The sequence below is a fragment of the Micromys minutus genome (genome assembly GCF_963924665.1).
Source record: "Micromys minutus genome assembly, chromosome: 9".
NCBI lineage: Eukaryota > Metazoa > Chordata > Mammalia > Rodentia > Muridae > Micromys > Micromys minutus.
The window spans coordinates 49,730,652-49,872,018 of NC_137978.1; the positions used below are offsets into that span (position 1 = coordinate 49,730,652).

The 141,367-nt window shown below is 47.0% G+C and overlaps 4 protein-coding genes and 1 pseudogene across 9 annotated transcripts in view; 4 read left to right on the forward strand and 1 right to left on the reverse strand.

Moving 5' to 3' along the window:
- The first annotated feature begins 12,133 nt into the window (after positions 1-12,133).
- Positions 12,134-51,364, forward strand: ASAP3 (ArfGAP with SH3 domain, ankyrin repeat and PH domain 3). Of its 2 annotated transcripts, XM_080920577.1 has the most exons (25): positions 12,134-12,265; positions 33,850-33,922; positions 34,002-34,147; positions 34,781-34,855; positions 35,774-35,823; positions 39,846-39,957; positions 40,170-40,255; positions 40,662-40,737; positions 40,891-40,977; positions 41,159-41,268; positions 42,420-42,489; positions 42,726-42,813; positions 44,035-44,083; positions 44,220-44,407; positions 44,486-44,619; positions 44,813-44,907; positions 45,107-45,284; positions 46,167-46,252; positions 46,397-46,512; positions 47,228-47,295; positions 47,378-47,485; positions 47,595-47,790; positions 49,067-49,292; positions 49,792-49,882; positions 50,103-51,364. In XM_080920577.1, the coding sequence occupies exons 1-25, from the start codon at positions 12,137-12,139 to the stop codon at positions 50,175-50,177; spliced, it is 2,712 nt and encodes a 903-aa protein (XP_080776703.1). In that variant the 5' UTR covers positions 12,134-12,136; the 3' UTR covers positions 50,178-51,364. The 2 variants fall into 2 exon arrangements, with proteins under 2 accessions (XP_080776703.1, XP_080776702.1); XM_080920576.1 differs by having other exon boundaries at positions 44,220-44,619.
- Positions 51,365-53,603: 2,239 nt separating this feature from the next.
- Positions 53,604-82,245, forward strand: TCEA3 (transcription elongation factor A3). Its single transcript, XM_080921147.1, has 11 exons — positions 53,604-53,758; positions 61,589-61,651; positions 62,276-62,381; positions 62,882-63,023; positions 64,974-65,036; positions 70,812-70,975; positions 71,151-71,206; positions 74,928-75,083; positions 78,071-78,217; positions 80,938-81,009; positions 82,144-82,245. The coding sequence occupies exons 1-11, from the start codon at positions 53,690-53,692 to the stop codon at positions 82,150-82,152; spliced, it is 1,047 nt and encodes a 348-aa protein (XP_080777273.1). The 5' UTR covers positions 53,604-53,689; the 3' UTR covers positions 82,153-82,245.
- Positions 82,246-82,853: 608 nt separating this feature from the next.
- Positions 82,854-84,303, reverse strand: LOC308424222 (proliferation-associated protein 2G4-like; annotated as a pseudogene). The gene has a single exon. The product of its transcript is annotated as a proliferation-associated protein 2G4-like (transcript).
- A 9,862-nt stretch (positions 84,304-94,165) lies between these two features.
- On the forward strand, positions 94,166-103,468 carry ZNF436 (zinc finger protein 436). 2 transcript variants are annotated; one of them, XM_080921910.1, is made up of 4 exons: positions 94,166-94,326; positions 95,629-95,683; positions 96,246-96,489; positions 99,863-103,468. In XM_080921910.1, exons 3-4 carry the CDS (start codon positions 96,384-96,386, stop codon positions 101,107-101,109), a joined length of 1,353 nt encoding a protein of 450 aa, XP_080778036.1. In that variant the 5' UTR covers positions 94,166-94,326; positions 95,629-95,683; positions 96,246-96,383; the 3' UTR covers positions 101,110-103,468. The 2 variants fall into 2 exon arrangements, with proteins under 2 accessions (XP_080778036.1, XP_080778035.1); XM_080921909.1 differs by having other exon boundaries at positions 96,363-96,489.
- An 11,976-nt stretch (positions 103,469-115,444) lies between these two features.
- The window catches only part of HNRNPR (heterogeneous nuclear ribonucleoprotein R), a 26,385-nt gene continuing 462 nt past the window's right edge, over positions 115,445-141,367 (forward strand). The window contains exons 1-11 of one of the 3 annotated variants that reach the window (XM_080921299.1): positions 115,445-115,546; positions 118,545-118,713; positions 120,900-121,018; positions 121,625-121,732; positions 124,267-124,380; positions 126,969-127,145; positions 128,818-128,953; positions 132,273-132,478; positions 137,119-137,268; positions 140,354-140,475; positions 140,596-141,367. The exon at positions 140,596-141,367 is cut by the window's right edge and continues 462 nt beyond it. In XM_080921299.1, the coding sequence (XP_080777425.1) occupies positions 118,557-118,713; positions 120,900-121,018; positions 121,625-121,732; positions 124,267-124,380; positions 126,969-127,145; positions 128,818-128,953; positions 132,273-132,478; positions 137,119-137,268; positions 140,354-140,475; positions 140,596-141,205 (1,899 nt within the window). In that variant the 5' untranslated portion in view covers positions 115,445-115,546; positions 118,545-118,556 and the 3' untranslated portion in view covers positions 141,206-141,367. The remainder of the gene's footprint in view (positions 115,547-118,544; positions 118,714-120,899; positions 121,019-121,624; positions 121,733-124,266; positions 124,381-126,968; positions 127,146-128,817; positions 128,954-132,272; positions 132,479-137,118; positions 137,269-140,353; positions 140,476-140,595) is intronic. The other 2 variants (XM_080921298.1, XM_080921300.1) reach the window with 2 other exon arrangements.

The following is a 141,367-nucleotide window of genomic DNA, read 5'->3' on the forward strand; positions in this document are numbered from 1 at the left end:
AGTCTGACCTGTATGGGGAGTTTCAGGCCAGCAAAGCTATATGTAGTAAGAGCCTGTCTCAAAAGGCCAACCAAAAATAAATAAAAATAGACAAGCCAGGGTGAAGGTGCATACCTTTAATCCCACCACTCAGGAGGTGGAGGCAAGCAGATAGATCTGAGTTCGAGGACAGCCTGGTCTACAGAGAGAGTTTCAGGGCAGCCAGGGCTACTTAGGGAGACCCTGTCTTTCAAAACCAAAAGAATGCCAATATGTGGGCCCACCTGAGACAACTCCTGCCCACAGCCACAGGGTGAGGGCAGGGTGGGAGATAGCAGAGGCCTGGGTGCCCCTAAGATGAGCTAGCAAGTGGCAGAGAGGGAGAAGCAGAACCGTGTGCACAGTGAGGAGAGGCAAAGAGAGGGAGAGAAGGAGGGAAGGGGAAAAGGAAGGGGAGGGGGAGGGGGAGAGAGCGTGAGAAAGACAGAGTGCAGGAGCTCAGCAGACATACAAGGGGGCAAAGGTTTCAATGCTGCAGGTAAAGTCAGAGGTAAAACAGGGTCTTACATTTAAGTTAGTTTTCACATTTATTTCTGTTCACGTGAGTACACTGGAACACCATTTGCAGGAGTTGTTTGTCTTCACTGCCTGGGTAAACTCAACCCAGAGACCGAACTCAGGCCATCAGACTTGGCAGCAAGCACTTCTGTCTGTCAAGTGACCTCACAGATGCTGAGCCCTCTCACAGCCCAAGGAGGAACGATGATCTGCCTTCTTCAGCTGTGGGAGTGGTATTGAGAGAGGGTCTCCTGTAGCTGGCTGAGGTCCAACATGACCTTGAACTTCTGATGTTCCTGCCCTACTTCTGGAGAGGCCAAGTAGGGCCGGGTGACACCTTTAGAAGGTGATGAGGGATCAAGCCCAAGGCCTCCAGTGTCCTAGATGGAACTCTACCTGCTGAGCTACAGCACCTCTTACACTTGCCTGTCAGAAATGTAGCTTTGCCACTTGGGTTGATTTTCATTTAATTGCTGAGACTGAACACAAGCATATTCAGCTGAGATCTAAAGCTTGATGAGGGTAGTGAGGACAGCCACCAGCAGCCATGGTGAGGTCCTGCCTGAGTGCCTGCCTGCCTGTCTATGTCCTTGGCCCATGTTACCACCAAGGGCCAGGGGGATGTCCCTGGTCCGGGCTGCTGTGCAGAGCTGGCCCCGCCCATGAACAGCTGCAGCACTCAGCAGAGCATGCCCAGAACCTTGCACAGTAGAGCTGGCTCTGGTTTCTTGGGTTGCTAGTGAGCTGGTCCTGAGGATGTGATGGAGAAAGTGCTGGCCCTGGTGGCACGGGTGAAGGAGAGCCTTGGAAGATGCAATGTGACACAGCATGTCACACAATATACCTTTATGACCAAACAGCTATACTTGCAAATGTTCATTGCAGTGAGTCATTGGTCTAGTTTCAGGCCTCCGGCTTCTGCTACACTATCAATACTGGACCCTCACTGAGGCTCCGCTCAGATATCCTGTTGTTGCCCAACTCAAAACCCTGGATCTCAGCTGGTATCTGAGTTGGTCAGCCAGCCAGCTCTCCCAAGCTCATGCCATTGAACCCACACTACCACAAGGTCAGCTGTAGAGGGGCTGCAAGAACATTTGCAAGCAAAACTGTTTAGATGGGGCTAGAGAGATGGTTCATCGGTTAAGAGCACTGACTGCTCTTCCAGAGGTTGTGAGTTCAATTCCCAGCAACCACATGGTGGCTCACAACCATCTGCAATGAGATCTATTGCCCTCTTCTGGTGTGTCTGAAGACAGCTACAATGTATTTATAATAAGTAAATAAATCTTTGAAAAAAAAGATGTACTGTCATTAACCATCAGGGAAATGCAAATCAAAGCTAAAATGTATCACATTACTCCCAACTACAGAAACAGCTCCACATAAGAAAGAGCACACAAGCCATGAATGGAGAAACTGGGCCTCCAATGATTTATGAAATAGAGCAGCCAGCCACTTAGAAAAAGACAGTTCCTCAATAGATAAACACAGTCCAATAACTTGGTAGAGACCCAGGACAATGAGGAAGTGACTATATAAAATGTCCGTACTGTTCATAGCATGATTAGCCATAATAATTTAAAGATGGAACAGTTCAAGTATCTGTTGGTGAATAGGTAGATGTGCCCACGTAGCAGGAAGAAGCCAGGTCCACCTGTTTCTACTACCTCAGCCACCACTGCCTGGCCTCAGATGAGCCCCAATGTGGGGTTGTCTGCATTGAGTTGGCCTTTGGGCATGTCTGTGGGGGGACAGTCTTAAGTGAATCGATGGGGGAAGACCTAACCCATCGAGGGCAGCGATATTCCCTAGGCAGGTTGGTAGGAACAGTCTGAGAACAGGGAAGTCCAGCTGAGCACAAGGAATCAGGTAAGCATGCTGCATTCATTTCTGCCTTGACTGAGGATGTGATACCTTTCCTGCCTCGACTTCCCTGCAGTGATAAACTGTAACCCCAAACTGTAAGCTGAAGTAAGTCCCCCTTCCCTGGTTACTTAAAAATAAATCTACTTATTTATTTATTTTGTGTCTATGAACACACTAGCGCTGTCTTCAGACACACCAGAAAAGGGCAGCAGATCCCATCACAGATGAGTGTGAGCTACCATATGGTTGCTGGGACTTGAACTCAAAACCTCTGGAAGAGCAGGCAGTGCTCTTAACCATTGAGCCATCTCTCCATCTCCCCATCTCTCTCCCCAGCTACTTGTCAGCGTATTGAATCACATTAGAAATGAAACTAGGACAGAGTCTTTTTTTGTTTGTTTTCCGTTCTGTTTGTTTGTTTAAGTTATCGTTGTGGTTGTCATCTTCCTTACTGTTATTAAGATGCCTTCGTGGGCTGGAGAATACAGGTGTGTACTACCACGCTGACCTTTCTATTTTGTTTTGAGACAGGGTTTCTCTGTGTAGCTGGCTGTCCTGGAACTCACTCTGTAGACCAGGTTGGCCTCAAACTCTGAGATCCAGCTGCCTCTGCCTGCTGAATGCTGGGATTAAAGGTGTACATTAACTGCCTCTGCTGCCCCCCCTAACCTGGCTCAAGCCTAGCTTTCTGAGCACCCTGAAATGCATGCCTGAAGTAGACATAAAAGGTGTACAATCCATCAAAGAAGACATGCAAAACATTATAGGTTAGTTCTTTTAAGCATAGAGACAAACATCTAAATAAAAATCAACCAAGTAAATATAGCCTCGTAAAATAAAAAGGAGTCACAGCCAAGCAGGACTGAGATATGGGTGTAGAAAATTCATCAGTTACTGAAAGACTCCAAGCCTGTTACTGAATGCACGTGTGAGCACATGAATCAGGCTAGGGTATAGCTCAGTGGTAGGGTCTGTGCAAGCATCCGACCCTGGGTTCCATTGCCTGCACCTTCCCCAGTGATAAAGGAAGACAGAAAAGAAAAAAAACAAAACAAACAAAAAACAAAAACAAAACTGTGTGCCCAAGACCTGTGAAATTAGCCCTTTTGAGCAAGGGTTGTTCATTTATCAAACATTTATGGATGGAGCATCTATACCATGCCAGGGTGGGCACAGCCTGGCAGGCCTGGCAGAAGTGCAGCCCTAAGTACCTGAAGCTCTGGTTAAAATCAAGGTCGAAGACCACAGAGGAAAGTGTGTTGTGGTTCATCAGGGGCCTTACTGTGTCTGTCTATTCAGATGTTTAGTAATACAGACACAAATGCGAGTTACTTAGACCCATAAAACAAAACCTAGAGGCTGATCGAGGTGGTGCATGCATATAATTCCAGTACTTGGAAGATGGAGGGGGTGCTGTGGGGTTCAGGAGTTCAAGGCCAGCAGCCATGGCTACATCAGACCCAATCTCAAACAAGAACTGGAAGGAATCTTCACTCACTTGTTCCATGATTTATTTTTTTTATTCTTTATTTCTTTTTTAGTCTTCAGAATTGGGGCTCAAACCCAGGGTCTCACACGTGCTAGTCAGAGCATTTGAATACTCAACCGGACACCCCCATTTTTGTTTGTTTGTTATTACTGTGTTTTCAGTCTTGCTAAAATTGCCCGTGCTGCCTTTGAATTCACAATCCTCCTGCCTCAGGTTGTAGCTGGGATCACTGGTGTGCTCCATCGCACGCACCTGACTCACAAACATTTTCTGTGGACTTAATAATGTGCCTGCGTCTGTTAGGTGCTGGGGAAAACCATAGCAACCTCCCTCACTTTGTGGTGCTTACAGCCAGTTCTAATTCAAACCACACAGTTATAGGTTGCCACATTCATTTAAATCACAATAGACAGGCTCTATATGGGATGACATATCTGAATGGGGGTGGGGGTGGCCACACAAGACAGGTGGGGCAACAGCAAACAGTTTCTGGATGTATAATAGCCAAAAATGAATTTAGAACCAAATGTATAAAGAAATCTGGGTTGTTTCTGGCCAAGTTGGCAAATGCCACATTGTGGGACTTCACAGCCACCTTGGCTCTGAACACACAGTAGTCACACCCATGACAATGAGCTCTATCTGAACCATCTCACTTGGTCTGGAGACTGGGGAAAGTTCTTACCTTCAGTAAGAGGTCATTGCTGTGCACACCGGGCTTTCTGTTCTTACAGAAACATTGTAATGGCTTGACTACAGAAAACAGAGACCAGGGCGGACGCTCACGCCAAATGGCCCCAGCAGGCTGGAAGCAGGAGGGGAGGATGCCCGGTGGATCTGATGCTGGTGTCTGCGTTTGATCCAGGCAAGGCCACACTTCCTTTCAGAAATATGTGGTCCCTTCATGAAAGAAGAAACTACCTATAAGTACTCCAGAGGCTGAAGCAGGAGGATGGAGAGTTATAAGTCATCCTGGGCTACATAGTGAGACATTTCGGGGGGGGGGGGGCGCGGGAAGGAAAAAGGACAAAAAGTAAAAACTGAAGGTGTGGCCAGAAATTACCCTGGGTGAGCACTACTGCCCTCTCATGGCCACAAGGAAAAGCGCTGCCCTCCTTACTTTTTCTGAAGTCATAACTAGCTAGTGACCAGGACAAGGTAAGTAAGCAAGCTTGCTGATCCATCTCATTCTTGGGGAGGGGAGTTCGAGGCTGATACTGGGCATTCAGCCACATCTAGACTGGCATCTGCTTTCCTGGCTTCCTCGATTCCTGGCTAATGACGTTTTACTTTGCTTCAGTTCCGGGAATCAAATCACCTTGTTACCCAAGCATCCCGCCCTTGAGCTCTATCAGCCAGCCTTCGGATAAGTTACCTTTGGGAGGATTCCTAAGATTGTTCTTTGTTTTTTGAGACAGAAACAGGGTGGCTCTTTTTAGCTCTGGCTGTTCTAGGCTTTAACTCAGAGAGATCCACCTGCCTCTGCCTGCCTAGTGCTGGGATTTAAAGGCATGGATCACCCTTCCCAGCACAAAGCCAGGTTTTGATAAGATTCAATTTGATTATTATCTCATGTTCTGAGAGACCTACCTCACCTAATCCCATTCATCTCCTTTAAACGTTTTATGATTGTGATTGCTGTTGTTATTGATTTATATGTATATGCCTGCACACGAGGAGGTCAAGGGAGTGTCAGATCACTTGGAACTGTAGGTACAGGCAGTTGTGGCCCGTTTGTTGTGTGTGGACGTTTGGTCTTTTGCTATGTGTTGTAATGCTAAATACTGGCCCTCTAAGCCTGGTTGCCCGCCCCCACCTGGGACAAAATAATCTGCCCACACTCAAATGATGCTGTGTAACCTTGTCCCCTAAGTTATGCCTGACTGGGCAGAGAGAGATAGGTGGGGCTTGGGTTCCCAGGCCTGGGGTCTGAGGAGATCACAGAGAGAGTGTGGGACGAGAAGACACCACGGGGTAGGTGAGTGGGGAAAACACAGTCATGAGGCCTGGCCAGTTGGAGTTCAGAGCCGCCCAGATGGAACATGCCAAGTTATGATTCGGGTTATTTATGGGGATGTAGATTCCAATAGCACAGAGCGTGGCTATCTGCCCAGCTCTAGGGCTGATTGGGCTTACTATAAATATAAAGGCTGTGTGTCTTTTATCTGTGAACCAAATGCCAAAAGTGGGATAGAAATTCCTGATTTGGGATAAAATAATTATCACAACGGATTGGTATGCACTTTGAACCACCGACCGAGCCCTCTCTTCAGCTTTACCTTTTTTTTTTTTTTTTTTTTTGAGACAGGGTCTCATGTAGCCCAGGCTGGCTTCAAGCTCTCCTGTAACAGAGGATGATTTTATCAACCTTCTTTGCCGGACTCCCCAGCGCTGGAATCACAGGCATTATTGGTGAACACCGCCCCACACATTGCTTTCATGAGTTACCGGAATAGAATGGAATGGAATCTGGGCCTCTGAGCAGGCAAAACAAGAAATCACACCCACAGCCTCTCAGTTCTTCCATCTTCTAAAAGATGGGCTACTGAGGGCTGGAGGGATGGTTCTGTGGTTAAAAGCATTTCTTGTTCTTGCAGAGGACATGGCAAAGATCTCAGCACCCATATGGTAACTCTAATTCCAGGGGATGTATGCCCTCTTAAGGTTTCCATAGGCACCGGGCACATATGTGATATACATACATATATGTAGGCAAAAGTCTCATATACGTAAAATAGAAAATCTTTAAAAAATTAAAAACATCATAAACATGATTGTTTTACAATGTATGTATATTTGTATGTGTGTGTGTATACATGTGTGCCAGAGCATGTATAATGCATGGGTTTTGGGGATCAAACTCAGATCTCGGAGCTTTCAAAGAAATCACAATTTTTTGTTTTGTTTCTTTGTTTTTGAGCTAGGGTCTCGCTGGGTAGCCATGGCTGGCCTGGAACTCTCCACCCAGACCAAGCTGACATCCAGCTCACAGGCGTTCTGCCTGCCTTGGCTTCTCAAGTTTGGCAGGAAGCAGTGTCTTTTGCCACAGAGCCACCTCAAGTCCTATTCTGAAGCTCGCCTAGCTGTGCAGAAGTACTCTGATATTCATTTCTAGATCAGATGTTTTTATGCACCTACCACATCTCTCTTTAGAAGATTCCAACCTTGTTCATGGATTCCCTGGCTCTTTGAGAATTTGATTTTTGAAGTATCTAATACAGTCACACTGTTCTCTGGAAGTTGCCGTGTGTGGATGAAAGTTATGCTTCTGCTCTGTGGGTAGGTGAGCCCCTCCTGCTGGCTCTACAAAAGTCTGGCCCACCCTAGTGGGTCCCTGTGGTTCTCCTTTCCAACGTGTAGGTGGCACATTGTTCAACACTAGGGGGCGCCATGACACCAAGTATGGTGCTCAAGTTTGGGATTGTCATCTTATGTCTCCTGGCAGGAAATACCTTGTTCTCTCTTAAAGAAATTTAAGAATTGAGATTCAAAGATTAGGGTTAGCATGTAGCTTGAACTGAGTTTATACAAAGGTCACAGAGGCCTGGGAAGTGACTGTATTTGACTCTTGGGCACTTTTTAGTTCCTTGGCCAGGAACTCCTGGGAGCAATTGAAGTCAGGGAATTACCAAGATGGTAGATGAGGAAAGGAAGTAGGACCCATCCACGTCCTCAGCCCCACAGTTACCTGGCAACAGCAGGTACCTCCTCCTTACTGTAACTCTTACCCTTTCTGTCCCTTCCCCATTCCTCTCCCCAGTCTCTCAATGTGTCCCTGGAGGGTCTCTTCTCTCTCTCTCTCTCTCTCTCTCTCTCTCTCTCTCTCTCTCTCTCCCTCTCTCTCTCTCTCTCTCTCTCTCTTTCTCTGCCTCTACTCCCTCAACTCCCTTCTCATGCCCCAAATAAACTGTATTCTGTATTATATCCGTTGTATGGCTGGTGCCTCATGGGGATGCCTTATACCTCTACAGACACATCCTGGTTCTTCCTTTCTTTTTTATAAAACACAGCCAACAGTGTGAAGGATACTCAAGAAGACGGTGTGGGCTGCACGGGGAGCTAATTTTGAGAGGGTTGTATGAACTAGACTTAGGATGGAGACAAAGAGCGTCTCTGAGAACGATTTCATGTCCATAATTATTTCTTGTCCCAAGGACATGACAATCCCCTTCTTAGGAACTCCAGCTATGTAGATGGAGTGACACTCATACCCTCTTATTAGAAGGTTTATTTTCTAACTTATGTGCCTGTGTGTGGGAATGTGCACGTGTGTGCAGGTGCCTGTAGAAGGCAGAGAGGGTGTCGGATCCCCTGGAGTTGGAGTTCCAGGTGGCTCTGAGCTGCCGGGCAGTAGGGACAGGCTTTGGGGCAGGCAGATGGCAGGAGCAGCCATATGTCAGTTTTGTGCCCTCAGGAATACTGCGTGGAGGTTGGTTCTTTTCTCCTGAGAGACTGAAGAGGCAGGCAGGTCACGTGAGACCAAGAAGTTGCTGGGAAGGCTGGAGAGTTGGCTCAGTGGTTAGAGCACTGACTGCTCTTCCAGAGGTCCTGAGTTCAATTCCCAGAACCACATGGTGGCTCACAACTATCTGTCATGAGATCTGATGCCCTCTTCTGGTGTGTCTGAAGGCAGCTACAGTGTGCTGGGGTTCTGTAAACCCCACCCCTCAGTTACCTAGCAACAGCCAGGTATACCCCACCCCTCAATTACCCAGCAGTGGCCAGGTATGCTCCGCCCCAGTGACCTGACATTATAAAAGGAGCTGCTTGACCCCTCCTCTCTCTCTTGCTCTTGTTCTCTTGCATCCTTGCTCTCCCACCCCTACCCCTCCTATTCCCTTCCCTTCCCCCCCCCCTCCATGTGCTCATGGCTGGCCTCTACTCTCTCTCTCTCTCTCTGCCTCTACCACCCTCTTAACTCTCCCATAACCTGAATAAACTATTCCGTACTATACCGTTGTGTGGCTGGTCTCTCAGGGGGAAGGGATTCCCAACATGGGCCCCTCAGAGGCATCTCCCTTGCCCTCAGGCCTCGCCGCACCTCCATGGGCCATATGCCTCCCACTCTCTTCATCCTTTTCCTAACATTGGTGCCGAAACCTGGGACGTCATCTTTTCACAACATTGGTGCCCTGTGACTTTTCCTTCCAGTGACTTTTCCTTTCATTGGTGCCCCGTCATCTTTTCCTTACACAGTGTACTTATAATAAATAAATAAATTTTTGAAAAAGATTGGAGCTACCGGTTCCCGCTCTTTTTCACTCTGAGCAGTCCTCACACTCCAGCTGCATCTTGGTCACGCTGCTTCCACATACTGTCTGTCGCCTAGGCTGTTGTTACCAAGCCTGGCACACACACATCCCAATTCTATGAAGGGTATTGTGCGTCCCGCCACTACACTTTCTTTTGAACTCAATTAAGTTGCCACATTAAAGAACACACCAAAATACTCATAACAACCTGTATTTATGCGCAGAAAAAATGGTGACATCTGCCTCCATGATGGCTCTCTGCCCCTTCGATTTCCACCTCCTCTGCCCTTGATTCTCCTGCTTCTCCTCTTCCTCCTTCCTGGACTTTTCCCCGCCTACCCTTCCTTCTCATCCAATGATAGGCTTCGCTTTATCCTGGACCCGTCTTGCTACATAATGACATCTTCCTACATTAAATAAATCTTTAAGGTGCTGGGAGTGATGTACAAGAGCCTAGCCCGGCTCCTCAGGGTGGGAAATCCTCTTTACTGCCAGCCCCAAGACCCCTTGCACTAAAAATTATGGATTTCCTACATCCTGGAGATGAGCCTAGAACCTGTCCCCAGAAGGCAGCTCACACAGCAGCCAAAGAAGCAGGGAGTCTGACTTCAGATTAGCCTGGATTTTAATGCTGGCTGCCCTTTCTGCTCATGGGTCAGCTGACTTTGAGCATATCCAAACTGCCATGCCACGGTGTGTTCACTGCTGGCCTACTACGTATCAGCCGTGGGAGCGATGATTAACATGGCAAAGGCGTGCCAAGGCTAAACTCTGTATTTACCATTTACATCCTAGGAGGGAAGGCATCCTCCTCCCGCCAGTGAGGGGAGAGGAGACTGGCACCCACAGAAACGAAGCTACTTATCTATCTAAGGCAGACAGCAAAGACAGGATTCAACCAGACCGTCTGTGCGTCTGGGCACTAGCCTGATGTCCCACCAAGCCCTCACCAGGACAAAACCCCTTTTTTACAGAACTTATAGAGAACGAAGGGTAAGTGGGAGGCAGATGAAGCAGCTAGACATGGTGGCACGTGCCGTTATCCCAGCAGAGGCAGGCAGAGCTCTGGTGAGGTGGAGATGGGCCAGGTATAGAGTGTGTTTCAGGCCATCCAGGGCTACATAGTAAGACCCTTTCTCAAAAGGAAAGAAAGAAAACAGGAAGGAAGGGAGGGAGGGAGGGAGGAAGAAAAGAAGCAGAGCTCTCAGAGGAGTGGTGCATTAGAGTTCTGGCCTAGCACCCAGGGAGCATCACAGAACCCTGGTGTGGTGGTTCATGTCTGCAGTCACATTCGGGAGGTGGAAGGATGTGGGTCAGGAGTTTGAGGTTACCCATTATGTGTAATGGCTACACATTAAGTTTGAGTCCATATAAAACCCTGCCTCAAGATAAATAAACAGATACAGAAGATGGGTGCTTGCCTGATGAAGTGAGTTCATCCTTGGATCGGAGTGAGAAGGGGAGAGCCAACTCCTGAAAGCTGTCCTCGGCCCTCATGAGTTCAGTGTCCTGCACATGCACACACACACATTCATGCACACTGCATATTTCTAAATATGAAAATTTTAAAAAGGGGGCTGGACAGATGGCTCAGTGGCTAAAGAACATTTGTTCTTGCAGAGGACCCTGGTTCAATTCCCAGCACCTACATGGTGGCTCACTGTCATCTGTAACTCTAGTTCCAGGGAATCTGATGCCCTTTTCTGGCCTCCAAGAGCACCCAGTATTCATTCACAAAAACCCAGCAGAATGCAGATGATTATGGATGGGGTGGGGATGTGGAGTGAGAGGTGAGGTGGTCAGGATAAGCCTTGTGGTAGCATTTGAGCTAAACCTTGAAAAACAAAGCCCCAAATCAAATAAGCAAAACCAGAGAGAGGCAGACAGGAAGAAGCAAATTTAGAGGACTCAGCATGGCACCTCAAACAACTGCTGGCTTCACTTAGCATATGGTCTGGGGAAAGGGCACCATATGCTGTGCGCCAGGTCGAGAAGCCCCTGAAAGAGCTTTAGTGAGATGAACGTAAAAGCTGAGGCTTTCAAGCAGAAGCAGAAAGAACCTGGAATTCAAGGCAATGGCAAGGGCCCCTGGCCCACAGCTGGAATGAAGAAATCAAAAACAAAACCAAACAAAAAAAACCCTGCAAAACAACAATAACAGCAATAACAAATATTCTGTGTGCCTGAGATAAGGGTGAACCTCTCCCATTCCTATTTAAACATATTCTGGGTTATGTCACTATTACTTTTAAAAGCCAGAAGGGCCCTTGATTCAGTGACACATTGCTGTCTGATGGCAGAGATCTTGTATGGCCTGGTGACACAGGCCTTGCCTTTAATTTCAGCACCCGTGAGGTAGACAGAGGATGAGGACTGCTCTGAAGAACCTAGAGTAAGAAGCAAACTAGTGAACCCGGAGCCGGCCAGAGCACGGTGGGCGGAGCACCGAGCTAGGGGCGGGGCTGGATGATGCAGGGCCGGCTGCGGGCGTCAGAAGCTGGTAGGCCTTGGGGGCGGGACTAGGAAGGGAGGTGGATCGGGGGGCGGGGCCTGAGAGTCAAGAGCAGACCACCGTGAGAACTCTCCCCAACTGTGAGTCTTGGAGGCAGGGCGGAGTGGGGCCAACGCGAGGTTGGGGCGTGACCAGGGCATGAGGGGCGTGGCTGGGGTGTGGCAGGAGAGTAAGCGAGGATTGGGCGTGGCCAGGGAGTTAGGTGAGGCAATGGGTTTTAGCCAGGGAGTTACTAGCGAATAAGGGGCGTGGCCAGGAGGTAGACAAGCGGGCCGGGGGCGTGGCTGAAGAGAAAGGCTGGCGGACGGGGGCGTGGCGGAGAAGTTAGGGGCGGGGCGGGACAGGGAGTAAAGAGGCCTCGACTGGGACGCTGCGGGTAGCGAGGCAGGCCCTGCACGGAGCAGCGCGGTTAAGTGCAGCGTCCCCCCCCACCCCCCGCGCTCTAGGCAGCCCCGGCGTCTCCGCCTCACGCCCGCCATGCCCGAACAACTCAGTGTCGCGGAGTTCCTGGCCGTCACCGCTGAGGACCTCAGTTCCCCAGCCGGGGCAGCTGCCTTCGCCGCCAAGATGCCCCGGTGCCGCGGGGCGGCGCTGGCACGGGAGGAGGTGAGGGGCCGAGGCGGGAGGGGATTTCAGGTCTACTTGGGGCCTGCTTTTGACCTTTGCAGGAATGCTTGGAGCCAGGATGGCTCTTCGCTTCGTTCCAGAAACCCGCCCCTCCTAGATTTGTGGGAACCGCGCTCATCTCAAACATCTGTGTCCCCACGGTGGAGTCAGGGAGAGAGGACCAGATGGACTTTGTGGGGAATCTCGGGGTCACCTCAATACAGACTCCACATGTCGGGGCACATCTCCCAAATACTTTGGGCGACCTGCCCACCATATGTGTATTTGCTCAGCGGCTTACAGTTCTGTTTTCGTTTTTAGAACCCCACAAATATGCAGTCCCCCAAGTCACTCCCTTTCTGAGAAGCAGGCTCAGTCCTGAACTTACCTCTCCCAGGCTGCAAGAAAGAGGAGGTCTCCTCCTCCTGGCCGCTGGTTCTGAGACTTGGCTCGCCTTGTGGAATGAATGTGAATGGGAAGGCGCCAGGAGCCGGGGTTCACCTTGGCTGTCGCGGGCAAGTTTATAGGCTCCTCTCCCCTCCCCTCTATTCTTTGTGTTTCCAGGCCAAGTGTCCCAGGCGTTTTCTTTTGCCCTTGTAGGCTGCCCCACCCCATTCCCAAGCTCACTGGAGTTCATTCCTCTTCTCTGAACTCAGCTGCAGGTTTTCATCCCACTAGGAATACCCTGGGGCAGACATCCTGTAGTCGGTGGGTCGGTGGCGGGGGGGGGGGGTGGGGGGGGGTGGGGGGGGTGGGGGGGGGAGCAGAGGAGGTTAATAGGAGCCCAGCTCTGTTCTAGAGGATGCCCTGGGTTGAGGTGGCATTTTGGACCTCAGTGGTCAGTCTGGTCTCCTGCCCTTCTTCATAAGTGTGCACCTACTGTGGGGCAGATACAAAACTAAACAGAAATAGTCCGAGCTTAGGTCTTAGGAAATCTCCTTTCCTCTTCTCCACTGACTGGCTGGCTCCCTGTCTGGACTTTTTCCTCCTTAGTAAGGAAAGCAGAGAATTATACAAAGACTGTCAGTTTGAAGTGATGCATAGGTTCAGAGCCACCTTGTCTCAGGGCCCTTAAGCATCTTTAGGGATTTTACCCATTATCTTCATCTCCAGGTTGTCCATTAGAGTGTTGAATCAAAGCACAGGGGACTGCTCTGGCTGTAAGTGCCTGCGCCTCTGACTGACCTTACCTGGCTGTGTAAACTCAGATTTGCCCCAGGTCAGGCCAGACAAAATCCAGTTGTTTTTTTGTTTTTGTTTTTTTTTCCCTTGTTTTTTCTTTCCCTTCAGATTTTTGGGCTTAAAGTTTTCTTTCACTTTTGCAACAGCCTTTCTCTTCAACATTCTAGTGTCGAGAAATTTAAGAGTCTGACTTATGGCTTGGATTTTTGCTGGAGTTTTCTGGTTGGTTTTGTGGTCATGTCTCTCTGTTATTGTGCTAGGCTTCCGTGTAGTTTGATACTGGGATTTTTTTTCCCCTCCCTTCAGTACTAGGCATGGCTAACCTAACACCAGGCTTGAAACCGCAGTTGCTTCCCAAATCAAGGCTCCTAGTTCTAACCAGTTTCCTGGAAGTAACTAGGGACTCTGTCCTAGGACCTGCAGGTCTTTTTTGTAGACCTACTGGGAAGGACCCTGGACAGGTCACAGGAACCAAGAATGTTCAGGCTGAAGGGCTTCGGTAAAGGAAGAATCAGCTAGAATTTCTCTCATGTCAGATGGAGAAACTGGTACACAGAGAGGGCAAGACACTGCCTGAGCTCCCAGAGCAAGGGGGTGGGGCAGTTGGCCTTTCTCCCTCATTGTCTTAGCCTCTGGTCCTGCTCTCTTTCTTGCAAACACCACCTTCTAGAACTTCTCTATAAACTTCAATCATTTCATCTTGAACCCGAGTCTCATGATTCCTCCCTGCCTAAAACCTCACTGGATGGCATCGGTTGCCTGTTTTTTTTTTTTTTCATGGTGGATCTCTGTGCAACATGAGGGAATATTAAAATAATCCCTGTGCTCGACAGCCCCGTCCTGTCCTGGACCCCTCTGTAGCTGTCACCCCATTGACTCACAGGGAGAGTAAGGCAGCTGCCACGTGGGACACAGCAGGCCTGGCTGGCTGCTATGCTTTGTACATTTCTCTCTGTGCCATTTCTGTGCTGGGCACCAAGGGCATAATGGTCCTGCTTTGAGAATGCCAGGAGTTGTCTTGAGAATACAGTGAAAGACACACAGTCAGTGCTGTCTGAGGCCAAAGGGACAGGCTAGGGAGGAAGCCAGTGAGGACCAGTGCAACATGGGAACTTCCTGGAAGAGGTTCTAATTCCAGGTAGAAGACTTGGTGACCCCAGTTTAGTGGAAAACACAAGTGAGTGAATTTGGGGGCCGGTTGGAAGAAAGCATGTCAGGAAGCCAGGGGACCATTTTGACCTGTGCTCTGCAAGAGGCAATCCTTGTGGACACGTGCATACTCCAAGTGCTTATCTCCAGAGCTGACAGGTGGGGGAAGGGTCATGGTCAGTGGAATGCTTGCCTAAAATCTATAGCATATCTTACACTACATAGTTGAAATTCTGATGGAGTCAGAATTACCTTTTCTCTGGTGTGTGTGTGCTGGAGAGTGTGCATGTATGTGTATGTGTGCATGTATTTGTGTGTGTGTGTGTGTGTGTGTATTTTGAGACAGGGTCTAGCCCAAGCTATCCTGAAATTCATGATACCCCTTTCTCTCTTGACTATTGAATACCAGGATTATAGGTGTGCACCACCACACCCGTACCCAGTGGTTTTGGGTTTCTAAAAGATTTCTTTTCTTTTTCATTTCCTTTTCTTTTTGACAGAGCGTCTTGCTATGTAGCGCGGGGTATTCTCAGATTCTGCCTAGGCCTCCTGCATGTTACAATTGTGATGTGTACCACCTCCTATGACTAAAGATTCCATCCTCAAGTTCTCACAAGGGGGAAATACAGCACAGCTCAGCATCTTAGGTCCACACTCAGGTGCCATAAAACTAAGAGCAAATGGCAGCACACTCATTATTAATGTCCTCAGAGTTTGCCTGTGGTGTGACTCTTTGTTTTACTGTAAAGTAGGATATAGACTGGGTGGGTGGCTCTTTAATCCCAGCACTTGAGAGACAGAGGCAGGCAGATCTCTGAGTTTGAAGCCAGCTTTGTCTACATAGCAACTTTCAGGACAGTCAGGACTATATAATGGAGAGACCCTTTCTCAAAACAAAATGAAACTTTACAGGATCATAGAGACTGTGGACAATATAAACACCTCTGGCCAGTTTCTGTGGAAGGGAAGCTTGTTTTAGAGAACTAAAGATGTCTCCTGGAACTGGACCCAAAGTGTCCTGGGAGTTGTAGCTTGGGAGGAGTCAGGAGCTTAGGCAGCCGCCTCACCCACTTTGTCTTACTCTGTTTTGTCTGATTATTGCTTCTGCTGCCCTCTCATTGGATAGGCCCCAGAGTGCAGCTTTGGCCCCCACGGTTATGTGACCTCACTTGTCCGGTGTCTAAAGGTAACCCAGCCAGTCTCTCATGTCTCACTTCCAAATTCCTGACAGCCCAGCCCAGCTTCTGGTCTGATTACAGAAGCCAGGTCTCTGTTTCATCAACAGAGGTCACAGAGGTGTAGACTCAGACATGATAAACATGACCATGGTTTTAACCCTGGGGGAGGAGCTTTAGAGAAGGAGGACAGGATCCAGAGATTCCCCTTCCCCCATGAGCATCCACAGAACTTCTCTCCCTTTGGTGGGGTCTGGCCTCTGGAGAGGCTCCTGAGACACCCCCCCCACCAGTGTCTCCCTCTTTAGAACAGTTGCATATTATTCCAGCTGCTGCTGAGCCTATTAGAGAGCTAGACAGAGAATTTAAAGACGGACCAGCATGCTAAGGGATGCTTAGCGTCTTAGAGGGTCCTGACACAAGTTAGGCATTTGGACTTCTTGCTGGACACTGGGGATCAAAAACCTAATCATATTGTCCAAGGACTGGATGAGGCAGCCTTATCAAGAGTAATGGTACTGCATTGAAAGCAGTAGGTGCTGGGAATACACATCTCAGCAAGAGTGATGCAGTCCCTGCCCGAGGGACCATCTCTTCTGGAGACGTGAGCCCGGGGAACAGAAGAGCGAAGTGAACAGCAACTGCCTATGGTAGGTAGCAGGTGGCAGGAAGTTCATCCCCTTGTCCAGCCTTCCTTAAGGCTGGGCCCTGGGTCATCTCTTTTCCTGCTGCTGTCCTTCTCTCCAGGCTGCCTAGCCCATGGCTTCAGTCACCTCCTGCCTCTCAGTGACTCATCCAACCCAGACTCCCATGCCCAGCGGTTTGCAGCGGTTTTGCTTCGACCACACTCCTGACTTCTCTGGCTGGCCGCCAGGTTCTGTTGCCCAAGCTGGGAGGCTCACGCGCTCTTCACCGAGGGCTGTGGGTTTTACCTGCTGTGTGTCTGCAGTCTGCCCACCTCTCCTTCATCGCTCCCTGGTCCACACCTATCATATCAGCTCTTCAGCCGGTCGGGCTGCTCAGTGGTCTTACACTATTTCCCGCTGGTCTCACAGATAAAATTTGTATTTATTGTCAGGTAATGGTGGTATATGTCTTTTATCTCAGCACTGGAGAGGCAGAGGCAGGTGGATTTCTGTGAGTTAAAGGCCAATCTGGTGGTGTTCAGAGCAAGTTCCTGGGCAGCTGAGTCTACACAGAGAAAAAGAGAACCCTCCCCCCCGTCTGTCTCACACACACACACACACACACACACACACACACACACAAAACTATTTCATTAACATCTGGTGGTTTCTTGATAGAATAGATTTTTCTCTTCCATGAGACTAGACTCTGAGCTTGGTATTGTATTCCCACTTTTAATTACTGTTTTCAGTGTGGCTAGCAATTAAATTTCGGATGTCATGCATACTAAACATGTCCTCTGCTGCAAGCTACACTCCCAGCCCCCTGTCGTAGCGCTACGGTAGGTGCCTGGAAAGGATTGGTTGAGTAACAGATGAGTAACTAAAACATAAAAATTAAAAAGAGAACAGTGGCCTGGGGTTTTTCCAGTTGGAGGGGACAGCCTCAGCAACGATCCTCCAGCAGTAAAGAGCCCGAAACATAAAGAACCTCGAGTGTAAGTGGCACTGAAAAGAGGCAGAAGGCAGAGAAGCCTAGTGTGGGGTAAATGGAAGAACTTCCCAGATGAGTTAGGATAGACAGGGGCAGGTCGCATGGAAGCGTGTAGGCAATGCTAGTAACTTATGCTTTGCCGTGGTTGGTGTGTGTGTGTGTGTGTGTGTGTGTGTGTAGTCTGTCTGTCTGTGCATGTATGTGAGATTTTGACTGTTATTCCTCTTGTTGTTATCCATTACCATCATTTCGAGACAGGATCTCAATATGGAGCCCTGGTTCTTCCCAACCAGGAACACACTTAGAACCTGGAGCACACAATTCAATAGCTCGGCTGCCCGGCCAACTCCAGGGCCCCTCCTGCCTTCCCCTCCTCAGCCCCGGAGGAGATGCACAGGTAGGCACAGGCAAGCCTGCTTTTCATGTTGGTGCTAGGGACCCAGGTCTTCATGCGTGTGCAGCAAGCATCTCACGTACCGAGCCATCTCCTGAGTTGATATGGTTCTCAGTGCGTCTTGTTTTATTGAGACAGGGTCTGATTCTATAGTTGAGGCTGGCCTCTTAACCAGCTATGTAGAACAGGCTAGCCTCAAAAATTGTGACCTTACTGTCTCTGCCCCTCGTGTACTGAGGTTATACGAGACCTTATCTCAAAAAAGCAGAATAAGCTGGGCAAGGTAGTACACACCATTAATCCCAGTTTAGGAAGCTGAGGCAGGAGGAGCTCTGAGTTTAAAGCCAGTCTGGTCTACAGAACAAGTTCTAGGACAGCCAGGGCTACATACTGGGTATGGTGACACACACTTTTAACCCTAGAACTTGGGAGGCAGAGGCAGGTGGATTTCTGAGTTAGAGGCTAGCCTGGTCTACAGAGCGGGTTCTAGGATAGCCCAAACCAAAATAATTGAATAAGGTAGAGAATGACTGAGGAAGACATCCAACATCAACTTCTGGCCTTCACATACACGTGCACACGTGCACACCCCAGGTCTAATCTGTGGGATGGCAGGTGTCTCCTTAGGCATCTTACTGTAAGCCCAGAAACACCCACTTGGGCTTACAGTAAGATGTAATGGGAACTCACTTGATGAGAAACTCAGTAGGTCCCAGAAGCTCCCAGAGCTGGAGAACTGGGACTGAGCAGCAGGCAGATGTCAGGCAGAATGACATCACATGGCCAGGTTGGAAGGACACTGTTCTATAATGCCTCAGCTTAAGGTGTTAGTGTTCCTAGGACACTGTCACTGCTGTCACTTACCAGCATACAGTGGGTTTTCCATGCTCTGGTCCTGGTTCAGACCCACAGTGAGAATCCCTTATTAACTGAGCCCAGGTGTGGGGCCTAGAAAAGCAAAACTCTGTCTCTCTGGCTTTTATGAGACATGGCCTGCTAAGATCTGTGTCTCGATGTCAGATGTACTTGGCACAGGGAGTCTATAACCCGTCACTCCAAAAGTCCCCAAATCTGTGCTTCTTATTTATGTCCATTCTGACAGTGGACATAGCAGATCACTTCTGGGAGGAATGCAGGGGCCCCAGCCCATGCTCCGGGGAACTGAAGTCTGGAGAGACAGTGGAAGAAGCTAATGGAAGAGACTGGAAAGGTGCTCCCAGGGAAGAAGGGATGGATGTGTAGACTGCAGGACCTCAGAGCTGTGGGGATGGAGGAGGAAGGAGTGGCCGGCTGCCAGGGTGCCTCTGGAACAAAATAAGCAGATAGCACCATCAGTGGCTTCGGTACTGTGTAGGCCCGTGGTGAGTGTGGGAACGGGGTGTCATCGTCTCCTGTGTGCTGAGAGAAGAGATGGGGCCAGGTTAGAAGAGATTGTCCATGACGTTGAAGAAGGGTGGATTCGATCCCAGCCTTTACCATTCCAATTACCTCTGTCTGGGGTGAGGGTCCGCCTCGTCTGGTCTCAAAGTCTGTCCTCCAGCCCATGCCTCGGCCTTGAGCACTGACTTGGCCGATGTCCAGCTCTGTCTGGTCCATGGAGTGACAAGGTAGAGCTGGGAACAGAAACTGAAACTTTGGAGGGAGAAACAGCCTCAGGGGCCGTTTGCTCACCCTGGCTCTGTTAATCTTGTTACTCTCACTGTGTGCCTGATGTGTCTGAGGGCGGTGAGTTGGAAGTGGCATGTTACATGTCTGTGAGCGTGTGTGCTGCTAGATGTGTATGTGTGAGTGTGGGTGGCCAGAGGTTGACGTCAGACATCCACGTGTGATCACTCTTGACCTTTGTGTTTCGACACATCTCTCATTGCTGCCTGGCCAGTGATCACAGTATCCGTTTGCCTGGCTGAGTTCAGTAGCAGCAGCCAGTATCCCTGTTTCTACCTAACAGCACTGCTTACTGAGGTGCTGTGAGCCCGACTGTTTATGAGTGCCAAGGACTCATACAAGTACCTTACTGACTGAGCTATCTCCCGAACTCTTGTCGGGGTCCCCCATAGCTCAGGCTGGCCTTGAACTTGCTATATATTGGAGGGTGATTTTGAGTTTTTTTTTTTTTTAATTTATTTATTTATATGAGTACACTGTCACTTTCTTGAGACACACCCGAAGAGGGCATCAAAGATCCTGTTACAGATGGTTGTGAGCTACCATGTGGGTGCTGGGAATTGAACTCAGGACCTCTGGAAGAGCAGTCAGTGCTCTTAACTGCTGAGCCATCTCTCCAGCCCGACTTTGAGTTCTTGATCTTCCCACTTTTCAGCTTCCGGGTGGGTGCTGGGATCGCAAGCATGTTCCACACAGTAGGTGCAGTGTTAGGGATTGAACCCAGGGCTTCATGCGTGCTAGACAAGTACTCTATCCACTGAGCTACAGCCCCTAGTTCTTAGGCCTGTTAAAACCTTTAGAGGGAGGCCTAGCATTTCTGGGAAAGGACACAAGGCTCCAAGACAGGCCCCAGGAATGTCATTCTTTCCAGTCACCAGAAGCACTTTGAAGGACTGAGCTGGCTGATCTGGTGGAAGTTGCTGAAAGTTCTTTTATACTGGTTCTAGACCTTACCCAACGAACTTCAGATACCTTGGGCCTTGACCCTGTGGAGTCGGAGTCTCCCAGGGGAGCCTGAGCAGGAGCCGCCTGGAGATTTCCCAGGTGACTGAGCAGTCCATGTGAAAACAGGTCAGTAAGCTTTGAATGCCCACTAGAGGTTAGTGACCTATTAAACCGTGTTTACAGAACAACTTGTGTACAAAGGTCACAGAGGTCACCAGACAAGGTCCCCATCTCCTAGGAGAAGGACTCTGTCCGTGAAAGCATGACCAACCTGTGCAGTCCACGGTTTATTATCTGCCTGGCTGAGTTCAGTAGCAGGTGATCAGTGTGTGTGGCCCAAGGGACTTAGCTTTGAGTCCCCACTGGCTGTGTGACAAAGAGCTTAACCTTTCAGACTTCATTTCCTCATATCTTCAGAGAGGATAACTCTTAGGGGTTTGTGTGAGAGGGTTACATGTAACAGGATGTGTTCATCACAGACCTGCCATATAACAGACACTTAAATAATGTGTCTGTGTGCATGTGTGCATGCTAGTGCTTGTGTGTCTGTATGTTCGAGAGTGTGTGTGCATGTGTGTGTATGTGTGCATGTGAGTGTGTGTGTGTGCATGTGAGTGTGTGTGTGCATGTGAGTGTGTGTGTGCATGTGAGTGTATGTGTGCATGTGAGTGTATGTGTGCATGTGTGTGTATGTGTGCATGTGAGTGTATGTGTGCATGTATGTGTGTGTGCATGTGAGTGTGTGTGTACATGTGAGTGTATGTGTGCATGTGAGTGTGTTTGTGCATGTGAGTGTATGTGCGCATGTGAGTGTGTGTGCGCATGTGAGTGTGTGTGCATGTGAGTGTGTGTGCATGTATGTATGTGTGCATGTGTGTGTGTGCATGTGAGTGTGTGTGTACATGTGAGTGTATGTGTGCATCTGAGTGTGTTTGTGCATGTGAGTGTATGTGCGCATGTGAGTGTGTGTGCGCATGTGAGTGTGTGTGCATGTATGTATGTGTGCATGTGTGTGTGCATGTGAGTGTGTGTGTGCATGTGAGTGTGTTTGTGCATGTGAGTGTGTGTGTGCATGTGTGTGTATGTGCGCATGTGAGTGTATGTGTGCATGTATGTGCATGTGTGTGCATGTGTGTGCATGTGAGTGTATGTGTGCATGTATGTATATGCACAGATGTGCGTGTGTGTGCAGGGTAAAGGGGTCAGAGCTGAGCAGTCCTGGTGGCAGGTCAGGAAGGACAGTGCTCCAATGTCAGAGAGTGAGGTGTGGAACCTGTTTGCTTACTCTCTTCTTTCCTTTAGGATTTTTAAGACAGGGTCATCCTTTGTAGCCCAAGCTGGCTTTGGGGTTTTTGGGATCCCCCTGCTTCGGCTTCTCAAGTGCTGGGATTCTAGGTCTGCAAAGCCAGGTCTGGCATGGAGCCTGGTTTTGAAGGGGGCAGGATCTTCCCTCTGCTCTGCCCTTTGCTCATCCATCCGCCTGTTTCTGAACCAAGCATTTGTTAATCACCTCCCCAGAGGCCCGTGCTGGCTGCGTAGCACGGTCTCCTGTGGTGCTGCAGGCAGACTTGTTGAAAGTGGTGACCAAATTTACATTGCGCCACATTCACCATTGTAAACCTTTCCTTCTCCCTCCGCCAGTCTCTTCTTCCTTCTCTTCCTTTCCTTTCTTTTTTCTTTCTCTTTCTGTCTTTCCTGCTGAGACAAGCTAGATCTCAGAGTCTTTGTACAAGTACTTTATCATGAGCTCCATCTTCCCTTTAAAAACTAAGCGTAGGTGAAGCACCCCTTTGACCTCAGCACTCAGGAGGCAGAGGCAGGTGGAGTTTAAGGTCAGCCTTGACTACAGAGCAAGTTCTAGGACAGCCAGGACCTTGTCTCCAAAAAAAAAAAAAAAAGAAGAAAGAAAAAAATGGACTTAGGGGCTAGAGAGGTGCCTCATGGTTAAGAGACCGTTCTGTTCTTCCCGAGGACCTGAGTTTGGTTCCCAGCACCTACATCAAGGGTCTCTCATCTGCTGACATCTACACTCATGTACACACACCCACACTCAGATACACACTTGCACATAATTTTAAGAACATCCATTCATTATTTATTTATTATGTACGGTGCTGGGGTTGAATTCGTACCTCGCTTGCTAGGCAAGCACCACCCTCAGACTGTATTCCCATTATAAAGCATAGAAAAAAACACAAAAGACGTCTTTCCTACAGTCATTGTTGTCCAATCACCCCCCCCCCCACTATTTAATTCTTAAACACATTGCTCCAGTGAGGAGCCCTGGACTGCGTAGTGGGAGACTCCCTGCCTCGGCTACTTTGTGTTTCTGGATTTGCCAGTTCTGGACTGTAGATAGATTCCTACAGTATATGGTCCTCTGTCTCTGGCTTCTTACCACTAGCATTGCATTTTTAAAGTCTATCCCCTGCGTCTGCCGTAGCCCACAGAGCAGGCAGTGTGGAAAGTATTCTCCATAGACTTACTTGTGAGATTCCCTGCCTAAGGAACCTTCCAGGGCATCGAGGGGCAAAGTAACCTGGGCAAGCGGGATTGACAGGTAGCACACAGGATGTCCTGGCCATCTCTGAGCCGGACTTCACCTCCCAAGTCTTTCAGCGATTGTTTGAAATGTAAATACAGCTGAGTGTGGTGTATTTATTTTTGCTAACTCTGGCTCCTCTACCAGCAGGAAGTGGCAGAGCCAGGGTTTGCACCTGGGAAGCTGGCCCAGAGCTGATCCTGCTCATCCTGCTTGTTGATACCTGGCTCCTCCTGCTGTCCCCAGTGTCTCTGGGGTTGTAGGCCTCGGTGTTCTTGTTTGATTGATTGATTGATTATTTGTTGTTGGTTTGGTTTGGGTTTTGGCACTCTGAGTGGTTTTCCTGGGCAGCCTGGGGATATTGTAAAGGCAGCTACTGGATGGTAATAGTTATTAAGAATCTCTACGCACGGCACACTAGGATCATCGCTTAAATGCTAAAGCGGTTCAGTGTTCTGAGATAGATGCTGTTGCTACCCCACTTGCTGCCAGGGGAAGTGGAGACTTAAAGAGATTAAGTCTCTAGCCTCACATCACGCAGCCAAGAATACTGGACATCATACTATGACATTTGGTGTCCTTAAGTCCTACCACCCTTTTTCCTGTTCCCGTGGGGCCTTGATATCATTCATTAACTCATTCGATCTCTCATTCCTCCCATAGGTACTGATGTGCATATACAAAAGTAATGAGGGGGCTAGAAAGGTGGCTCAATGGCTAAGAGCTTACCATAAAAGCATGAGGACCTGAGTTCGAATCCCAGCACACCCATAAAAAGCTGAGTTTGGTTATGTTGGTGCCTGCAACCCCAGTACTGTGGAATCATTGTCCTGACTTACTGGCTGCCAGCCTAGCACCATGTTCAGTGAGAGACCCTGTCTTAAGGACAGAGAGACACAGCAAGACATCTACTTCCCTGGCTCTTAGCTCAGCACACACACAGGAAGTACTGCCTCCCCTCTGTCTTCAGTCTCACCTCCAAGGTCACATGTGTGGCACAAGGGGCAGTAAGGGCTCTGATAAAGACCTGTAGGTTGGCACTGGATCACAAAAGATGAGGCAAGGCAGTTCTGCAGTGGTGGGAGTTGGGGTGACCCCCGTGCTGAGTCAGGAAAGATGAGCGGTTCCAGAATGAAGGAGAAAGAGTCCTTCCAGGCCCAGGGAGCAGCTGAGGTGACTGGATACAGCTTGCCATGGTCAGGAAATTGCTAAGAGCTTCATAGCTGGTGCCAGAGGGGCTCATGATGGAGAGCAAGGGTGGGTGTTGTCCTGGTTACCAGTGGAGGCCAGAGGGCGCCGGGCTCCAGACCTCTTACTTTTCTGTCCAGCAGGCCAGGTTGTCTCCTTCAGCTGGGTGGAATCCAGGGCTGGCAGCCAGGGGTCTGGCTGGGAATCTTCGGGAATCTTCAGTTATCGGTCCAGCAGAGTTCTTGTTCTCTTAGTTCATCATTGCCGAGAAGTCTCCTGAGGAAAATCCCAGCCAGGAAACTTAGGGTTTGCTGAGGCCTGCGTGTGGGGGAGGGTGTGGCTCCTTTCCTGCATCCCCTCTTCCTTTCCAGCTTCCAACTACCGGACAAGGGGTAGTGGAGGGACTGAGCTGGCCAGGCTGGCCTGCCGCCCGGGCTAGGAACCATCCACCGAGGCCCCACCTGGGGCACACGGCGGGCTCAGGCTCCAGTCTTGCAGGAAGGAAAGCAGCCAGAGCCCTGAAATAATAAATGGCAGAGCCAGCAGGAGGCTTCCCTGTCACAGCCCAGCCTCTTCATTCCAGAAGAGGGGCTCTGAAGCAGGAGGCCCAGGGACAGGGGAAACTGGCCCTCACAGGGCTATTCGAAGATGGGATTGAACCCTCCTTTCTTCCAGTACCTTATGACTGCTCAGCAGAACAGATAGGCCTAGGGCACACGGACACTGTGTGAAATCACCCTGTGGACTTGTGTCCCCGCAGCTGGCCAGGCTGGAGCAGGGCATCCTTGCATGGGCTTAAGATTTCAAATATATCAGAGCTAAACTGTACAGATGAGGAAACTGAGGCACAGGAGGGGAAGGAGCTGTATCAGGGTACACAGAGGGGACAAGCCCAGAACTCAGTACCTCGCCCCCTCCAGCCGCCAGTCCGTGAGTACATGCGCTGGAAAGAGGAACCTTCCATGGTGTTGCCTCCGAAGACATCCCTGTTGGAGGAGCTGGCACTCTTTAGAAAAGACAATTGGGAAATCTGGTGTGGGGGTGTGGTGATACATGTTTATAACCCCAGACAGGAGGACTGCTATGAGTGTGAAGCCAGTCTGGGCTATAGAGTAAGAGTCTGTCTTAAAATGAGAAAAAGGGAAGAGGGAAGGAGAGAATCGGGGTAGGGGGCAGAGAAGGGTAGAGAAAAGGCCCAGTGGGGTTGTTTCTGAGCATTTATGAAGCCCTGGGTTCTCTCTGGAGGTAAAAGCGGGAGAATTAGAAATTCAAGGTCATCCTCAGGGTACATAAGATTCTGCTTCTTCCCTCCAGAGAAAAGAAAGGAACAGGAAGGACAAAAGGAGCTCCCGCTGCTTGGGTTTGCCTCGTGGAGTAAGAGAGGGCTTCCTCCAAGACCTTGGTCCCATTGCTTGGCCTCCCTAGCCACCCTCCTTCCTCCCTATGCGAAGTGGAGAGACTAATGAATACCTTACAGCAAATGGCTGGTGGGGAGAGCGGCTGCCCCAAACCTAGCGTCGCAATAGGTAGGGGCAATAGGTAAATTCACCGAAGTGCAGGTTCTTGAGCTGGCTTGAGTCTGCGTCCTCGCTTTTGGGTAATATGCTCCCCAGAGCTGGCTGTCCTCCTGTCTCTGTCCTGCCCCAGGGACAAAGATGGACCCTGTGTCTCCCACCTGGGCACTGGCTGCAGCTGCCTTCAGAGGCAAACTCTCTGTCCCAAGACCTTGTCAATCACTGCCCTCTAGGACAGTGGTCCTCGGCCTTCCTAATGCTGCTGTGATACAGCTCCTCATGTTGTGGTGCCCCCCCCCCGACTATACAATGATTTTGTTGCTACTAGTAATTTTACTAGTGTTATGAATGGTAATGTAAATGTCTGATGGGGACCCTTATAAAAGTGTCATTTGTTGAGACTCACAGTAGTGTTAGAATGGCGGCTAGTTGGACAGATCATACCAGGCTAGCACAGTTCCAATGGTGAGGTTTATTGGAAGCAGGAGGGATAGATGAAGGGGGCAGCGAAGAAGAAGGAAAAGAGAGAGAGGTCAGAATGTTCCAGCTTTTATTTGGACCGTGACAGAACCACATGCACCGCACGCAGGTGAGGGAGGGCAGGTGAATGTATGGTGGTTTCCATGGCAACAGATGCACCAGTCCCTGTCGCGCCTATGGGTGATGTCATCACTGGATTCGGAGGCTTGCTTCTGATGCCAACACACAGATTAAAAATCACCATTGTAGGCACAATGATTTGTAGGGTAAAACCCAGAGGTTAGGTTTAAACTTGTCCCCTGGAAGCTCTCTGCCTGGCTAAGGGTCTAGATTCTTGCCCTTTGGACACACCGTAACGTCCAACTGGCTGCAGTTTCCTCGTCTATAAAACTTGCATTGGTGAAAGGACTATAGGAGATGCAGGGTGAGCCCGGTCCTGGGAATAAACCCCTATGTGCAGTGATGGGCAAGCATGTCCACTTGCTGCCCTCCGTACACCCTCCCAGCCAGTCTTCAAGGTGTAGCAGAGGCTTAGCTCTGAGGCCTGGCTGCTCACACTTCCTCCCTGGCCCTGTGAGGGCAGACTGCTGGGGACCCCAGGCTGTTGCTCAGATGCACCTGGCAGGGGTGCTGACCCCCCATACCTCTCTTTTTGCTCAGTCTGTGGCTCTTCTTTGGGGGTCTGAAGACGCATCACTTTCCCTGGGTGGGTCCAGGGTTGCTCTGTGTTCTGGCCCTGGCTTTTCCAAGCCTCCTCAGCCCTTACCAGGTAGCTTCCGGCTACTGTTCTGTATTGACTGAAGCTGTGAGCACCAGGGACAGTCTGACATCCTCCATTCCCAGCGTGCTCTACCAAGGGCCCAGAGGACAGCAGGGAGTCATTGTGATTGAGATGCCTCAGGGTCAGTTTCCCAGGGATCCCTTCATCAAACATTTACCCTTGGTTAAGGTTGGGTTGCCCCAGAAGTATGAGGCTGGCCAAGTTTCCAGGCCCACTGTGATGGTTTGTATATGCTTAGCCCAGGGAGTGGCACCATTAGGAAGTGTAGCCTTGTTGGAGTAGGTGTGTCACTGTGGGTGTGGGCTTTAAGATCCTCATCCGAGCTGCCTGGAAGTCAGTATTCTGCTAGTAGCAGCCTTCAGATGAAGATGTAGAACTCTCAGCTCCTCCTGTACCATGCCTGCCTGGATGCTGCCATGCTCCCGTCTTGATAATAATAGACTAAACCTCTGAACCTGTAAGCCAGTCCCAATTAAATGTTGTCCTTTATAAGACTTGCACTGGTCATGGTGTCTGTCCATAGCAGTAAAACCCTAAGACACCCACCCTACCTCTCTCTGTGACAGCCACCCAAATTGGGTCTTGTAAGCTTCTAAGCATCGCTTGGATCTCATGGACGAGAAGCAAAATGGAGAAAATGGATGAAAAGCTGGACATGGGCAGGTGTAGCTCCATGCAGTTCCAGCTTCCCTGGGAAGGGAGTGGCTTCAGCTGCCTCTCTCTTCCTGTGGTGGGAGCTAGGAGTCACCATGCTTGAGAACTTGGTCTCTTTTCTACCTTGTACTTTCTGACTGGCCCCACCTCTACCAGGCGCTGCCTCTCCTGGTCTCCCCTGGGACCCTCCCACCAGGCCTGGGCCCCAGAGCCTCCCCGACTCCATTCTCTCTTACTGAAAGCCAAAAGGGGCCAGCTCACTGAACAACACTGAAGTCGCTGAGCCAGTTTCAGGTTGCTGGAGCAGCCCTCCGCCTTGCTCACTGTGAGAGCCCCTTTGTCTTCTTTAATTTATTTGCTTTGTAGAAATTTTCGAGCCTACTCTTAGCTTACTCACCCGGTTTCAACAAGTACCTCATTCTTCCATCCTCCAGCCCCCAACTTTTTTTTTCTGTCAGAAACATCAAGTTGGCAGACTCCATCCTTGCTATTCTTTCCGGTCCATATCACCAACCTGCACCTCCCCCCCCCCCACCAGCCCTTGTAAGACAAGGTCTCACTAGTAGACTAGGCTGGCCTTGAACTCGCAGAGATCCACCTGCCTCTGTCTTCCAAGTGTTGGGATTAAAGTCGTGCAATTCTATACCCAGCTTCCTTTAAGACCTTTTTAAACCGAGTGTGCTTGTGTGGTCCCTGCCCCACCCCCTCATACCCACCCAACACACACTCTCAGCTTCTTACATGGGTTCTGGGGATTCGAACTCACATCTTCATGCTTGTGAAGTGTGTGCTTGACTGACTGACCTATTTCTTAGCCCCCAGTTGTTCTCTGAGACAAGCTCTCAATATTTGGACCAAACTGGCCTGGAACTCACCTTGACCTGGAACTTGCCATCCACCCACCTCAGTTCCCCAAGTACAGAGATTATAGGTGTGTACCATCACACCCAGCTACAGTTAAGGTATAAGAATCAGGGCTCAGGGGCTACAGAGATGGCTAGGAGTACCAACTGCTCTTCCAGAGGACCCAGGACCCACATGGCAGCTCACAACTGTAACTCCAGTTTCAAAGGATCTGTAGCCTTCTCTGGTCCCCTTGGGCACCACATGTAAGTGGTGCACAGCCATATAGGCAAAGCACCCATATACACAATATAAAAATGAATAAACATTTAAAATATCGGGGCTCAAATGACATTTATGTAATGCTGATTGTTGATATATATATATATATATATATATATATATATATATATATATATATATATATCTTAAAGACTCTTAAGATTTTCCCTCTAAGGACTAAGGATGTAGTTCCAGGATAAAGCAGTTCCTTGGCATGTTCAAGACCTTGGGTTTGATTTCTAGCACTGCAAAAAAAAAAAGGAAAAGCTTAAAATCTCCCATCTGTATGGCGGTGACACTCCCAGCTCTTGGGAGGCAGAGACAAGCGTATCTCTGAGTCTGAGACCAACCTGGTCTACACAGAGAGTTCCAGGACAGTTTGAGAAACGGTCTCAGGAAACAAACAGGGCTGGAGAGATGGCTCAGTGGCTAAGAGCCCTGACTGTTTTTTTGGAGGTCCTGAGTTCAGTTCCCAGCAACCACATGGTGGCTCACAACCATCTGTAATGGAATCTGATGCCCTCTTCTGGTGTGTCTGAAGGCAGAGACAGTGTACTCATATGCATAAAATGGATAAATTAGTTTAAAAAACAAACAAACAAACCCTTCTCTAATCCTCTCTCTCTCTCTCCCTCTGTCTTCCTCCCTCTCTTTTCATCTGGAACTTTTTGTAGTTTCTGTATTATTTGCTAAATGTGTTCAGTGTAATTTGGTTTGGGCATTCAAATAACTTGCTTTAATGACCATGTTTCATATCTAGAACATGTAATTTAATCTTCCTGTGAACATCAGCCAAAGATCAAAGGAGCCAGGATTCACCACCTCACAGAATGCATTTTGAGGAGCGGCAAAGACTCCCTGGCTCCTCGAAGCAATTGTTGCTGTTGCCTGGTTAGAAATCTGGGAACAGTCGGAAAGGAGGAGCCCGGGACGGCTTTGAAGGAGACAAGAAATCTCTGACCCCTGGAGCCACACGCAGTCTTTGAGGGTGACTAAGTGCACTTATGAGACTGTTTGTTTCTAGGTCTTTCCTGGTGGAAAGTGAGAAAATTTTAAATTGATAAGGGTAACTCCAGAGGTGCAGGTCATAGGTCATGGGCCTCCAGGGTTTAGGTTATAGGGAATGAGCCAGGGAATTAGAATCTAACAGTTTGAGTTTTGTGAGCTTAGGCACCTTTGTGAGTCCCCATGACTTGTCCTCTAGATGGAAGTCAACACGTACCATGCCTGTCTCTGCAACCTCATCCGAATCAGAATGCTGGCGTGACCATATCGTGTGTGTTTTCCTTCTTAGGAATAGTCAGCTGGGCATGGTGGCTCACGCCTTTAATCCCAGCACTCAGGAGGCAGAGGCAGGGGGATCTGTGCCTCCAAGGACCGCTTGGTCAGCGGAGTGAATTGAGGGCAGCCGGAACTATGCAGAGAAACCCCGTTTTGAAAAACAAAACAAAACCAAATAAATAAGTGATTATTTAGAAATGTTTAAATGAATTTTAAAGTTCCATCTGGTTTTTGCTTTGTTTTGTTGTTTTGAGACAGGGTGTCCCCTGTAGCCCTGGCTGGCCTGGAGTTTGCGGTGTAGAGCAGGATGTCCTCAAATTCAAAGAGATCCACCTGCCCCTCCTACCTGCTGGGGTTACAGGTGTGCCCCATTCATGGCTGGTTTGTTTTGTTTTTTTTCTTACTTTTAAATTTACACTCATTTATTTTGTGGATGCACACATACGCAGGTGTTCACACTCATATCTGTCCTGGGATACATATGGAGGTCAGAGGACAACCTGGCAGAAATGTTCTCTCCTTCCGCCATGTAGGTCCTTGGCTTTGAACTCAGCTCATTGGTCTTGGTAGCAAACCCGTTTACATGCTGAGGCATCACCCAGTCTGGGTTCCGGTTCTGATCTTTCCCTTAGTCTTTTATGGGGAAGAAAATGCCTCTTGGACTTTCATTTTTCAGTCTGAGTATAACAGGTAATGGGTTCAGTCTAATATTCTCTGGCTTGGTCTCTCCAGAGGCACCCTCATCCAGAGCAAAGCAATGAGTGGTCGGTCCACCTCTTGCGTCAGCTGTAGGCTTCAGCGGGAGTTTACAGGTGAAGGGTACCTGAGAGCTCTCGCAGCAAAATGACAAGCCCAGAGCCAGTGGGAAAACTGCTGTCGCTGATTGGTGATAGCCATAATGGTCACTGGAGATTCAAAAATGGTGTCTAGGGCCTGGTGTTATAATGGTCCAAAGGAGTGAAATCTAATCTACAGCTCCTAGGGCTTTCTTTCCCTTTGCTTGGTTGCCATGGTAACCACAGCTGGCACTGCCGAGCCACAGGGATGAAGAATGGGTACTATTGATGCATTCCGACCCAAGAAGAGGTGCAGGCAGAGGACCTTTCTAGGCAGGGCATCTGGGCATGGCCTGGTGCTGCCATCTGTGGTCTTTTGCACAGGCTGAGAGCACAGGCCGAGAGCCAGAGTGGTGTAGTGTGTATGTGTGTTTGTGTGTTGGGTGGGTGAGGGGCACAAAGGACAATGCCAGTAGTTGGAATTCAGCCCTTCTCTTGGGCTGGACAGGCCAGGCTGCCTGAAGGACTCCACTGAGCTTCCAAGTTCAAACATCTCTTTTGTGCTGGCTTTCCTGCATCTCCCATCCAGTGCCTGTGTAGGTTTTTGCCTAGAGGCACTAGCTCTTAGTGTTGAGAGAAATCTAGATGACCACCAGTCCTCACATTTCATGCATTTATCTGTCTGTCTGTCTGTCTGTTTCTGTGTATTTGCGAGTGTGTGTGTGCATCTTTTTAGAGTGTACATATTGAGGTGCAGCAAGTTCAGAGGTCAGAGGTCAGCTCCCGGGAGTCAGTTTTCCCCTGCTACCAGGGATCTAAGTCAGGTCATCAGGCCTGTGCACAAGCTCTTTACCTGCTGATCCATTTTGCCAGCCTTTGCCTGTCTGTTCTGATCCAGAATCCAGGCCTCAAGTCTCTGCAGCACTGAAGTCCCCGGGTCAAGCGGTAGAGAGCTCACGCCCTTGGGAGGAAGCTCGTCCTCACTTGGGAATGTCCTGTTTGGGCTGAAGTCTATGTCTCCCTGACTTCCACCTCTCCAGGGTCATCCAGACCACTTCTGTTCTCCTTTCTGCCTAATGGGTCTAAGGATGTTGGGAACTGGGGAACAAGGACTGCCACCAACATTGCTTTCTTTAGACAAAGTCTCTCCTGCTTCCTCGCCTTCTTTCTAGAGAAATTGTGAAACTGAGAGAATTGTGCAGATGTTGAAAGTGAGGGTCAAGGTGAAGATGATTTTTTAAAAGATTTGTTTATTTATTTAATGTATGTGAGTGAGTATACTGTAGTTGTCTTCAGACACACCAGAAGAGGGCATCAGATCTCATTACAGATGGTTGTGAGCCACCATGTGGTTTCTGGGAATTGAACTCAGGACCTGTGGAAGAGCAGCCAATGCTCTTAACCACTGAGCCATCTCTCCAGCCCCTGAGGTGGAGAAGATTTTGAGCCACCAATCAAAACCGTGCTCTTGACTCTCAGTCTGTTTGATGTGGACAGAATATCGACCCTGGATATAACCCATCCTGGGTTAAGTTCGGACTTGGCCCTTGTTTATAACTGAATAGTCTAGACATTTTCTCTTCACCTCATCTGTGAAATGGTCATGGTGATGCTCTTCTACCTGTGTATGGAGCTGGAAGCGTGAGGTCCACTGTGCACAGTGTGCGCAGTGTGACAGATGCTGGCACCTAGAGCCTCAGCTCCTGATTGGCCACCGTCTATACAGGGTCCCGGAAACCCCTCTGCCTTTTCTCAAACACCTTTCCTTCCCAGGCCATGCTCAGAAATCCCCCTTAATACTTTTCTTTCTCTATTTTTTAAAATTAATTTTTCAAGACAGGGTTTCTCCTGGTAGCCCTTCCTGTCCTGGAACTCCCTCTGTAGACCAGGTGGCCTCAGACTCAGAGGTCTGCCTCCTGAGTGCTGGGATTAAAGGTGTGCGCCACTATGCCCAGCCCAAGATTTTGTTTGATTTTTATTTATGGATATGTGGATGTGTATGCATCAGCCACATTGTGTAGGCACCTGTGGAAGCCAGAGGAGAGCATTGGGTCCCCTGGAGCTGGACTGACTGCTGATTTTGAGCCTTCCAATGTGGATGCTGGGAGTTGAACTTGGGTCCTGGGTAGGAGCATCATGTGGTCTTAAGTACCTAGCCATCTCTCCAGGCCCCAGAGAGGACTAATTTGGTACATGCTGAAGAGTAATAGGAGAATATTCAGTCTTTGTTTCCTGTAGTCAAACCATTATGTTGCTTAAAGAGCAGAAAACTTTGTATGTACAGTAAAAATCCCTGCAGTTCCTAACGTGCAAGAGTCTCAAGTGTGCACCAAAGTGTTACAGGCTGCTTTTGTTGGTAGGGTGTGGTGAAACAGCACTGTGTAAGGTGCTCACGTAGTATGTTCAGAATCGAGGCTGTAATGAAGTTGCTTCATAGAGCGTGGAATAGCACTTCATAGTGCTAGAAATACTTCCAATTTGGGGGCTAGAGAGATGGCTCAGAGGTTAAGAGCACTGACTGCTCTTCCAGAGGTCCTAAGTTCAAATCCCAGCAACCACATGGTGGCTCACAACCATCTGTAATGAGATCTGATGCCCTCTTCTGGTGTGTCTGAAGACAGCTACAGTGTATTCACATACATTAATTACATAAATGAATAAATCTTAAAAAGAAAAGAGTTACCTCATATTCGTGATATGCTTGACTTTGGATTAGTTTTGGGTCATCACATCTCCAGAAATATTTTACAGTTGTCAAATCATTTGGTGTCACACATTCAGTTATGTGATCCATCAGTTAAGAAGCCTTGGTTAGGTCCAGCCTGGTGGCTCTCCTGTCTCACTCATCTCTGAATCTCTAGGTTTATGTGGTGTTGGCTGGCACTAGGTTGGTAGAAAGTCTGCAGTCTTCCTAGAGTGGCTTCATTATTTTGTGGCTTCTGTGTGGTCAGGCAGAAGGTGGTAGGTTTATATTTGGCAGGAGGAGCCCAGAAAATTCAGAAGACAGCAATACTCCGTGCGTACACACACTCTGTGTATGTGTTTGGAGGGTCAAATCCTAAAGTCGAGGCTTTTTTACACAGTCCTTTTAACCTTGGACACTTTGCTTCTAGGCCCTGGAAGGAGATCAGGTTATCTTACAGAGGATCAAAAAGGCTGTTCGAGCTATCCACAGCTCTGGCCTTGGTGAGTGAGCCTGCCTGGGGTCTGGGGCCTGGGCCCAGCCAGGCCTGCAGGCAACTCTGAGAGCCTTTCCTGTCTGCAGGCCATGTGGAGACTGAGGAACATTACCGAGAGGCTGTGGAGGCCTTGGGGAATAGTCACCTGTCCCAGAACAGCCATGAGCTGTCCACTGGCTTCCTGAACCTGGCTGTATTCACCCGAGAGGTGGCTGCCCTTTTCAAGAACCTGGTGAGGCTTCCTTCCATATCCACAGCAAATCTCTTAGGATATATTTATTTTTATTCTATGTATGTTTGTATGCATGCATGTATATACACCAGGGGTGTGTCTTCCCAGTGCCCTCAGAGACCAGAAGGGGGTGTTAGATCCCCTGGAACTGGAATTATACATTGTGTTTATCCACCATGTGAGGAACACCCAGAGCCTTTAACCACAGCACCATCTCTAGCCAAAACCCAGCATCTTAAGAACTGACCAGGAAGACTGGGTTGTGACCCTTGATCTCTGACCCCTGACCTGAAGTTGCTGTACAGTTCTGACCCATCTTTACCCTTTTGTTCTGAGAGTGGTCCCACTCCTGCCTCGGCCTTCTGAATGCTGGGACTACAGTCCACTATGTTCCCACCCCTCCCCCTTTCCCCTGCTTCACCCAGGGACAAAGCGGTCCCTGCAGCAGGGCAGGAAGAGCCCCATTCTGGGGTGGAGCAGTCCAGTGAGGGTATTGCGCTCATTACCCCCAGTCTCCCTCTGCCCCTTCATCTTTCCCTCTCCTTGTCTCTTAAGAGTCCTGTGTCTCTCCTTTGCCTCCTGGTACTCCCCTGGACCCTGATCTCCTTGGGGCGGGGTCTCTGCTTTTTGTAGGTTCAGAACCTGAACAACATCGTCTCCTTCCCGCTGGAGAGTCTGATGAAGGGGCATCTAAGGGATGGGCGACATGTGAGTGTCCATGTAGGACAGAGGGGCCTGCCAAGGGTGCAGTGGATGCAGGGCTGGGTGGGAAGAGGCCAAGTGAGGGGCTGTCACTGCAGGAATGCTGCCTTTGGGTCAGCTGGAAGGTCTGGCATCTAGGCCAGGTGTAGAGTTAGGCTCTGAGTCCTCACCTCTGCCAGCAGGCTAAAGGCAGGCATGCTTCTCTGTGCTGGTCCATGGAAGCGTCAGGGTGTGGGCCAGGATCCTCAGCATTCTGCTGCTGCTTCTCTGCATCCAGCAGCTCTGGGTCCATGCAGAGAGATCCTGTGAAAGGAAGGGGCAGAGTCACCTCCCTGGGAAGTCTGCCCCACAAAGCATTGGGAGGAACTGTCCTCAACTGAGTGACACCAGCCTGGGAACCTCCCAAACCAGACAGATGACTTTTTTTTTCCTCAGAAGAAGCCGAGGCTGTCTAAAAGGGTGTGGACAGTTGGGCTGGCTAAGGCCTAGGCATCCGCCCAGGTAAGCCAGGCCAGGGATCAGCTGAGCCTTACTAGCTTGCCGTATGGCCTTAGGGAGACTTCTCAACCATTCTGTGCATCCGTACAATTCCTCGTGGTCTCAAATCAGGCAGAAGAGATTGGTAGGATAAAACAGAGGTGGTGTTTGACCTTCAGCTTCCTGCCTTCATCCTCCGCAGCGCATGACAAGACTCCTAGCAGAGTCCAGGGGCTGGCTACAGCCCAGGCCAGAACACATCACACCTGACTAGTTCTTGGCAACTCTGGGAGAAGCTGGGGGTGGGCTGGAGTTGGTTAGGTGTGCTAGTATCAGCTGGAGAACAGCATATCTTAAGAGTGGAGTCCCCCTGAAGGCAACAGGGCATCCTGTTTATCCCAGGGGCCATACTTCCCTTTGGGCAGCTCATTCTTTTCTCCACTCCAGGATTCCAAAAAGCATCTGGAGAAGGCATGGAAGGACTACGAAACCAAAGTGTAAGTGACCTTTGAAGGGCAGCCCCAGGAGAGCATGTTTGCGTTGAAGAGGGAGGCTGACTTTGGGATGTTTCACTCGGGATGTCTGGCTCTTTGTAGCCTATTTTCAGTCCTGGCTGGGCTCTGAGGGCTGTGCTACAAGAAGACTCAAGGGAGCTGTTGTGAAAGGACCACGGGATGCTGCCCCCAGTGACCTTCTGGCCTTGTGATGCCCATGTGGACAAGGATCTTGCATCCTCAAGAAAACTCAGCCCTGAGAGGGAGGTGTTAATGTCCAGAGGCTCAAAGGGACTGAGTTGTTAGTTCACTCAGGCCCACACAGCTGGGCAGCAGATGGAAACAGCAAGCATTGGGTCGGACATAGAAGAGGAGGGGGAGGTCCCAGGCTTCCTTGTGCTGACCCAGGCACAGAAGAGTCTTTGGCCTCCAGTGGCCAGCCCTCCCTAAGCAGACTCCTTAGGCTCCTTCAGGTTTGGGGTTTCAGACTCTGTGTTCTTCCTTAGAAAAATTACTTCTGCTTACATTGTGCTAAAGCAGAAATATAATCTAAAAAATATGGTGAAGTTAAAATAAATAAATAAATAAAGGGGGGAGGGGAGAGAGAGAGAGTTTGCTCAGCATGGTACTGCACACCTATAGTACCAGGTATGCAGGAGGCTGAGGCAAGAGTTGCTTGGTGCCAGGGATTTCAGGCCAGCCTGGACAGTATAGTGAGATCCAGTCCTATCGCCTACACACAGAGAAAGAAGAAAAATGTTAATCATTTTTAGGAGAATATGAGGGTCACTTTGTGGGGAATATCTCTGTTAAAAATGGTTGGGGGAAAATAACGGTTGAGGGGACGGACCCGGGGAGATGGCTCAGTTGTGTTCACATTGTAAACATGAGGACTTAAGTTCAATTCCCAGAGGCCACTTAAAACACACACACACACACACACCAAAAACAAAACAGGCTTGAGGTGCGGTGGCCAGGCAGTGTAAGAAGTGGGGGCGGGAAGAACAGCTTCAGGGCCAGCCTCTGCTACATGGCTAGTTTGAAGCCAGCTTGAGATAGGTGAGACTCTGTGAAATAGGGAGAAACTGCCAGAGCATAGGAGAAAAAAAAAATTTAATCCCCAGGAAGGAGACAATTTTTCTACCATGAAATATGTTAACAAGACTGAGACCAAAATAACCATATTGTTGTGTGATCTGCTATTTTTATTAAGAAATACCGTGTGAAGCTAGACATGGTTATGTATACCTATAATGGTCACACTTGGGAAGGTGAGGCAGGAGGATTGCAAGTTTGAAGTCAGCCTGGTACACAGAGACCTTGCCTCAAAATGGACTGGGCTTGGTGGCTCATGCCTTTAATCTCAGCACTTTGGGAGCAGAGGCAGGTGGATCTCTATGAGTCTGGGGCCAGCCTGGTCTATATAGTGAGTTCCAGGTTAGCCAGGGCTCCAGAATGAGACCCTGTCTCAAAAGCAAGTAAACAATGTGGGGATGTAGCTTAGTGTGCAGAGAGAGTGCTTGCCTATCACACTCAGCTCTGGGTCCAGTCTCCAGCCGAGAATAACTGGGTATGGCAGTGGCACAGGCCTGTCAATCCAGGTAGAGAAGACAGGCGGGTGAGAAGTTCAAGGTTAGTCACCCCGACTCAGAGAGTTTGAGGCTAGTCTAGAATGCATGAGACCCTGTCTCAAAAATTTTTTTTAAAACACCAAAATTGGGACCCATCTTTGTACATGAGTATAATCTTCTCAGACAGCAGCAGTTAGCCGGGGCAGGGTATTCAATCTGCCCTGTGAGAGAGGAAGTATCCCAGGAACTGAGTATTTGCTTCCGTGCATAATGACCTCTGTGTGACGGGTTCCAAAAACGCAGATGCTGAGGCATTTATTGCCCTTCCATCTCCTAGAGCCATGAACACCTGTCCAGGCCCAGACTGTAAGGTCATTCCCCCTCACCTTATAGCTGTGAGCTCAGGGCCTCATCCTGTCTGGAATGTTGTGTGGCCATCTGCTCAGTTTAGAGATCCAAAAATGGGCAGCAGAGAGACAGGCTAGCCTCATCTGAGACTTGCTGAGGCAACCATGTGACCCTCTTTTCTCCTTCGTCTTGTAGGGCCGCGTCCACCAAAATGGACTTTACTAATCTTTTTCTTCTTCTTTTTTTTCTTTTTGATGACTTTTTTATTGGGTATTCTCTGTATTTACATTTCAAATGTTAACCCCCCCCCCCCACTTTTATCCCACCTCCCCACTTATTTTTTTCCCTAGAGAACATTTTTGTAAGATTTCAAAGGCGTGGTATCATGTATCTTTAATCCCAACACTCAGGTGGATCTGTGAGTTTGAGGCCAGCCTGGTCTACAGAGTGAGTTCCAGGACATCCATGGCTACACAGAGAAGCCGTGTTTCAAAAAACCAATAAATAAGTCTTAAAAAACAAAAACAAAAATCTCTGGGCTGGAGAGATAGCTCAGCAGTTAAGAGCACCGACTGCTCTTCCAGAGGTCCTGAGTTCAATTCCCAGCAACCACATGGTGGCTCACAACCATCTGTAATGGGATCTGATGCCCTCTTCTGGTGGGTCTGAGCAAGTACTCATTTCCCATCTCTGTGCTGGAACTGGGAAAGTTCATGGAGGCAGGAGCCCAGAGCATTATCTGCCCCAAGCATTTCCTCTCACCAGCTTTTTTTTTTTTTTTTCATTTTTAATATTTATTTTTTGTATGTATTTGTGACCAAGTGAGTGTGAACCATGTACATTCAGTGCCTGTGGAGACCATCAGATTCCCCTGGAACTAGAGCCACACATGATTGTGAGCCCTGGTTTGTGATCTTGAGCAACTTACTTTTTCTGGGTTTCAGCTTTGTCACCTTGACTATAAATTCTGACAAAGGCAGTGTGGCTGTCTCCAAACGGTGGGGGCTAAATAGATCTGGGGGTTCAGATCGCACCTCGGCCACTTAAGAGCTGCGTAGCTAGGACAGGCCTTAGGGTGTGGAGTAAAAGAGTCCTGCCTCGTGGGCTCATCACTTTAGCGTGTGAAGCCCTGTTACCAAATCAGTGCGTAATGATAGTCAGCCTGAGGAAGTAATTCAGTTGGTAGTGTGGTCGCCTAGCACATACAAAGACCTGGGCTTGCTCCCCAGAACCATGTAAAACCTGGTGTGATGCACACCTATGATGTCAGCACTTGGGAGGTGGATGCTGGAAGGTCAGAGGTAGAGATGATCTGATATAGCAGACCAGATTGGGCTACTGAAGACCTGGTTTCTGAGAAACAGTAAATCAAGAGGAACCAGTTCTTGCTTATGAAGAGCTTCCTTGGTGGGGAGCTCTATCTACACTGTTACCAGGTTCACTCCCCTGTCAGGAGAAGGTGCTACAATCACTCCCAATTCATAGATGATAGGTTGATAGATAGATAGATAGATAGATAGGTAGATAGATAGATAGGTAGATAGAAGATAGACAGACAGACCCAACACCAGGGTCTCTACCTTATTGGATACTCCTAGTTTGTAGGGCAAAAAGAGAAGGCCCTTCTAGCTAATCAGAAGGAGTCACCCTTGGTCCCACCTGGTCATTAATACTTATGGCATAAAATCTTCATGCCCTTGATCTAACTTAAAGACCCAGAAGCTTACTTGGTGGGAACCAGGCCCCGAGTGATCTGGCCTCAGGTACCATCTCATCCCTGTCTATCTCTGCTCAGCTCCCTGAGCCCTCTACCTAAGGTATCTTAAGGTCTAGCCCTCCTGCCCAGCCCCAGCGTCCCCCAAGCTAATGTCTCCCAGACACAGCACAGACATCGCTTTCTAAGCTGCTGTGACAAGGGTCAGGTCTCCCGTCTCCCCTTTGATGTGATTTGTGCCTTTCTCCTCCATGTCCCCCTGGACTCCCCAGACCTCCCCACCCTCTCTTGTTGCCAGCCCTAGCACTTAGATGGCACAGGGAAAGGCTCTGTCCCCACACGCATGGATCCATTGGGGAGCATCTTCAGAAGTCTCTTTACTTATGACCTAGGGCCAAGCTGGAGAAGGAGAGGGATCGAGCCAGGTTCCCAGGAGGAAGCCACGGAGTGATGTCCCAGGACACACAGCGGGAGCGACGCGTCTTCCAGCTGCACATGTGTGAGGTGAGGGGCAAAGCCCCCAGTGAGGATGTGTTGGGTATGTTTCCTGTTTATCTCTTCCAAACCCTCAAGGCAACAGCCACAGGCCCTAGGGCTGGCCAGCTGGCCTGTCGGATGTAACCATGGTTCAGTCATGGCTAAGAGGATTAGCCCGGGGATGGGACAAAACTAGGATCCAGTTTACGTCACACGTTTTGTGTCTTGTCCTTTGCCAGTATCTTGTCAAAGCTGGAGAGAGTCAGGTGAGGCAAGGCCCAGACTTCCTGCAGAGCCTCATCAAGTTCTTCCACGCCCAGCACAAGTAAGTCTCTCTTCCGCCTCCACCCTTCATGCTTTGGGGGAACAGGACACAGCATCCCTCTGGGCTTTGAGACCCTCCAGGTCTCTGTAGGTCTGGATCTCGATGGCAACAGTTTTTTACACAGATGCCACTTTATAAAGTATTCACCATGGTTCAGGCACTAAGATAGTGGTCTTCCCCCATCCCCTAGCACCCATGAGCAGATGCAGTGTTTTTCCATATTTTATAGATGGGAAAACCAAGGCCCACTTATCAAGCTCTTGGAACCAGTCAGTGAGAGTCTAACCTCTAAATGTCTGCTCTCACCCTCAGGCTGCATACTAGGGGTGCACTGTGGGGACTAGTAGGGCGCTAACCCCATTTCCTTCCCTCCCTGATCCCTGGTTTGGCCTCTGGCTTTTCTTAGCTTCTTCCAAGATGGCTGGAAGGCAGCTCAGAGCCTGTCGCCCTTCATTGACAAACTGGCAGCCTCAGTCCATGGGGTGAGTCTGGCCTGTCCCGCGGTTATGGGGTCAACACCCCCCTCCCCTGTTCTTTTGGGAAGCTGTGAGTATGGAGAGCTGGCTCATGTCAGAGGGAGACACTGCCCCAGCATACTGGGTCATCTGTCCTGCACCATCTCCCCTGCCCTGTAGCTGCGGCAAGCTCAAGAGGAGGAGCTTCACAAGCTCACCCAGCTCCGGGACTCCCTCCGTGAGATGCTGCATCTGGAGAGCAGAGAGGTCAGCCTCTGAATCATTCTAAAAGAGATGTCTGACCCATCCACCACACCCTGGCATATGGAGGGAGGCAGGGAGGGAGAAGAGCCCCCAAGTGTCCCCCCTCCACCCCCGAGGAGCAGTGCAGCACGGGGCTCTTCCCTCCCATACACTCTGAAGTTGCCTTTGCATGTCTGAGGGGCAGGAGCATCCAAACCGGAAGAACTCAGGGGGCGGCTACAGCATCCACCAGCACCAAGGCAACAAGCAGTTTGGAACTGAGAAGGTGGGCTTCCTGTACAAGAAAAGTGATGGGTGAGTGACTCAGATTGTTTAGGCAACTTGCCCAAAGACACATAACTAGGAATGAAGGTTGTTCTTACAGTCCTGTGGGCCATTTTTCACAGTCTGATAGAATACAGTTATCGGAGGATGACCGGGCATATGACTCTTTGCTAAAGGTCACTAAAGGTTATTCTTCAAGAATGGCAGCAACAAGGCCATTCTTGACATATGCCTTCAATGCCAGCATTTGGGAGGCTGAGGCAGGGGATTGCCCTGGGTTTGATGTCAACAGCAGTTGAGACTTACCAAACACTAAATATACCTTCATCCTTGGCCTCTATCTAATATACTGAATATGCCTAGATGTGGAAACATCGACTATGCCTCGCTTCCTGGTGTTAACTTTTTATTTGAAAAAGGGCCCAGTGAGATTGCTTAAAGGGCAAGGGTACTTGGTGACATGCTTGACCATGCTGAGCTCAATCCCTGGAACCCACGTGGTAAAAATAGAGAACTGACTGTCTTGGTTACTTTTCTATTGCTGAGAAGAGATACCATGACCAAGAAAACTTACGGAAGAAAGAGTTTACTTGGGTTTACAGTTCCAGAGGGCGAGTCCATGACCAGCATGGCAGACACCATGGCAACAGGCAGGCAGGTTTTGGTAGCTGAGACCTCACAGCTTACCCACAAGCACAAAGCAGAAAAAGAGCTACCAGGGAATGGCACAGGCTTTTGAAACCTCAAAGCTTACCTCCCACCCCCACAGTGATACATCTATCTCCTCCAACAAGGCCACACCTCCTAATTCTTCCCAAACAGTTCTGCCAACTGGGGACCAAGTGTTCAAACCTGAGCCTATAGGGTCATTGTCATGTGACTCCCCCAGGCCATCCTCTCCCCCCATTCTTGTGCTCTGGCACGTTCGTGCACAAAATCAGTGAGGTTGTGAGCTGCATCTCTTCCATCAGGTTACAAGTGCTCAGGGGTATCATCTCAACCCTTAGGGTAGGAATTCCAAAGCATGAGACTTTGCCCCAGCATCCCGGGAACTTCTCAAGGGCAGGGAGAAGCGAGGCGCAGTAGATGGGAGGAGAAGATGTCCTGCAGTTTTGTTCTCGGATGCAGGGGAACTAGATGTGAGTCACTGGACACTGTTTTTCTACCCTTCTGGTCTTTAGGATTCGAAGAGTCTGGCAGAAGAGGAAATGTGGCGTGAAGTACGGCTGCCTCACCATCTCACACAGCATGGTGAGATCTCTGTTCTGAGCAGACAGGTGCCACGCCCTCCCTCTAGAACAGGCCTCTGATCTTAGATAACCGAGTCTTAGTGATCTCTGGTAGGAGGAAGGATGATATCCAAAGGTTCGACTTAGGATGCATATCCCCTCCCTGGGAGAAAAGGATCTTTCGAAATTACTTAACAGATAAGGAAACAGAAGACTCAGAGGGGTAACATGGGGTCCTCTACCCTCAAATTTCCACAGATCAATAGGCCCCCAGTGAAGCTGGCCTTGCTGACGTGCCAAGTGAGGCCAAACCCTGAGGAGAAAAGGTGCTTCGACCTGGTGACCCGTGAGTAATCCACACAGGCCCCACACTGCTCCTCCTAAGGGGCTACAGCCCTGGCTCTATATGCAACCCTACTATGTAGCCCTGCAGGCCCGGGGCTCTGAGTGCTTAGTGCTTTATAGGATGGTTTCACATCTCAGACGACTGAACATGAAAACACATCTACCTCCCGTAGATATTACTCCTGACAGTCATGTAGAACATATTTGAACAGCTCTGGCTTTTTTGGCATTTGAAACTGGTTTAACTTTTTTTGTGACTCTGGGGGTAGGAGGCTTGAATGTCAAGCTTTAGGGTAATGAGTGCAGGCTGGGAAAGATCTAGCCTCTCCCGCCAGGAACAGCTAACACTGACTAGCATGCATGAAGCTCTGAGTCCAGTGCTAAGGACCATGTAACACTAGGCATATTGATACACATCAGTAGTTCAAGGTAATCCTCAGCTACAGGTAGAGTTTAGGCCAGCCTGGTTACATGAAACCTTGTCTCTCTCTCTCTCTCTTTCTCTTTTTAAGGCTCTTGTTTTCAGAAAACTCTCTTACTGATTTGTTTTTATTTTATGTGTATTGGTATTTTGCCTGCGTGTGTGTGTGTGTGTGTGTGTGTGTGTGTGTGTGTGTGTGTGTTGGATCCCCTAGAACTGGGGTTACAGAAAGCAGTGAGCTGCCAGGTGGGTGCTGGGAATTGAACTCAGGACCTCTGGAAGAACAGCCAGTGCTCTAAAGTGCTGAGCTATCATTCTAGACAGGGAACCCTCTTGGAAGCATCGAGACAAGTCAGGGATCCAGGGCTCTTGGGGCTGGGGTGGTGGTGAATGTCCAGAGGAGGGAGGCGTCACACAGCCTGGTACTGCCTCGTAAAGGTCTGGACCGTGTTCCCTGATAGTAGGGACCCTAGGGTGATTGGAAGCAGGGTGCGGTATGGTTAGAGCCCTAGACACAACAGCCTGGGAACTGGTAGGACTAGGTGAAGGGAGACTGGAAGGAAGCGGGGAAACTAGAGTGTGGTGGTGGCTGGAGGTGAGGGTCACACTGTGCTTGAGCTGGGGGTGTGTGCTGTGCACTGAGCCTGGATCCTTCAAAGAGCCTTGCCAGGGTCATACTTGGGAGATGACATGTGAAGGTGGTGACACTTAGGGGGGCCTGGTCTCAGGGGCACACAGATGTTTGTTCTGGGGAAGGCCTGCGATATCTGTGGGCTTGGTGCCCTTTTATCTCCCCCACAGACAACCGTACGTACCATTTCCATGCGGAGGACGAGCAGGAGTGTGAGGCGTGAGTGCCAGCTCTGGGTCAGCAGTTGGTGTTAGGGGCTGGGGGGGATGCGGTGGGGATGGGGGAGGGGGGCAGCACAGGGAACTAGGTCCACGCCCAGTTTTCCGTCCCCAATCCGCCGATTTCATCTGCACAGATGGGTGTCTGTGCTGCAGAACAGCAAGGACGAAGCGCTGAGCAGCGCCTTTCACGGGGACCCCAGTGGCAGCCATTGGTCTTGGGGCACCAGACTGGATACGGAGCCCCATGACCTAACCAACATGCTCGTGGCCGAGGTGAAGAGCAGGCCAGGGAATGACCACTGCTGCGACTGTGGGGCTGCAGGTGAGCTGTGGGGAAGCTTTGGTGGGAGGCCTGGAGAAGGGACTCTGGGATGTGGGCTCCAACCGCGCTCCTCTGCAGACCCCACATGGCTCAGCACCAACCTGGGCGTGCTCACCTGCATCCAGTGCTCCGGTGTCCACCGGGAGCTGGGCGTGCGCTTCTCCCGCATACAGTCGCTCACCTTGGATCTCCTGGGCCCCTCGGAGCTGCTGGTGAGTTGTGAGAGCAGGGCGGGGCGGGCGGGGCGCGGGGGCGGGGGGGGGCGGATGTCAGGGGACGGGTGTGGGGCGGGGCTTGGGGAACTGTAGGGAGGGACTAAACTGTGAAGGCCGCACCTTGGGGGGGCATGGGGGTGCTGGGGGGGACTAACTGTGATTTTACCTGCTGTGCTGTGTCTGCCTCCAGCTGGCTTTGAACATCGGAAACTCCCACTTCAATGAAGTCATGGAGGCCCATCTGCCCTCCCACGGCAGTCCTAAACCCTCTGCTGAAAGTGACATGTAAGGATGGTTCAGAAGGCGGGGTTTGCTAGCTCCCCATTTTCCAGGGTCTGAGAGGGATCTGGGGTTAGAAGGCTGGGAAGAAGGGAACCCTCTGACACAAAGTTACCAGGACACCAGGACTCACCTGCAGGGTGGTTCCAGAAGTTATTGTATGAAAAAATTTCTGGGGTCCCATGATTGTCTATTGTCTTGGCAGGAGCAGCCGCAGGAACTACATTGTAGCCAAGTATGTAGAACACAAGTTTGCACGCCGTTCCACGCCCTTGCCCCAGAAACTACGGACAGCCATCTGCAGCCGGGACCTCCTGTCCGTCCTGGAAGCCTTTGCCAATGGGCAGGACTTCGGACAGCTGCTGCCAGGGCCTGATGGGCAGGTGGGAGCCCCTCCCGGGGTCACTGAGGAGTCCTATTTCCATCTATAAAATGGGTTAGCCTTGGAAGTGGGGAAGGCCATATCTGATCAGAGTAGTGAAAGCCATTGCATTTTGGTGATGCGTTCATGAAGGAGGAAGGATTTCATCAGCAGGACTCCTGTGACTGATTGGACATTTAAAACTGGGTGTATGAGACTGGAAAGAGGCCTCGGGGGCTAAAAGCACTGGCTGTTCTTCCAGAGGACTGACATTAAATTCCCAGTATTCACATGGAGGCTTATAAGAGTCTGTAACTCCAGTTCCAGGGGATCCAATGCCTTCTTCTGGCCTCTGTGGGCACTGTATACATGTGGCACGAAAACACGCAAGCAAAACCATGCATGTGAAATTGGGGGGGGGGGAGATGAAGGCAGGCTTTTAGAAACAAATCAACTGGATGTCACAGGCTGGGGTGGGTGTAGTTCAGTGATGAAACATACCGAGCTTGCCTATGGAGGCCCTGCGATGTCCCCTAGCACTGAAGGAGAAGAGCCATTTCTGAACTATGCTACTGAAACCTTCACAGGCCACCCAGTGGGCAGCAGGGACATAGCACTTGAGCACTTGGGTAAAGGTGGGAGGCACAGAAGCTAGAAAACAGGAGGCCAAGGAAACCTCAGTGATGAAGTGGGAGGAAAGAGGAGCCCGCTCTTAATCCATAAAGGACATAAAGGAAGCCATAAAGGATAGCCTGGTCCTTCCCTAATGTGCAGGTCTGTAGAGACATCTCCTCTCTTGAGGTTTCTAATGACATCATATTCAGAGATGTTGGGGCAATAAGGGTTCAAGAGGGGAGGTGACAGGGGAAGCTCAGTGTGTGTGTACGTGTGTGTGTGTGTCCAGGCACCTGGAGAGCTCGCCCTGCACTTGGCCATCAGAACCGCCAATCATGCTTCCTTGCCCCTAGTGGACTTCCTTATCCAGAATGGGTGAGAACCTGCCTCGCTGGTCCTGCCTCCTTCCCTGTCCCCCTCTTGCTTTCCCTGGGGGACTTTGATCACCCCCTCCCCTTGCATGCCTGTTTCCCTCCCGGAACCTCACTGCAACGCCCTCCCCCTCCCCCGTCCTCCTAGTGGCCACTTGGATGCCAAGGCTGCCGATGGGAACACTGCCCTGCACTGTGCTGCCCTCCACGGCCAGCTGGACTGTCTGAAGCTGCTGCTAAAGGGGAGAGCTCCCATAGGGGCAGGTATGCCCAGGCCCCTCCAGTCCTTTCTGACCACCGCAGACCAGAGCATTGACAACAAGCACACCCTTTGCAGGCATATGCGCCCCTCTTCCCCCGGCTTGCTTCTTCCCTCCTCTGTGGCCTCAGGGATGGGGTTGTCATTCATTTCTAGAGTCTCAGCTTCTTCATCTGTAAAATGGGAGTTTTACAGAGCTAGGGAACCTGCCAAAAGGCATGGATGGAGCAAAGCTGAATCTGGGTTCTGGTATGTAATTGTTACCTACTTACTCCATAGGGGGCTGGTCCCATGATAAGTGATCTGTACTGTTTTATTATTATTATTATTATTTATTTTATATATGTGAGTATGCTGTAGCTGTCTTCAGATTCCATTACAGATGGTTGTGAGCCACCATGTGGTTGCTGGGAATTGAACTCAGGACCTCTGGAAGAGCAGTCAGTGCTCTTAACCACTGAGCTATCTCTCCAGCCCCAGTGATCTATACTGTTAATCAGAGAATCCTCATGGCCTGGACAGATAGTTTCATGTGCCATATTCATTTAATAGATGGGACAATCAGAACCCAGCAGGACTAAGCGGACTACTTAAGACCACACAGGAAGTCAGAGAACCAGTTTTCACACTCAGACAATCTGGTTCCAAGGCCCATATTAAACTCTAAGCTGCAATATTCCTTTGATTTTTGACCGTGGTCCCTGAATTTACCCTTCACAGTAAATGATGCTGGAGAGACAGCCCTGGACATAGCCAGGAACAAACAGCACAAGGAATGTGAAGAGCTGGTGAGTCTGAGCGTAGAGGCTGCCCTCTGACCCTTCCTTACCCTGGTGGCCATCTGACGTGGCAAGTCTTTGGTTTTGGCAGCTGGAGCAGGCACAAGCAGGGACACTCACTTTTCCTCTCCATATGGACTACCACTGGAGACATTCTGTGGAACACGGCTTTGACAGTGAGGAAGAAGATGAAGAAAAGGTAGGCTGAGCCCGTCTATTCTTGATTGCACCAGACAAGAGCCATATTGGGTCTGCCGTGGGAAGAGGAAGGCTGAGCTATGGGAACCAAGATGGCCTTATCTCTGCAGCACTGTCCCGTGGGACTCCCAGCACAGGCCTGCTGTGGCAGTGGGAGGCTGGACATCAGCAACAAGACCTATGAGACCGTTGCCAACCCGGGACCAACCACCGCTCAGGGCCACAGTGAGGACAGTCCCCCACCCTTGCCCATCAAAAACTCTTCTCGGACCATACTCCTCGGGCGAGCCGGACATTCCAGTGGAGGTACAGTTGGCTGCCCAGATGTGACCAAGCCATTTATTGAGAGACCACTGTGTGGGGCACTGGGCTGCGTGTGCACAGCAGACAGAGCTAAGGGTGGTGGCTGGTGCCTGTAATCTCAGCTCTCCACAGATGGAGGTTGGAGGGTCAGGAGTTCAAGGCCAGTGTGGGCTCCTTGAGACCCTGAAAAGGGCAGAAGAAAGGGTAACAAGCCCATTGTACCATCAAAGCCCCCTTAGGCTTGCCATCCTCTCTCTCCTTCAGGAAATGGAGATGTTGAGTGACTATAAGCTTCTGTTGCAAGATTACAATCCAGGTTAGAGGTTGGTCTTGCTCAGATCCTTCAGTGCCACACTTAAACAAAAAGACAAGGGTTAGAGAGATGGCTCAGCAGTTAAGAGCACTGACTGCTCTTCCAGAGGTCCTGAGTTCAATTCCCAGCAACCACGTGGTGGCTCACAACCATCTGTGATGAGATCTGGTGCCCTCTTCTGGTGTGTCTGAAGACAGCTACAGTGTACTCATATATAATAAATGAATAAAATTATATAAAAAATCAAAGACAAGAGTTTGTAGGGCGTGCCCTGGATGAGTCTAGCGAGGAGATAAAGGTCTAAGAGCTGTTGGTCATAACAGGAGGCTCTGCACGCTGAAGACTGTGAGTCCTCTGCAGACTGCTCTCCCAATTCTGAGCAGAGCCTGGCTGTGCTCTTGGACTGTGTGTGGGATGGATGGAGCTTGGTTTTGGGGGGGCCAGGAGAGATGGGGGATGGCAAATCCAATTTGAGCTGGCAGTGGGTTATAGGAGGGCCACCTGAAGGAGGTGGTGGAAGCCCTTCAGATGGGCTGGAAGGCTGAGAAGTTGACTAAAAACAGCATGAGCCACCAGGGGGTGACCACATGATTGCTAAACCACAGTGTTGGGGTACAGGGCTGGGATCTTGGGGACGCCACGGTGGATCCTAGAGTCCAGAGTCAGCGTTGGCAGTGAGCAAAGAGGAAAGTGTTTCTTTTCTTTTAATGAATTTATCTATGTACTGTTTCCTTTTTCAATGAGTGCTCTGTCTGCATGTACACTGGCATGCCACAAGAGGGCATCAGATCCCTTTTTAGATGGTCATGAACCACCTTGGGATTGCTGGATTGCTGGGAATTGAATTTAGGACCTCTGGAAGAGCAACTAGTGCTATTAACCGCTGAGCCATCTTTCACCAGCCCAGCATTTCTGGGTACTACAGGGGAGCAACTAAAAGAAAACATTGTCACTTTGTGGTTTCAGATCGTTCTGACATTCCCAGCCTGAGGTCAGAGTCTCCTGAGGCCTCAGAGAACCGGAGCAGCCCAGCATCTTCCTCCTCCAGCCTCACCAGCTCTGTGGAACCTGGGGGGCTGAGCCAAGCCCTGCCTATCCCTGAAGAAGGCCTCCAGGAACCACCTGGCACCTCCCGCCATGGCCTGGCATCTGGAACCACCCCTGTTGAGGTGTATCACCCTGTCAAGTTCAGGTTGGTGAGGGCTTGGCTGTACCATGTCTCCTGGCTTTCTAAGCATCCACTGGCCTCCCCACTGGAACCTGTCTGAAGCCTGGGTTATAGTCTCCCTCTAGGAGCCAAGCTGTAGGCCGGACCTGAGTGTTGTATGGCTTACCTTTTCCTCTTCCAACTACCTGCTTTCATGTCTGACCAGGAGAGCCAAGGAAAAGCCTGGGGCTTGGGCTGCTGAAGTGGGTAGGAGGAGAAAGGGATTCCTACACGGATCCTTCTTAAGGGCTCAGTGAAATCTTCACTTCTCCCCAACCACAATCCAAGATCCAACTGCCTCTTTGCAAACCCTTTTTGTCTAGACTTGAGTTTGAGGAAAACTGGACTTGGGACTATCCTCAGAGCTCTCTGAGGAGAGGTCAGTTCCAGACTTCTAGGGCCTGTGAAGACCCAGCCTAAGGGCCTGGTGGTCTCTGAGGGGCTTCCGGCAGCAGGGTAACAATTGGTCATCTTTGCCTTCCAGCTCAGAGAGCACTCGATCCTACAGACGGGGAGGCCGGAGTCTGGAAGACAGTCCCTGTGCCCGGCAGCCTCTGTGTAGAAGGAACATTCCGGTAGGAGCATTGCTTTGAAGTGTAGGCACCTCAGCTGTAGAGTTGGCCAAGAACAGGCAGAGAGGGGAGGGAGACCTCTTTGTGTGGTGGCAACACTGTTAAGCTTGGCGCCACCTTCCTGCTTAGCCCTGTGTGAAGCTGAGTGAAGCCTTGACTGAGCTGTTTCCCAGAGGAGACGCAAAAGGAGCTTTAACTGTCAGCTTCATCCTCCTTTTCCCAGGCTGGCCTCATGGAAGGAGACGGCTCAAAAATCGGGGTTCTCCCGGCAAGTTCCCTGCAACTCTTGCATGACTAGCTCCTTGTTGACTCCTCTGCATGGCTCACCCTGGACCCCAACATTCAGAGCTGGGACCTGAGACCACAGATCTAGGAGCTCACCTTCCTTATGGGAACTATGACCCTGCCAAGGACACTGGCCCCTTCTGTGTTGTGGCTGATGTCCTGGGCCAGGCAGCCCTGGAGTCAGATCTGACAATGTCTGAGTTGGGTTAAGTTACACAACCCTCAATACCACTATATACTGGGATTGTGTGTCTCTCTACAATGGTGGGACTTGTTCTCCGTCGTTCATGCCTAGGCACTGTCTTGTGGCCACTTATCAATCTGTGGTTTTCTTTAGTGAAGTCCAGCTGTGTGTGCAGACCTTTGCCAGGTACCATGGATGCCGCATGAATAAGACACACACCCTGCCGTGAGGTTCCTCATTGGAAAGCTGGGCTCAAGAACTGCCTGGGAACAAGCAGAGCCAGACTGTAGAGGGATGGCTCTGAGCTTGGGGCCGGGACTGACATCAGCTGGTCTCCTACCTTGTCATTGCAATTGTTACATCCCAGTTCTAGGTGGTCAAGGCCTTGATGCACAGGCTAAATACTTAGAGGACAGCCTTACCCTTCCTGGGGTCTGTACTGTGTCCCCCAGCCTGGAAGTAGAATTTGACTCACCTGCCTTGATTCAAAGGCAGAAAAGAAGGGGACGGTCTGAGTTGACTGATCCTGTTTCTCTCACTTTTCTCTTGATGAAAGAAGCCTGGGGGAAGTGAGGGACCAGGAAAGGAGAAAAGTGTGGGGAAGATGAAACTTTCGAGAGTCGGCTTTCTAGGGCCAGAAGTGCCACCATTGCTCAGTCCCAATTACAAAGCCAGACCATCAGCAACCACAGATAGCTCTGCTATATACTAGGTGGTAGGTCCTGCAGGGGTGGGCCAAGCCAAACAGGGGAGGCCAGAGGGCACCCAGTGGATGGCTAGCAATGTGGCTAGGAGTTCACCCTGGAGGCTGCTGTGTTCCATGGTCCTAGAGCAGCAGGATTGTTTCTGAGCTCCAGGTCGGCTATGTTCATCTCGGATTTACTGTTTTACTTATCTCTCTAATAAAGGATTTTGGGGGTAGGGACGAATCCCCCTGGGAGACTCTTGGGACTTGGGATTCTTTCTCTGGACCCAGTGACGGCCATGTTGGTGAAGAATAGTGGTCGGAGAACAACAGGGAGTTTTGCCCTGGTAAAGGCAAAGCTGGTAAGGTCATCACTGAGATCAGGGTGGGGCTGAGCATCCTCCGTCACGGCGTCTTCGTCTGTTTTGTGTTGTAATGGAACGATGAAGACTGGATGCTTTCTACAGTAAAGAGTTTTATTTGGCTTAGGGGTCTGGTGATTGCAAAGTCCAAACAGCATGTCACGAATGCCCTGTAAAAGGCCCCAACTGTCACAACATCATAGAAGGAGAAAGCAAGGCACTTATGTGCAGTGATCAGAAATTTGCCTTATAGCAACTCACTTTTGTCAGAACTAACCCCCCTAAAGACAGAGCCCCTCACACAATTGCCTTCTACTAGGCACCACCCCTTAAAGGCCCAGTCACCCCTCAACATTGCCACTCCAAAACATACCCACCCGGCAAGGGTCAGTCCCACTGCAGTGAATTAGCCAATCCAAAATGTCAGCAGCAAGGCTCAGAACCCCTAGTGTGCAGGAAAGCACACTGGGCGGAACCCAGGGGCCTGAAGCTTGTGGAGGAAGAGGCTGTTGGCAAAGCCAATCTGGCTGCCATGCATACTCACACTCAAAAGCATAAAGGATGCGGGCACAGCGGCACACGTAATTCCAGCACTCTGGGGGCTGGGGCAGGGGCATAGTGAGTTAGAAATATCTTTGAGCTGTCCCTTGGAGAGTAAAGAATGGGGCTTCTATCACCGATGGTGGGACCCTCTGGGGGTATCAGTTTCCTGTCTGCCCCCAGAGCTCACAGGGAGATATGACAGCTGTGTGCAGGTGGCCTCTCCCTTGGACAGGTGGGCAGAGGGGACACAATGGGCACCAGCAGTACTGGCTATGTTCCAGCCACTTCCTGAGAATTAGTCTTCTATTTGCATAAGGTCAGACGGGTTTTCTTAGGGTCCTTCAAGCTTCTTTTGGCCAACAGGTCTCCCAGAAGCTCCACTGAAGAAAACCCTGGCTTTGGCAACACGGTGCTAAGGCCCCACCCACCCTTCCCTGCTCACCTCCACATCCCTATGCTACAGCCACAGACTTCAGTTCCTCCCCGCTGACAATCGGGGACCCTCCCATCCCCAAGCTCCAGGAGAGCAGTCTCACTCCCTTCTGTAAGCTAGAAATACCTGGACCACGGTAGGTGCTCAGTAAATAAATAGAATGAAGGCTTGCTGCCTTGTCGATGACGACGCAGACCTCCCCCGACCACCACCAAACTTCCCACTCTTGCTTTTGGCAGCAATACATTGCACGTCTTGGGAAGGGGATGAGCTCACAGCTGGGCCTTACACTTGCTCTCTCCCTCCTCCCCACCCCAGCTGTGATGAATACAGTCCTCTTTAATGGTTATTTGGCCCAGCCTGCTGCCCCTGAGATCTTTCTTGCTACCGCTTGTCGAATGAAGAAAAGAAAAAAAAAAAATCCTTGACCATCATCACACGGCAGGAGGTGTCCAAACTTGACTCTTTGAAGAAGTTATCTCAGAAAGTTGGGAGATTTCACAGTTCTTCGACGGTCACACACTGTGAGCTCTCTTCTGTGCCCCCTCCAGAACAGAGACCCTCAAAGAAAGGTCATTTTCTGTCAGGAGGGGAACTAGGTTTGCAGAAAATTCTTGGAAGATTTTCCACCCGAGAGCCTAGAGTGGGAGGCACAGTTATTCCCTCCACCGAAAATTACTCTTCCAAGCCCACCCTCTCCCTGCGCACCGCCCTAAAAATCACCCAAAGCTTAGCCTTTCAGAGCGTGGTCCCGATACTCCTTTGAGAGCTTGTTAAAAAAAAAAAAAAAAAAAGACTGGCGGGCAGAGGGCTCTGAGCATACTTCCAAGCCTTGGGCACACCAAAGAGCCTACCTAAGTTAGGGCAGACTTCAGACTCTGCACCAAGATGTGTTGAATTCACTAGCTTTCAGGCTTGAGCATAGCCAACGAAGCTCAATCCTCCCTCTGGGAGCGCAGTGATGCTGAGATGGGTAGCTCCAAACTTCCCACAGCTGCGCTGACACCCCCGGAGAACCCTCATGCTCAAATCTCCCTGGAGCCTGGGGCACCCCTAGGAGTGTTGGAGGAGAAGAGCCCCTTCTCTCCCAGGTTGGTCCTTTCCTCAAGAGGCGCGACCCGCCAGGCTGAGGCAATCTTTGCCCGGGCAGTCCTTGAAGTCTATATTTAGTGCCCGCCACCCCTCCCCCAGCGCTGGGAGGGGCGCGCCCCGCCCCCTCTGAGCTCGAGTGTCCGCTGTGTTTACGGCCCGTGCGGCTCGGGCTTTGGCGCCCGCGGCTGCCCTGTGCCCCTAACCCCGCCGGGCGTCGTGGACCAACATGGGTCTGGAAGAAGAGCTGCTGAGGATCGCCAAAAAGCTGGAGAAGATGGTAGCTCGGAAGAAGACGGTGAGGCTGCAGAGTTTGCAACGCAGCCCCCGGGCCACGGAGGCGCAACTCGGCGCCAGCCACCGGCTTGGTGGGCGTGCCGGCCCTGTGCCCGAAGGGAGCGTGCGGGACTCGGGACGGGGGCGGGAGAGCTGCCAGGCCGGCCGTGGGGGAGGGCTCTCCCACATACTTGCTGGGCACTTAGGGTGGGTGTGTGCGCGGACAGGGAGAGGACCGTACAGGGTCCCCCTCAGGCGCGCGGCTGCTGCAAGTTAGTGTGGACTGGTCGGGTGCGCTCCTGGGCAGCTTGCGCGGAGCAGAAAAAGCTCAAGGAGAGACACAAACCCGGGGGAGGACATTTAGGAATCCGTGGGCTCGGGGTGTGCACGAGGCCCGAGGAGCTGCAGGCGCAGCGAGAACTAGAGGGACACATTTTGGGTGACTTCGAAAAAGATCAGAGAACCTCGGGCTGAGAAGGGGACGCCGAACTGCGTTTGCGTACCCCAAGGAGTGGGCCTATGAGACCCGAGCGAAGGGCCCCGAAGGGGCGCCAGGAGTTCTGTTTGCAACTTTTTCCTTGGCCGCGGGATGGGGCCCTGGCGGGCGGAGGTGAACAGGTGCGGGGCGGGGGAAGGAAAAGATGGGGCCTGGGCTGGCCCAGTGGGGGAGGTGCACGAAGAACTGTGGCAGGAGAGGGGTCCACATCCCTGGTCGCGCGAGGGTTCCGGAGCCCTCAATTCTAGTTGGCGCAGATCTAGAGCCAGATGGAAAGTTAATGTTTGATCTACCTAGCGATCTTTGCCTCGGGCTGGTGGCTGGCGCCTGTGCCAATTCTGGAGGGCGTGGACTGAAAGGGAGAAGACCCGGTGAATGAGGCCCTCAGTGCTGACTGGCCTCGGGGTCCTTTTCTTCTCCTGCATAGTTTCTAGCAACACGTTGCACCAAGACCTGCGTTGCCAGGACATTCCAGGAAAGTTGGAAAATTCAGGGGCCCAAAGAGAGGTTTCAGACCCAGGATGAGTGACAGGCTTGAGCAGCCAAGGAGTGTCAGGCATCCTGCAATAGTTTCCTTGTTACAATGAGAGAGATGGTGGTGTTGGTACAATCGTGAGAGCCTGCGGTTTCCTTGGTTGTAAGATGATGGGTTGTTTGGGGGCGGTGGGGGAGGAGGAGAACGTGGCGGCAGGAGGAGGCGCAGTAGAGAGGGTTGGGAAGTGAGTTAGGGCTGGAGGTAAAGTAAAAAGATGCCTCACACCTTCCCTCAGCTCCCAGCCCCGACTGAGCTGCACTAGGCTTTCCCCAATGTGGCCAGCAAAACCTAACCTCAAATCACAGGACACTCCCCCAGCTAAGAACCCCAAACTGCATGGTATTTCAGGTAGACAGATTGTCTAAGTCTAGCCCCTTGCTCACCCCAGACCTGGGCCAGTAAAGGAAGCCAGAGAGCTCTTGGGTGAGAAACATTAGAGGTAGGAGGAAACTCAGGAGGTTCCAGGGAAGACAGCCAGGTTGAAAAGATTAAGGGGCCTGCTATGGCTTCCCTCTTGGTCCTTTTGCATCCCTGGGCTAGCTATTCTACTCTCCTTTGGACCTCAGTTTCCTCTTCTGCGAAATGGGAAGAGGAAATAGTGCCTCTTGGGGATGGGATCCCGAGTAGTGCCAGGATTGTCAACTGCATGGCTGGCCACAGGGTCCTCACAGGGCACAGCTGTGTCTGGAGTCTGCGCCTGGACTCTTGCAGGGTTTGGGTAGGCACAGAGCTCTGGCCTTCTGCCGGAGGAAGGCGGGCCAGCACTGAGAGTGAAAGTGGACCCGCCCACTGGTGGTTAGTCCAAGAAGGCATACTTCCTGCAATAAGACAGAACCTCCACGTAGCAGCACAGGGCTAGAACTTGTTTATTCAAGGACTTAGGGCTGTGTCAGATTCCCTGAGCACACACCAACTACACAGCTTGCAGGACACACACACACACAAACACACACCAGCCATATGTACACGAATAATACATCAACAGCGCCACACGCTGCTCCCAGCAAGCAGCAGCGTCTATTTGCTTGTGGGACGTGGCTCCGTACACTAACAGGACAGGCATGGCAGTCACGCTGTGTGTGCTCTGACGGTTAAGGCAAAAGGACGCTCCAAAAGCCAACAGCATGGCTTCCCTGGGGAATGCAAAGCCAACAGGCTCGTGACCTTTGTATAGTCCACACAGGGACAAAGAGGCACAGAGCGGCTCAGGCTGCATCTCCGCTACCCCATGCCAGCACTAGAGAGACTGTTAGCCACACAGCAAGGTTGGCACACAGCTTTATGAACCCGTCTACAACACGGGCCCATGAATGTTACGTTCCAGTACGGCCCAGTTATTCAGAAACGTGCACTGAACTGCATAATGACTAGGGAATTTTCAGGAACTTTGCAAACTGTTAAACATAGACATTAAAAAAACAATATGCTTATAATTAGAAAGAACTCCCGGTACAGGGTCTCCCCTGCCAGTACTGTCCCCCACACTATTAGGGATCAGAGATTGTCCAAAAACAACAACAACACCAACACCACCAACAACAACAACAACAAAAAAAAACCAAGATGGTTTGGCAGGTAAAGGTGCTTGGCACTAAGTCTGTTGAACTGAATTTAGAACCCCTGGTGAACTGGGTTCATGGTGGCACACACCTTTAATTCCAGGTCCTGGGAGGCAGATGCAGGTGAATCTCTGTGAGTTCAAGACCAGCCTGATTTACAGAGTGAGTTCCAGGACAGCCAGGACCACATAGAGAAACCCTGTTTTCTCTTAACAACCCAACCTTGGGCTAGAGAGATGGCTCAGTGGTTAAGAGCACTGACTGCTCTTCCAGAGGTCCTGAGTTCAAATCCCAGCAACCACATGGTGACTCACAACCATCTGTCATGGGATCTGATGCCCTCTTCTGGTGTGTCTGAAGACGGCAACATTGTATTCATATATAATAAATACATTAAAGTACTTTAAATACTAAAATACTTTAAAGAAAAGAAAAAAAAAAAACCCAACCTAAACCAAACCAATCTGTGGTGAAAGGAGACACCTGACTCCCATGAGCCATCTTCTTACCTCCTCCACATGTGTGGGCTTTGACATGTGCATGTATGCACACACCTACAACATGTAACTGTAAAAGAAAACCCAGCTCAGGAAAAGCACGTAAGTAGCCTGAGAGTCATCACTGAGACAGTATTCATTTCACAGAAACGTGCAGACACGATGAATCAGGGTTCTCTCCCTGAGGATCAGTCTGCACCAGTGTGTGACTCTCCTTGCTCTGCTGGGATCCAAGACTGTGTCCATATTGGTAGATCTGTGTCTTGAAACAGTATGTGAAGCTCCAAACCCAGTATTTGTTCCAGACTGGCCCTTTCCAAAGTCTCTTGGTTTCCTCTTCTGTGAAATGGGTCGATAATCCTGTAATAGTGGAATTATAAATAGCACCCACTTCCCCAGGGCCTTCTGAGAAGTGGGTGCTTTGTTTTCTTTTTAAGAATTGTCTATTTATAGGAGTACACCATGGCTGTCTTCAGACACACCAGAAGAGGGCATCAGATCCCATGACAGGTGGTTGTGAGCCACCATGTGGTTGCTGGTGAATTGAACTCAGGACCTCTGGAAGAGCAGTCAGTGCTCTTAACTGCTGAGCCATCCCTCCAGCTGTACCTGTTTTTGAGACAAGGTCTTATCTACAGTACGCCTGCCTCAAACGTTAAGTGAGAATGACCTGGAACTCCTGCTCTTCTTGCCTCTACCTCCCAAGAGCTGCGTTTCCAGTTGTGAACCCCCACCTGGTTTATATGGTGTTGGGGCTGGCATGTAAGCTTTGTGCGTGATAAGCAAACAATCTTCTGACTGAACTACCTTCCCATCTTCTTGTGAGAAGCCAGTGCAGGTCAAGGCCTTAGGAACATTCCCAGCACACAGGAAAGCCCTTGGTTAACATTGAACATGGTGGTGTACGCCTACGAGTTCACATAGAGCCCTGTCTGCCGCTCATTCTGGGAGCACAATGAACCTCAGTGCTGAGGGAGCCTAAGGACCGGCAGAGGGTAGCTCACAGGATGTGATCCAGGGCCTGGCAAGGGGAGGCTGGTAGCTGGAACCAGACAAGGGACATAGAGGACATCGTTCATGTCACTCAGGGAATTAATCTCAAGATAGCCAGGGCTGGCTTCTAGTCGCCGAACTTGATCTTAGCCACGAAGCTGAGGGGTAATGGAGCTCTCTGGTATCTGTGAAGCAGGTACCAGGAAGGAGAAGGCTAAGATGGATGAAGGTGTGTTTAGGACCTGGCAGGCAGATTTTCAACTCCAAGCTTCCTTCTTTCTCCCCCCATTCTGCTTCCTACTTCATTTGTTCTTTAAAATCAGTAATTTTTTTTTTTATCCTTTGTGTATGGGACTTTTGCCTGAATGTATATTATGCCTGGGTACCACAGACCTGGTCCCTGAGGAGACCGAAAGAGGGTGTTGGATCCCTTGGAACTGGAGTTACAGGTGGCTGTGAGCCACCGTATGGGTGATGGGAACTGAGTTCTCTTTCCAGGATGGTTGGCCAGGGCTCTGTTGCACAGAGAAAACTCCTGTCTTGAAAAACCAAAAAAAAAAAAAAAAAAAAAACCAGAGGCCGACTAGGGAGATGGGTTAGTACATAAAGGTACTGCTAAGCCCAGTGACCTGAGTTTGACCTCTGGAACCCACAGTGGAAGGAGAGAACCAGCTCCAGTCAGTGCCCTCTGACCTCCACACATGCACCTTGGTAGGCACATGATCTGCTTTCCCCACAAGGTAAATAAGTGGAGGAAAATATGATTAGTATTTTAAAATATTTTTATAGCGCCAACTCAGGAGCCAGGCTGGGACACACCTTTAATCCCAGCACTTCATAGGCAGAGGCCAACCTGGTCTACAGAGTGAGTTCCAGGACAGCCAGAGCTACACAGAGAAATGTTGTCCTCCAGAAGAAAACCAAACTAAACCAAAAACAAAAATAGTTAGAGATGGAGAGATGGCCCAGTGGTTAGAGCTGGAGAGATAGCACCATGGTTAGAGTTGGAGAGATGGCCCACTGGTTAGAGATGGAGAGATGGCTCAGACATTAAGAATATATACTGCACTTCAGGGAATTAGGGTTCAGTTTCTCACACCCACATTGGGCAGCTCACAACTGTTAGGATCCAGGAATCACCTCACAAACCACACGGACACGGATCTCAGACAGACAGGGATAGTTTATTTAGCCCCAGGACTGGTTGACCAGGGCCAAGGTCCAAATTTGGGAACTTAACCATGACTCCGAGTTAAGATCCTACAGGGTTTTTGAGCCCCAAATCCATCGCCATCTGTGCCAAGTTATTTGACTGACCCTGGTTTGGGGACAGGAGGTTTCCTTAGGAACATGTCTTTGTTGTACAGGCATCTGCTCCCATTGGCTGAGGCATCCACCTATGGCAGGGACTTGCCTTGTCTAACATCCATGTCCTAACTTGTCTACCAGGATGTCAGTTGCCCACATACATGTCTCTTTCTGTCAAGTAAGATGTCAGTTCCCAGGGAGGTCTTGGGAACTTAAGTGTTACTGGACCACTACTCAAAATGGAAGACTTATTCCAAATAGTTACTTTTTTTTTTTTTTTGATTCAATAAAGTTTTATTTTCCCAAATGTACAGCTGATTGAACCTGTTCAAGCATCTTCACCAGCAGCTGGGGCATCTCCATCCTTTGTGTTCCTGGCGTAAATGACTTGGGCTCTGTGCTTTGAAGCCAGCTTGATAAGACCTTTACTGCTCCTGAAGGGCTGCCCTGGCCAAGGAACCCTGGATCCTCAGTCTCTCAGAGACCACGGCTGGAGTGATAAACTTATAGTTGGGAACTTCCTTACAAAGTTTATTTTATGTAGCTTTGTCAAACAGGACGAGATTGTTCAGCTTGTCCCAAACTTTGCCTTTGGACTACTTCTTTCTGGCCCTGCCACCAGATTTATTTACTGGGTCTTTGTCTGTTTTGGCTGACTTTCCGGCATCTTTCTTCTTGTCGTCTTTGGGCGGTATGGCGAAGCTCAGAGAGTGGTGTAGACCACTGCAGCCTCACTAAGATGTTGGAAAAAGCCTAATAGTTACGTATAATGGTGCAGGTGTCTCTTATGTTGGGGCCCATCTCAGGGGCAGCTTATAAAGGCCAATGCCATAAAAGCTCATACACAGGTGCAGGAAGTGCTGTTGGGTGGTTGGTCCAGATCCAAACTTATTGTGGGTAACTGTGCAAAACAGTTCTATTGAATTCTATCATGACTGTTTTCTAAGGGCATAGAACATAAGAGAATATGTGACCAATCTTGGCATTAGAAAGTTTCCTAGTGGGGCTGGAGAAATAGCTCAGCGGTTAAGAGCACTGACTGCTCTTCCAGAGGTCCTGAGTTCAATTCCCAGCAACCACATGATGGCTCATAACCATCTGTAATGAGATCTGATGTCCTCTTCTGATGTGTCTGGAGACAGCTACAGTGTACTCACAAAGTAAATAAATCTTTAAGAGAGAGAGAGAGAGAGAAAGAGAGAGAGAGAACATTTCCTAGTATCAGCAGAAATGTATGAGAAAGCTTCCTTATAAGGGCAGACTAGCCAGGTAACAATTACCCAGGCCTTAACACTTTACCTAGGCCTTAACATTACGTCTAGGTCTTAATGTTTTATTGAGGTCCTAACAACAACCACCTGTGATTCCAGCTGTAGGGGACATGACATTCTGCATTCACATGCACATATAAAACATATGGCTGGAGAAATGACTCAATGATTAAGAGCACTAGCTGGTCTTATAGAAGACCCCAGTTCAGTTCCCAGAACCCACTCGATAGCTCCTAACCGTGCATAATTCCAGTTCCAGGGGAGTCTAGTGCCCTGTTCTGACCTCCATAGGTTCCGGTATGCATGTGGTGCACATACATGCATGTAGACAAAACATACATTTGAAATAAAATGTTTAAATTATCATATGCACACACATAATTAGCTGTGCCTGTTTGAAGACTGGACTTCCATGCCCAGCACCTATCAGCTGACTGTACTCTTAGCCAGTGTTGGAGGTAGAGACAAGGGTTCCCCAGAGCAAGCCAATTAACTCGAACTGTCCAGATTAACCATCTCTGGGATTAATTGAAAGACCATGTTCAAAACATAGGGTGGAGAATGCTGGAGAAAGACAGATGCCAACCTCTGGCCACCACACACACGTGAACACATATACTAGGGTGAGATACACACACACAAACACACAAGAAAAAAGGTTTATATAATCACACAACAGTACATGTGGCTTACCGGGTGCCTATAATACCTCAATAACACAGATCTAAAATCTGGAAAGGGCCAGGTGCAGTAACAGCAGCTTGGGACTTTGAAGCAGGAGGATGTGAGAGTTCTAAGCTAGCCCAGGCAACGCAGTGAGATCCTCCCACATTGAACAAAATAAGCAAAAAGCCCTAGTCCTTACCCCTGGAAGCTCACAGTAGGAGAGGGAAAGAGGTGCACAGAAATAGGAGGCATGGAAGCTTCAAGTATCCAGCAGTAAGCTCAGACTGGACACAGGCTGGGCAGCGACCTGCAGGGCAGAAAGTGAGGCAGGGAGAAAGAGAAGGGGAAGTGATGGGAGGTGCCACTAGCCAACTGGTCTGGGGCTAGAGCCTTTCCCCATCTCCTTTCAAGGAAAGCCACCCCTGTCCTTGGACCACACATTTGTCTGCTTGTCCAGGAGCGCTCATTGTGGGGGAGGGGGCAGAGCCACATCTTTGTCTCAGTGTTTTTCTTGGGACTTCCCGCAGGAAGGGGCCCTGGACCTTCTGCAGAAGCTGAACAGTTGCCAGATGTCCATCCAGCTGCTACAGGTGGGAGAAAGGGCTCTTGAAGTAGTTGCTCTGTGGGAGGGAAAGACCTCATGGAGGTTTCTGGGGATGGAGGAGACTTCTGGGGGTGAGGGTACTGGGAACGTCTCTTGAGGGTAGCTTCTTTTCCAGGCTCAGGGTCCTTGAGTTTAGGGAGAAAGAACTTTGCTTTCCTTGGATTTTTAGCCAAAGCCTGTGAGATAGATGTAAGAGGCTCATGACCCAGGGAGAGGGAGGAGTCCTCCTGCTTTCGAATCTTCCTTAGATTTCCCACAACCCCCCAAACTTTACTAGAGATTTCTGGCCACACAGAACAAACACAGATCTAAGATGTGGCAGCCAGAGGTAGGTCTAAGTCTCGACTTTCTCCCAAGGCATCTAGTGGACTGAGAATGGTACAGGGTCCTCGGTACAGCCAACACTCACGCCAACCCAGCTTCCTACCAACATTGCCTATCTGTGTAGGCTTGAGTCTCAGGCAGGGTAGCGGTCAGAGTGAGCATAGTTCTAGGATGGATGATCAAGGTGATGTCCTCTGTGGGGGTCAGGGCAAGGACCCTGGAGAGGTCTAGATTGGAGGGAAGCGATGGTTGAGCTGGGGCTGCTCTCTTCATCCTTCCCTCGCAGACCACCAGGATCGGAGTCGCCGTCAATGGAGTTCGCAAGCACTGCTCAGACAAGGAGGTGGTGTCCTTGGCCAAAGTCCTCATTAAAAACTGGAAGCGGCTGCTGGGTGAGAGGGGGCAAGACCAATAGGAGATGGGGCTTCCTCCCTGTATATGAGAGAGACCATGCCTGGCTGGTGGTAGGCGCTCAGCTTATGCCGTTGAGTTATTCACTAAATGGCATGTGCCCTCAGAATCATGGAGTTCACAGTGTTGTGTGTGCAGATATGAGATCTATATGTAGCATGTAAGTTTTAGTGTATGTATCTCTATATTCTGTTTGTGTGCATATACGTGCACATTGCCCGACTCTGCATAGCTGAGTATGCCGCTGTATTCCATGTAAGGTGTACATGTTCTATCTGTGTCTCTGTGTGTGCATGCACATGTGTGTGCAGTGCATTCCTGTGTATGTGCATGTGTGTATAGTGCACATGTGGGTGCATGCATGCGTGTGATGGGCATGCATGCAGCTGTCCCCCTGTCCTAGTCCTGTGTTCCCCAGGGACCAAAGTCACACAGCTCTGTGTTGTAAAGTTGCTGAGTATTGCTACAATTTCACTTTCAGACTCTCCTAGAAGCAGCAAAGGAGAAAGAGAAGAAAGAGAAAAAGCAAAGAAGAAAGAGAAAGGACTCAGCTGTTCAGACTGGAAACCAGAAGCAGGCCTTTCTCCACCAAGGAAGAAAGGAGGAGGAGAGCACAAAGCCAGGTACTTCTTTCTTGGGCTGGAGAGAAGGGGCTCGTACTTGTCACATCTTTCCCCAGCAGCTGTTTGGAGAATTTCTTGAAGACAGCCCCGTAGGTAAATGTTAGTATCTCCTCCGGCGCTCACCCTGAGGTTCTGGGCTCAATCTGACTGATTTGCATGGCCCCAGTGTCACCCAGAACAGTAAAGAGATGGGAAGCATGCCAGCCATGCAGCCCTGCCATTGCTCAGCTTTGAGAGGTCACAGAAGCCAGGCACAGCGGCACACGCAGCCATAAACACAGCACTCAAGTGTGTGGGGGGAGCGGGAGATCATGGGTTTGTGGTCAGTCTGGGCAGTGATGTTGCCTGGCAACCAGCCCACATCCCACCTTCATCAGGTCTGAGGGGTGGAGCATGCCTGGACTTTGTTTGTCCATTGAGAAGAGAAGTGATTGATCACTACTTACTCAGCATTTGTGTTAAGCCACCAGGAAGCAGAGGATCCTGGGACTAAGGACTTTCCAGATCCCACAGTTTTTATGTGGGAGTGGGGCTGGATCTGTGCCTCTGTGGAGAGGAACAGAACGGGATGGTCTCAACCCCATGCCCACCCCTTTTGCCCACCCTAGCTAGGTGCTCCTCAAAGCATGTGTGTCTTGGATAGGACACAAATGTCATGTTTATTATGGTAGATTAAAGATTTGGTGGGCATATAGATAAGCCGTAGGGGAAGCTGAGGCAGGAGGATAGCTTGAGAGAACTTGGAGTTCTGCCCTGGGTGACATAGTGAGCCCCCATTTCAAAACTTTTTTTTTTTTTCAAAAAGTAGCTAAATCTCTCTTAGTCTCTGTAGCTGGGAAATCTTCTAACTTGTTGGGGTTTACGTTTGGCCACCAGACAATTAATAGGTTTGTGGTAAACACAGTCACGATCCAGACACATACCTTCAAAATCTTCTAAATGCCTCAATGGAAAAAAAAAAGTGTGTGTGGAGGTCAGGGGACAACTTGTAGAAGTCAAATCTGTCTCCTACCATGTGGGTTCAGGGTACCAAACTCAGGCCACCAGGCTTGGCATCTCCCCCTCTCCTCTCCCTCTCCCCTCCCCTTCTCCATCTCCCATCTCCCTTTTTCTTCCTGCCTTCTCTTTCCTCTCTTCCTGCCCCTTGTTGCCTCTCTCCACAGTGCTGGGGATAGACCCTAGGGCCTTACACATGCCAGGCAAGCCCCCTACCACCGAGGTCACCCAGCCCAGTCCCCCTACCACACTGCTCTTTACATAACTTCCCTTTTTTTCTTTTTAAAGATGTATTTATTTATTTAATTTACTTATCCAATATATAGGCAATATATAGAGGGCATCAGATCCCATCCACATGGTTGTGAGCCACCATGTGGGTGCTGGGAATTGAACTCAGGATCTCTGGACAAGCAGTCAGTGCTCTTAACCACTGAGCCATCTCTCTAGCCGTGGACACTGCTTTCTGATAAGACTTTGGGCACAGCACATACCTGATCTTGTCCCCTACTGTTCCTGCTTGCCAACTAAACTCAACTCTCCTACTTCCTCCCAAGCCTGTGTGTATGCTTCCCCCAACTTCCGAAGGCCATCTTAGTCTCTCCAACTTTAGATACATGTACCTGCCGGGGCACCCAGGCCAGAGCCTGCCTCGACAGCAGAGAGAAGGGCCTGCTGAGGGCTCTCATTAGAATAATTCAGAGTTACAGGGTTGCATCCAGGTGGCCTTCCTGCAGACATCTGTTTCCTCCCTTGTATTGTTCTGTCAGGTAGAGGTGGGTGCATGAGGGACTAGTGGGGTACCTTGGAGCCTCTCTTTCCCTGGCAGCTGCAGCCCAGGCAGGCTCCCTCCTCCTCTGCCCGGCCAGCCTTGCTCCAGGGTTTCCCCTCCCAGCAAAGCAATGTGGTTGTCAGCCTACAAGACAGCATCATCTCCAGTTTTGTGTCTTTCAGGAGAGACTCTGTAGACTCCAGGTCATCCACCACCTCCTCTCCCAAAAGGCCTACTCTGGAAAGGTAAAGGAAGGGGCCTTGTTCGGCAGTAATGGGGGCAGGGCTCTCTGTTCAGCTGGGGAAGCTGGAGGTAGGAGAAGAAACCTACACTACCTTACCTCCAAGTTCTAGGATCTGTAGGCGTGACTGCTGTCCAGTCACTGTTGCTCCAGCACCATGTGCCTTGCCCAGGGTCAAGCTGAGCTCAGTAAGGATAGCCAGGTCTATACAGAGAAACCCTGTCTTGAAAAACAAACAAGTCAAAGCCAGGATCTGGGAGACAGGAGGATTGCTATAAACTCAAGGTTAGCCTAGGCTATACCATAAGAGGTAAGGGAAGCTGGTTATGCCGGTGTTGGGGCCATACTTAGCCAAGAGCCCTTCCTGTATGAAGGGCCTGACAGAATCAAGGAACAGTGACAGTCATCAGGAGCAGACGGGGTAGGTGCTGCACAGGTGAGTCCCACCCCTCATGGATCCTTTAGAAACTGGAACCCCTGGCTTGGGAACGGCTCCACCAAAGTTATCAGGCATGTCCTGGTGCCTGCATCAGATTGTAGGGCTCAGAGCAGAAAAAGAGAACAGTTAGAAGGTATTGGATGGGGTGGGATTTATGGAAGGTTGGATGTGGGATATGAGACAATACAGGGTACCAACAATGATCCCGGAGTCCCTGCGGTTGGAGCTGCAGGGATGGAAGACTGCATGGGGTGCATTGCTAAGAATTCAGGTCTGAGGCTGGGATGAAAGTGCTTGCCTAGCACGAACAGAGTCCTGGAGTTCATTCCCCACCATTGTGTAAACCAGGCACGCTGATACATGCCTGGGATCCGGGGAACTCTGGAGATGCAGGCAGGAGAATCAGAAATCGAAGGTCATCATTAAGTACGTCGAGCGTTCACCCAGGCTGGACAGCATGAGGCCATGTCTCCACTGATAAGAGTTCAGATCTGCTGAGCTGGCTGTGGTGACCTGACAGGCAGAGGCAGTTGGATCACAGTTTGAAGACTAGTGCAGAGTGTGGCTAACTAGACAACCTGCCTACCTGAGGGGTAACACTACCCAGCCCTAACCAATGGCTGCCTTATGACAATGCACATCCTTCAGGGTCTCACTATGTATTTAAGGTTAAGGAAAGTATGCAGCCAGGTTCTCTCTCTTTTCTAAATATTTATTTATTATGTATGTATCACACAGCTTTCTGCCTGCATGTATGCCTCCAGGCCAGAAGAGGGCACCAGATCCCATTACAGATGGTTGTGAGCCACCACGTGGTTGCTGGGAATTGAACTCAGGACCTCTGGAAGAGCAGACAGTGCTCTTAACCTCTGAGCCATCCCTCCAGCTTCCAGGATGTCACTTTTAAGGCTCCTGGGCTCAAGCAGTCTTACTGCCTTAGCTTTCTAAGTAACTGAGTGTACAGATGTGTCAGCATGCGTGACCGTCATCCTCCAGGGTCTTTCCATGTTTTTATTTATCATCCTGTGTGTGAGATGTGTGGAGCTGGTTCTCTCTTTCTCTCCTTATGTGGATTCTGAGGTTCAAACTTAGGGCACCAGGCTTACGTGGCCATCTCTTTGGCCGAAATCTTCCGGTATTAAAATTATCCTTACATTGATTTGATTGATTGGTTGTATATGTATGTGTTGGCCATACACAGGGAGGCCAAGGGACAGCTCATAGGGGTTCTCTCCTTCCACTGCGTGGGTTCCAGGGATGAAGCTCAGGTTGTCAGGTTTGGTGGCAAGCACCCACAATCTCAGTAACCCACAATCCACCAGTTTTATGTGTTTCACTGTTGTTGTTGTCGATTAGCTTAATTTAAGTGTATATGTGTTTGACTGCATGAGCTCATATGCACCATACATGTGCAGGAACCCAGAGGCCAAAAAAGGGCACTGATCCCTGGACCTAGAGCCATGATGGGAAGGCAACTGAGGTCCTCTCTACATGAGCAGTTAGCACTCTCTCACTTGCCGAGCCTGTCTTCCGCAGTGTTCCAGCTATCAAAGGACATCTATAAATGAATATTTCTTCCTATGGCATTTCCAGTTGTAAATATCGGCCACTTGTGCAGATTTTTCTAAGACACCACGGGACACACAATGTGACCCACCAGGGTGCAGCCTCTAAAGCCAGGCAAAGATCAAAACTCAGGACCTCTGAGTCAGGACAGAGGTTGCATACCGATTTACTAGCTTGGATGTTCTTTTGGATCTATAGCTTGGATTTCACAGAGTGGCTACACCGTGCGGTGGGAACACAGAAAGAATGTCAAGGAATGCCTTACATAGGAAGGGGAATCTGAGCTGGGGGTTGGTCTGCACACTCGAAGATGGCTTTACTCTGAGAAAGCAGTTCAAAGGTGTGGCAACGGGAGTGAGCAGTGTTCTGAGACCTATAGCTGGGATGCCCACACACATGCAGAGACACAGATACACACCCAGGACACACAGAACCACAAATAGACACACAGACACAGAGACAGACTGATACACACAGATACACAAAGACAGATACATACAGAAAGACATACACAGAGACAGACACACACACAGATACATATGCGCGCGCACACACACACAACAAGCAGGCAAACAAACAACTCTATGGAGTTGCTTATAATCCAGACTTTGGTTTAGCAGCAACTGTAAGTTGCAGTAACTGAATTGTCCATGGGGTGGCGCACAGGAACAGCAAGCATATACCTCTGCCAGGCACCAGAGAAGATTTCTAAGCGCAGGCACTAGTGCTGGGACTGAGGCTGCGGCTGACAAAGTGGGAGCAGAGGGAGAGCGCAGATACAATGCACCTAATCCCGAGCCTCACTACTGATGCCCTTCCTGGAGTTTGGCAGTCCCTAACAGTATGAGTGTGACTGGAGCAAACACAACCTAGTCACAAAAGCCAGACAGCCAGCTCCTGGCCAAGCTGCAAGGCACAGAGACAGGGTCCAGAGAGGAAAGTGCTCCAATCAGCTGCAGCTTTTGTGGGTAAGAAGACTCTGGAGAACTCTCGCTTCTAGACACAGAGAAATGCGTCAGGAGAACCGGAAAGACGGACAGCTCTTCTTGGTCTGACTCAGCCACTTGGATGTTGGATGGATGACTTTGGACAAACTCAGTTTCACTCACTGGGACTCGCTGTATCAATCTGCGGGGTGGAAGTGATTTTTGACCTCCCAGGGTCATTGTGGGGATCAGATGATGAAATGGAAAGCCTGGGGTTGCTCTTAATCACACACTGCTAAGGTGGTGTGTGCTTTAGTAACCCTCATGTGACCCGATACTTTTTACTGGAATTTTCTAAGGTTCTTTAGTCCTTCCAACAGACCCATAAGATGGGTCCTTTGTTATTTCTATTCTACATGGGAGGCATCCGAGGGTAAAGAACCTACCCAAGGTCAAAGTGGGTATACCAGGCCTTGGAGTTTGCCTTGGAAGCCTAGATTTGTGTGCGTGCATGCTCATTGCTCGTGTGTGTGTGTGTGTGTGTGTGTGTGTGTGTGTGGCACACACATGGAGGTCAGAGGACAACTTTGGGAAACTGCTTTTCTCTTTCCTCTCTGTGGGTTCTAAGATTGAAACCAAGTCACCACACAGCTATTGTCACCAGCTGAGCCATCAACGCCTGGATCTTTTAGAGACTGGGAGATGAGACTAGGTCGGCCCTTATTAGGTAGCCCAGGCTGGAACTCAGGATCCTCTTGCCTCAGACTCCTGACCACTGGATGGTCACGGGCATGTGCTGTCACATCCAGCTCTGGAGCTTAGACTCAAACTCACAGTGTAGGCTTTCCAAACGTGTCTTTACTGCCAACTCCAAAACCCTGTGCCGTGGGCTTCCTCGGTGTGAGCCCTGAACCTTATGTGTGCCAGGCAACACATAGCAGGGAATGGGAGAGTGAGCCCTCTTGTAAGGGAAAAGAAATGCACTCCCTGGTTCTTCAGCCCTTTAGATTCATCAGCCTTCATCATGTACCCAACAGCCATTTAGCAAGCTAAGTATGGGCACTGCTACGGGCATAAATGAGCCACTCGGTCCCTGTGTGGACTGTCATTTGAAGAGGGAAGCAGACAATGTTTATAAACACATTCGGGAGTTAATTATAGACTTGGGTAAGTACTACGCAGTAGGAAAACAGGGCGGAGACAGACTCCCTGAAGACATGACCTTTGAGAACAGGTAAGAGGGAGCGCTGTTTTAAACTCTGGGAAATGCTGGCTACTCACTCAGTTCTATTCTCAGACAAACTCCTTAGGTACAGTGGTGCATGCCTCTTATCCCAGCACCAGGGAGGCAGAGGCAGGCAGATCCATGAGTTCTAGGCCAGCCTGGTCTAAAGAGTGAGTTCCAGGATAGTTGAGGCTACACAGAAAAACCTGTCTCAAAAAAACCAAAACAAAGCAACCCAACAACCCATCCCCTAAAAGAAAAGACAGATTGAGAGATAGCTCAGCAAACATGAGTACAGCCTACAGCACTCCTGAGAAGTCGGGCATGGTAGTGTGCGCACATGCTTACAATCCCAGTCCCAGAGAGGTGAAGGCAGGAAGATCCCTGGGAATTCCTGGCTGGCCAGCCTAGCCTAACCATGGTGAGCAAAGTCCCAGCAAGACAGAGTATCTCCAACAACGAGGTGGCTGGCTGCTGAGAAACACCTGAGGTTGACTGCGCGCGCGCGCGCGCGCACACACACACACACACACACACACACTAACCACAAAAATCAATCGAGCTGGGGATGTGGTTCGGTTATTAGCATGCTTTCCTGGCAGACTCAAAGCTTAGGCTTAAACCCCAATGTTTTCATAAGCCAGGCAGGGAGGCACATCTATAGTCTTAGCAGTTGGGAGGCGGAGGCAGGAGGATCAGAGAAGTTCAGTGCTGTCCTCAGCTACGTAGTAAGTTTGAGGACAGCCTGGACTGTGAGATCTTTTTTTTTTTTTTTTTCCCAGCTAGTCACTGCAGTTAAATGGGGTCACTGTAGGCAATGTCACTATCGGAGACAGTGAAGCTGTTGACACACAACCCTTGTCTTGGTGAACCATTCCAGTACAACTCAGTAATGGGATTTTCCAAGTTTGTTTCTTTGTATACAAATAGGATGGTGAAGGTATTGACCACCGGGGACTCCTATGACGATTAAACTAGAAAATGTCCAAGAAGTGCTTGACCCAATTCTGGTATTTGGTAGGAGCCAGGCCTCTTAAGCGATGGTAGACGGTCAGCACTCGGTAGACTGGAACTCTGGGAGGGAGGGAGATGATCCCACCTGGCTACTTGTTTTTGGCACAGTTTCTGGAGAGTAAGATCCTGATAAATGATGGATGGGTAAGTGGACGGATGAACAGACAGTGAATGGACAGATGGACGGATGGATAATATATAGATGTATTCAGTATCTTATAAATACTGGATGTGGAGGGGTTGGAGGGATGGCTCAGAGGTTAAGGGCGCTGACTGCTCTTCCAAGAGGTCCTGAGTTCAATTCCCAACAACCACATGGTGGCTCACAACCATCTGTAATGGGATCCGATGCCCTCTTCTGGTGCGTCTGAAGACAGCGATGGTGTAGTCATAAATAAATAATTATATTTAAAAAATAGTATCTGCCTTCTGGAATTGTTCTCTGAGAATTAACCAAGATGATCTTCATCGAGAATTACAAGCAGCACCTGCCTCAGAGAGTGTCGTGAGAGTTAGAGAGCATCCACACCGAAGGAAACATCTAGAATGCTGATCTCCATGGTCTGTTTACCTAATGTCAACATGTCCACAACTGATTGTCCTCCTCAGATCCAACAGCAGAAGATTTAAGGTGGAAACTCCCAAGACCCCCAGCAGCCCCTCAACTCCCACATTCGCCTCTGCTGTCTGTCTCCTGGCGCCCTGCTATCTCACAGGGGACTCTGTCCGGGACAAATGTATGGAGATGCTGTCAGCCGCTCTGAAGGCAGAAGGTGAGGGCTTGGGCTGGGGAGGAGGGAGGAGAAGCAGCAGGTCAGACACTGTTTGCTTTCTTGTTTGTTTGTTGTTGAGACAGAAGCTCCAGTAGGGGTACAAGGAATCCCATTGTCAAGAATCATCCCTGGCAAAGTTGTGCAGGGCTAATGTCTGTGTCCCGACCTCTTATAGATGACTTCAAGGACTATGGAGTCAACTGTGACAAGCTGGCCTCAGAAATAGAAGACCATATCCTCATGTCTCGTGGGGCAGGGGCTGCCTAAACTGTCTAGTTGCCGGGTGTGGGTGCTGCTCTGGAAACAGCTCCCTGCTCTGCCCTTGAACCAGAGCTTCTGAGCACAGCTGACACTGCTCTTGGGTCCTGCCCTGCCCATCAGCGGTTTCCCCGGGTTCATCTGATTGCAGGCAAGGCACCGGGGTACTGGGAAGCTCAGGGAGGTGCTGTCACCCGTCAAACCTCCTGCAGCTAATCCTGCCCTGATCTGCAGCCTGAACTGTAGTTTGTGCTGCCATTAGACAGGCACTGGGCCAGGCAGCTGACACTTTTTGACTGTCTTAATGACCCCAGCCACCCCTCTGAAGCATGTTGCTATTCTCAGTGTATACTCAGGGAAACTAAGGCTGGGAAGAGCCAGGTATCAGAACTGGACTGAAAGCCTTGGTCTATGGTTCTATGTATTTAAAAAACATATATTTTAAAAATAGAATCTCACTCTGTAGCTGTGGCGTGTCAGAACTCACTCTCTTTATATAGACTAAACCAGTCTCACACAGAGATCCTCTGCCTCAGGGTGCTGGTGTTAAAAGGTGAATGTTGGCATGTCTGTTGGTTCTGAATATTTATGCTTTTTATGGACTTTACTATTTCACCTCCTGATTTTTTTTTTTAACCTTTGGGAAAGGGGCATTAATCTTTTGACTCAGGTTTCTTTGTGTAGCCCTGGCTCTTGCTCTGTAGACCTGGTTGACCTCCAACTCCTCTGCCTCCCCAGTGCTGGGACTGAAGGTGTGTGCCATCGCCCCCACATGATTTCCATCGCCCTGTGGAGATAGGGGAGGTGACTTTCTGTAACAGCACTCTACCACGATAGAAGACGTGGTTCGTGGGGGAAATAGTTGCTAGCTGGATGTTGCACTTTCTCTCACGGGAGACAGAGGTTTGCGTGTCTAAGATGAAGTATGGAAGGAGGGTGGGGGTGGGGAGCTCCAGGAGAAAGGATTCTCAGTGTCACATGAGATGTTTGACTGAGTCTGCCTGGGATGCCAGGCACCAAACTGTAGGCAGCCAACTTGCCTGTTTGTCTCCTGGTTGAAGCCCATTTTAGCCCCCCAGAGTATTTGCTGGTAGATTGTGTTAACCACCACTCACCAGCTAGCCAACCATAACACAACTCACTCTGCATTCCCCAGTCGTTCGGCAAATACATTCTTACCATATCCTGTTCATCCAGGAACCCAGAGCTTTGGGGGTCTCGGGACATCATCCCCATTTCCTCCAGAACAGCTGGGGGCTTCTAAGCCCAGTTTGAAGCAGAGCAGGTGGCCTGGTGCCTGGTCCCCCTTCCGTCTTTCTTTCTCATTTGTTCCCCTCATTGTCTGTCAGGAGAGGAGCTGAAGCCACAGCAAGCTGCTCATCTTTTTATCCTAGTGGAAGGGAGGACTATGTTGTATGTTCTGTGTCCCTCAAAGGTCTGTCCTCTGGAGTGACCCTGAACTAACATAGTGTAGGGTGAGACGTGGGTGTGATCCTCTGACGGGTCCCCAGAGTCCCCAGGACTGCTCCTCCTGATCCCCCCATATGATACTGATAAATGCAGAATGAATCAAATAGAAGCCGGGGTCCCCAAGCCCCCCTCATAGCCACAGATCCATGCTACAAGGTTCTTTTTTTTTTTTTTTTAAGATTTATTTATTTATTTTATGTACACTGTAGCTGTCTTCAGACACCAGAATCGGATCCCATTACAGATGGTTGTGAGCCACCCTGTGGTTGCTGGGAATTGAACTCAGGACCTGTGGAAGAACAGTCAGTGTTCTTAACCACTGAACCATCTCTCCAGCCCCGCATATTGTTTTTTAAAAACTTATATATATGGTGTATTTAATGTGTGTGTGTGTGTGTGTGTGTGTGTGTGTGTGTGTGTGTGTGTACGTGCACTGTCACTGTCTTCAGACACACCAGAAGAGGGCATCCAATCTCACTACAGACGGTTGTTAGCCACCATGTGGTTGCTGGGAATTGAACTCAGGACCACTGGAAGAACAGTCAGTGCTCTTAACCACCACCACCACCCTCGACATATTCTTTTTTGTTGTTGTTTTGTTTTTTTTCCAGACAAGGTTTCTCTGTGTAGCCCTGGCTGTCTCAGAACTCACTCTGTAGACCAAGCTGTCCCTGAATTTGGAGATCTGCTCCCTCTGCCTTCCAAGTGCTGGGATTGTAACAGATGACATTAAAACAAGTTGGGACAAAAGCCAAGTCTCCACCTCCTGCCCACCAGTTCCCGAAAGCCAGCTGCTCTGCTCCGCTGTTGCCCCGGTCACTCCCGGATGTGCTTTTTCCCAGCAATGGCTTCGACTTTCTGCTTTGCTTGGCTCGGGAGACCAAGAAAATGAGGCTGATCTCCCCAGCCCTGACCTTTGTCCTGAGACGGTCAGGGGAAGGATATGAGCTCCTGGGCTCGGACAGAGCTGTGGTCCGTGGCCAGGGGTGACTTCCTGCCTGTGAGTGGACAGAGAATTGCTGGTAGAAGGAGATCTGATCTGCAGCCCTGGCCCTGCGAGGACTCTGTCCTCTCACCCAAGCAGGGACCTGGCCCCTTTCTAAGGCTTCTTCATCTGCTTGTGGGAGAAGTAACTGGTCAGCCATCCCCAGAGTGAATCTCCTGAAGGAAGGGTTGTGCCTAAGAGGGAGGGAGTTTCCTGAGCAGACTCCTTAGGAGAGGCTCAGGATGTAGCTTGGTTGGTAGAATGCTTGCCTACAATTCTAGCATGCAGGAAATGAAAGTAAGAAAATCAGAAGTTGAAGGTCATCCTCTGCTACATAGAGAATTCTTGGCTACCCTAGGCTACAAGAGATGCTGCCTCGAAAGAAATCAGAGGTGGTAGGGGGAACAGGACTGACTGCTCACTGGCTTTTGTTATTTAGTTTGTTTCAGTCTTTTTTTCTTTGTGGTTTTTTTTTTTTTTGTTTGTTTGTTTGGTTTTTGTAGTTGTTGTTGTTTGTTTGCTTGCTTGCTTTTGAGGCAGGGTCTTGGTAGCCTTGGCTGGTCTGGAACTCACTCTGTAGACCAAGCTGGCCTCGAACTCACAGAGATCCATCTGCCTGCCTCTGCCTCCTGAGTAGGGAGACTAAAGGGGTGTGCCACTACCGCAGCCAATGGTTTGCTTTTGCACATCTCAGAGCCCAAAACATGTGGCTCTTGACCTTTTCCTTTGATGGTTTGTCCACAACTCTGGAGTCTTACTAGAGGTTCAAACTGGAGGTTATCCTCATTTTTCTCATTTTAGCAGCCCTGAACGTGGGGACACTTGATGTGTTCTATACCCCATACTGGTTCTTGGTGTGTGATGATACACTTAGGCCCTCTAACAATCCCAGTTTATTTCTGTTGTTGTTGGTGGTGTGTGTGTGTGTGTGTGTGTGTGTGTGTGTGTGTGTGTGTGTGTGAAGGAAGGGATCTGAAGCACAGAAGCATGTGACTCACCTGAACTCCAATGAGAGACTCCCACAGACCAGCATACCCACCCTGACTCCCTGACATCTCAGTGCTTGCTACAGCCTGTCCTCCTCTTGGAGGCCGTTCCTGTCTCTGATACTTGGCTGACCCCAGTGTTCAAACCAGATGCCCATTGAGCAGAGGCCACAAAGATGACCCCTGACCCCTATAGAAGACTCCCATTCCCCATGCTCCTCCAAGGATGGCAAGGTGGCCCTTGACCCAGACACATATCTATCAAGAACTCAAGAGCACAGACATGAAGTACCGGAACCGTGTGCGCAGCCGCATCAGCAACCTGAAGGACCCCAGGAACCCAGGCCTGAGGCGGAACGTGCTCAGTGGGGCCATTTCCCCAGAACTCATTGCCAAGATGACAGCAGAGGTGAGGAGGAGGGTCTGAGGCTGGGTGGGTGGGGCTGGCTTGGGGGCAGGGCAGTGCTGGCTGGGGCCCTGCTGCTACCCTGTCCTGAGAGCAATGCATGTGACTCTGGGGCTATGATTTAAGTGCTTTCAGGAGACCCAGTTCATCTCTCACAAGCGCAGATATATAGACAGCCCTAGGGGAGCCTCGTTGGACAGACAGCTATTTGCTTTACTTAAACACCACATCTTGGAAAGATCTTTGACACATCCTCTCATGGGGTCTGCTTCTAGAGTTACCAGGGGGCTCCCTGTCAGTCCTCAAATGCTGGGGGAATGAATCGGCCTGGGGGGAGGGGAATGCATCGAGGACCTAAAGACTGGGTGGGATTCAGGGTGTTTTGCTGGTCTGGACTGCATGATGTATAGAATGAGTAGAGTCTGGGATGTGTGTGTGATGTGGTGTGTGGTGTATGTGATATGTAGTATGAAATTAGTATGTATGTGGTGTGTGGTTAATGTGTGTGATGTGTTTGGTGTGTGACGTATGCATAGATAGGACTTTTGTGTGTGGATATGATATAGAAGGCTTGGTATGGTGTAGGTGAAGTGTGGAGTGTTCATGTGTGTGATGTGTGATGTGCATATGATGTAAAGTTACTACAAGCATGGTCCTACATGAGTAGGTAGTATGTGATTAATATGAATGTGTGCTTAGTGTATGTGTGGTTCATGTATGTATGGAGTGGTAAATGAACATGTATGCTTAGTGGAGTGTGTATTATGTGGTTAATATGTGTGTGGACTGTGCTAGAGGGTTGTCAGTATGTGGTATGAAGTTATTATGTAGCGTGTGGTTAATGTGTATGTGATGTGTTTAGTATGTAATAGGTGGTGCATGGTCTGTGGTTAGTGTATGGTCACTGCGGATATGGGGTGTTTTTAGTGGGCAGTCTATGATTAATGAGTGTGGTTAGTGTGTGGTGTTGAGTTAGTGTGGAGTTAGTGTGTGGTTTTGAGTTAGTGTGGAATAGTGTGTGGTTAGTGTGTACCGTGGGATATGTAATTACTGTGTGTGGTATATAGTTAGTGTCTGAATGGCACAGCGTGCTGCTCGGAGCGACACGGAATAGTGCTACAGTCCAGGGACGCGCAAGTCTGAGCACAGAGCTCGCTGCTCGCCCCAAGTTCTCCAGAGAGTGGGGTCGGGATTGACAGGGAACACGCTGCTCATTTACTTTTGCTTATTTGTGGGGGGAGCACGGGACGTGTGGAGGTCAGAAGACACCTTGCAGGACTCAGTTCTCTCCTACCCTATGGACGACACAGATTAAACTCAGGTCTTGGTGGCAAGCACCTTTACCTGTGGCCCCATTGTGCTCAATTTAAGGGGTCTGGGTTTTGCAATGGTTGTTTATTTGTCTTGAGTTAAGGTCTCACTATGTAGTTCTAGCTGGCCTGGAATTTACTACGTAGACCAGGTTGGTCTTGAACTCACAGAGATCCACCTGCCTCTCTGCCTCCCGTGTGCTGGGATTACAGGCATATGTCACATATGTATCTACCTACATGGATGAAGTTCATCTATCTTCCTTCCTCTTTTTCAGATTTATTTGTTTAATGTATGTGAGTGCACTGTCGCTCCCTTCAGACCCACCTGAGGAGGGCGTTGCATCCCACTGCAGATGTTTGTGAGCCACCATGTGGTTGCTAGGATTTGAACTCAGGACCTCTAGAAGAGCAGTTCTCTTTACTGCTGAGCCATCTCTCCAGCCCTCTTTCTTCCTTCCTTCCTTCCTTCCTTCCTTCCTTCCTTCCTTTCTTTCTTTCTTTCTTTCTTTCTTTCTTTCTTTCTTTCTTTCTTTCTTTTCCTCTTGGTACTGAGGATTGAACCCAGGGCCTTACACACACCAGACAGATGCTCTACCAACTCAGATACATCCCCAGCAAGGCCAGATCGCCTGATTGTCTGTGAATGACAGCATAGCCTAGAGGTAGAAATTGCAACTTATCTTTGCAGTGTCTTAGTCCATGCTGCTACAGTTAAAAAACAAAAATAAACAAACAAAAAAACAAAAACCCACCTGTACACACGTCCCTTGAGAGGTGGAAGCCTCGGGAGTTCAAGGTCAGTCTGCACAGCAAGCCCCAGGACAGTCTGTGTTACATGAGACTCTCAAATAGATAATAACAAGAGAACACTACTGATCAGCTGAAGCGAGGCCCCCTTCACATGAGCCTCTGCTACACTCTGTTCTATAAAGCACCCGTAAGTACTGCTGCCCTCCGCCTGCTGTGTCTGCCCAGTCTCCTTTGGCAGAGGCTTGAAGGGTTCGGTGAACAGGGGTCAGACAGATAAGGGAAGGGGCTGGATGATTCTGATGCTGTATCTCGAGAAGGAGCATGAACCACTGTGCTCTTGGGACAGCTGTCTGGGGTGTGCGTCCACAGTGAGAATTCAGACATCTGAGCCCGGTTCCTGTGGGGTCCTGCTGGATGGCGCAGCCAGCCGGTCATGGTTCCCACAAACAGACAGGGCTAGAGAGCACCTATAGCTGGAGCAGGCGCTGGGTTAAAGTCCAGACTGGGAGGATATATGGGACACAGGCAAACAAGTGGCCAAATCAGCTGTTGGGATGGTTTGATTCAGGCAAAGGCCTGGCAGGCAGTACGAGCACCGTGCTGAAGGAATGTTCCTCCGGACTAATTCCGGCCATGAGCACCCGATGCTGCCCTGCACACTCCCAGCTGACCTTGACCCAGCTAGAACTCCCAGGTTGGACCTTTCAGTCAGGATGGAGAGGAGACTCCTCCAGGACAGGCCTTCCCTAGGTCTGGTGGGACCAGGGGGAAACCTAACTTCTCCTCCATCTCTGTGTTCTTGACACAGTATGGTACCTCTTCTTCCTCAGCTCAGACTCTAAAACCTGCCAAAAGGGCAGAGGTGCACACACACACACACACACACACACACACACACACACAGCCAACAGACTCATTTCTCTGTAGGAAATGGCCAGTGACGAGCTGAGGGAGCTGAGGAACGCCATGACTCAAGAAGCCATTCGTGAGCACCAGATGGCCAAGACAGGAGGTACCACCACTGACCTCTTGCGGTGTGGCAAGTGCAAGAAGAAGAATTGTACCTATAACCAGGTGGGCAGAGGTGGGGTGGAGTGGGGCGGGACCACAGGAGGGAGAGGGGAGGTGGGGTGGAAGGGCGGAGCCACGGAAGAGGCGGGGAGGGGCGGACCCACAGGAGGGGCGGGGTCACAGGAGGGGAGGGGGCGGGGACACAGGAGGGGTGGGAAAAGGCACCCTGGAGGTGGCTGAGAGGAATAGGAAGTCCATAACACTGAGTGGAGGGTGAGATTGGAGAAGCCACGACCTTGTTGCTTCTGGAAAATGCTCAGATTAGGGAATCAGCTTCTGGGTATCCATGGAACAGAGCCGATGTGTCCTGTCTGCCCTGAAGTGAGAGCGAACCCCAAACCCCAGCTGTACTACTCTGTTTTCCATGCAGACTGCTAGGGACAGACTTCAGGAGAGTCACAGATGTTGGAAGGAAGCATAGCCATGTGAAACCTAGCTCCTCCTTTAAAACGCTGGGAAACTGAGGCTCAAATGAGACTCTGAAGCTTAGGCGAGGGTGCCCAGGCAGGCTGGTGGCAGGAAGGCTTCGCACTCACAGCCAACCCTTTCTTTTCATTTACCCTTACTTGGCTATTTTGAGATAGGGCCTTGAATTTATTTTGAAGCTAAGGCTATCCTGTAATTTCTGATCCTCTTGCCGGGGCCGGGCTTTCATATGATTGGTTGGCTTTTGGGTCCCAACCTTTCTAAGGGACTCCAATCAGCTTGTTCACCGATGACTAAGGGGATTTCCCGGAAGGTGAAATACCCAGGAGCCTAGCAGACTGTGATGGGAATAGGGGGACCTTCTCCTAAACCCCAAGAATAGCCTATTGCTAGTTCTGTCTTTTGAGTTACCAATATCTTGAATTCTAAACCATATTTAGTGATTCTAGAACTCTCTTTATTTCTCTATCTGCTCAGCAAGCAAGATTCATTAAGAGTAGCCAGGCTGGTAGCCCCTGTCTGGAATTCCATCACTGCTAAGTACAAGGTGGGAAGACATGAGGATTAAGAGGGGGTTGGTAAAGCCAGCCTGGGATACATAGAAAAACCTGACTGAAAGAAAAAAAATGGGTTCGAGAGATGTCTCGGTGGTTAACGAGAGCTTATTGCTCTATCAGAGGACAGACCCCAGTCCCTTATAGGATGGTCCACAAATGCTGTAACTCCAGCTCCAGGGGACCTGCTGTCTCCCGCTGGCCTCAGTGGGCACTTGTATACACACACACACACACACACACACACACACACACACACACACATCTTTTTTTAAAAACAATTAGGGTTGGGAATGTAGCTCTGTTGGTAGAACAGTAGGAGACAAGGGGAGGTGGGATTTGTAAAACAGTCGGGTTTGTGGGGCTGGAGAGATGGCTCAGAGGTTAAGAGCACTGACTGCTTTCCCAGAGGTCCTGAGTTCAATTCCCAGCAACCACATGGTGGCTCACAACCATCTGTAATGGGATCTGATGTCCTCTTCTGGTGTGTCTGAAGACAGTGACAGTGTACTCATATATACATGATAAATAAATGAATCCTTTAAAAAATGGCAGTGGGTTTGGTCCCCAGCACCAGAGACCAGAAGTGGGGACGCACATCAATTCTGGCATTAGAGAGGTAGAGGGAGCGGGCTATGGTGATGGCTCATTAGGTAAAGGTGCTTGCTGCCAAACCTGATGACTCAGAAATGAAGGAGAGAACAGGCTCCTGCACATTGTCTTCTGACACCCACACAAGCCACACAGGCCACAACCCATGCAGCCACATACATACACGTAAAACAAAATGTAATTAAAAACTGCTTAAAGAGAGGGAGAAGGGTCAGAAGTTCAAGGTTGTTTTTGGATACACAATCAGCTCAAGGACAACCTGAGATACTTCAGACTCTGCCACAAAGAAGGGGAGGAAGTATCAGGACCACTTTACCCTTGGCACCCTGCGGCTACAGTAGAAATACAGTTGTATATCTTGTTTTCTGGAGAGTTCTCTTGAAGGATTCCAATTCTGGTGTTGGAAGACATCTGTGTAAGCTCCGGTGCTCTCCCATGCCCATTATGGGCGTTTGCATGGGATTGCCCTTCAGAAGTGAGCTTGTCACTAGCAAAGTTGAGTCTCTCCCCAAGAAAGCCCATTGCCCTCTTATCTCTGCTCTGCAGTGACAAGGCTTTGTGCAATACTGACAGACAACGGGAGGCATGGTCCGGCTCTTCCCCAACGAATCCCAGTAGACATCACCAGGGTTAGCTTTAAAGATTCAGAAGGCAGCTGGGAACTCCGGGGCCTGGTGACTTGAAGCCCATGTTGCCAAACGACGCACTTGGAGGCTGGGGTGGGGTGGAGGAACGGGAAAGTACAGCGTAACCCACCCCAGTGATCTGCAAGCTTCTGTTCCTCTCTGGGTCTCAGCCACTTGCAGGATGACTAGAGACAAGGCGATTTCCCAGACACCTCCGACTCGGACAGATTTGGTATGTTCAGGAGCTAATCTAGGAAGGCTTCTTGTAAGAGGTGAAGAGAAACCAGTTCGGGAGTATCAACAAGAATGCACATGCAAAGGACAGGCTGAGCAAGTAGGCTTCTGGGTGAGCTAACAGTGACCAGAGGAAAAGAGGTTATCAAGGTCAAGTAAATATCATTGCCGACCTGCAGGATTTGAACCTACTTCTTGAGACAGTGGGAGCCGCAGCAGACCCTAGAGCAGGGGTTGGAATGACCTCATGAATGATTCTTCTCTCTGTTAGGTGCAGACGCGCAGTGCTGATGAGCCCATGACCACCTTTGTCTTATGCAATGAATGTGGGAATCGCTGGAAGGTCTGTATGCTTGTATCTTTCTCCTTCCCCACCATCCACAGACGCTGCCCTACATAAGAAATAGTATATACCCACAGTCAGGAAGAGGGCCCTGTGCTAGCAGGTAGAAGTCTCCCAGCCAGCAGAGTCAGCCTGTCAACAACAACGGTGGCTGTGGTGGCTGTCGGGTAGCTGCCGGAGAGGGAGAGGAGGGAGTGTTAGTCTGTCAGGGCAGCAGCTGGGATGGGTGGTAGCTCAGTTTATTACAGGGTGGGCAAGGCTGTCTATCTGTTGACCTTGGATAGGCGTGGCTCCCTTGGGACCACAGAGAGAGGAAAAAACAGCACTGAGCATTTAGATTAGGCCTCTGCAAAGTGCTTTCACAGAAGCTGTTGCTCTTGGTCTGGCCACACAGGGATAGGACAGGGAGACTGAGCCTTGTCACAGCAGAGTGGCCCTTCCTTTCTTAGGAAGCTCCGGAGAAGAGTGCTACCACTCAGCGCTGTGAGCCTGGCTCTCGCAGGGGCAACAGAGTCCTGTCTGATAGTGCTTGCTGGGGGTATAGCTCAGTCCTAGAGCATGTTCTAATATGTGTAAAATTCTGGGTTTGATTCCTAGTGAAGAACATACACACATACATACACACATACACACATACATACATACATACATACATACATACATACATACTAAATTATAAAACCATAATTTAAGAAGAACACGAAAAAGATACAGGGTGAGATGGGTAAAAACATACTCCCCCAGCTCAGCACAGATCTGTTCAGGAACGAGGGCTGCTATGGGAAAGGACAGTCTGTGTGCCGTGTGCCTTCTGGGAAGGCAGGGCCCAAGAGAGGTTGCATCTTGTCTTCTGACGGTATTGCTAATGTCCACGGCCATGTGGGAGAGCTAAAGCCCAACCAAGAAGTCTGTCATGGTATTTTTGTTGTTCTGAGGAGAGGTTTCTCTATGTAGCCCCATCTATCATGGAATTCCTCTCACAGACCAGGCTGACTTCAAACCCACTGAGATCCTCCTGCCTCTGCCTCCCAAGTGTTAGGATTAAAAGCATGCGCCACCCTGCCTGGCTGAATCCACCTGCTTGTCCTTAAGACTCAGAGAGACGTCTTACACCTTTGCCTTTTGGTTTCATAGTTCTGCTGACTGAACCACCATGCCAGGATGGCAGTGGAAGACCCAGAAGGAAGCACAGACCATGTAACCCGGAGCGAAAATAAAAATTCAAATGATGGAAAATGCTGAACCCTGCATGAGGTTGGGGATTAGAGGAGGTGTGTCGGGGGAAGTTCTTTTGCCAACTATTAGTCAGTCATGAAAAACGGTTGGCTTGTGGGGGGAGCCTGTCTGGGGTACAATGTACGAGTCTTTATCAACAGACCTACACAGAAGGTCAGCGTCAAATCAGAGGAGCCTTGTCCTGACGGTGGCCTGGCAGATTTTTGAGTTCCCTCTCCCCTACTGGAAAATAGCAGATCGGGAATGTGGGTGGATAGCTCAGTGGTTGGCCCAGGTCTCAATCCCTGACATAGAGCAGAGGGGAAGAGGAGGAAAAAGGAAGGAAGGGGGTAAAGAGAGAGACCAAGCCAGGAATAGTGCTGTCTGCTCATGATGATTCCAGCCGCATGGGAGGCTGCTAAAGAGGATCACCTGAGTCTGGAAGTTCAAAGTCAGCTTCCGCAATATAACGAAATCTCGTCTCTCTCTTACTTTTAAAATTTCATTGTGTTTTGAGATAGGGTCTCATGTAACCCAGGGTACGACTCTATGTAGCTGTGGATGTGTTGAACTTCTGATTTTCTTGCTTCCACTTTGCAAGACTTGGGATTAGAAGCCAGTGCCCCCATGGCCAGCTGATGATGTAGTGCTGGGGTTAGAACCCAGGGCTTCATGCTTGCTGGGGAAGCACTCTGCCCACAGAGCTACACCCCCAGCTCAGAACTCTTACCTTAATTTTATTTTTTGACTCCTGATTTTATTATTCAGTTTCTTTTTCTTCTAAAGTAATCTTTGGTGGCTGGGAAGCCTGGCCTCCCAACACCAGAGTCAGTTGGAGCTGGTTTCTTGTTGAACGGGGTGGGTGTGTGAGTGTGTGGGGGACCAGGATGAGGGCAGAAGCCCCCTCCGCTCTCCTGGTAGTCTTGGGTGGAGAAAATGAACTGCACTTGGAGGCCTTTTTTTTTTTTTTCTTTTTCTGGGTTTTTCTGACTTGCAGAACTCTGGAGAAGAGCCTTCAGCTGTGCATCCTGAGCCTCCACGTCAGACTTGTATAGGTCAAGTTCCAAAGGACCTCTGGCTATCTGCATGGGGCCACTGGGCATGTGCAGAACTGTAAATTTAAACTGGGCAGCACACTCGCCCTCCTTCTCACAGGAGGATGTTAACTGGCTGTGGTAACTCATGCTTGGCACACTCTACCACACCCATCCGAGCCTTCTCATCTTCAAAGGCTCTTAAAGTAACCGGCATGGCATCAAAACGCCTTTCCACCTCACTGAAAAGGCACATGAAGTGTTCGTTTTCAGACCATATTATTTAGAGGGGTCTCGCTTGTAACTGGTGGTCCTCTGTCCTGCATCTTTGGCCTTGCCTTCTCCTGAGCTGAGGAGGATATCCACAGCACAAACCTCACGCATCTCAAATTCTGCCTTTCCATGGTCCTTCTGCTGGTCTGTAGGCTTCTGGGTAATCGTTTTCTCTCCATCGGCCACATGCTTCTTCAACTGGTGTGACTGACAGCACACCTCCTATCAGCGTGCAATTAAACGACTGAGCAACTTTGTTCCAGGCTTCTGTCACTTGTGTGTGCTGGGTTCTAGGTTTGGCCAGTCATAAAGCAGCTTTGGCACATAGGTGAGCAGCCTTAATGACCTCTGCTTTTCACCCTGTTACCTGGGTCCCCTGAGCTACACCGATTACAAAGGTGTGAGCCACATTAGCAATGAAGCCGTCCACATGGACCCCAAGGTCAGTTTTTACCAAGTCACCTTCCTTGAGCATATAGTTCTGGTCACTCTTCAAAGGGGAGAAGTGACACACGGTTATTTACGGAAATGCTGGTAGGAAGGGCAATACCTTTCTTCATCTCCTTCTCCTTCGTGAAGACCTTCCCTGTCTCTTCCATAGTCACAGCGTCACCTTTCTCTCACGAGCTCAGCACAGACATACCTGAGCTGGAAGCTTCCAACAAAGATTGAAGCACACAGTTGGCAATGTCGCCCCCACCCCCATCTTATACTTGGTCACGACCTGGTCCTCGGCAATAGTGTGTCCCCGCTGCTCATCTTGGCCCAACATCTTCCCATGGCCATGACTGCAGCTTCGCTTTCCCCGAGCTGCAGCCTGAACTCTTACCTTTAAACAAAACAGAAAACATCAGGCTGGAGAGATGGCTCGGTGGTTAAGAACACCTATTGCTCTTACAGAGGACCCGGGTTCAGTTGCTGGCACCCACCTAGTTAGTGTCTCACAACTATCCAGTTCAGGGGATCTGGTGCCCTCCTGATCTCCAAGAGCACCAGGCACACCTGTCTTAGTCAAGGTCTCTATTCCTGCACAAAACATCATGACCAAGAAGCAACTTGGGGAGAAAAGGGTTTATTCAGCTTACACTTCCACATTGCTGTTCATCACCAAAGGAAGTAAGGACTGGAACTCAAGCAGGTCAGGAAGCAGAAGCTGATGCAGAGGCCATGGAGGGATGTTACTTACTGACTTGCTCCCCTGGTTTGCTCAGCTTGCTTTCTTATAGAACCCAGGTCTACCAGCCCAGGAATGGCACCACCCACAATGGGCTGGGCCCTCCCCCCTTGATCACTAGTTGAGAAAATGCCTTACAGCTGGATCTCATGGAGGCATCTTCTCAACTGATGTTCCTTTCTTTGTGATAACTCCAGCTTGTGTCAAGTTGACATAAAACCAGCCAGTATAACACCTGTGGTATGTGTACGTTTATACAGGCAAAACTCTGAAGTACAACAAATCTAGAAGGAAAAAAAAAAACGTGTGTGGTGGAGCACACATGGAATCCCAGTGCTGTGGAGGTACACGTAGGATAGCCACAAGTTCAAGGCCAGCTTGATCTACAAGGTGAGAGTCAGCACTGCACACACACAGGGTGGCCATGCGATTCAGCTTGTGCAGATAGAAATCTCCCCCCTGCTGCTGTGCCCTGTTCATCGCTGGCTGAAAGACTGAGTCCTCTGGATCATTCTAGGCAGGAATAGTGGAATAGATCTAGTATGCAGGTAGGATTTTTTAAAAAAATATATTATTTTATGTATGTGAGCACATTGTGGCTGTCTTCAGCCACACCACAAGAGGGTATTGATCCCATTACAGATGGTTATGAGCCACCATGTGGTTGACTGGGAATTGAACTCAGGACCTTGGGGAAGAGCAGTCAGTGCTCTTAATCGCTGAGCCATCTCTCCAGCCTACATACAGGTAGGATTACAGCAATGCCTATGACTTCTAGCCCCCATAAGGGTCCCAAGCCTCAGTCCCTGCCTACCTAGATGCAACATGTTCCTCGCAGTGCTCAGTAGACTGAGCTTCCAAGAAGTATATAGAACTGGCGGCTTTGTTGAACTTCTCCCGTGTTGACATCAGCTTGCTCTTTTTGTTTTTCGCAGGGGTGGGTTGGTTGTTCTTTGAGGTTTTTTTTTTTTGGGGGGGGTAGCCTTGGCTATCTTAGAACTTACTCTGTAGACCAGGCTAGCCTCAAACTCACATAGATCCACCTAACTCTGCCTCCCCAGGGATTAAAGTCATGAACCACCACCACCTGACCAGCTTGCTGTTTATGCTGAACAAAACTTTAGGCAAAGCTAGAAACTTCTGGAAATACCCTTGATGCAGGTGCGGTGAGCTGTGGTAGTTTGGTCACTGATTGTCTGTGGCCTTCTAATAGCCCCAGACTGAGCCTCCTAGACTGTGTCCTAGTACAGTTGGGGGGACTGCAGGCATCTGTCCTGTTCACCCATGGAATGAACAGGCTGGAGAGTGACCGTGGAGAGCTGCTGTCTGCTGGGGACCGTCCCCTACAGGATGGGTAGTCAGCTTCCTTCCACCTGGCACGACCCTCTACCAAAAGATGGAGCCTATTAATAGACAGGGGGCTGGCAAGGTGACTCCGCAGGGAAAGGTGCTTTCTGCCAAACCTATATAACCCATGTTCAATCCTCAGGATCCACACAGAGACAGTGGATTCTGGCAGGTTTTTCTCTGATCTCCATATGAATGCCACGGGACAGGCACCTTCCCTAAACATATGTATACACATAATAAAGAAAGGGCAGAGGGAGGGGAAGAGGGAGGCAGGCAGGCAAACTTGTAAAGCCTTTACTTTTAAACCAGTAAAGTTTGAGAGCCCTGTGGAAAGAGTGAAGGTCTTCTGTAGAGGGTTTCATCCCCACAGCTCCTAGAGGTGGAACAGGACAGACATCCTTCTCTGCTTCCTGTCATAGTTACAGAGCCCCTCAGCCCTGCTTTCCAGCAGGTCTCCACCTGGTAGGAAAATGGACTCTGCACTCGATGGTGCTGTGTGCCACTTCAGAGACATGAATGTCACCCACAGAGATGCCACTTAGAAATGAAGGTGCTTCTTAAAAGTCGGCCTTGGGGTTGAACTTGGAGGCCATGTTGAGATCCAGCTTCTGATCCAAGTCAGCCTCAGGTAGGGCTGAGAGTTTTTATTCCAGCAAGTTCCCAGTTCCTGCTGTTGGCCACAGTCAAGCAGGTAGGGACCCGATGCCAGATTTCTCTCTGGATGATTTAATTCTCCATCGCTTCTCACCTTTGGATAAGAGCAAATGTATACAATCCTCCATCCAAATGTTTAGAGACCACAGGAAAATCGTGGCAGTGTCCACTGTCGGTCTATGTTAGGGAGGGTTGCTCTAGCATGTTTGCTTTTCCTTCTAGACAGGGTTCCTTGTGTAGCCCTGGCTGTCCTGGAACTCACTCTATTGACCAGGCTGGTCTGGAACTCGGAGATCCACCTGCCTCTGCCTCCTGAGTGCTGGGACTAAATGTGTGCACCACCACCCCTCTAAGGTAGTTTCATTCATTTTATACATTACTTTAAATTTTACATTTTTTTTCTGCCTGTACATACTGAACTAGAATGCATTTTTAAAAGGTAAAGCTTTTTATATCCTTTTAAAAACAAAAGTTTCCAATCTCAGAGTTAAGCATGAGTTTCCAATGTTATAAAATCTAATTATAACCGGAGTTAGAGTGGTAGCATTTTACCCTTGAAAATGTCCCAGATGGGGCCGGAGAGATGGCTCAATGGTCAAAAGCATTGGCTGCTCTTCCAGAGCACTTGGGTTCAATTCCCAGCCCCCACATAGCAGCACACCCTTGCACAGACATAAATGCAGGTAAAATGCCAATATGTATGAAAGTAAAAAAAAAATAGATTAAAAGAAATATGGCACAGATAATTTCACATTTACTTATTCATTTGTTCTTACTGTGTGTGTGCAAGGGCGTGGGTAAAATGCCACAGTATGGGTAAAAAAGGCATCGTATGAGAGCCGGTTCTCTTTGTGAAGTCCAGGGGACCAAACTGAGGTCCTCAGGCTTGGTGGCAAGCACCTTATCTACCAAGCCTTCTCCCGAGCCCATGGGTGAGTATTTTAAAGAGACATCCCGGGAAGACTTTCAATATCAGAACCTAAGTATCTTATGACCATAAGGATTTAGAGCACTGGGAAAAGCACCCAGAATCTTCATCATCAGTAACCTCACTATTTACAAAGGAGATGAATCACAGTAAACACTGAAGGAACAAGCCGGTGCAAGGCCACATGTGACGTGGAACACCGGTTCCCATAAAGGACACAGGGAATGAATAGTTCATAGTGATGTGTTTATAAAAAGATAAAAGATATGCCCCAGGTTTCGGCACCAATGTTAGGAAAAGGATAAAAGACAGTGGAAGGAAATACGTTCTATGAAAGTGTGGTGAGGCATGGGGGAAAGAGGGATGCATCCGGCGGACCCATGTTGAGGCATCCCTTCCCCCTGAGGGACCAGCCACATGATGGTATCGTACAGAATAGAGGGCATAGGAAGGGGAGTTAAAAGGGTAGTAGGGACAGAGAGAGAGAAGAGGAGTAGAGAAGTAGGGGCCGGCCATGAGCACATGGAGGGAGGGTGAGGGAGAGAACGGGGGGGGGGGGGGAGCAAGAGAGATAGAGCAAGGAAGAGGGCAAGCAGCCCCTTTTATAGTGCCAGGTAACTGGGGTAAAGCATACCTGGCTGTTGCCAGGTAACTATGGGGTGGAGTTTACAGAATCCCAACACTACATGTGACATGGCACACGTGTTTCCACAAAAGGACACAGAGAATGAATAGCCCATAGGCTTCATAATACCTTACCAGTGTGTCCTCCTACCCCACCCCAGATCCATTCCAATCATGCCTGCAGTGGCAAGGCCTGGAAACAGCTTTGCAAGATCACAGGTATGACCGTGCTAGCGTCTCTTGTTCTGCCACCCCCATTTGAAGGTGGTCATCCCCCCCCATGCATTTGGCAGGGCTTAGAGGTCCTATAGGGCTGGCTTTTACCTGGCCTCTGAACCTTTCTCCACAGCCACTAAGATCTTTATGGTCTGTTGGGATACCTCTTAACTCCATGGCCTTCTTTATCTCAAAGACATAGAGCTCAAGCTTTAGACCAATTAGCATTAACATCAACCATTTGGAGAAGGCAAGATTGTTTCTCCAAAGGAGGAAAAGGACAAGATTGGATGGTATGAAGTAGAGAAAAGTCACATTTGGGGACTTGGGGAAAAAGATCTCAATAAAAGCCCATTAAATAACCTACAACTGAGCCTGAAGAGATGGCTCAGCAGTTAGGAGCACTGACTGCTCTTCCAGAGGTCCTGAGTTGACCAAGCCCAGCCTGGTCTATCAACAGGTTCCCCAGGGCAGGAGCAAGGATTAAAAGAAAAAAAGAGACAATTAGACAAAACTATAACATGATTCCAGCCAGTTCTGAGGCAGAAGTGAAGTTTTTATTAACCAGTCGGCTTTCAAACCACTTTAATGACATGCAGAAAGATAAGATCAGTTCTGAGTCCAGGAACAAGCAAGGCAGTCATCAAAAATCCTGTAAACTTCTTAAACTTCTTCCTGGGGGCTAAACTGGAAGACTGAGACAAAAGGGACTTCCAAGAGACAAAGGGACTGCCACACATACATCTGCTGAGCCTGCCCAAGCTTCCGAAGTAAATGTTCTTAATCCACACCAGTTTCCAGAGCCCAGGGCCAGAGTCAGATTTTTGCCTTGAATTTGTCTTTTGTCCAGGTGATGTCAAAACTCCCACCGCCAACTGTCCAGTGTCACCAAAAAGCTCTCCACACTGAGTTCAAGTCCCAGCAACTACATAGTGGCTCACAACCATCTGCAATGGAATCCAATGCCCTTTTCTGGTGTCTGAAGACAGCTACAGTGTACTCATATACATAAAAATAAATATTTAAAAATTAAAGAGCTGGGATTTTTGTTTTTTTAAGATTTATTTGTTTTACGTAAGTACACTCTACATTGTCATTATCTTCAGACACACTAGAAGAGGGCATCAGATCCCATTACAAATGGTTGTGGGCCACCATGTGGTTGCTGGGAACTGAACTCAGAACCTCTGGAAGAGCAGTCAGTGTTCTTAACCACTGAGCTCTCCATCCAGTCCTGAGGGTATTTTTAAAGGTTAAGGACACATGGGCTGTGGATGCAGCTCAGCTGATGGAACGTTGCCTTACATGCATGAGGCTCTTGGTTGTCCAATCCTCAACACTGGCAGGGGTTGGGAGTGTTGTGGGCATCTAAAATACGGTATCAGAGTCTTTATTTTTATTGACTGTGTGTCAGAGAAAGAGAGGCTGGGATGTAGTGACCCTGATGAACTTCTAACTCGCTAGAAAGTAACCTTGAATCGCTGAATCACCTTTCCAGTTAGCTGGGATTACAGGTGTATGGTAGCATGCACAGTTCACGTGATCTCAGGATCAGGCCAAGGCCTTGTGTGTCCTCAGGAAGCACTCTATCAACTGAGTGACATTCTCAGTCCTGCAAGTCTTAACATGTGTAATTCTTTTTTTTTTTTTTTTTATATGTATCTGAGTGTTTGCCTGAATGCATGGCAGTACACCAGTTACATGCCTGGTACTCAACACAAGCCTAGAGAGGATATGGGATTCCCTGGAACCAGAATCACAGAAGATTGTTAGCCACAGTGTGGGTGCTGGGAATTGAACCCGGGTCCTCTTCAAAAGCAGCAAGTGCTCTTACCCACTGAGCTGTCTCTCCGGTGCACCACTTCCGGAAGTCTTTCTTAATTATCTCATTGCAGCTGTCAGGTCTGTCCTCTATTCTGTTTAACTCAGGACAATGTCACCCAGAGCCTCTCAAATACTGTGGTCCTTCCGTTGAGCGGCCCTTCTCCCCACCACTGCCACTGTCGACGTGGCTTCTCACAATTCCTGAGGGTTGAGGGAAACCCTTCGGCTGGGCTCCCAGTGCAGTGGCCTCCCTATTCCACTTCTGCCCACTCGCCCTGAGCAGCATCCACCAGTCACCCTCATAATCCTCACAGCAGCCCTGCAGTCATTAGGGAGTGGTACCCAATTCCAGCTCAGTATCAAGTTCAGAAGAGACATAAGAACCTGGGTTCAGCGGATGCTCTTAAAAGCCTAGACAACACCAGATACACTTGTTGTGCGATTTCAGTACTATTGTCCACATTTTTGGAAAATACTTTGTTGGAGGCAAAGCAGCAGAAGCGTTATGAGGCCAAGCTCCCCGCTCCTTTGCCTGCTCTCCTCCTCTCCCCCAGGCCAAACCCAGGGCCTGGCTTATGGGACTGACTACCAGCCTCACGGGTCTGCAGGCAGAGACGGACACTGTCCTTGCCCTGCTTGTCCTGTCTGCCACTCTTCCCCCAGGTCCTAAGAAACCCAGGCCCTGCTGGGATGGAGCAGTCCCTTCACTCCTCTGTGCCTTTGCACAGACTGTTCAAGACTAAGGCTCTCCGTCCCATGGTCTTCACTGCTGCAAGACTGCAAAATCTCCCACCTTCCGGTGAGAAGGAGGTGGCAGGTGGGGACAGGACAGGATGTCCGGCTAAGTGCAGCTGTAAGGTCAAAAAAGGGAGACGCAGGCTGTTTCCTTTGAAAAAGAAAATTTCGAAAGTAGGATTACAAACACGGAGACATGGCTTTAAATGCTGAACATATTAATTCTTCTGATACCAAAGAAAAGTTACAAGTGGACTGGTCCTAGATAACCAAAAGATATTAAAAGACAGGTGATGATTCAGAGGTTAAAAGCACTTGTTTTTTTACAGGACTAGAGTTTGGTGTCTAGTGGCTACTTTGGGTGGCTCACAAGCTCTCGATGCTTGTAATCCCAGCTCGAGGGGATGTGACTCTTGTTTTTTTTCAGGGCACTTACACATACACACACACACACACACATACATACACATACACATATATATACATACATACACACACATACATATACATACACACACATACATACATATATACATACACACATATACATGCACACACACATACACACATATATACATACACACATACACACATATATACATACATACATACACACATACACACACACACACACACACACACACACACACACGTGGAGTTGATAAAATAAATCTTTAAAAACTATTTCTGAAAAAGAATCTTTTACAGAGCCCCACAGAACCACTAATCCAGTAGCATATGCACAGTTTAAAGCCTCTACACAATGGTGGGTGCTCACCATTCACTGAATGATGGGGACAGACAGGACTTCATAACTCATTCTAGAAAACCCCAAACAGCATTTCTGAGTAACACTGGACAATAGGGCAGGAAGCGGCTTCCTCCTCCAGGGACTGCCTCCCAACCCTTGGAATCAAGCTGCGAGCTGGAACAGGAAGTCCCACAGCCGACTGTCTTCCCTTCCCCACTCCCCCGGGTGCCTCCCACCCTGTTCTCTCCTCTCCCAGGTGGGTAAAGAAAAAGCACTTACTGGGGGCAAGTTGACAAGCCCCGCACACTGAGCATTCTGCCTGCAGACACAGTGCTCAGGAATAAAGAAAAAGCAGGAGGGACAAAGAGAATTAAAAGCTTGACAGAGGCGGGACAAAAGGCCTCAGAGTTCACAAAGCTGATCTCCTAGAAGAGACTTGAAAGGGAGGCCCTTCCAGGGAGCGACCTGACTTAAGCCTACTCAGTACCCGTCACCTTCCACCTTCCTTGTTTCTAAGAGTTTGGTTATTGACCCCGACTTAGTTTTCTCTGAGTGAAGCCTCAATTTTGGTTGGGTTGGTAATCCCACGTACTGGTCTCTATATACCAAGCACTTGAACCCACCCACTGGCAGAAACAATAGTGTGAAGATAAGCAATCCCAGAGTGGATTTCTCAGACCTTTAGGCCCTTGAATACACCCACAGGCATTTCTGGAAGTTTCTCCTGCTATCAGAGGGAGGATCATCCAACTACCTATGGTCTTCTTGTTTATTTTGTGCAGGTGTGTTTTAATAGCCTTAGCAGAGACAGTTCCAGTTGTACCGAAAAGGAGAGGAGGGGCTGGAGAAATATCTCGGTGGTTAAAGGTGTACTGCTCTTGCAGAGGACCCAAATTTGTTCCCCAGTGCTCACATATAGGGTGGCTTACAACTGTGGTGTTTTACAAAACGTAGCATAATAATGCAAGAGAGAGAGCACCTCAGTGGGGCCTGCCAAGGTGTCCCCTTGAACAATCAGGCATAATATAAAAGGAAATTATTGGGAGAAGGAAACCAGGGAGCAGAGCTGGGACCAGGAAAGGGGTAGATACAGAGGAAGGGGGTCAGAGGATGGAGAGAAGAGAGAGGAAGGAAGGAAGGAAGGAAGGAAGGAAGGAAGGAAGGAAGGAAGGAAGGAAGGGAGGGAGAAAGAGGCCAGCTAGAACATGTGGGGAAAAGAGAGAGAGGGAGAGGGATGATGGGAAGAGAGAGGAGGGAGAGAGAGGGTGAGAGAGGGAGAGGAGAGGAGAGGAGAGGAGAGGAGAGGAGAGAAGCAGTCCTTATTTATACTGCCTGGCTCCAGGCTTGTGCCTGGGGCAGAGACATAGGCTGTTGCCAGGTAACTGCTGGGCAAAGCCTAGAGGAATTGCCAACAACCTCTGTGATTCCAGCAGGGACTGGACACCCTCTTCTGGCTTCTCCAGCCTGTCCTCATGCTCATACCCCCCCTATAAATAATTAAAAATAAAATAAAAATGTAAAAAGGAAATGGGCTTGGAGAGATTTTTTTATTTTTCTGAAAAATACACAGCCTACTTCCCAGCCTAGGTCTGTCCTATCTCTGTGTCCACTTTCTCCAGACTGTTGTAAATTCTTCAGGACTCTTTACATGGTGGCTGGATACATTTTACAATAGGTAGAATAATACAGTGTTGTGGTACAGTGTTGTGGCATCTACACATTTGGGAGTGCAAGAGAAGCCCAGGTAGAAGGGATACATTGTGGCTGGTTGGGGTCCTGTTAGCTCATTTTTAGACCCCCCTGAGTCATGTAGCCATAAATAACTGGACACTGGGAACAGGACACTCTAATCAAAGTGTGGCCAGGAGTCATATTTGAAAAAAAAAAAAAAAAAGCCCTAAATCCTTCAGTGTGCGGATGTATCTGCAAAACAAAAGAAAAGCCCCTTTTCCCAGCCTAGGCAGAGAAGTCTCCTGTTCAGTCAGAGACAACAGGCTTCTGGGCATCAAGCCAAGGTTCTGGGGATATTTATAACTTGAAGAGGGTGGGAGTCCCTAATAAGCTGCTATATTCTTTTTCCATCACTTCCCTCTCCAAGGCTACAGCAAGCTGGGAGCTCTTCCCTACACAGAACCCCTGTTTTGCTCAGCCCTCGCCTTCTATTGTCTAATTCCTTCATCACAGTTAGGTTACAAGTCCTTCCATTCGGAAGGCTACAGGCTTCCACTGAATGCAGCTCAGCCAGTGCTGATGTTTCTTGGCCAGCTGTTGTGTCCTCCGAGATCTGTTTATGAGATTGTTGTTTCCAGGAGTCATAGAACAGTCTCAGCAGTCTTGAATCTTTGGGTTCATCTTACAATCAAACTCTGTCCTTTGCCTGTTAATCTATGGATTCGGATTTCTACACGTGGCGCTGAGATCTCTGGAATCTGCTGGTGATATCTGGAATCTTTCTAAATGTCAGGCCTCTTTAGATCTCCGAGAATTTAGGATCTCAGGCTTCTCAAGGATCTTGGAACCAGCGACCACAGACCAGGAGGTAAGTCTGCTCATTCTGTCCCTACCCGGGTTTTGTGACTTCTGTGAAACAAACAGAGGCTACTAGCATCCTTAGGACTGCAGTTCCAGGTCTTCGCAGGCCTAAGGTTTTCATGCTGTTTAGGAGGTCTCCAAGAATCCTTTCAGCAGAGACACCCACTCCGAGGTCAGCTATTTCCTTACACACACTACTCCCTTTCCTCGCTTCTGATTTCAGTGATCTGGCGTATTAGATATGTGAACTTGGGTCCCGTCTCTATTAAAGAGTTCGAGTCGTTCCCTTACAGGGTTAACATCTAAACTCTCTAGGCCAGCCTGGCCGCGGACAGCACTTCAGCACCAGACAGAGGACGCGAGGCTTCCTGGGATATGTAGTTTGGGGCGTGTAGTGAATACCGCAAAACCTCCTGGGAGTTGTAGTTCACAGACCTAGAAAGCCAGCTGTGTAGGCGGTGCTGGGAGGTATAGTGAGTACGTGGGTGGGGCCCAAAGTTCCAACGCGGCCTGGGAGTCTCCCGAGAGAGGGAAAGGAAGCCTTTTCCCGCTCTGGCCTTGGCTGTCAAATGAGGGCTGATTTCAGCTAAGTTCAGCCCGGGCTGCCACACTCAATCTCACCTCGTAGATAATATATGACTCAAAGGTGGTCGTAGAGCCATGAGAAAAAAACCAAAGAAGCTTCCTTTACTGAGTCGTGCCGTGGTCTCCGAGAAAAAAGTGGGGACTACTCTGACTGATCTTGAAGGATGCGGTCCTATGTCCTCCCTTTTGTTCTTTTCCCTCCCCCGCTCTTGGCCGCTAAGTGGCCTTTGTACGCCAGAGTGAAACTCCAAGTCCCGTCAGGCCGCGAGGCGCGCGCACGCGTGGTAGAGTTTCTCAGCCACGCTGCAGGAGGAGGGTTGATGGTTTGGCATTTGATTGGTCAGGTCTTTTATGATTATTTTCGCTGATTGGCTCGGATTGCTGCCGGAAAGGTCCTAGCCCGGAGATGGAAGAGCAGAGGCGTTCTATGGGCTGGGTTGAAAGCCTCCTCCCTCAAATTGGATCGGCCTGACCCCCCCACCCCCCACCCCCGAGCCCAGGGGCACCCAGGCAGTGCCTGTCCTCTCCTACTTCAACATTGCACTTATTCGATATTAGCCGAGACACGGAGAGTGGGTGACTCTCGGGAGTCAGGGAGGAGAGTGACCCGTCCTGGGCCTTCCCCTCATACCCTGAGACCAGAACTCCAGCCCTAGGGAGTGGGCAGGGCCTCTTGCCTCCTTCAACGTTGTCTGCTAGCTGGTTTTCTTGCTCTCTCTCCCAGGAGACGAACGTTTGAGCCCGTGATGGCAACCACCCTACTCATGTCTGGGTCTCAGGTAAGCCCGGGGACTCATCTTACCCATCTTTGCCAGTTCTGCAAACCCTTATAGAAAATGCTCTAGGATTAGCTCATTTCGCTGTTCTGCTCCAGAAGCTTAGTGCTGGCTAATATAGCCACATATATATCGAACGCCCATTGTATGAGTTTAAGTACTGAGGAGAATAAAACCGAACAAGATGGGTGGTACCCTCCTTGCCAACAGTCTGTAGGGAGAAAGGTGCGTCCAGTTCATTAGGATACGATATGGCAAGCATTCTGTTTGCCTGAGCAAGAAAGTACTGTGGTGTGGGAACCAGTAAATCCTGGCGTGGTTAATTCTAGATTCGGTATCCAGGGATGGGGTGAAGAGCAAAAGGGTGGAGAGGAATTGAACAGCAGCTGGCGCTAGAACTGGACCTTAAAGATGAGAATTTCACTGGTCTAAGAAAAGGAGAGCCTTGTATATAAGGCTCCAAAGTGGGTAGGGATATCCTGAGAAGGAAGCTAGTAAGTAGATTGCTCCTGCCTTTTGACCACATGTCTTTTTTCTTTCTTATTTTTTTCTTTGAACTCTACAGATGAGACTTAATGCCTTTGCCTTCTCGACATTTCTAGCCATGTCTCTAATTTCAAGAAGAAAAGCTGGTTCTAAACTCCTAGATACCAAGTAGTGAGGAAGCATTGTGTGATTGCAGGCCCCTGTGACATTTGAAGATATGGCCATGTACCTCACTCGGGAAGAATGGCGGCCTCTGGATCCTACACAAAGAGACCTTTACAGGGACGTGATGCAGGAGAATTACGGAAATGTTGTCTCACTGGGTGAGTGAGGATCTTTATCTTGTTTCACCTCTTATGGTTTTGAAACTGTCAGAATGGTTTAGGTCTTTCAGTGCAGCCTTGTTTCTAAGGAAAACCACACAATTAGTTACTGGCTTTGGTGCTCATTCAGACCTTAAAATATGGGAAGATTCATGCTTCCCAGCCTGAAAAGAAAAGTAAAGATGTTTCTGCCGTTTCAGAGGCTCCGGGGATTCTCATGTTCTGAGTCATTAGTGGCTCTGTGGCCTGTTTGTACAGATTACTGACCAAACAGGTCTGACACTGTGGTGCTCGCCAGGACATAAATGCCCTATAAATGGTGCTTTTTCTCTCGGGTGCTGGAAACTGAGGGGTTCTGGAGCTGGTTCATGGGAGGACAGAAACCACCCTCCTCTGTCTGTTTTGGCTCCGTGGCTGCAGCTTTGCCTCAGGTACTTTACGTAGGTTCTTGTCTAGAGATCTTTCAGGGGCAGTCATTCTTCAAGTGTCTCTTGTTGTTTCAGAAGAACCATTGAATAGTTAGCTCACAGATCCTACTCAGAGGAGAATTCCTGAGGCTGGGGATGCGATTCAGTGAGTAGAGTGCTTGCTTAGCATACATGAAGCTTTGGCTTTGGATTTGATCCTCAGACCTGCACATAGCCAGACACAGGACTAAGATATTTTAAAATAATTCTCAGAACGAAAGGTAACCCGAAGGGTTTTCTTAGCTTGGACTCTCTCTGATGTCCTAGTTTCCTTGAATTCTTTTTATTTTTTTATTCATTTTTAGGTGATGCTAAATGAGTTTCATTTTGATGGCTTCAAGTATACCTGTCCATATACTCTGATCTGATTCACCCCCCTCCCGTACTTCCTTGAGCTCTTGTCCCTTGAATTGTTCTTTAAAAACAGCAACAACTCCACTACAAAACCCAAAGTAAACAAAACCGAGAATCAGTGGAACAGACAGTTCAAATGTTAGCGGATGCTGCTCTTGCTAAGAGCCTGAGTTCAGTTCCCAGCACCCTGTATTTTCAGCTCCAGGGGTCAGATGCCCTCTTCTGGCCCCTGAAGGCATCTGCAATCACATGTACACATACTCCAACCCAGATGCATATACATGACTAAACATGAAGTAAAGATTAAACTATGGTATTAAAAGAGTGTCTTAAAGGACACTGTTCTTTCTTTTATCGTCTTTTTTTGGGGGGGTGGGGGGGGTGATATAGTTAGGTTCTATTTAAAATAGATCTGGGTAAATAACATAGTTTAATCTTTGGAGAAATGGGTCAGCGGTTAAAAGCACTGACTGATTTCCCATAGGTCCTGAGTTCAATTCCCAGCAACCACATGGTGGCTCATAACCATCCATAAAGGGATCTGATGCCCTCTTCTGGTGTGTCTGAGGACAGCAACAGTGTATACTCATAACATAAAAGAATAAAGTTTAAAAACAAACAAAAAAAGGCATACTCTTGAATCCCTACAATCTGTCTCAGGAGCATTTCTTAGATAGAATTACCAAAAGACTTATTTCTTACCCAGATAGATTTGGGAGGAGGGTTTGTAAATGTTTTCAAGGCAGTTTGTTTCTTTCTCTTTTTAATGTGTATGTATATTCTGTCTCAATGTATTCTGTGTACCACATGCATGCCTGGTGCCCACAGAAGCCAGAAAAGGGTATCAGGTCCTCTGGAACTACAGTTGCAGACACTTGTGAGCTTCCTCATGTGGGTGCTGGGAACTGAACTCAGGTTCTGTGCAAGAGCAGCATGTACTCTGGCCCATTGAACCATCTCTCAGGCTCTCCAAGACTGTTTTTATCCCAGGACTCTCTGGGTTTTTTGATGTATTATTAAACATTTGGATTTCATGTGTGTGTGTGTGTGTGTGTGTGTGTGTGTGTGTTGGGGTATATGCATGTGTGTGCACATAGATATGCAGACAACATTTGCCTGGGTATAATCCAGGCCTCCACTTTCAGTACCTTCCTCTATCTTTCTCCACCTTCTGTTTTTGAGCCGAGGTTGCTCATTGAACCTAGAGCTAGCTCTTTCAGCGAGACCAGCTGGCTAGTAAGCCCCCAGGACTCACTTGACCATCACCTTAAGTGCTGGGATTAATGGTATGTGCATCTTTTACACGTGTGTTTGAGATCTTAAAGCAGATTCTAGTGTTTGTAGTACAACAAATACTTTCCCCTCTGAGCCATCATTCCAGCCTCTCTTAGTTCTTAGTTTGTTTTTTGACTAGTTACTAAACTATTTACTGTTAGGCCCTTTTCAGTGAACATACCTACTCCTTACAGTTTTCTGTCGTGTGCTGAGAAACCCAGTTTGATGGGGTGATGGTGCATGCCTTTAATTTCAGCACTTAGGAGGCAGAGGCAGGCTGATCTCTGAGTTCTAGGCCAGCCTGGTTCACAGAGTTTCAGGATAGCCAGGGCTACATACAGAGAAACCCTGTCTCAAAAAACTAAGAGAAAAGAAAGACCCAATTTAGAAATATAGTGTCTGGTTTTCTTTTTTGTTGTTTGTCTGATTGTTTTCCTTTTTCAAAATACTAAGAATAGATAGTTTCTTACATTTTGTCTTCCCTCCATCCCAGAACTGAAGATGGAACCCAGAGCCTTGTGCTTTACCACTGAGCTAAATCCCCAACCCCTGATAGTTTCTGAGCTAAACCCCCAGCCCCTGATAGTTTCTGAGCTAAACCCCCCAACCCCTGATAGTTTCTGAGCTAAAACCCCAACCCCTGATAGTTTCTGAGCTAAATCTCTAACCCCCATAGTTCCTTAAATAACCACTAAGTGGAGAGCCTGAATGTAATGGGTCGACCTGAGCTTGGAAATTTAGATTTTTGTTTTTATGTTTTAATTGCATGTATATGGTAGTATTGGTTTGCTTGTGTGACTATAGTGCCCATGGAGGCCATTAAATCCTTACAGCTGGAATGAAGTGGTTGTGAGCTGCCCTCTACAAGAGAGCGGTGTACACTCAACCACCAAGCTGACTTCTCTCACCTTGAGGCCACTTTGATTCTCCGAGTCTTGGATCTCCTTTACGGAGACGGACTTTCATGATACGTGGGACCATGACCATTTACTCGCGTTAAGAACCATTTGGCTCAGTCCACCCTCGCCCTTAGATGAGGTCCATACTTCCTGCTTTTGCTTTCTTACCCACTGCTGAGACAAACTAAAAAGAGAGAGAGCTCAGTTACTGCATGGGCGTGGTAAGCTGAGCTCTGGCGCTCTTAAATGGCCCACACAAAACCCCAGGATGACTCCCCAGCTGTGGGAATTGGGGGATAACCTACACCCCGTCGTTCAGCATCTAGAACTCAGCAGGTATGTCTGTGCCCTGACCCATCTCCACACTCCTCCTTACAGATTTTGAGATCAGGAGCGAGAATGAAGCAAACCCAAAGCAAGAGTTTAGTGACGATGTGGAATTCGCGACCATGTCGGAAGAGCCTCTGGCTGAGAAGAATCCTGGAAGCGAAGAGGCCTTTGAAAGTGGGGACCGGTCAGAAAGGCCGTGGGGAGACCTAACAGCGGAGGAGTGGGTAAGCTACCCTCTCCAGCAAGTCACTGACCTGCTTGTCCACAAGGAAGCGCACGCAGGCATCCGCTACCACATCTGTTCTCAGTGTGGGAAAGCCTTCAGTCAGATTTCAGACTTCAATCGGCACCAGAAAACCCACACGGGGGACAGGCCCTACAAGTGTTTCGAGTGCGGGAAGGGCTTCAGCCGCAGCTCCCACCTCATCCAGCACCAGCGGACCCACACGGGCGAGCGGCCCTACGACTGCAGCGAGTGCGGCAAGAGCTTCGGGCGGAGCTCTCACCTCATCCAGCACCAGACAATCCACACCGGCGAGAAGCCTCACAAGTGCACCGAGTGCGGGAAGAGCTTCTGCCGGCTCTCCCACCTCATCCAGCACCAGCGGACCCACAGCGGGGAGAAGCCGTACGAGTGCGAGGAGTGCGGGAAGAGCTTCAGCCGCAGCTCCCACCTCGCCCAGCACCAGCGGACTCACACGGGCGAGAAGCCGTACGAGTGCAACGAGTGTGGGCGCGGCTTCAGCGAGAGGTCCGACCTCATCAAACACTACCGCGTGCACACGGGCGAGAGGCCCTACAAGTGTGACGAGTGTGGGAAGAACTTCAGTCAGAACTCTGACCTGGTGCGGCACCGCCGAGCCCACACCGGGGAGAAGCCGTACCACTGTAACGAGTGCGGGGAGAACTTCAGCCGCATCTCCCACCTCGTGCAGCACCAGCGGACTCACACGGGGGAGAAGCCGTACGAGTGCACGGCCTGCGGGAAAAGCTTCAGCCGCAGCTCCCATCTCATCACGCACCAGAAGATCCACACCGGGGAGAAGCCCTACGAGTGTAACGAGTGTTGGCGAAGCTTCGGGGAAAGGTCAGATCTGATCAAGCACCAGAGAACCCACACCGGGGAAAAGCCCTACGAGTGTGTGCAGTGCGGCAAAGGCTTCACACAGAGCTCCAACCTCATCACGCATCAGAGAGTTCACACCGGAGAGAAGCCTTACGAGTGTACCGAATGTGATAAGAGTTTCAGCCGGAGCTCAGCTCTTATTAAACACAAGAGGGTCCATACCGACTAGGTCCTGTGTAAGAAATGACTCTCTTGGAGGCCAAGTGATGTTTAATATCGGTGAGCTTCCTGAAGACAGCTCTTTTTAATGTTCTTACTTCCCTTGTTGTGGGCTACAGTCAAAAGCGGGACAGAAAAGAACCCTTTTTAAAATTCTGACCCACGGTTTTGGGGATGCTGTCCCCTCCTCCAAGATGGTGAAATTTATTCACTGATAATCATATGGATTGCTTCATCAAAGTCAGCCCCCTCCTCAAGTAACTTGAGAGATGAAGACCAGAGGAAGGCAGGCAGACTTGCCCTGAGCTTTGACTGTTCAGCTATAGTAGCTTGGCTCATACACATCCCTTCCAAAGGGGCTTTTTTTTTTTTTTTTTTTTTTTTTTAGTAGCTCACCTTCATATCTAAGCATCACCTTGTACACAGGATTCTGCATGCTGAAAGCAAAAAGCAGTGATCTCGGAGTTTCTCCTTGTTTCTCACTTGTGTATAGCTCGCACGTTTTTGAAAGCTGACTGAAGATACAATGTAACGGGAAAAGGGAGGCACAAGTTTGAGAACCAAGGACCCATGGGTGGTGGTGACGTTAGCAAGAGATAACCATCAGTCATGGAGACTGCTGTTAACCAGACTTCTGTGTTTTCTTCAAAAATCACTTTAGGGATCAGAGAAGGGAAACTGTCTTTAGGAAAAGCTGGGGCTGGAAGTCATGGTGGAGCGGAAGTAGGAAGTGAACTGACCCTGCCCCCTCCCCCCTGCACTCCCCCCCAGGAAAGGGAACCCAGTGCCCTTCCCAGGGAATAGCAGTCAGTGCTGGGGTCTCTGTTGTCTAACAGATCACTTGTCCCTGTACTGTGAACTCCAGGGCTGGATAGGGCCACGCCCCAGTCTTTTATCCTAGCTTTCTTAAGGGCATGTATATGTACAGTGAAATGTGTATTCCGATAGCAGAAACTGAACTCATAAGAATCAGCATGTTCTTGCTCGAAGTAGATCCTAAGATAGAACTGTAGACATAACTCCGATGCGAGAAGTGTCCGTCCTTTTTCTTTTGTCACGGAGGAGAAAGATTAGCATTAGTACTCAAGCACGGTGCGCTCTTGTGAGGGTCGGTCTGTACAGAAGGAAGCACTTGTGTGGGTGTGTCCCTCGGTGGTGAGAGAGTGACTGGGTACTCAGGTCCACGGTCCTCTCTTAGACGGAATTATCTTCTGTGACGACTGGCCTCACCCAGAGACATAGATAAACCCACAGAGGAAAGTGGTTCGGGCATGCCGATGAAAATAGTCAAAAAGAGTTGAGCCAGCGTAGCCCCGTACTTCAGTTCTCCTTAGATAGCCCATGTGTTGGTGCTTATTCAGCCCTGAGGGGATGGAGGGGAGGTGGCATCTAGGAGCTGGGACTTTGCGTGTGAGCGAGTGCATTGGTGCCTAGATCGAAAGAGCCCCAGTGTATTTCTGTGGTGCTTCGTTGCAAAGTTGCAAACATAATTTTTATTATTATTATTTTTTTTTACTAAAGAAACCCCTTTCTGTTAAATCTTTGAGATTTGGCCCTTAAAGCCCAGTGCTGTCACTGCAGAGAGTAGCTGTGGCCACAGCTGGGTGATACCAAGTCACTCGTGACAACCGAAGGAGAAACCGAGGGCCTTTAAGTGGTCACTCCCATTGAGGACAAACTTGGGGAAGGGCACATGGTTTCTCTTCTGTACAAAATCTAGCCTCCTGTAGGTATTCGTATTTTAACTGTTAGGTGACCTACATGTTCTTGGTAACTAAGCTCAGATGTGTCTTCTGTGGCAGTGCAGCCGACAGCTTGGGTGGAGCTCAGCATTCTCCCATTGATTCTTTGAGCCACATAAGACCCCATTTCCTCCATTCCTAACACATGCAGACACACACACACACACACACACACACACACACACACACACACACGTGTGCTGTGCCCCACCATGCCCACCCAGCCCCAGCCTCCCTTTAAAGGCTATCCCGAGTTCCGTTTGCTGCTTTTGCCTTCCCATCTCTTCACATGTGCATGACCTAGCTGGGTGGCTGCAAAGGCAATGTCTGTGCCAGCTCTGCCCACTCTGCGTGGTCAGTGCTCCCCTCTCTGTGCTGAGCTGTGGAAGCCATACATCCGCCACCCTTCACCAACGCTGTCCGCATGCCTTCTGTTCCCAAACCCCTGGCCGTCTGTGCCTGTGTTCTCTGGTTGTGGAGCGCGGGTGGACAGGTAAATCTGTAGAACAGATTCCCTTGGTATTGGTCAGTTCTCCTAGTCTTGTCTATAGCTGTATTATCCTAACAATATTCTATAATTAAAGGTATAATTTTTAAACTCGAAACAACTGAGTTATTTGGGTAAGCTCAAGCTCATTGGTTGTAGAGCCTCCCATGAGGTTCATTAAAGTCGTGCCCGATTGTCTTTACATGTCTGTCATGCAGTTTGTCCAGCGGTTTGCATAGGCTTTTTTTACTGAGGGCATGCTGTCTTGTCTCTAAGTATACTGCATCTGGTCTGGTCAGGGTAAAAGCCTGGTAGGTTCCTAAAGAGTGACGCCAGCGGAAAGCAACAGGGGAACAGATTATTGGCTCTGTAGGAAAAAGGAAAAGCCTCCGAGAGTAAAAGTTAAGAGTTCTTGTTTTAAAAGGAGAGTTTCTAGAAACACAAACAGGAGCCAGTGCCAGGCATAGTGGTGTATACACGTTGTATCCCAGCTCACAGGAGGCCAAGTCAGCCTTGTCTAAATATAGGAAGGCCCTGTCTACAAACAAAACAAGACAAAAAAAAGCTGTCTGAATGGCTAGTAAGATGGCTCAGTGGGTAAAGATGCTTTCGATGGGAGCATGATGACCAAGGTGCAACTCCTGTGACCCACGTGGCAGAAAGAACTACTTCTATTGCCTTCCACGTAAATGATGGATGTACTAGCACCACCCCTAGTATGTCAATGAAACGAACAAAACACAGGAGAACATTAGACCATCTCTTAGAAATAGGGCTTGTGGTTCGAGACCAGCAGGAGCTAGAGAGGTGGCTCAGCAGTTAAGAGCACTCCTTGTTTTCACAAAGGACTCAGGTTTATTTCCAAGTCCCCACACAGTGGTTCAAAACTATCTGTGATTTCAGAGGATCCAAGACTATCTTCTAACCTCTGTAGGCACCAGGCACAGGAGTGGTACAAGCACACACATGCAGTAAAGAGTACCATATAATAATATTTTATAAAATAAATAAATTTAAAAAAAGAGTACCATATATATGTGTGTGTGTGTGTGGTCTACAAAGTGAGTTCCACGACAGCCAGCTATATGGAGAAACTGCCTTGAAAAAAAAAATTCAAAGTGTGGGGGCTGGGCTGGAGAGATGGCTGCTCTTCCAGAGGTCCTGAGTTCAATATCCCCAACACCCCACATGACAGCTCACAACTTTTTGGATCCATGTAAAAAGTGTGCGTGGGGGTGATGGCTCAGTGGTTAAGAGCACTGACTGTTCCTCCAGAGGTCCTGAGTTCAAATCCCTGCAACCACATGGTGGCTCACAACCATCTGTAGTGGGATCTGATGCCCTCTTCTGGTGTGTCTGAAGATAGCTACAGTGTACTTATATATAATAAATAAATCTCTTTTTAAAAAAGTGTGGGGGCTGCTGGGAATGCCATCCGTGGTACTTAGCAGGGAGAGTTTGAGCCTCAGTTCTAAAGCACAAACTAAACGTTCTACCAGTTCAGCATCTGTGGTGCCTGGAAAGGAGTTAAAGGAGAAGGTTAATTCACAGGAAGTTTAACGGAATCTCCCATGTGCGTGTTTGGGGTGTTACTATTTCTCCACCATCTCTGACAAAGCAAACTTGCTCCAGCATTAACTGTCTTCTAGGAGCGTAGGAGTGCCAGGGGAGCTCAGAGCTGTTTCCAGGCTATCAGGGCTCCAGGGAGGACACCAACATGCTAATCTGCTAACTGGCTCCCTGGTGGGTCAGAAGTTGATGGAACTTCCACACCTTGGAGAAAACAACAGGCCCTTAGGAAGCTTGTGTTAGAACTCTCTAGGAGTCTTCAATTGCACCTGTACTCATGTGCATACCTACACACACTTGTATGAACACAGAAACACAACACACATGAATACACATAATTTTAAATAGTCAAATCTTAGGCCTCTTGGACTAGAAGTATGTGCCTATCTTTGATCCCGGCACTCAGAAAGCAGAGACAGGTGGGTGACAGATTTCTGGAGCTTCAAGATTTAAAACAAACTAACAATTTAGCAGACCAGGTGACTCTGGGGGTGTAGACAGGATTGTGGTACACAGACCATCAGAATCAGGGGGAGGAAGGGAAGGAGATTAGAATCCTTGGAAACTACCAACAGATTAAAAAAAAAATCAGTGGAAGAAAATGTAGGTAGTACATTTGTTTTCAAAGTTGGCATCCAGCATCTCCAAAGATCACTTTGTTGTTTTGCATCTGGCTGGAGTTGAGCTGAAGTGGCTCCTGGTGAAGAATTCCCGTGCCATACTGACCCTTCTCCCCTGGGTCCCATGGCTTCTGCAATTTCCCCAAGGTAGTCATTGCCCAGTTATCCCAGCCAGAAATGTGCATATTATCTTTGCCACCTGCTCCCTGAAGCTCCCCTTCCTCAGTCAGTGACAAATGCCAACTGCATAACGAGCTATTCAGTCCTGTCCGAGTCACCTCTAAACATGTCCCAAGTCTAGCGACCCTTTCTCTACGATTTACCAAATGACTGAGAGCAATGACTTAGCTTCTCTCGTCTTTGAGTTCTATAAGTTATACCTATTATATTTACCTCATCAAGTTGCAGAGGTTAAATCACCTAATGGGACTCAGAATATTAGCCATCATGCAAATTGTCATCAGAACATTTTACTTACTAAAAGAGCCACCTAGTGAGTTCTCTCGAATTCAGTCCCTTTCAGTCCCCTCTCCCTTGCTACACCTCTAATAATTTTTTCTGAAAGGCAAATAATTTGAACTCCTGCACTGAATGGGGAAAGACAGGTGTGGGGCTAGAGAGGTGGCTTTGTAAGTAAGAGTGCTTTTTTGGGAGGTAGAGGCTGTTTGAGGCCAGCTAGGTCTGCAGAGTGAATCCTAGGACAGCCAGGGCTACAAAAGAAACCCTACCTCAAAAAAAGAAAAACAAACAAACAAAAACCAACAAAAGAAAGAGGGCTGGGGAGATGGCTCAGTGGTTAAGAGTTCTGACTGATCTTCCTAGAGGTCCTGAGTTCAAATCCCAGCAACCACATGGTGGCTCACAACCATCTGTAATGGAATCCAATGCCCTCTTCTGGTGTGTCTGAAGACAGCGACAGTGTACTCACATACATAAGATAAATAAATCTTAAAAAAAAAAAAAAAGAATAAATGAAAAGAGAAAAAAGGAAGGAAGGAAAGAAAAAGAGAGCTTACGGCTGTTTCAGAGGTCCTGGCTTCTTTTCTCGGCACCCACACAAGGTTACTGGCACCCATATTTCAGACATCTCAGAACTACTTGTAACTTAGAGGATTCAGTGCCCTCCACATGTAATATACTGCATGCATATGTTGCAAATAAACTCATGTGAGAGGCACACATACATAGTATAACAAACATGTGCTTTTTAAAAGTTCGAACATGGAGTGGGCAGGAAAGCTCAGTGGTGGACCACTGCTGGGTATTCGTAGAGACTCAGTTTAAACCTTAGCACTGCAAACGAATGAAAATTTAGGAATAAAACCTTTGCAGTTGTGCATGGTGGCACACTCCTTTAATCCCAGCACTTGGGAGGCAGAGGCAGGTGGATCTCTGTTGAGTTCAAGGCCAGCCTGGTCTACATAGAGAATTCCAGGATAGCCAGGGCTACTTAGAGATACCTCAATGAAATGAAATCAAGCCTTTGCATGTTGGAGCAGAAGAGATGACCCAGTTGTGTGCTGGCTGCTCTAACAGAGAACCAGTTGAGTTTCTGGTACCCACAGTAGGTGGCTCACACACGCACACACACACACACACACACATAAATATAAAAACAAGCAACTTTTCAGTACTTCTTATTGCCAGCTACTGACAGTGAGACTCCCCTGTGGCTGTAAAGGACGCCGCCCTCTGTGTCTGATCCCACCTCCCCAGCACTTGAATAGCTATAGTTGAAAGCTGTCCACTCTCTCTGGATGGTTTTCCTCTTTTTTCAAGTTTCGGTCCCAACTTCTTCCAAAAACTAGACCAAGTGATTCCTTTCTGGTTTTCCTGGGTTGAACACAAGTGTTTATCCGTTTCTCATCTTTCCCTCTCCCCTCTTCCTTCTCTTCCCCCACTTTCTTCCGACCGAGCCTCTCTACGTAGCCAAGCTGACCTGGAACTGATTCTCCTGTGTCTGCCTCCCAAGTGCTGAGATTGCCGATGCCCACTGCTGCGCTCAACAACTCTTGCGCCCTTGCAGCTTCAACCCTTAGCAAATGTCTGACCTGAAGTAGGTGGGCAGCAAATACTTCTTGGATGAATAGGAGAGAGTTTTATATTTATATGGTAATTTATTTCTGATTTATCACCACACCAAACTGATCTTGAAAGTATTGTGGAATATTTGTCACTGGTGTATCAGGTGGATACACAAGTTGGACTTGTGCAAGCGGAAGACTCCTGGAGACGATATGGCCCTTCTGAAGCCATCTATGTTCTTCCTGTTCTTAGTGATCAGTTCATGGCATCTGTCTTAGGGTTTAGCTTGCGTCAGGTTGTCATTACACTGTCTAGCACATTTGTCACATAAACACATCACAGTTGAGCCGCAATCTTTCATTTCTCACTGATCCCCAAGCTCCCATATTAAAAACATAAATAAAGGGGGTGGGGCTGGGGCTCAGCGTTTAAGAGCACCAGTTGCTCTTGCAAAGGTCGTGAGTTCAATTCCCAGCAACCACATGGTGGCTCTCAATATTCTGTCATGGGATCTGGTGCCCTCTCCTGGTGTGTCTGAAGACAGCTACAGTGTACTCATACATAAAATAAATAAATCTTTATAAAAACAGAAATAACTTTAAAAGTTCCACAGTCTTTACAAATTTAAACACACTAAAAGTTCAATCCCCTTAAATATTCAGTCTCCTTAAAAATCCGGTACCTTTTTAAAAGTTGGAAATCTCTCAACTGTGGGTTCCTGTAAAAATCAAAATTAAGTTTAATACTTTCTTACTTCAAGAAGGAAGAGCCAGGGCACAGTCACAATCCGAGCAAAGCAACCTCAAACTCCAATAACGCAATGTCCAGCGTCTGGGCTTCACTTGGGATCTTCTGAGGTCTTAGGTCACTTCTCTGGCTCCCTTCTCTGCAGCACACATAGCTTGCCTTCTAAGCTCTGGCTGGCTCCACACCATACTCACTGTCGTCTCTGGTGGCCATTTCGTGGTGCTGGCAACTCCAAACTGCTGGGGCCTGTGCTACAAGTAGGCTACACTTTCACTAATAGCCTCTCTTCACTCTGATAAGTCCATTCAGTCCTTGGCCTTTCCTAGCCTTTCTTTTTTAAAAATATTTATTATATACAAGTACACTGTAGCTGTTTTCAGACACACCAGAAGAGAGCTTTGGATCCCATTACAGATGGTTGTGAGCCACCATGTAGTTGCTGAGATTTGAACTCAGGACCTCTGGAGGAGCAGTCAGTGCTCTTAACCACTGAACCATCTCTCCAACACTTTCCTACCCTTTCACAGTGTCAAATCTCAGTGCACCCCATGATCCCTTACCACCTTTAAAACCAGTACTGCCTAGGCAACTCCTACACATTACCAGGTTTGGCTGCCAGCATACGATACAACCTTGCCTTGTCCTGAACACAGCTTCTGTGTGCTACCTCTTAGGAAAACTTCCCGGAAGATTTCACCTCAATGAGGCAACTGTCTTCCTAATCACCTCTAATTTCCAAGCTCCAGCCAACCAGCCTTGAGTACCCCAGCAAAGCAAACCTTTTGCTCCAGCAGTTCTGGTCTCTGGTTAATTGCAGCTGATTCTTCAGCTCCAGCTAACCAGAACACAGACTCTTAATTCAAAATCACAAATGGCCCCATGGAGTCCTTAAGCTACCCTCTGAAATGTCACAAGCCAGGTCTCCATTGTCTGCACCTCCCTCAACATTTTTAACATCAAAGGTCCTGCTCTCAACACTCAAATGACTTTTCTAGTCCAAAGTTCTGTAACCTTCCCAAACCAAACCAAAACAAACCACAGTCATATCCACCACAGCAATACCCCACTGCTTCTGGTACCAAACTGTCTTCTTAGTCAGGGTTATTATTGCTGTGATTAGACACCAAGATCAAACCAAAGTGGGGAGGAAAGGGTTTATTTTGCTTATATGTCCACATCACAATCCATTAGTAAAGGAAGGCAGGGCAGGAACTCAAATTGAGCAGGAATCTCAAGGGAGAAGTTAATAGAGAGGCCGAGGAGGGCTGCTTACTGGCTTGCTTCTTTTGCTCAGCCTGCTCTCTTATGGAATTCAGGACCACTAGCCCAGGGGTGGCACCACCCACAAATGCTAGGCCCTTTTACACCAGTCACTAATTAAGAACATTATTAAAACTATAATTATTCAAATTAAAACCTTAAAGGCTTGCCTACAGACTGATATTATGAGGCATTTTCTTTCTTTCTTTTTTTTTTAAAGATTTATTTTTATTTATATGAGTACACTGTAGCTGTCTTCAGAAACACTAGAAGAAGGCATTGGACATACCAGAAAAGGGCATTGGATCCTATTATAGGTGGTTGTGAGCCACCATGTGGTTGCTGGGAATTGAACTCAGGACCTCTGGAAAAGCAGTCAGTGCTCTTAACCATTGAGCCATCTCTCCAGCCCTGGAGGTATTTTCTTAATTAAGGTTCTCCTCCCAGGTGACTTTAGCTTGTGCCAAGTTGACATAAAATTATTCAACATACTACATTCTTTACATTGTTGACTAGTATTTATTTGGTCAGTATTTAAATTCTTTAAGTCCAGTTACAACTATTTAGTAGAGAATTTTTGAGGGTTTTTTTTTTTTGGGGGGGGTTATGTTATAAATGTGAGCTTTTAAACAAACAGGTATTTGATTTGTGAATCAAAAGCTTACCTTTTCATATTTTCTATCACTATCATCTCTCATGAATATCTGTCATCTATTTACCTATCATCTATCAATCTATTATCTAACTATCACCTATCTATTATATGTCTATCAGTCATTTATTTACCTACTGTCGTTATCTATCTACCTATCTATCTATCATCCATTTATCTATCTGCCTATCTATCTACCTACCTACCTATCTATCTATCTATCATCCATTTATCTATCTGCCTATCTATCTATGTATCTATCTATGTATCTATCTATCTATCTATCTATCTATCTATCATCTGTCCTCTCTCAGCAGCATGACGTAATCTCAATACTCCTGCCTCTCTGTCTCAATTGCTGGGATTTCAGATACATATGACCATATGAGGCTTTGATAGGACATGGGCTACATAGTGAGACCTTGTCACAAACAAACAAACAAACAAACAAACACCATACCCAGCAAATAGTGAGAATAACACTTACATAAAAACAATGGAGGCTGGAGTTGTGGCTACTTAGCTGAATGCTTGGCTAGAATACTCACAGTTTGGGTTTGGTCCCTGGCACCACATAAACCCAATGGGACAATGTGGCTATAATCCCAATGCAGGAGAGGCTGAGACAGCAGGATCAGGAGTTCAAGGTCATCCTCGGTGCTACACAGTGAGTTTGAGAATAGGGGTAGCAATTTTTGGCATGGAAAGAAATGAGGAGTCTGGGGGGGTGGAGGTGGGGCTGGTGAGATGGCTCAGAGGTAAAGAGCACTGACTGCTCTTCCAGAGGTCCTGAGTTCAAATCCCAGCAACTACACGGTGGCTTACAACCATCTGTAATGGGATCCAATGCCCTCTTCTGTTATTTCAGAGGAGAGCAACAGTGTGTTCTCACATACATAAAATAAATAAACAAATCTTTAAAAGAAAGAAAAAGAAATGGGCAATCTTGGATGGAGTGTGTATTGAGATGTATGGAATCCTGGGAGCACCAACAGATACTGATCTGGAAGAGGGGGAGGACCAGGAGGAGGAACCAGGACAGGAGAGTCACAGGGCAAAAGATGTGTCACATTTCAAGATGTGCAAAGGTGGGCAAGATGTCGAGTGGAGTTCGGAATTTGGAAGGCTGTAAATGGATAAACCTTATCCTGTGATTATTATTCCCGATAATTACAGAGCACATGCCCCGTCCTGCAGTGGATATTTTAGCTTAAGGGTAATGAGGGCTTAGTTATATACACAGTCTATTTACTGTTTTGTTGAATTTCCAAACATGTGCTAAAGTCAGAGGGAACACTATAATTACCTCACAGCACCACACTGATCTTGGAAAAGAGATTCACAGTCCCTGCAGAATTGGACGAGTGAATCTGTGTCTTTAGCCCCTGTGTGTGTGAACATGGGCGGTAAAACGCCTCAGACTCTGACAGGATTTGAGTTAGGGACTTGGGCTGGCTACTCTGTGGTGCATCTCTTCAGCTTGCTTGCAGGGAAGCTGGAAATAACTAGGGTTGAAGAAGCTGCGTGCCAGGCAGCTGGAATGTGACTCCTGCTGGGACATTGCCTGTTTTGGCCTCTTTAAGTGGATGAGGAATTTGGTGTCTGCCTGTCTGCTGAGCCCTGGTGGTGAGCTGCCAGGGAATTCTTCACTATTGTGGAATGGAAGAAAGTTGTGTCCAAGTATTTAACACTTGGACGTTGGATTTGGTAATCTTGACTGGGACTAAAAGCTGAAGGTCCTGTTTTAAAAAATTAGGCTGAGTGGCTGGAGAGATGGCTCAGTGGTTGGGGACACCTGCTGCTCTTCCAGAGGTCCTGAGTTCAATTCCCAGCAACCACTTGGTGGCTCACAGCCATCTGTAATGGGATCTGATGCCCTCTTCTGGTGTGTCTGAAGACAGTTACAGTGTACTCACATACATAAAATAAATAAATCTCAAAAAAATTAGTTAATGTAAGAAGAAAATTGAAGTCACAATACCAGCCAGGTTGCTAGCTGTACCCTCATCCAGCAGGGGGTGGGGTGGGTGACTCAAAAACTATCATGTTATACAAGGCTGGTACCCAGGATGGGGAACAGGGAGGTTTGCACAGGGAAGTATAATTTTACTGGCTGGAGGCATCTTTTCTGGTCCTGCAGAATAAAAATGGAATTTGACCAGTGAATTTGGAGTAACATCAGAGTGTGAGTCTCAGCTCTGACCTGGCCTTGGTGTCCTGACGTGTAAAGGAAGAAAAAACTTGACCTACTGCGAGCAACAAGTGAGACCAAATGACAAAAATTTGCTTTTTACACCTGAGACTTTGGCCTGGGGTATAACTTTCTGGGAGGGTAGTTGGCCTGTCATGTACAAGGCTCTAAGTTGGGACCCCGGTACCACAAAATAATAACATAATAATAATAATAATAGTAATAATAATATAGGCTGGTGCAATGGCTCAGTATAGGACACTTGCCATTGAGCATGGCAGGTCCTCATGCTTTTATTATGATATGTACCTTCTTCAGTTGACAAGCCTGCCACCTCTGTGACTCTAACTGAAAAGTATTTTTCTTTCCCTTCCTTCTTCTTTTCCTCCCTCCTTCTCTTTCTGTCTGTTTCTCTCTCTTTTTATGACCTTTACAATTTTTAAACAGTTTTAAAAAATTTATTTATTTATTATATATAAGTACACTGTTGCTGTCATTAGACACACCAGAAGAGAACATCAGATCTCTCTCTCTCTCTCTCTTTTTTTTTCTGGAGCAAGGTTTAAATAGACTTTATTGTTACAAAGGGGGACCCCACCAGGCAGAACCAATATATGTGGTCCCAGTTGTCACCATGGAGACATTGAGAAGTCATGATTGCAGAAGAGGTGACTGGAATTGAATACATGATCCCAGGGAAGGCCAGCCAGGAATGCAGGAAACATGATCAAGGTGGGCTGGCAAGAGTGGTCTAGTCAAAGGGTGAGGGGAAGACAGCTCCCTTCATTCCTGCTTCTCGCAGCACCATAAGCCACCGGGCCGAGCTGCTCAGGCCCCTCAGCAGCAGAGAGAGGCGTCAGGACAGACATGACGGTGTGGAATGACCAAAGACAAGGACCAGCTGAAGCCCAAGGTCAGGAAGTCAAGATGGCCCTCAGGAAGTCAAGATGGCCCCAGATCTCATTACAGATGGTTGTGAGCCACCATGTGTTTGCTGGGAATTGAACTCAGGACCTTTGGAAGAGCAGTCAGTGTTCTTAACCACTGAGCTATCTCTCCAGCCCAGTACATATCTTTAATCCCCACAGGGAGGTGAGTTCCAGGACAGCCATGGTTACATAGATCCTGGTTCAACAAACAAACAAAAAAGTCTTCCTTCAGGTTGTGAATAGTAAATGTGAAATTTTTGATATGAATAGTCTATTGCCCTGGAATTTGTAAAATACAAAAACCTATTTGATATTTTGTGCTTTTGCCTGCATATAAGTTTGCATACTACTTGTGTGCCTAGTGTCTCAGAAGGTCAGAGGAGGTCGTTGGATCTTCTAGAACTGGATTATCAGACATCTGTGATAGCTGTAAGGATATCAACCTTACAGGCTCTGGAATTGAACCTGGGTTTCTCCGACCACCAGAACCCCTGCTGCCTCAGTGTGAGCCTGGATTCAGGGTCCTTTGTATGGAAGAACATGTTCTAACACTGAGCTGCAGCCTGTGTTTTACATCCCAGAATACTGGCTTGGTACTTGGAATAGAACTTAGAATCTCTGGAAGAGTAGTCAGTGCTTTTTCAAGAGATTTATTTATATATTATATAGAAGCACACTGTAGCTGTCTTCAGACACACAAGAGGGCGGCGGATCTCATTATAGATGGTTTTTGAGTGGTTGCTGGGTATTGAACTCAGGACCTCTGGAAGAGCAGTCAGTGCTTACAACCACTGGGCCATCTCCCACTGGGCCAGCCCCAAAGTCAGGATTTTAAAGTTGCATTTGTGCCATTTTTCTAGGCCCCCCCCCCCCGACAGGGTTTACATTTTACATCTGTAAGCAGGGAAGTTCCACTTTGTGAACTCACGGGAATAAGGGTCTTCTTGCCCTGTCTCCCTGAACTGGAAGCTCAAAAGATGCAGAGAAAATCAGTCAGGTGTCAAACTCACAGCCTGGAGGCCTATCAGTCAGCTTTAATTCTTTGAGGGTGGAGTCCTAGTGCCTGAAACACCTCCCACTACCGGCCCCACCTCCTAACACTACCTCGTTGGCCTTCAAGTTTGTATCAAGTGCACTTTTGCAGAAGTCCACTCAAAAAGGCATGGGTAGACAAACAATAATTACATTTTCGCTTGAGAAACATGATTTTCAGATACATTTGGAAGTAGATCCCTTGACCTTCACTGAGGTGGTGTTGGGACAGGAGTGACAGGTGAGAGAGGCTTATGAATAACAGGTATTAGTCTCTGGCGGGGAGGGCGGGGGAATGAACTTTCTGCCCGCTGCCTGGCTTTTAGTCGTACGTAGATCCAGTGCCCTACCTACCTATTGCCCTATTCTCCAAACTCTGAAGGGTCCCTACTATCTGTTAACATCACTCTTGAGTCAGATCCACGTTATTGTGTGGAAAGGAGCCAGGGAGGGAAACAGGCAGTTTCTCTATCATTCTAAGGCATACTTTTCTATAGAAAAATCTCCAGCGAATCATCCTTAAGTTGCCTTTTGACTAGAGCCAAGATGATCTAGCGATGGAGTCGAGGGTGTGGAGATCGGTGTGTTTGGGACTACACTCTGCGGTCCGCCAGCACGGCGGGAGGGAGGACAGGAGCTAAGGGACTCCCGCACCGGGTAGCAACGCCATTGCGGAGCGTGGCCGCAGGAACCCAAAGGGGCGGGGCTCCGGAGGTGGCCACGCGGCGCGAGGCCTAGATTTTCAACCTCGTAACCACCGTAGACGAAGAGGGAGGAGCTTCGGCCACGCAAGGCCTGCTGCCCCGCAGCCTCGCCACTACCAGGAGCTCCCACCAACAGACCCCTTTGTGTGCATGCCCCCGCCCCGGAGGCGCCACAGCCAGTGGCGCTGAGAACCCTCATTGGCTCAGCCCGACGGTCACATCGATTGGCCCGCGGTGTCCCCGACGCGGGGGACCGCTTTCCCTCTTTCTTATTGGCCCGCCGAGCTGCCTATCAGACAGCCTCGTGGGCTGATTGCTCGGCCGCTCAGAGTCCCTGGAAGCAGTTCCGGGAAACCCCGCGTGCTGCCGGGATCGCGTCTCAGTCCATGCAGGGGGGGAGGGGGTGGCGCGCGCGCCATTTCTAGTCGTTTTCAAAGCGCCTCGCGCTGATTCTCACGGGCCAGGCTGCCGGCCCCCCGCTCTTCCCTGGTGAGTCTCGCGCTGGCCCGTGGGGGGAGGGGCCGGGAGTCCCGGTCTGACCGGATTCGGCCGGGTCCAGGCTTGGCGCCCTGGCCTGCAGTTTGGGTCTTTGCTCGGAGGAGGCCCGAGGGTGGGGGTGGGGATGGGCCGGGGGCGGCTTCTGCTCCGGTCGGCCGCGCAGCCGTGGGCCTGAGTCCCGCCGCGGCGCCTCCACTCTCTCGCTCATTCTTAGCCCCTCGGGTGCCCCGGTCCCTCGGTCCGCTGTCCTCCGTCCGGCCTGCCGGTGTCAGGGTGCTTTTCCCGCCTCCGCCCGCCGCTGTCCGCGGCCCGGCCGGGCGAAGGGTTTCAGCCGTTCCCCGACCCCGGTGCTTGCCCCTAAGCCAGCGGTCAGGCCTGGCTCGCATCTCGCCGGGCCGCGAGTGGAATGTGTGGATAACCCGGTCGCGCCCGAGGGGGTGGGGTGAGCCGAGGGCGGGGTGCGAGTCCTAGGGTTATCTGAGCCGGGAACAAACTTTTACGGGAGTCGGAGCCGAGGGGCCGAGGTATGGGGGGGGGGGTGCCTCCCGCCCGATCCCCAACCTGCATGCTTCAAGCCGGGATTTGAAGGAAAAAATGACTACTAGAGGCCGTGACACTTGGTTTCGAGCGGCGCCTGAGATAGGTAATTCTGAGAATGTCATAGGCGCTCCAGATTAGAAAAGTGCTTCTTTTTCTTACACGGCAGTATTCATGTGGCCAGAATTTTAAGGCGAAAGTGCAGGGATTCTTGAAAGGTTCAGTCTTTTCTCGTTACCTGTTTGAGTTTTTTTTCCCCACCCCCCTTGCCCTTTAGAAGCAGAATGTGTCAGGAGTCAGTCGTAGTGATTAAGGGCTTGACATTCCCGAACTTTGAGATAACCGTTAGCTTTCGTTGGTTTTAAAAACCCGTCTCTCAATATTTTGCTCAGAGATGTTCGCCAATGGTCAGGGAGGAGCTAGTACTGACTTCCCAAATCTTCCAGAGGTCCTTTTAAGTCTTATTTAAGTGACTTTATTTTTGTAATTTTCTTTCTTTTCTTTTTCAAAAATGTTTTTCAAAGGACTCCAGTCACGTTAGTATATTTGCTGCATCCAGAAATATGGTTTGGCTGTGTGGCATTGTTGTTGAATAACATGAGTTTAAATGGTCTCATAACATAAATGAGCACTTTGTATTTGGCTTGAAGAGGCCCCCCCCCCCCCCCCCCCGTTGATCTGAGGTTTTATTCCCTCGACTATTTTAGCTTTTTTTTTTTTTTTTTTTTTTTTTTTTTTTTGGTTAGGTTAAAGTTGACAAAAATCTGAACATTTAAAAAGTTTTAATGTCGATGATAGTCATAAATATGTATTGTGCCTAGTACATAACTTGTCATTTTGCTTCATGCATACTTTTGAAAAACACTCCACCTTAACAGATGTTCATTGAACTTCTCAGTTAATTTGTCTCTCCTGTAACATAGTATTCATAGGTGCAGTGCTATGCAGGTCTTGTAGAACTTTTTGAGTTGTGGTCTTAGTTATAGTGTTTGTGGGAGGGAATGGGAAAGCACAAATGTATGTCCACAGAAAGGTTTTGGATTTTAGAATGCTTCTTAAATAGGAGTAGGTTGTATTAATCAGTAAATATGCTCATCTCACGTGCTAGTAGTTTCTTGTGCCAGTTTTGTATGTTTCTATTTTTGCTAGTTCATCAGAGTTTGAGGCTTGCCTTGAGTATAGTCGGTGTCTCGGTGAACATCGGAGGGCTAGGGAGAGGTTTGTGATGAGAAGCCATACAGTTAGTTGTCAGGTCATTCTTAAAGTAACACCCTTCACACCTTGCTTTCTACTATTGCCTTCCTCTTCCTCCTCTCATTAACTTCAACTAAATGTTAGTGGATGTTCAGATGAGTTGTTTTATAGTTGCATAGTGTTTGAAGAGTGATCAGGAATGGGTTGGCCAGCTTAGGCTGTAGTGCTTGCAGGTGACTTGTGGTTTCTATCTGGAGTTTCTTCAGGAACAGCAGGCGTCATCATGCCTTTATCTCCTGTGCTGCAGTGTCTGCATCCAGCCGCCCGTTCTCTTCATCACCTGCACTTTCACACACACTTACATTCCCTGACTTGGAGATAGCATGGGCTGGCCTTGTATGCTTTTGTGATTTACTCTCTTCAGGTCCATTTTAGCATGTACTGGCTGAACATACAAAATTATTTTGGTAGGTTAATCTGGGAAATCTGACTAAGCTTAGGCCAGTTAGATAGTGTTTGAAGTTTTTTTTTTGGAAGTTGTTTATTCAGTATTTTTTACAACTTTCTTTCACTGACAAGAAAAAATCCCACTCATACTTCTGATTTTTTTTTTTTAAACAAGCAACCTCAACTATAGCTCACTTATTTTTATGTAGACTTTAAACAATGGCTTAGCTTTTAAAGTTGGTCATTTTTTCTTTTAAATCTGTGAATGGGAATAGCAAATCAATCTTAGAACAAAATTAATGTGAAAGTTGTGTTTTAAGTGAGGTGGAGAGAACCCAAGCCACCAGCTCAATGAACTAGATACAACATGGATTTATTTCATACCTGTGTTGTTTCTGAAGCATAGTTAGGAAAAATGGAAATTTCTTAAACCTTGATTAAGTGATATGTGGGTGTTCATTCTGTTTAAATCAAACTTTAAAACTCTAAGCTGAGGGGCCTTTAGGGTTTCATGGTGGTTTGTTGATCTCCCCAGAACACAACGGCTGCTTATGTTACTCAGCAATTGTACCTGCAGTAAATACAAGTCCTTCTAACCCAAAGTACATGAAGTTGCTTAAGGATCCAGTACTTACATGTACAGTTTCACAAGATTATTACTGAAAATTTAGATCAGATGCTCACAGAAGGCATAAGATATTCTGGATAGTGATTAGCAGCATGTGTACAAATCAGTTCAGGTGAATCATGCATTGTCCTACAAATTAGTTATTTCTGGCTTAATGTAATATAGCTCCTGAATTTTTTCCAGCAGCATAATAAAATGGCTAATCAGGTGAATGGTAATGCGGTACAGTTAAAAGAAGAGGAAGAACCAATGGATACTTCCAGTGTAACTCACACAGAACACTACAAGACACTGATAGAGGCAGGCCTCCCACAGAAGGTGGCAGAAAGACTTGATGAAATATTTCAGACAGGTATAATATGCATTTCTTGTTTCTGACTGGTTATGAAAGTGAGGGCAAACCACATTGAATTTTATAGATTTTTAAGGATAAATAATGCTTACTGTTTGTGATCTATGTAGAGCAAATACTTTCCCTTCATTGAGGGCATATTGGGTTTGACTTTATCCCTATTTGATTATTTTGAAGCCTTCTTAGTGTTGAATATGCAGACTTAGTTGTTTCAGAACAGAACATCAATTTGTCTTAGATTTACTACCAATTAAAGTGTATGTTTCAGCATACCAAATTTTGTTTTTTCCCCTTAACCTAAATCAGTCATCATTTTGCTTTTACTTTTCTACTTTTAGCTTTTTAAAAGTGATTGTTAAGTCAGCTTAGATCTGCTTAGGTGGCATAATAAGAGGAACAGTTAGACTGTGTCATACTCTGAGAGTCTGTGGCCTGTCTAGTTTCTAATAGACAGAAATTCACATCTCTCGGGTAATTTGGAAGTGTTTGGTTTGCAACAGCTGTTTTTTGTTTTTGTTTTTTTTCTTAATGTGTAAGTCCCATGGTTAAGTGCTTAAGCAAATTTGAACATCTTAATATGGTTGGTTGTAAGTGGTTTGAAGATTTAAAGAGGGAGAGAAATATTTACCCTTAGGGAATGGTGCTTGTAAATAAATGTGTCCTCCTTTGGGGCCATAGATGGAAATTTTCTTCCTCTGTGTTTGTGTGCCTATCCAGATCAGGAGAGAGGATTGAATTGTTTCTCTTAGAAATATTTTAAATTTAGTAGACAGAGCTGTGCTTTTTTTTCTTAAAATATTTTAAATCTCACAGCTGAGATTTAATCTTAGACATTAAAATGGCTTATAAAAATGACTCCTGGGTGATGGTCCCATTTGAAAACCAGTCCTCAGGAACTTCTGTGACATTTCTGCCCTAGAGAACTAGCAGTGATCTGCTTAGAGATCTCCCTGTATAGTGCTTTGTTACTGCTAAGAGGCTGAAGATCTGGGTGAAGGATTGGATTGACAGGATGGATTGATGATGGTCCTGAGTTGTGGCTTGGGTGGTGGGATGAAATATTCAAGTGAGGAAACACCAGTCTCTTAGCCATGCTCATTCTGAACTTTTAAAACATGACATGGCAACATTTTAAGCAATTATTTCGCAAGTGACATTAATCTATTTTTAATTTATTTACTGTATGAAATAGAATTTCTCTTTGGCTTTACCAAAATAGAATCACTTTTGCTGTTGGTTCATGTGGATTTCGGGAGGGGAATGTTAATCTGTCAGGTATTTCTGTTTTACATTGGACCAATTCTGAAAAAGTTCCTTATATATTAATATATATATTATATATAGTAGATGTTCTGTGAGTAAAGTAGACTTCATATATAGAATGCAGCATATATTTTTCTGTATAATTTATTTAAAAATCTGTGACATTTTAACTGACATTTGAAGGAGATTGTCATTATTGATAGTGTTGTGTCACAGCATCTTTTAAATCTCAGCTTGTTACTTCAGAAGAGCAAAAGACTGATTTAAAATACAACTTTTAGAATTGATTTAGCAAGCTGCACTTGCATTTGTAGAATTTAAAATGCCTTTCCACATTCTGACTGCAGCAAACTAGATGCTTGGATAAACACATTTTAATTTATGTTTGGTGCTCAGGAGGGAAAACCTTTGATACTCTTTGGAGTGGAGAGAATTAAGTAAAATTGGTTTTCATATTTTCTCTTACCTCTTCTATAGTAAACAAGTATGACAACCCGTAATTTGAATGTTTATCTTTGAGAAAGATAGTATATTCTTACCACTCTAATATAAACCAGAATTTTCTAAATGAACGGTTCATCTGCAGTACAGTACATGCATCAGACTTTCAGAACTTACTGCTGTTTGGGGGAGTTAGAAACATTTTAGGATCTTTCCACTAAAGTTTCTTTTCTTTTCTTTTTTTTTTTTTAAGTTAAAAATCAAGTTTATAGTTGACATTTTATGTTTGATTTTTGTATTTGTATTTTGTATTTTGATCTTTCTATATCTTATTTGTTTAACTATGAATATACATATAGTTAGATGAAAATGTAGTTTGTCAGAGATGGTATTGAGTATAACAATGCTAATAGATTTTACTATACAGTTAACTTACCCCTTTTATTACAATAATGCTAAACCCTTTTCAATTTAATTTTTAGGGTTGGTAGCTTATGTCGATCTTGATGAAAGAGCAATTGATGCTCTCAGGGAATTTAATGAAGAAGGAGCTCTATCTGTACTACAGCAGTTCAAAGAAAGTGACTTGTCTCATGTTCAGGTAAGGTCAGTACTAGCAAATGCATCCTAGCAGTTAATGACCTGCAACTGTTTAACTGTGACAGTGCTCTTTCCCTGTGGGGAAGTGGTCTGTTCTGTTTGTGACTATCTCTCCTTTGGAAAGATTTAAGAGAAAAAAGATCTTCTATGTCAGAGTTTCAGAAGCATGAGCACAAAGCAAAAGTCTCCCCTCACCTTTTAATACAGTAAGTTACTTTAAAACGTGGTCATTGTTTGGTCTTACTGTTACTATTACAGTTTTATATGTTTAAATTGCTTACAATGGGGGGGGGCTATCTGTGTGAGAAATACTTTTAGCCATTTTGGAAAGTAGTCCAGATTCAATTAAATATTAACAAATGGAAGACAATACTCCCCCCCCCCCCCCCCAAGTTTAGAAGGCAAGCTCCCTGAGTCCCTGAGGCACTGACTTAATGTTGTCTGCTCTAGCCTCTGGCATGTCAAAGTATTTGTTGAATGAATGGAATGAATATTTTTGTTAAAATGTTGGTGTTGAAACACCATCATTTAAATTTAAATTTATTGCTTATTTGACCCTTCAGTGATTCCTGGTAATTCTCCTTTTTGAATTGCTTGCATCTTTTAGAACAAAAGTGCATTTTTATGTGGAGTTATGAAGACCTACAGGCAAAGAGAGAAACAAGGCAGCAAGGTACAAGAGTCTACAAAAGGGCCTGATGAAGCAAAAATCAAGGTAAAAATGTGACTTAGGGAGTTACAGTATTGGATGGAAAGGTTTTAATTCAGACTCTTCCACCGTCTTTAGTTTTCTGACAAAGAGGGAGGGACGTGTTCATCATTATTTTATAAGCACTGTTTATATATGTTTTGTTTGGTACAGGGTCCTATTATGTAGCTCAAACTGACTGGAACTCACTGTATAGTTCAGGCTGGTTTCAAACTCTAGGTGATCCTGCCTCACCCTCCTGCATGCTGAAGTAAAAGGCCTGGGATTTTTTTTTTCCCCCTTTGGAAAGAGCTGTTGTATTCTAACTGCTTTCTTCCTTTTGAATTATCTCAGTGTATTTATAAACTGGTCCTGACCTTTTATGACCATTTATAAAATGGTCCTGGTTGTGCCTATCTTCTGAAGTTGTGAAAATTAGTTGAATTCATACGTAAAATTTCTAACCTCCCAGTCATTGTTATTATTAACTTAGATAAACTTCTTAGAAAGGCAAATAGACTTTTGCTAAAAGACCTATTCAAGGTTTCTTTGATCTCTGTGGGATCTAACCCAGAACTTTACACATGCTAATCAAGTGCTCAGTCCTAAGCCAATTGCCCAGATTTAATTTGAATCCTGTTGAGTTTTGGTGGTGTTTGCACTGGTGGCTCATGTTTCAGTAAAAGTAACTTTGTAACTTGTCTTTACACTTTACTATTCTCATCTGTTCATAAAGTGATCTAGCCCCATTCTTTTTTTTAAAAAAAAGATTTATATGAGTACACTGTCACTGTCTTCAAACGCATGAGAAGAGGGCATCGGATCCCATTACAGATGGTTGTGAGCCATCTGTAGTGGCCTAAACCAATTCTTACACAAATTCCAAACTTCCCCACCCCATTCCACTGGTAGAAGAATAGAAGGTCCAAGACTTCCATCTTTATGGGATCCCATGGTTAACTAAATCTAACAAACATAAATCCAGTGTTGCTCTGAGTAATTAAATACCTAGCATGCAAAGCCCTTCTCTTGGTCAGTGTATATTTTGTTTGCTAACAGAAGATATTCTATAGGCCTTTCATATGAATTTTCATATGAATGTCATCTAAACTATAGTGCAAGCTCTCTGAAGGTCAGGGTATCTAATGTTAACTAATGTTAATGAGGTGGGACAATAATCAAATGTTTCATTTTTTTGAAATCAGTTTTTTTTTTTTTTTTTTTTTTTTTTTTTGGTAGTTGCCAGATTTAGAGTATATCCTGTGAGATAGTTTAGTTGTGTTGAGCTTGTGATTTGGTAAGAAATGAACAGACAAATGGAATAGTTAAGGGCAGTTGTGAGCTGCGTGTATACTGGGAGCCAAATCAAGGAGTTTGCAAAGAGCAGCAGATACTGTCTGTAGCTACCCCCTTTTAAGTAGTTTAATGTTATTTTTAGTTATATGTATATGTCTGTGTCTGAGTGTGGGTTTGTACACATGACTACAGTGTCCATGGAGGCCAGGAGAGGGTATTGAACCCCCTGGACCTAGAGTTACAGACAGTATGACACATTTCATATGCTTGCTGTGAACTAAACTTGTGTCCTCTGGAAGAGCAGTAAACTTAACTGCTAAGCCATCTTTCTAGCACCTCATTTTTTTTTTTTTTTTTAAGGGGGAGGGTTTCTAGACAGGGTTTCTCTGTGTAGCTCTGGCTGTCTTAGATTCACTTACTCTGTAGATCAGGTTGGCCTCAAACTCAAAGATCTGTCTACTTCTGTTTCCTGAGTACTGGATTAAAATCATGTATTACTGCTGCTCAACCCCATATTTGGTTTTTATGTGATTCTGGAGATAGAATCCAGTGCCTCATGCGGGCATGCTGCATTTCCAGCTGTTCCTTTTTTTTTTTTTTTTTTTCTTAAGTTTATTTGTAAAAACAGCATAGGACACTGGTCATCTGCAATAGTGTGTAGGTGAATGTGTCCATCTGTCTTCACATTGGCAGGAGCCTTTACAGGGGCCTAGACACCTTTGGGAGCTGAAGCCTGGGCCTTAGCTAGAGCTTTGGCCTCTGCCTTGGTTTGAAACTTGGGTTTTGGTTGGGCCATGTAACTGCAAATCCTCTTTCCAAGCTTGGGGTGAGCAATGAATTACAAGAGACAGCTGAATTTGCATCTGGGGTGCTTTGGAATCTTGGGCTTGATGGCCTCAGGCTTCACAAGGGCCTTGATGTCCTCTGCGCATGCGCTCATTGCCTTTGCGTTGTTGGCCTTCATCTTCTTCAGGCCTTTCTTGTTGTTCTTCTTGGCAAAACACATGTTTCTCAGGAACTTGGGGTCAACCCCCTTAAGAGATTCATATCTTTGTGACCAGGGTTTTGGGATGCCATTTCTATGCCATGTGCAGGACTGGTTGTGTGTGGTGTGGTTATTGGACTTGGCCACATCTACACAGTAACCCTTGGCTCCTGTAGTGCCTAGGACCAGAAGAGCCAGCTGTTCCTTTTTTAATTAGTTGTAAAATTCATCTCATAAGATGTTAGTTTATGTGTGTGTTAACATGTGTAATTACCTTTAGGCCTTGCTTGAAAGGACTGGCTATACTCTGGATGTAACTACAGGACAGAGGAAGTATGGTGGTCCTCCACCGGACAATGTGTACTCAGGTGTGCAACCTGGAATTGGAACAGAGGTAAGTGCTCTTACCCCTTTGTGGAAAAATCTTTACAATCTAGTAATTGACTATCTAGCGTATGATGTAGGTAAAGTACTTGATTACTTTCAAAGTGTGGCTAGTGTCTTATTGGTAGCATCTATGTATATTTTGTATTATTAGCAAGGGTAACTAACCTTAGTATAGAAATCTTTTTTCCCCCACATGTGAGCTACCATGTGTTTGCTGGGAACTGAACTTAGGACCTCTGGAAGAGCAGTCAGTGCTCTGAACCGCTGAGCCTTCTTTCCAACCCCTTCTTTATAGATACCTTAAAGCAAAGAAATACAGACAGTTCTTGGAGCTTACTGCTAAAGGAGAAGCAATTGTTTTTAATTTTGCAGAGTTTTAAAATTTTTTGTTCTAGGAATTGAACTTGGGGCCTTATTCATTCTGAGCATGCTCTACCACTGTGCCATGCTCCTGACTTTATTTTTTTTTAATTTTTTAAAGAATTATTTATTTTTTATGCATATAAATACACTGTGGCTATCTTCAGACACACCAGAAGAAGGCATCAGATCCCATTACAGATGGCTGTGAGCCACCATGTGGTTGCTGGGATTTGAACTCAGGACCTCTAAAAGAGCAGACACTGCTTGGCAAAAGGTGGATTTTTGCTGTCTTCTCTGCTTGATCTGCAGCTCTTGGACTTAAATGATCCTTCTTCCTTTTGAGTAGCTGGGAACACAGGGTGAAGCTTCTGTCTACTATATTGAACTTCTATCTATTAGTTCAGTGGTTCTCCAACTTCCTAGTGCTTCAAAACCCTCTCATATAGTTCCTCATGTTGAGGTAAAGGCAATTGACAATATTTTTGTTGCTATTTCAGAACTAGTTTTGTTACTGTTAGGAATTGTAACATAGGTATCTGATATGTGACCCCTGCTTTCATATTTGGGATATATGCAACAAGTAGGAACTGAAATTTTGAACAAGGCATACCTGTTTTTGGAGTTCAATAATTTTTATTTATTTATTTATTTTTGATACAGGGAGTTACTATGTAGCTTTGCTGGTTTGAAGTTTTATTATGTAGTTCAGGCAGTCCTTGAATTTACAGAGCCCCACTTGCCTCTCCACTTCTGAGTGCCTAGCAGGATTAAAGGCATGCACCACCATGCTTGACCATTAATGTTTTTTTCCTTTCTTATTGGAAATGCTAGGGATTGAAGCCAGGGTCTTACTCATCCAAGGGAGGCACTCTACCACTGAGCTATATACCCAGTCCCGGTGATATCTGTCACATGTTTCAGAATTCTTTTGTTACTTTATTAGTTGTCTATGGTTTAGTCATTGTTCAGAATTTAAAATATCGATGTCGAAAAAAAATGTTTTTTTCACTAGAAAATTTCTCTTGTGAAAGTTTACTGTTTCAGATTTTGTGATTATAAATGTTTTATCAAAAGATTGTTTTAGAGCTGGGCATGTGATGCACATCTCTGAGCACTCAGTAGGCAGAGACAGACAGACCCTAAATTTGAGGCCAGCCTGGTATACAAAGAAATTTACAGGACAACCAGGAGTACACAGAAAAATCCCTGTCGTGAAACCTGCCCCCTAAGCCCAAATAATATTGATGTTGAGGAATTTGAAATTTTTGATATAAATGCTAGTTTTTACTTTAATGTTGCTCTTATCTTATAACTTAATCCTACTTTGCATTTTTTGTTTTAATTAAAACAATACCGTGACTTTCTTAAATGGTAAAAAATAATTTCTTTTTATACCTTAGAATTTGTTTGATTAATGTTTTTGCCAAGTATGGTATGCTACTTAGGAAGGGAGGCTGAAGGAGGAAGGTAGGTAAGAGTTTTTGAAAACTTATTAAGGTTGCTTTTTTAGATAATGAAGATTTTAATATTGAGAAAACTTGATGAAAGCCAGGTTAATTTTCTTACTAAATTACTGTTTTATAAAAATTATGATTGCCATATTTCTATGAAGGTACAGAGTAGCTTTTTTTAAAATTCTTTCCTTTAATAATATCCCACTCTGTAGTCCTGGCCGCCCTGGTGCTTGCTGTATAGACCAAGCTAGGCTGTAACTCCAGACATCCGTGAAAAAAGGCACATTATAAAATTTTTAAATTTGAAGTTATTAGTACAGATTTGTGCAGCTACCACTTTCTTTTTTATTTTCAGTATAGAACTTAACTTTTTGTTGATGGCCCTGAGGCTTTGTTATGTTTTGTTTTTTGAGACAAGGTCATACTCTGTAATCTTGGCAGAGCTAGAACTAACTGTTTAGATGAGGCTAGCCTCAAACACATGAGATCTACCTGCCTCTGCCTCACTAGTGCCTGTGTAACCTCATCTAACTGACTTTATTAAAAGTTAGGGGGGTCTTTTTGCCTCTGCAATCAAACCCCGCAATAAATGTCTGCAGAAGAAAAAAAAAAAAGTTAGGGTTCACATTTAATCCAAATCAACTGCCAGATTCAAATTGTCCCCCATTCTACCTTAAGTATCTTATGCCTTTATCCTCTTAACAGGAGACAGGAAGTCTGACTCTAGTTCTAAAATGAAGTGCTTATATTGGATTCTAACAAGGAAGTTTTATTTCAGGTCTTCGTGGGTAAAATTCCAAGAGACTTGTACGAGGATGAGTTGGTGCCCCTTTTTGAGAAGGCTGGTCCTATCTGGGATCTACGCCTCATGATGGATCCACTCTCTGGTCAGAACAGAGGCTATGCATTTATCACCTTCTGTGGGAAGGAAGCTGCCCAGGAAGCGGTTAAACTGGTATGTGATAAATATCCATGTCCAAGAACTTCAATTTGAAAGAATAAACCAGTTCAAAAACATTTGCAGTTAACATTGTTTCACTTTTAGTCACTGCTTTTAATATCTTTATATCTACTGATTTGGTATGTAACCTTTTATTTTTTTCCTGATTATAATTCTAAATTAACCAATTGATTAGCATGATTTTATTTAGTATTAAATTCAATTGTCACTTTTTGCTGTCAAACTTTAGATTTGGTACTAAAGTATAATGGAGGCTGGAATGGTTGGTTCTGCAGAATGTACTGGAAGACAGTGAAGATTTGGTTTAACAAATCATGTGAATCTGTCTTATTTTTATCACAATCTAGCTGTGCAGTTAACAAATTGTATTCTGAATCTCTCCTTTTCTGCTATGTAATAGTCAGCCTGCTATGGCTTTCCTTTTCTCCAAGAGCTTTTTTACAACCTTGTGTTTCTTAGCAGCAGTAAGTTTTGAGGCTAGCCTGCATTCTTTCTGACTTTCTGGGCGTGTTAAATAACAGGGTTATTGTTTTTGGCAGATTTTTGCCAGCCATCTAAGGGCATGTGCAGTGTGGTATGGCAGTTCTTGCTTTTGCTTTAAGCACAGCTGTATCTACCAGATGTTCTTGTTTCATTAGTTTGAATTAGTCCTTTACTAACTTGGTTCAGGTTTTAGTTTTTCTGATGGATTTTTTTTCTTCAAACTTGTTTATTCAATATTAAGGATATTTTAGGGCTTTATTTTCTTGTTTTTGACAGTGTATAGGAACTAAAAGATTTATTTATTCATATATGTGAGTGCCCTATTTGTATGTATGCCTGCATGACAGAAGAGGGCATTAAAATGATTTTATGTATAGTTATGAGCCACCATGTGGTTATTGGGAATTGAACTCCCAGCCCTCCAGAAGAGCAGCCAGTGCTCTTAACTGCTGAGCTGTCGTACCAGCCTCATGGATAACTTTTAAAATAATATCTTTTAGTAAACTAGTAGTTAATGATGTTAAAATATGAGTTTATTAAAGAATTCATCACATTTTTTTATTGTCTTCATAAGGTTTTGAAAGTGTTCTGATACTTTAGCTTTATTCAGAAATGTGGTTTGTATACAGTACAGTGTGAGACTCATAAGTTTCTTTGGCATTGATTAAAGTTAATTGTTTCTTTTCACATTTAATTATTTTGGCTATTGCTGATCTATGTTTACATTTCATCCTAAAGGACTCTGAATAAACATTTTCAGGTATTCCTTCTTAAATTTTCTGGAAAGGAATGTTCGGGTAGATAAAATTTTGAAATAAGTCAGCAGTGATGGCACAAGCCTTTAATTCTAGCACTTGGGAAGTAGAGAAATGCAGGTGGATTTCTTGAGTTCTAGGACAGCCAGAGCTATACAGAGAAACCTTGTCTCAAAAACAAAACAAATAAACTTGGGGGGGGGGTGTGTTCAGGGTTAAAATAAATAGCTTTGAGCCCTTTTTTATATGGATAAACAGCAGAAGTTACAAAACTAAGGTATAACCTGGAGATTGTAACAAATTTAAAATCTACACTCATGTTTCAGCAAGTATAAGAGTTTCATCTTAAATTTTGGGGCTCTTTAGATTAATATTGGTTGTCCTCAGTTTGAGGGGTTTGGGGTCTCTGGTTTTTTTCTATTTTGCAGTGTGACAGCTATGAGATTCGCCCTGGTAAACACCTGGGAGTGTGCATTTCTGTGGCAAACAACAGACTTTTTGTTGGATCCATTCCAAAGAATAAAACTAAAGAGAACATTCTGGAAGAGTTCAGTAAAGTCACAGGTAAAACAAAAATGCATCTAGAAGTTGGTTTGTGGGAATCTGTTGCATTATTTACAAATACAAATTCTCTCAAAAGGAGCTATATAGGCCGGAGAGATGGCTCCGTGGACTGCTCTTCCAGAGGTTTTGAGTTCAATTACCAGCAACCACATGGTGACTCACAACCATCTGTAATGGGATCTGATACCGTGTTCTGGTGTGTCTGAAGACAGCTACAGTGTGCTCATACATATAAAGTTAATAAATCTTTTTAAAAAAACAGGCAAACTAAGTAAACTAAGAGTTCAAGTCTCTTATATCTCAATTGCTTCTTTCTGCTTTAATAGTAGTTGGACTAAAATGTCTTGAGTTTTCTTGGTTCATGGAATTTCCTTTTCACTTTGTCTTAATCTAACCTTGGTTTGAGCTGCTGCTCTCTAATCCTCAAGTGGAAGTTTTTTCCTTTAGTGGGTTTTTAGGATTAGGGAGAAGCCAGTTTTCATTTCCAGTTAACCTGTCGTACATAAAACTTGAAAGATTCTAATTGAATTCATGCAGTTGATTGAGAAGTATATTTTATATCACAGGTCTACTTTCCATTAACTTTCACTTTTTATGTGGGTGCTGGGATTTGAATTTAGATTCTTGTGCTTTCACAGCAAGCACTCTTCCCACTGAGCTGTCTCCCTATAGCCTTCAAAGTCCTGGAGTTTGCTGTGTAGACCAGACTGGCATTGAGATTGAGCTGCCTTCACCTCTAGAATATTGGAATTAAAAGGAGTGTAACACCACACCTGGCCTGCACTTTTTTAAATGCTTAAATTGGACCAGTGGCTTAGTTGGTCTAGGCGTTCTTACTGTAGTCCTTAGGGTTTGAGTTCAATACCCAGATTACAAAAATAGCAGGAGAGAACCCATTCATGAGAGTTGTTCTTTAACTTCTACAGATGCATTTTTACATAGAAGCATCTGCTAAGTGCACACTGGCATGGTTTCTGTTTCTCTCCCTGTTTTGCTCTCTTTCTCTTTCTCTGTGTGCACATGCGTGCGTGTCTTCATCCCTGTGTCTCCCCATTTTCCTCTCATGCACATGAATGAATGAGTCAAAGAAAGGGAGGGAATGAAATGGTGAGATTATGATTTGAAAACACTGTTTTAAGACCATGACTTTCTCTTATAAAAACCACTATGTTCCTTTATGTTTTGTCATCCAGTCATACTGTTTTCTCCTTTTACTTGGAGCTGTCATTTATTACTCTGGTTTTACCCTTTCTTTGATTTAAAGGTTGCCCCATGCTAATTCTCCCTCTTCCTTCCTAAGTTGATTTATTCTTAGTACTCATTAATTCATTTTTGTTTTTTTAAGACAGAGTTTCTCCTTGTAACCCTGACTGTCCTGGAACTATCTTAGTTCAGGCTGGCCTTGAACTCACAGATCTACCCGGCTCTGTCTCTTTAGTGCTGCGATTAAAGGTGTACATCACCACCGCCTGGATACTATAAAAACTATATAGATGACCTATCTAAGTCCAGTCTTAAGTTCTGTGCTATCTGGAATAGATCCTGGATCTCTTCTTCAGAAATACTATTCACTCTGAAACCTTACTTTACTTTTATTGCCCATTTTGTCTTGGTTAAATTGCTCTCCGGGTGTTTTTATTTTTTTTTAATTTTTAAAAAGACTTATGTATATGAATACACGGTCACTGTCTTCAAACACAACAGACGAGGGCATTAGATCCTATTACAGATGGTTGTGAGCCACCATGTGGTTGCTGGGAATTGAACTCAGGACCTCTGGAAGAGCAGTCAGTGCTCTTAACCACTGAACCATCTCTCCAGCCATACTGACTGTTTATACAGTAATTCCTTTCTGTTTGTGTTCTTCTGCTCATCCCTTCAGTATGTGCTTATTAAAATACCTGTTAAACAGTGAGATTCAGTGGTTGATTCTCTACTTTAAAAAGACCTACATGCCAGAAAAAGTTAAGACCAGACAAAGAAATAATTCTACAAGTTATTAAAATACTTTGGAAATACAGAATGTTTCTATGGTTAGCTTTTATAAGGTTTTATTTCAGACAAGACTTTAAAAGAGTATATAGCATACAAAGAACAGAGTGTTTTCCAAAAGATTAACACATATCAAGTGTCCAAGTCAAGAAGTAACTTAAAGTAATTGGTAAAAAGCTAATGTTTGTTAAAAACAAATTAAAAGTAGAATTACATGAGATGAAGCAGTCAAGGCTCTTAGACCATGTAAGAAGTTTGTATTTTATTGCATACAGAATTAGAAGATGTTTGAAGGTCTTAAGCATGGAATAACAGGTGTTTTATCTTTATAGAATGCTTTTCTATTGCTCTGTGGATAAGGGCTTAGAGCTTTCATCAGGATTAGTAGTAGTGGGTTAGAGAGAACCATGAACCAGGCTAATAGTGAGATGGTAAAAAGTCAGTGTGTTGGATTTGGATAGTAGAGATGATATAAAAGAATTAACTGATACATGACCTGTTTATTAGGTCGGGAAGCCTAGGGAAAATATACTTAGGGTATAGTAGTGCTGTTTTGGACATGTAAAATTTGTCCAAGGCAATTTTAAGTAGCTTATACACCTGGATTTCAGAAATCTAGGCTAGAAAAAATCTTGTTAATAAGGGTATAGAAAGTACTTTTGGGGGCTGGAGAGATGGCTTAGCGGTTAAGAGCACTGACTGCTCTTCCAGAGGTTCTGAGTTCAAATTTCAGCAACCACATGGTGGCTCACAACCATCTATAATGAGATCTGATGCTCTCTTCTGGTGTCTGAAGACAGCTACAGTGTACTCATGTAAATAAAATTTAAAAATCTTTTTAAAAAAGTACTTACGGTTAGGTCACAGGATTTAGAAAGGACAAATGTGGAGGGACAAAGGGCATAAGTTCAGAGGGACTAGACACACAGATGGTCACTGATCATTCTTGTTCATAGAAAAAATAGGTATTGTCTTTGCTTTTTATTTCTGTTTAGTTTTTTTTTTTGGTCTGTGACTAGTAGTTGGAAGTTAGTTCTTTGGCATTTTGAGTCTTAAGGTCCTGATAATGTCTTTATAGAGGTTGTGTTTTTTCATGAATTACAAAGCTTTGTAGCTGGACCTACCTATTTCAAGAATTCAAAAATTAACAGAACACATATTACTGTCCCAAAGTCTGCATCGAATAATGCTGATTTGATGTTTACTATTGTGAGGCCTCTTCAATAATTTTTTTTTTTTGCTTATTGGCAAGTGGATTTAGGTCTGCCTAATCACTAGACGTGTGGTGGATGCTTTTGGCTTATATATCTGGCTGTTGGTTTAACAGAGGGTTTGGTGGACGTTATTCTCTATCATCAACCCGATGACAAAAAGAAGAATCGAGGGTTCTGCTTCCTTGAATATGAGGATCACAAGTCAGCAGCACAAGCCAGACGCCGGCTGATGAGTGGAAAAGTCAAAGTGTGGGGAAATGTAGTTACAGTTGAGTGGGCTGACCCTGTGGAAGAACCAGATCCAGAAGTCATGGCAAAGGTAAATACAAATAATAGCTGTTTACTTTAATTGCTTAGAAAAGCAAAAGGTAGCTAATCGTAGTAGCCTGTTTTAGCATCTGCTCAATTTCCTCCATATCAAAGCTGTCAAAAGAACTGAAATCTTTCTTCAAATAAGTGTTTCTTTCATACACACTGAGAATTTATTTTATGTTAGCACCATAAAACATACAAAACGTTGGCCACTAATAATAGTACTACTAGTAGTAGTAAAGGTGATTGATAAATTATTATTTTTGGGGGAGAGGGATAGCCTTCCTATATAGCTCAGACTCACTGGGATCTTACTGTAGAGCCCAGGTTGGCTTCTTAACTTCTAATCCTTTTGCTCCAGACTCCTGAGTTAAGACATGAACTGGCTCATGTTATATGACTTTTACTACATACTACATGGCCTCGAATTATGTTTTACTTAGATTTATAGTTAATTTATTTTAATGTATCTAGGTTTTTTTTTTTTTTTTTTTTTTTTTTTAATAGAGTATTATCCCTATGAAAAAAGACAAAAGCTTGCCATGTTTGCTGGTATTTGGTAGTGGTAAAATAAACTTGGCATATCCTCCAGAGGGCAGGTCCTCAGTTTCCTCATTGTCAGGTTCTTAAGACTTTTCTTTGGATGGTTCCTGGAACTGAAGGGATTCATCTGCTTGCAGTAAGTTTGTGTAGTTACGTACTTATGGTTTTTTTCTCAGGGAGGCAACTTGATCACTCCCCATAAATTTGTGTTTGGATCTTCATGACTGGAAGAGGCAAAATGCTCACTTTGACTAGTTTGGAGGATTCTGGTTTATATTAGTTTTTATATTAGTATGGTATAGTATCTTTGTATGTTACAGACATTTTTGGGTTAAGCAGAGATGATTCATTGAGAAGAATTTGAGAGGGTCTCAGGAGTTGTGCTTTCTGTTTTTTTGTCTCACCTTCCTGGAGTACATGAGTGTCCAGGGAGGGGACTAGGAATCTAAATAGTCTACTGCTTCCTTTCCTTTTTTTCTTTTTAATTACTTGGTTTCAGTCTTCATTGTTTGTTGCAGTACATTGTGGCTTTGTGCTAACGACTGGACCTTGGATGTCATGTATTTTATTTGAGCTGGATAAATCTCTTAAGCTCACTACAGCTTTGAATACCTGTAAGACAAAACATAGCCTCTGCTACTTTTTAAAAATAAAAGTAAAATGTCTAAAAGTTAAAAAGGGGTTTTATATATTGGGAGCAGTAAAATTCCCAGAAGTCTCAAGATAGAACTAGTAATTTTGTTTTAATCAATCGCTTTTCACTCATTTCTGATAACCTTTTCAAGTGGAAGGTCAATATAAACCCTATTAACAGCACCTAGTAGTAACATCCCTGTGTTAACATCCCTGGCTGTACTGGAACTTGCTTTGTGGACCAGGCTGGCCTTAAACTCACATAGATCTGCCTGTCTCTGCTTCCTGAGTGCTGGGACTAAAGAAAGGCCTGCATCACAACATCTGGCAGAAATTGGGAAGATTTTAATCTCGTGACTTGTTTTCTGGTTCAAAATAAGTTTCAGTTTGTAGAAAGCTTGCTCATTAAAAAGAAGCCCTGGGTCCCACCCTGAGAACCAAATAAAATTTGGCATGGTAGTACTTAAGAGGTGAGGAAAGTCAGATCAGAAATTTAAGGCTCTTGTTGGGTACATAGCCGGTTTTCAGACAAAGGAAAACCTCCCAAAAATCTATGAAAACAAGATTTTAGAGTGGCAAGGAGGCCTCAGTAAACTTGGAATTGAATAAAATTGATACATTACTTGCTCTCTCACTTAAGAAAGCATGTCTGTTGGTAAAGCTTAGTCCCTGTACTCAGTGTTTACACCTTGGATCACTCAAAGGAAACCTTTGTCTTCAGACAAACACAGAAGAGAGCATTGGATTTTATTATGAGCCACCATTTGGGTTCTGGGAATTGAACTCGAACCTTTGGAAGAGCAATCAGTGCTCTTAATCACTGAGTCATCTCTCCAGCCCCTAAATGCTTTCTGTGAATATTTAAATTATATTTTGTAATCCTGGAGTTCAAACACAAGACATGGCAGTGATTAGGAAGTGCTATATAAATAAATGAGACATACCGCTAGAACTCTAACATTTTTAAGTATAATTCCAATGTTGTTTGTATCTTGTCTTGGTGCTGTGAATCAAACGGCCAGCCTCATACACATGGCCACATGTATGTGAGGAAAGATTCCACCACTGAGTTCTTCAGATTTCAGTCCAGGAAGTTTCTTGTTTGTTCAAAGGTGAACAAACTTGCAGAAGCCTGTCTAGTCAAGAGGCTGGGGCTCAGTCTGACAGATGGAAAGTTGTTTCTCCTCCTCCTCCTCTAATTTTTGTATTGTTTTTTGAGACAAGGTTTCTCTGTGTGGCCCTAGTTCTACAGGAACTCATTGAGGCTAGGTCAGGCTAGCCTCAAACTCACAAATTCACCTACCACTCTCAACATCATGTCCTCCACTTTTCCTAAAAGAAGTGCTAGGACTAAAGGTGTGTGCTGCTGTGCTTGGGGTCAAATCTTTCTGAATCTTAAAGCTTTTTATCTGAGACAATAGTAGGTATGCTTTTTTTTTTTCTTGAATTGTTTTTTTAATTGAAGGATTAAAAAGTTACACAGAAAAGTATACACAATTCCACTTTCTGCCCCTACCATCATGTCTGCCATGTCTCCTGTAAGACACCCAGTTTTAGTGTTGTCTTAGACAAGGATAGGCAAATAAAAGGATGTTATTTTTCTTAATTCTTAAATGAATGGCTGTAGGTAGTTTTTGCGTTTGTTAATATGTATTTGCTTTATTCACCATTCTATTTGATCAGTTCTGGGAAGATAACTGCATTATTGTGTATAACACTAAAAAGTCACATCATGCTGCCAGTTAAATTGGCATGCTAGTAACTCATCTGTTGACTGTATTGTATCTCTCCTTCAGGGATGTGAAGCATTGGAAAGACTGTTCTCTTAGTACCCATAGATCCTGGCTCTCTGTCAACTCATAGAGCTCCTCTTAGTTTTTGATCTCCATAGCACACTCAGGTCTATATATGCATTAGATTATTTCTGATTTTCTGTTCTAAGTATAGTAAGTGTCTTAGTCAGGGTTTCTATTCCTGCACAAACATCATGACCAAAAAACAAGTTGGGAAGGAAAAGGTTTATTCAGCTTACACTTCCACATTGCTGTTCATTACCAAAGGAAGTCAGGACTGGAACTCAAGCAGATCAGGAAGCAGGAGCTGATGATGCAGAGGCCATGGAGGGATATCACTTACTGGCTTGCTTCCCATGGCTTGCTCAGTCTGCTTTCTTATAGAACTCAGGTCTACCAGCCCAGGGATGGCACCACCCACAATGGGCTGGGCCCTCCCCCTTGATCACAGCTGGATTTCATGGAGGCATTTCCTCAACTGAGGCTCCTTTCTCTGTGATAACTCCAGCTTGTGTCAAGTTGACACAAAACCAGCCAGTACAGTAAGCATGTACCATGTGTGCTAATGCAGGACAAATATATTGTAGAGAGACACTTAGGAGAGAATTGTAGTTCAAAGGGCAAATGCAGTTATTCAGATATTCCCATGCTTTCTTTTATAGCATGTGTGCCTTATTCTTGACAAAATAGTATATCAAACTTGTATTTTGCTCAGTGCTGTTAATGGTTTGTTTCTGTTACTAAGTTTGTGTTTGAGTGTTTAATATATGGGGCTTTACATGTATTTCCTTATGACTCACATAGTGTCATAAGTTTTGCATACTTATTTTCTGATGCTTCTCTGGTGTAAGTTGCTAATATATTTTCATATTTGTCACTTGTCTTCTGACTTTGTTCATGATAGCTTTGCCATATACCACTGCTCTCATTAGGTAGTGCCGTTTCTTCATTTGGGCTCTAGGTTTTAAGTTAAAAGCTGCTTCACATCCATACTTTATTTCTATTTTGTGAATTTTAAAATTTTATTTTTTTTTGAGATTATAATTAATTTTATCATTTCCCCTTCTCTCACACCAATCCTTTATAAACAAATCACCCTTGTTTTCCTCTTACATACAGCCCCACGTTACGTTTTTACATTTTTGATCTGTTTGGAGTTTATCTTGGTGTATAGTGTAGAAAATAGACCAATTTTCTTTTTTCTTTATTGATGCTACTCTTACTAAATGATTTAAGCATTATAGTTTGTTTCTGTTTTTTCTTTTTTCCTCTCTTTTTAGCCCAAGTAAGTCTTTTCTTGTATCATTTTTACATGACTATCCACAGTTTTTGGGGTGAAAATAGATAAACTTGTTTCACGGGGTACTTTGGAGCCATGGTAAATTTGTTAAAACATTAACAACGATAATTTTATGTTGATGCCTGCCTGGTAGAATCTGTTCTCATGGGACAGACAGAAGGCAAGAGCCAGTAGTTTATATAACTTGGTTCTTTTTAAAAGTTGTAGAAAAGTGGTAGCTAATGTGAGAATCATTTCTTCATGTTTCTCAGATTTCCTATAACTACACTTTTAGACTTGCTGGTTTAGAGAAGAAATGCCAACGCGATGAAGACAATCAGTAGCGTTTTAAGACCTGAGCTAAAACTTAAGAGTACCAATTTTTTGTTTTGCTGTTAGGTAAAAGTTTTATTTGTGAGAAACCTGGCTACTACGGTGACAGAAGAAATATTAGAAAAGTCATTTTCTGAATTTGGAAAATTGGAGAGAGTAAAGAAGTTGAAAGATTATGCATTTGTTCATTTTGAAGATAGAGGAGCTGCTGTTAAGGTGGGAACTTTAGATTCTTTTCTTTGCTATTTGTTTTCAAACTTTGTACACGTATAAGTAACTTTTTGAGATTTTTAAATTATATGTGTATATCTGTGTGAGGGTGTGTGCACACATGAGTGTGCAGGTGCCCAGTGGAGTTCAGAAGAGGGCACTGGATTCTCTAGAGCTGCAGTTATAGGTAGGTGCTTGTGAGCCACTCAATGTGAGAACCAAACTCAGGTCTTCTGGAACAACATTGCACTCTCCTAACCGGAGCCACTGCTCTAACCCCATGAAGTACAACAGAAAGTTGGTGTTTAGGAATGTGTATGTGAGTGATCTTGTGTGTGAGTTACTATAGTCTGAACCTAGGACCTCCTACATAGGAAGCAAGTGTTTTTTCTCTGAGCCACACTCAAATTAGTCCTCACTGTTTTTTGCAAAACTCAGAACTTTAAAAAAATATAGTGTAACATATTATTCATTTCTGGTGTATTGATTGATTGATTTGATTTGATTTTTTGTTTTTTGAAGCACGGTTTTTCTACATAGCCCTTGCTGTCCTAGAATTCATCATGTAGACCAGGCCAGCCTTGAACTCACAGTGGTCCACCTGCCTCTGTACTACCAAGTACTGGGTGGGATTAAAGGTGTATACCACAACCCCAGCTTTTAATGTGCAGAACTTTTAATTTCTTTTTATTCTTTCCTCCTTCGTTAACTGGAAAATCAAGACTACTTTTGTAGTCTTTTTAAAAAATATATATGATCAGGAAAATGGAACATTAAGGGAGTCAAACATTGTTCTTTTTCCATATTCTCTGTTGGTGGTTGTCTTAATTAGGGTTTCTATTTATTTGATAAAATCTGATGACCAAAAACAACTTGGGGAAGAAAGGGTTCATTTCATTTTAAAGTTTGTAGTTAATCTTTCACGGAAGTCTGGGAAGGAACTCAAATGGGGGAATGCTGCATATTTTGGCTTGCTCAGCCTGTTTATAGCACCCAGGACCACCAGCCCAGGAGTAACACTTCCCACAGGGAGTTGGCCTCCATAGGCTAATCTTATGAAAACATTTTCTCAATTGAAGTTTCTCTAGGAGACTCTAGCATGTGCTGACATGGATTGGCACAGCACAGTGGTTTACTACTAACTTTTGATTTGAGCACTTATTTTCCTGCCTAGGTTGCTGCTTTAAAGTAGGACTTACAGAATTCCTGGCAGGTACAGGGTTTTGTTTGCTTTCTTGTTTTTTGTAGTACTGATCATCAAAACCCAGTACTGAAAAGCAAGCAGCATATTCGGCATTAGCTCTGTTTCTTGAGTTCTAGTTCTAGTATAGAATTAATTACTTTGCTTTCTGCTGGTGTCTGTTGAAATACTACTGAGTGTAAAATTGTACAAAATTCATAGTTTAGACCTGGCAGTGGTGTGTGCCTTTAATCCTAGCATTTGGGAGGCAGAGGAAGGTGCTTCTGAGTTCAAGGCCAGCTTGGTTTCCAGAGTGAGTTCCAAGACAGCTAGATTTTCACTGAGAAACCCTATGTTTAAAACAGAAACAAACAAATAAAAAGTATAAAATTTATAGTTTTATTGCAACTCAGTTTTTTTCTAATGTTGGGTTTGTTAAATTTCTAATGGTACAGAACACACTTGATAAATTTATATTATACTTTACAGATACTACTTTTGACTTTGGTTTTAAATAATTGGGTGAATTCTTGGGAAGAATCAATTTGATGGTTTGTTAAAGAAGCCTGTGAAATTATAAAATTTCTAGTCTAGGAACTGGGAAGTATCCTGGATGATTTTGATTATAGAAGTCATGTTCCTTTGGGTTATTGGTGTAATGTGCTGGGCTTCAAATTCACATGCTAGGTGTTTTACCAAGAATCTACAAGTCCTGAAACAAGAAAGACAACAGGTTGCTTTAATTAAAACTCTCCTGTAGCTGATCACTGATAGACTCTTCGTAGCATGTGCAAAGCTCTGTGCTTAATGTTGAGCACGTAAAAACACAAAGAACAAAACAAGACAAAACCCAAATAAGTAGTTTTCTCAACATTTGGGAGGCAAAGGCAGGTAGATCTCTTGAGTTTCTGGCTAACCCAGTGTATAGAATTCTGGGTTAGCCTGAGAAACTCTTGTCTTTAAACAAAACACTAGTTTTTGCTTTCTTGGTGATTTCTTAAGGCTTTGTTGGCATTTTCTGTGCTCTGCTTTTAGTTTGAGCACAGTGAATACTGTGATAGATATGATCGGAATGTACTACCCTGTTGAGTTTCACAGACAGTTCATCTTTGCATTTTATCCTTGAAACATCTGGGCAAAACTTAGATAATGAATATCACATTTTAATTGATAATCTGAAAAGTTGGTTTTTGTATGATTTTTTTTTTTTAATTTTTAAATTTTTTTTATTGGCTGCTGGCATTTTCCCCAGGTGTGGGTTGTTTCTGGAATTAATCATTTGAAATAAAGGAGTTTTGCTAAATGAAACTTTTTTTCTTTTAAAGATTTACACATTTATTTTATGTGTATGGGTGTTTTGCTTGTGTGTATATGTAGCACATCTGTGCTTGGTGCCCTCAAGAGGTCAGAATACAGCATCAGATCCCTTGGCATTGGAGTTAGGGATGGTTGTGAACCTTCATTTGGGGGCTGGGAACTGAGCCATCTTTTGCATTCTGAAATAAAATGAGAAGGCATTGCTTTTTGTTCTCAAAAGTAATGTATGTATCAAACATAAGGTTAGGGAAACAGTTCTTTCTGGTTAGGCTACTCTTACAAGTTAAAATAATTACAAATGCTTACTGAAACACGATTTTCAAGATTGTTTAAAAATATGTGTATAGGCATTTTTCTTGCATATCTGTCTGTCTGTATTATGTACATGCATGGTGCCCATGGAGACTAGAAGAGGGCGGGCGTCACATTCTTGGAACTGGTGGTATAGATGGCCTGTGGGTGCTGGGAATTGAGCCTAGAGTTCTCTGGAGAGCAGTATGTGTCCTTAACTATTGAGCCAGCTCTCTACTTCCCCATTTATACTAAGTTTAAAAATACTGTTTCTTATACAATAAACTTACTTTTGTAATTTAGGCTATGGATGAAATGAATGGAAAAGAAATAGAAGGGGAAGAAATTGAAATTGTCTTAGCTAAGCCACCAGACAAGAAAAGGAAAGAGCGCCAAGCTGCTAGACAGGCCTCCAGAAGCACTGCGTGAGTTTATATTTTATTATTTAAAAAAAGAATACCTTGGTAACAGATCAGATTAATAAAGTCAGGAAGAATCTTAAAGTAAACTGACTTGTTCCTTTCTTCCTTCCCTCCATTTGCTAGGTATGAAGATTATTATTATCACCCTCCTCCCCGAATGCCACCTCCAATGAGAGGTCGAGGTCGTGGAGGGAGAGGTGGATATGGCTACCCTCCAGATTATTATGGTTATGAAGACTACTATGATGATTACTATGGTTATGACTATCACGACTATCGTGGAGGCTATGACGATCCCTACTACGGCTATGATGATGGCTATGCAGTAAGAGGAAGAGGAGGAGGAAGGGGGGGGCGAGGCGCTCCACCACCACCAAGGGGGCGGGGAGCACCACCTCCAAGAGGTAGAGCTGGCTATTCACAGAGGGGGGCACCTTTGGGACCACCAAGAGGCTCAAGGGGTGGCAGAGGGGGTCCCGCACAACAGCAGAGAGGCCGTGGTTCTCGTGGAGCTCGGGGCAATAGAGGGGGCAATGTAGGAGGCAAGAGAAAGGCAGATGGGTACAACCAGCCTGATTCCAAACGTCGTCAGACCAACAACCAACAGAACTGGGGTTCCCAACCCATCGCTCAGCAGCCGCTCCAGCAAGGTGGTGACTATTCTGGTAACTATGGTTACAATAATGACAACCAAGAATTTTATCAGGATACTTATGGGCAACAGTGGAAATAGACAAGTGAGGGCTTGAAAACGATTCTGTCAAGATCCAATTGGCTCTAGATCTACATTCTTCAAATAAAATTGGCGTAACTGTTTCATCTTTAAGTAGCAGTTTGCTGCCATTTGTATTCAGCTGAAGAAGTCACTATTGTGTATATACTCGAGGCTTCTTAT

Bases quoted from the DNA above. Each gene is read 5' to 3' on its own strand.
- ZNF436 (XM_080921909.1), top strand. From the start codon at position 95,651: ATGGCAACCACCCTACTCATGTCTGGGTCTCAG. The intron at 95,684-96,362 runs GTAAGCCCGGGG...GTGTGATTGCAG, and splicing joins TACTCATGTCTGGGTCTCAG to GCCCCTGTGACATTTGAAGA. The intron at 96,490-99,862 runs GTGAGTGAGGAT...TCCTCCTTACAG, and splicing joins CGGAAATGTTGTCTCACTGG to ATTTTGAGATCAGGAGCGAG.
- ASAP3 (XM_080920576.1), top strand. From the start codon at position 12,137: ATGCCCGAACAACTCAGTGTCGCGGAGTTCCTGGCCGTCACCGCTGAG. The intron at 40,978-41,158 runs GTCAGCCTCTGA...TCTGAGGGGCAG, and splicing joins TGCATCTGGAGAGCAGAGAG to GAGCATCCAAACCGGAAGAA. The intron at 47,296-47,377 runs GTGAGTCTGAGC...TGGTTTTGGCAG, and splicing joins ACAAGGAATGTGAAGAGCTG to CTGGAGCAGGCACAAGCAGG.
- TCEA3 (XM_080921147.1), top strand. From the start codon at position 53,690: ATGGGTCTGGAAGAAGAGCTGCTGAGGATCGCCAAAAAGCTGGAGAAG. The intron at 65,037-70,811 runs GTAAAGGAAGGG...TGTCCTCCTCAG, and splicing joins AAAAGGCCTACTCTGGAAAG to ATCCAACAGCAGAAGATTTA. The intron at 75,084-78,070 runs GTGAGGAGGAGG...ATTTCTCTGTAG, and splicing joins TTGCCAAGATGACAGCAGAG to GAAATGGCCAGTGACGAGCT.